The sequence below is a fragment of the Talpa europaea genome (assembly GCF_964194135.1).
Source record: "Talpa europaea genome assembly, chromosome: 2".
In the NCBI taxonomy this organism is placed as follows: domain Eukaryota; kingdom Metazoa; phylum Chordata; class Mammalia; order Eulipotyphla; family Talpidae; genus Talpa; species Talpa europaea.
The window spans coordinates 85,291,650-85,435,828 of record NC_140068.1 but is presented as its reverse complement, the minus strand read 5'-3'; the positions used below and the strand labels follow the sequence as shown (position 1 = coordinate 85,435,828).

General features: G+C 37.8%; 2 protein-coding genes across 4 annotated transcripts; one reads left to right on the top strand and one right to left on the bottom strand.

Moving 5' to 3' along the window:
- Nucleotides 1-30,343: 30,343 nt before the first annotated feature.
- Nucleotides 30,344-111,120, bottom strand: CYP39A1 (cytochrome P450 family 39 subfamily A member 1; the record flags this gene model as incomplete). Of its 2 annotated transcripts, none has more annotated exons than XM_084227730.1 (12): nt 30,344-30,415; nt 33,310-33,397; nt 51,480-51,568; nt 52,436-52,531; nt 59,772-59,905; nt 88,084-88,174; nt 92,684-92,791; nt 97,711-97,804; nt 98,710-98,859; nt 100,334-100,508; nt 101,943-102,078; nt 110,944-111,120. In XM_084227730.1, 12 exons carry the CDS (start codon nt 111,118-111,120, stop codon nt 30,344-30,346), a joined length of 1,410 nt encoding a protein of 469 aa, XP_084083856.1. The 2 variants fall into 2 exon arrangements, with proteins under 2 accessions (XP_084083856.1, XP_084083857.1); XM_084227731.1 differs by having other exon boundaries at nt 100,334-100,448.
- A 600-nt stretch (nt 111,121-111,720) lies between these two features.
- Nucleotides 111,721-133,285, top strand: SLC25A27 (solute carrier family 25 member 27; the record flags this gene model as incomplete). 2 transcript variants are annotated; one of them, XM_084228136.1, is made up of 9 exons in its annotated part: nt 111,721-111,826; nt 114,202-114,393; nt 115,992-116,076; nt 119,028-119,150; nt 121,746-121,858; nt 124,258-124,342; nt 127,425-127,517; nt 128,109-128,211; nt 133,214-133,285. In XM_084228136.1, the coding sequence occupies 9 exons, from the start codon at nt 111,721-111,723 to the stop codon at nt 133,283-133,285; spliced, it is 972 nt and encodes a 323-aa protein (XP_084084262.1). The 2 variants fall into 2 exon arrangements, with proteins under 2 accessions (XP_084084262.1, XP_084084261.1); XM_084228135.1 differs by lacking the exon at nt 133,214-133,285 and having other exon boundaries at nt 128,109-128,456.
- Nucleotides 133,286-144,179: the final 10,894 nt, after the last annotated feature.

Here is a 144,179-nt window from a genome sequence, read left to right as displayed (position 1 = left end):
AAGAAGAGAATATGAAACTTCTTGGCTGTTATAATAATCAAATGAGGTGATGTCATAGGCACCCCCAGCCTACAATAGGCAAGTTTTATTAGTAGTATTGATATCCTTGGAAATTATCCACTAGGCATGGCCCTAGTAACCATATTCAGGTACTTATTCAGTTGTCAAGTACACATTCCACTTCTTGAAGACCTTACTTTGGAGAGTTCAGGATTGTTTCGCCAAATGGAGAGGGTAGCAGACCCCAGTGGAGGAAGCTAGCATAGATTAGGCGTTAATTGCATTGGCTTTGGGGCCAATCAGACTGGATTTAAATCCTAACCCTTCTATATATCAGCTTGCTCCCTGTGTGTCATTGGGAAATCGACTTAACCACTGAATGCCTCTGTTGTATAAAGTATAGATAATAATACCACCTACCTCATAGAGATGTGTTATATTCACGCATGTGAAATCTTTGGGATAGTGCTAGGCACATAACTGGCACTCAACAAATAATAGCTACCACCAGTAGCTTTATTATTATTCAACATTTATTATTCAACATTTCTTCTTTTTGCTAGATGTTCTGGTATGGGGATAAAAGGGGTTCAATGAATGGAGACTCTTCCAGCCCTGGAAGGAACCAGGACTAGTATAAACCAAAATAATCTCTTCTCCTTTTCCAGTTCAGGTGTGGTATGTGACTGAAGTCTGGATAGTGGAACCTCAGGAGAATCTGCTGGTGGCTTCTAAGAAATTCTTTTTGCTTCCTACGCTGAATGCTATTGTGAGGGGCTATACAGGCAGCTGTCACGTGGTCCACAAATGAGCCAGGAGGTCTACAGAGGGGATTCCTGATGAACCATCTTCCTTTGGAATCTCTTTATGTGAGATAATAGATATCCTGATCATTTAAGTCACTTTTGATCAGGTTTTCATTTACTTGCTGCCAAAAGCTACCTAATTAATATAGATCATAGAGAGTAGATGGAAGGTATCACCATTTCCAGTTTTATGGGATAGGAAGCTATATTTCAGAGATTAAATTTATTTTCCACAGGGTTACACTTAGGAAAGTGAAGAAAGTGAGAATGGAAAACATGAAAGGTATTTTTGTCTCTTCTCACTGAACTTTTTCTTGAACTATTCACTTATTCCAAAAATAACGATTAGGTCTACAAGATACACTCACAGTTCCTGTGGCATTTCTGGCTTTTGGGGCAGGGTGAAGCTTCTGAGGGGCAGGGTAAGATGAGCACATGTCCAGAGAGACTGGCAGGCTGGCAGGCTGGCACCCCACCATGAATGCCAAATACTTCATAATGTGCCCAGGGAAAGGTATGCCTCTGGATAACTAAGGGACAAATTTCTAGTGAGATAAAACATTTCCAAGAAGGCTGAGTTGAAAATTTTGTTTCCCACATACTGAAAAATGAGAGCACATAAGCTGTTTAGTCATTAATTATTAAAGCCAATACAGATATTTGACTTTATGCCAACATTCTTTGGATCAGAAGTAGATGGGGTCAGATGGGAGTCACCTGGTGTGGACTCTCTCCCTTCTTTCTCAGTTTGGAGTGCTTCCCTCTATCTCTTTCAGAATAACTTTGGTCATCTAGCTTGCTTGAAGCTTTTTTTTTTTTCCTTTCACAATATATCCCCCCCCCCACAGTGCCCCCTTATGTCCCCTTGTCCCATAGTATTTTTACCTTGTCCAAGTACTTATTCTTTCATTCATTCATTTTATTCTTAATTTTATTTATTCACTGACTATCTTGAAGTGACTACTATTTCTTAGTCAAGTTGAGGAGAACAGTTAATATATATAAACTTTCACTGATAGTTAAAACCAAGTATAATCATATCACTAGAGCTAAGATATCCTGGGGGGCTTTAAGATCATTGTTATTAATCCTCTAAATTATTGTTCAGAGAATAACATCATTATTTCCAAAATTAAAGCTGAGGAAACTATGTAAGTTCCAGAGAGGTTAAAGCAATTTTCCCCGTGGTTACACAATTAGTCAAATGCAGACTGGGGTAAGACTTGGGTCACTGAGACTCCAAAAGCTGACATTGTCCACAACATCAAAACAGTGAGTAAGGCAAAGAGAGGGGGTTTCTAGGGCCAAATCTTGTTGAAAATGCTGCAACTGGAATGAGAGAGATGAAAAAGGAATGGATTTCAAGCAAGGATACAACACAGCACAGACTCCTGTGGAAATGTGGAAGACATATGAAGAATAGGAGAGAAGTAAATGTGAGGGGAGAAAAAGGGACATTGGGGAGCCATTATCTAAGGCCAAGATATCCTGAGTTAACTCAGGTGACCACAAGTTACTGTCAGTTTTGTTTTTTAAAAAATATTTATTTATTTATTTATACAAGCACTGGGTACAGTCAGAAGCAGGGGAGGGTAAGAGAATTCACCAGAGCCAGAGCGGGGAGCAGAGCAGGCAGACTGATGAAGTACACTGCTGAGGGCAGCAGCGGGTGGCAGGAGAGGTCTGCACGCCATGTGGGACCCTCCTCCGGTGGCCAGGGAGCAGCCAGGGATTGAACCGGCGCTGCAGAGGCTGCGGGCAGCTTCACAACCCAGCGCTGAACCACTGCGCCACCGGGGAGGCCCTATTGTCATTTTTTTTTTATAGAGAAAGGATGAGCCCTTTTCTTCCTGATGACAGAGGAGAAGGAGGAAAGGCTTAAAGGGCCACACCATTAGCAGTTCAGGGGCCCAAAGAAGGTGCAAAAACATGGATTATTTGGCCAATAGAAATTGGTTGTCAATACTTAAGCAGATTTCTCATAAAATTTTGCACTCGTGTTGTCCATTGAAAAAATCATGGGGCCTCCCCGGTGGTGCAGCGGGTTAAGCCCAGCACTGTGAAGCTGTCCGCAGCCTCTGCAGCGTGGGTTCAATTCCCGGCTGGCCAAGGAGCTACGCACATCACACGGCAGACCCCTCCTGTCTCACCTGCTGCTCTCTTCAGCAGTGTATTTCAGTCAGTCTGCCTGTTCTGCTCCCTACTCTGTCTCTGGTGAATTCTCTCACCCTCCAGTGCCTCTGACTCTACCCCATTTCTTGTATAAATGAATAAATCTTTTTTTTTTTTTAAAAGAAGAGTTCATGAATGTTTCATTTTTAAAAAAGAGAAAAAGAAAAAATCGGAATACCAGTTTCTGGTTTTGGGAGGGTCTTCACTTATAGAGAGAAAGAGGATTTGAGTTGAATAATAGCTACCATCTGTAGCCTAAAGTTGGTGATCTTTGTCCTACAGTTTCACTCACAGCTGCTTCACAAATATGCAGCACCTACCTGGCACTATTGGCATTTTAGTTTGCTACCCTTGATAATTGCCAAGTATTAGCTACAAAGATTATGCTTGGAAAGTAGGATTGTTGACATGTATATTTATACATGCATAAAACATTTATATGTATAAATATATATGTACATACATATATATATCAAAAAGTTATGTAACTGAATTTTCTAACTTTCCTCCAATTACTATGTATTGCTTTTATTAAAAAAAAAGGTGAATGTTATTTTTAAAACTATCAATTCCACAAATATTGAGGGAGGAGCTGTGGCTTGGCAGAAATCCCCATGAAAAGATCCAGGGGTTTATTGAAGTCAGGCTCAAAGAGAGCCAAGATCATGACACAGCAGCTAGAAAACAAAAACAAAATAAAATCCCAGCAGATCACTGGAAGCCCTGGCCTTGTGGACTCGGCCTGGGTCAAGCCTCAACAGGAGCATAAGCCACATTTTATAGGAGAAAGTGACAAACTACAAAGAATGTGCTGCTGGGAAACTAAGATAGAAGGAATCCAGAAGTCAAGTCATGTGAGGAGCAGTTAGGAGAAAATGGATATTTTTAGCTCGGACTTCTTTATAAAAACCCATGAGATGTGTGATAGTTATTGTCAGGATTTGGAGAGATGAAATGTGATCAAGGCAGTGTCCAGTCATCCAATATTGAAATAGGAGGCCGGGAAGGCACCAGTGGAAGTGATGGGAAAGGAGGTTCCACTTTGACATGAAAGGTGGATTATTTTTCATTGTTTTTTTTTTTTAAGATTTATTTATACAAGAACTGGGGTACAGTCAGAGGCACAGGAGGATGAGAGAATTCATCAGAGACAGAATGGGGAGCAGAACAGGCAGACGGACTGAAGACACTGCTGAGGGGAGCAGTGGGCAAGGCAGGAGAGGTCTGCCTCACCATATGGGTAGCTCCTGGCAGGGGATAGAAATTGTGCTGCAGTGGCTGCTGATAGCTTCATGGGTTGCGTCTTAACCCCTTGTGCCACCAGAGAGACGCTCTCTTTGTAGTTTTAAATATTGCATTACCAGTATGTATTACCAATTTATTTTTTTAAAGATTTATTTATTTTTATACAAGAGCTGGAGTACAGGCCAGAGGTGCAGGAGGGTGAGAGGACTCACCAGAGACAGAGCGGGGAGCAGAACAGGCAGACTGACTGAAATACACTGCTGAGGGGAGCAGTGGGCGCGACAGAAGAGGTCTGCTGTGCCATGTGGGAATCTCCCTGACTGGCCAGGAAATGCACCCGCGCTGTAGAGACTGCAGACTGCTTCATAGCGTGGTGCTCAACCCGCCGCACCATCAGGGAGGCCCTATTTTTCATTGTTGTGATGAGGCTTTTATTGTGCAGGAAGACAAGACAGAGAGCAATGGCTGTGCAGAGTGAGAACAGCACCAAGAGGGTCATCCAGGCTTTCTTTTCCATTTAACATGTGGTGTGTCCATTTTATCAAAATCTATGAAATTATACGTGAATAACATTACAGAAGAAAAAGAGGGATTTTAAAGGATGAATTTATGCAATAAGCTGTCTAGAAGTCTTCAGGCGGAGAACATATGGTAGCCTATTTTAGGCAGAAGTTCTGAACACGTGACCTCAATGCCCCTTCTAGATCCGAGGGGCCTCTGTTCCTCTAACTGGGCTCAGGATTGTTTGAAACTACCCAAGTGCAGACTGCTGTGATGATGACAAGAAGAGTTGAGGCCACCCAACCTTCAGGAAGACATGAAGCATGACTGCCACGGGAGAGCCTGCCTCAGTTTCCCCAAAGTAATCCTCATCGGTGAGGAGGAACACAAAGTATTTTCCAGAAATCAAAATAAGCACAGGGTAGATTAGTCACATCTGAAGCACAAAAATGACTTCAACACACCTAGTGGAAACCAGGCTTAGAGAGCTCACCCTCTGTTACATTACAGGTTATAGATCAGTTCTGCCAAGAAAACAGTAGGTTCCATGTGTAGATAGTCCTGAGCATTTGCTTCAGTGGTCACAATTCTGATTTCATGCCCTCATCTAAAATTAAATCCTAACATAGTGTATTTTTAAGATGGGAGGCCCTATTGTCTGTTCTCATGTAAACATAGAACTCAAAGTTTACCCAGAGGATAATCAATGTATTCTCTTTCAGACAGAAGAAGGTAGATCATATCTAAGAGGTCCCAATTAGCATTCCTTTTAGTCTAAGTGATGTTCTGAATCTCAGTGCCTGGAGGATGAGATGAGATAGAGAGGGTTTCCCACAGGGACAGACACCTAAAGTTACATTCAAATATCTGGGAGAAAAGTTCTCAAGTGGGGATCTTCCAAAGATACTCATAGACTTGAGAAGAGAGGAAGGAGTCCAATTAGCAGAGCTGATTCTGCAATTACACATGGGAAGAGGACAATTGAATGCCAAGAGTGAGAAGGGGATCTTTGAGCCAGAGCCCAAGAGAAAGGGAAGGAAATCATTCTTCAGGATCAAGGGCATAGGTAACAGCATTATTGAAATAGGGGAGAGGGGGCTTCTATGTTTTGGAAATGGTCTTCACATAAAGTCTGCAGTTTTATAAGATATACAAGGATAAATATTCAATTTATACAAAATACAAGTTAATTCAATTTATGGATCAGAATTTAGATATCTTCTTTCATCGATTTCTGACCTTTCTATGATGGTTCATTTGAATAAATATTTAGAATGAATATTTGGAAATTGCAGTGTTGGATATTTTGCACTTTAATGTCCCTCCACCTCTCACTCCAAAAAAAAAATCTCCTTCCTTTGTCCCCGCCAAGGCAAAATAAAATGTGGGTACAAGGCTCCAGGCTGCTAGGAAATGTCTCAGCAGAGCACTCAGTGAAGAGGTTGGAGCTGGTGTTATGAATATGAACCTGGGTTTCATATACATATAGAGAAAGTCAACCCATGGCCCTTCACCACACTCCAGCAAAATCTATGGAATCCCATGATCCCCAGGAAGTTTAGGCATTGACAACTGCTGACATTTCTGCTCTTCTTTTACCACTTATAGTGTTCCTTATTTTATTTTCCATGTGTTTTCTCTTGGGCAGAGGGGAGACGGTTGGCAAAGAAGAGGCAATACAAGTAGCTTGTCCTCAGGTATCTCTCCTGACCCATATACACAGGACTGGTCCAGGACCTCGCTACTTACTGAGTAGTTTTCTTGTCTGTCCAGGAAAACCTAGATCACAGGATAACAATATGAGCTTTGCTGGGCCTCCCCGGTGGCGCAGCAGTTGAGTGCTGGGTTGCAAAGCTGCCCACAGCCTCTGCAGCAGCGGTTCGATCCCCGGCCACCCGCGAGGGTCCCACATGGCACGCAGACCTTTCCTGCCGCCTGCTGCTCCCCTCAGCAGTGTACTTCGTCAGTCTGCCTGCTCTGCTGTCCCCTCTGGCTTTGGTGAATCTCTCACCCACACCCCCCACCCCCATGCTTCAGACTGTATCCAGTGCTTGCATAAATAAATAAATAAATCTCAAAAAAAAAAAAAAAGCTTTGCAAGATCACAAAAAGAGTAATAATGGATGATGATGATAGTGATAGTAGTGCCAGCCATTATTGAGTACCTAGTCTGTCTATTCCAGATGTATTTTTGAGCACTTTCATATCTTCACTAGAGCTCTATGTGGAAGGCACAATCAGGAACCCAAGGTAAGTGACTGAGTCGTGCTGGCTTCCCCAAGCACACACCACTGTGGAGCACTCCCAACAGCTCCCCCATCTGAAAAGACCACATCTACACTGGAGTTTGGTGAGACTCCCAAATAGCTGAGGGATGCATTTGCTTTTGTCAGATCATGGCTAAATTTGTAAAAAGCATTCAAAGCACTAGCTCAAAATCTCCTTGTTCTTGGAATAAAGTACAACTATTTCTTTTTCTATAAATATACAAGAAATAAAAAATGAGGGAAATAATTTAATACTTTATTTTATAAAATTAAGTAATCAAATACCTCCTAAAAGGAGAACATGGCAAGATTTCTAAATGTTCTTAATACTATTTTTAGCTACTTTAAAAGCTCTATACACAGTCTCTTGACATTTGCTAATTTTACTGTTTGAATATTTAGAGTAGAAAATTACATTTTTCTCATGTTTTCATTCTTTTCACTGACTCATACGAAAGACGTTTGATACTTCAGACTGCCAAATCTACCTTTTTGGTTTAGTTATTTTTCACATAATACTAGTAAAACAGTATCTAAAGAATACTAAAGGAAGTGCCAAGGTGGGGGACAAGACATTGTGGTTTCTCACCCCTGTGCTCAATTGCAAGACACCACTCAAGCTCAGGGTCCAACAATATCCGGGTTATTGAACAAATAGGAGATTGGGAAAAGGAAGGAGATTCCAAGGCCACAAGGGGCCGGCTGTCTCACATAGTGTCCTCAGTGTCCCATAGTCCCAAACAAAGCTTGCTTTTGCCTCCTCTTCTTTAATAATATAATTCCCATTTTTACCTGGAAAAGATACCATACAGCTAAAGATGGCATTTCCTGGTGTCCTACATAGTAAGGTAAGGAAGTGTGACTGAATTTTAAGAAATGAGAATGGAGTAGGAGTGTTGTGTGCTAGTTCTATGGAAGCTCCTTAAAAAGAAGCTGAAGCATCCTGTGTATTTCCTCCTTCCGTTAGCTGGAATGTGGTGAACTTGAGCTCAAATAGCCATTTGAGGCCTGAAGTTGAAGCCAAGTGCCGACAATGGTGGAGTAATGGGGAGAGGAAGTTTATAAGCCCTGGCATCATGGAGCCACTGGGACTGCATATTTTTGGGTTTCTCTTCTGTGAGAGACAAACAAATTGTATCTTCTTTAAGAAATTATTCATATATAATATTGTAAACCAATGTTACCTTAATTTAAAAAAAAAAAAGTGCTTTGGCCAAAACAAGAGGGTAGGGATAAACATGAAGGGAGTGTTGTAAATTAGTAATTGTTGATAATTTTAGTTATGAAATGAATGAGATCTAAGAATCTGACATGCAGCATGATAAAGTAACTATTAATACTACATTGTGTCCTTGAAGGTTATTAAGAGTTATTTAATGTTCTTACCATAACAATAAGAGAATGTAATTGCGTAATCGTATGTGAGCAGGGAGCTAGAAACTATACTTGTGGTGAACATCTCCCGTATATGTGTGTGTCAACTGGTCACTTTGCACACATTGAACAACTTCACAACGTTATACGTCAATTATATCTCAATAAATCTGGAAAACATCTCAGTCACTAAAAACAAATTATTTTGTAAAATGATCTATGGACAGATCTTACTGTAAATGATACATACACCTACAAATCCTAAAAAATTTCCCTTTGCTTTTAAAGTTTCTGTGTCACACTTTCATTCACTTGATGTTTAATAAAGCAAAAGGAGCAGGTTCTCTAGCCCACTCTGATGGTGGCTGTCCTTTCTTGAGGCCATTTGTACCCCATACTCTTCACATTGAATACCTTTATCTCTATGGAGGTGATGTTTTCACTCCATTCTCAGGAGTGGAAATTGAAGCTCAGAGAGATTAGGAAGTTTTCTGAGGTCTAACCTCTAAGAAGAAATAGGCAGAAATAAGGATCTGCAAGTTCCTCTAGTCATTCATCAACAAACATTCCCTGAGTACTTAATATGTAATCTGTGCATGTTGCTGTACAAGAGCTAAAGGAAAGCTAGTACACAGCTTCTATCAATAAGCAGCCAGTAGGCTTAATGGAGATACAAATGAAGGAAGAATGAAGGAGCCGGAAACTATATCAAATCAGGCTTACTCTCAGCCAGTGAGTTCTCAACAAAAGAGAGGTAGGCCTCCCTGGTGGCACAAACGGTTAAGCACAGCACTATGAAGCTGTCCACAGCCTCTGCAGCACAAGTGGATCCCCAGCCAGCCAGGGAGCTACCCATATGGCACAGCAGACCTCTCCTGCCTTGCCCTGCTGCTCCCCTCAGCAGTGTATTTCAGTAGATCCACCTGTTCTGCTCCCCACTCTGTCTCTGGTGAATACTTTCACCGCCACCCTCCTCCCCACACACACACACACCTCTGACCTGTACACCAATTCTTGTATGCACAAATAAATAAATCTTTAAAAAAGAGAGATAGAAGTATATGCAGAGGGGTCTTCATGAAGGACAGTGGTGAGGCTAGATCTGGATGGAAGGATGGGGTTGGAATATAACAGGATGGATATCCCACAAGAAGTATTATTAGCATAAAAATATGGAGGTGGAAATGAGATCATTCTGGATGTGGGACAGAAAAAAAATGCTGGAGCAGAACTAAACAAGCGAGTCTACCAATGCAGTGAATTCATGGAGGGCTGTGCAGGGAGGCCAGCTTTGCAGGTCCCTGTGAGTCTATCAGAACCACGTGGGGTTGAGACCAGGAAGATGTGGTAGCCAAAGACATGTCCTTCACATATGGTTAGGAGCCAAGGTATTTTCATTTCATACTCTCCAAATAAAATGGACATTCCATGTTGACTCAGGTTTATGATAAATAAAAAAAGAAATTGACTGGCTTAGAGGTTTTTAAATTCCAGACTTTGTTTACACATGAAAGGATTTTTCAAAGGTCAAACTTCCACTGCTCTAATCACCTTTACATATCTATGTTCAGTGTTATTCTAGTTCTATAAACAAGCTTAAAATAGGAATTGATAATGCCATCTGATTTTAAAAGGGAAAGTGCTTCACATTTCTTTGTGCCTACAGCCAAATGCATTTTTTCTCAAGCAAGGTCAGTAGTTTTGCAAAAACTTTGCAATTTATGGAATAGGCTTAAGCAATTTGCCAGTGATGGCTCCAGCCTTCTTTTTAATGTAGCATCAAGAATGTGGCAATAGAAATATATGCATTCATATGAAAACTTGCTTACAAATATTAATTGAAAGATAGCCTACCATTAAAAAGAGTTAAATCCCATTTTAGACAAAAAAAATCTGTATCTAATGCATAGGCAATATAAATGGAATATATAATATGATTTTCTCTAGGGACAGAATTACAGATGATTTTAATTCTCCTTTTTGTATTTACTTGTATTTTTAATTTTTTCCACAAGAAATATGTACTTCTTGTGCAAATTTTCCTCCATTCAGTGTCTAAACACTAATTTGGGTATATGTGAGATGTTAAAAATGATTATATTTGGGGGCCTTCCTGGTGGCACAGTGCCATCAAGCTATTGCCAGCCACTGCAGCATGAGTTCAATCCATGGCCAGGGAGTTAATTCACATGGCACAGCATATCTCTCCTGTCTTGCCCACTGCTCTCTTCAGCAGTGTATTTCAGTAGATCCACCTGTTGTGCTCCCTACTCTGTCTCTAGTGAATCTTCTCACCCCTCCATACTTCTGACCTGTACCCCAGTTCTTGTATGCATAAATAAATAAAAATAAATCTTTAAAAAATGATTATTTTGGGGACATGATCAGAAAGGAATTTTATAATTCTGGCAGAGGAATAGGAAAAATAATATAAATATTTTTCAATAAAAGGAGAACATGATAGTAAAATTATAACCAAACTGTCCTTATATAAATGGTTGTGATGATCTTGGATAAGTCATCTAAGCTTCTTGGCCTTATTCTTCTGTATAGAAAATGAAAACCTGTTAGCTCAAGTGTCTCTTTCACTTGAAAAAACTTAACTATGAACAGTACTTTTCTCAACATTCTTGGGACTTGACCTAACTCCTGCTACCTTTCCATCTTAGTGCTAAAAAAAGGTTCTGTTCCTATCTACATACTTAGAGAAAAAGTATGTTATCTAAGAGAGCTACCATTAGCAAAGGAGGGACAGCCAATACGATCTCTCTTATAACCTGGAAGTTCTTTAGGTCCTGGGATAAGCTCCACTATTGCAATTGCTAGGGAAAAGTCAGGTTAATTACTGGATTTTCTAATTTCAGACAGCATTACACATTCCTGTGTGAATTCCCTTTTCCTTTTGTTTCAGGAAAGTTCCTTATTCTTGGACAGCTGCCCGGTAGATTGTACTTTGTCCTAGGAGCCACTGTTTGGCAAGGTTTAGTTCATAAGATGAACAGATAATGGGAAGTCGGTGCCCCTACCCATCTTTTCATATTTTTTTCTTATATCTTTCCTCAAATGCTATTATATCTGACATTTCTGCCTTAATTCTTCATGGTCCTCATTGTTTAGCATTTATTTTCCCCATGAAGAATTACCTAAATTATTTTGCCCACAAAAGCATTCCCTTGTAGAAGTTTATGCGCAATTATTTCCAATATCACACATTTTAACACAAATGCTTTCTTTCTTCTTGTCTATGTTATCATCTACTTCTTTACACCAACCTTTTCTCTTTAGCTAGTATATAAAGACTTCAATAATTGCATGCTATTAGTGCTAACAAAACTGAAAAATTTTGACAGAAATAAAGCCCTTAACTTGTGTTGTTATTGTAGTAATTACTTATTCTGTGACTGTTCAGGTCACAGGATTTGGTGAGAGATGTTTTTTGATTGGTGAAAGTGTCACTAACTAATCACTTTTTTTTTTTTTTTTTTTTTGCCTACAGCCAGAATCTAATATAGCAGCTACAGCAGGTACTTAATAAAAAAAGGACAAACAGAACAAAAGATTCAACGTCATGATTTTTATGATTCAGGAAAGGGGGTCTTATCATCTACACCATCATAAAAACTACCTAATCTCTCTCCCAATAATCTAGTAGGAGTCATCTAGAGATTGGAATAATGTCTTGTTAAAGATTTCACAGAAAGAAAACGGGTGAAGAAGTAGCATAAAAGTAAGATACCTGAATGCTTTCAAAAGCAGAGAGGAAATGTTATGAATTTTGAAGTGTGAGAGAATCAGAAAACTAAAAGTTGTCTTAGAAATAATCCATAAAATCATCACTTTACGGAAGAGCAAAGTAAAGCTCAGTGAATTGCCTAAGAGATAGAATAAGAGATAGAATCAGTACTGGAACTCAAATCTGTAGCCTCTTAAATCTGAACTTCTTCCTACTTTGATTATGATTTATTTTTCCTATACTATTATGCTTGAAACAGGAAGCATTCAGTAATTTTAATCATTTTCTATCAGGAGGCAATGTCTCTGGGAGCAGGGATCTTCCCCTGAATATTCTCCCTTCTTCAGGATTCACTGCTTCCCTTTCTTCATGCCAGTAGTCTGATTCTATCTTTATATTGCACCACTCTGAAATCAGCATTACTGTGACAACCAAACAATCAAACCAAAAGAACATACCACTATTTCAACTTTTGGTGAATATTAGCAACAACTGTGAGGCAACTCCTGAGAACTGAAAACATTGTGTGATGTGGTCATGTTCAGTCTGAGTGGATATCAAATCCTTTATGAACATTCTCTAAGACCTAAAAATAATTTGTTAAGCAATTTTTTAAAAATTGTGTCTTTAAGCTAATCAGTTATTAACAAAGTTAAATTATTGTTACAACTGGTTGTGTGTGGTCCACTGGAAAAAGTGTCGTCATCTAGGCCTCTACAGATTGACTTCTCCATGATGCTGTGGTGGGAACAGCAGTTGGAGATGGTCCATGGTTATAATTACACAACTGATGTAATGAATCTGTTATTGCTTGTTGAGATTTTCTACATCTTTAGAATATTTTAGGGAGCCAAGGAGAGATTCCTTCATTCATGAAGTACTCCTGTTAGCTGGGTTAAGGTGAAAAAATAAAGTACCTAGATAATCACAGACTAAGAATGTTGTATATTACACACAGTATTTGTTGAATAGCTCATTTCACACCTATGAAATAGGACACTAATTTTACTTCTTCACTAATTAATTCAATAAATCAGCACTTGGTGAGTCATTATTTGGGGAACAAACAGCAAACATTCTGTTTTTCCCATTGAATCTCTAGTGTAGGACTGGAAAGAGTTTTAGGCAAACATTTCAGAAAGAGACTGAAATGACTTTCTTCTACAGGCCCTTTTTAACAGGTGCCAGTGCCTGGAATGATTACTCAGTCATTTCTTTTTCTTTTATACCTGCAGTAAGTCCAATGCTGGATCTGCCATCCTTTTTTGCCTGCCAGGCATTAGCTTTCTGCAAACAAGCTTTTTTCTTTCTTTCCTAGCATAAGAATCACAGAGAAATTAGCCAGCCTCTGGCCACCTAACAATCACTACTTCACACTCATACTCTCCTTTATTAGAACAGAAGCCTCTAGAAAAGAGGAAAAGGAAAAGAAAAACTGTTGGGGGAGGGGTCATGATGTAAAACCTCCCTGTTTTTCCAAATCAGAGGGAAGTAATTCTAGTGGTCCTGTTGCAGGGCAGGGAGAGGGGCACCTCAGTCCCCCTAAATCTGACCACTTAAAATAGGTTCTGCCATCCTCACATCCATACAAAACACACTCTAGTGTGTAAGACCTTTAATGGAAAGGAACTTAATATAATTAATGTGCAACAAAGAAAACACAAAGAATATAGTTTTCAAATCAAGTACCCAAAGTTACCCATCCCTTTGTGGGTAAATGTCCAGTCAAACAGGGTTGGTCCAAAGCAGGGCCACTGAGGCCCAAAAGCCTGCCACAAATCTAAGGCATCGCCTATTGGGAATCCATAGGAAAGAAGCAGAAATGTTAGGGGGAAATGATGTCCTGAGTTAAACCCATACAGTGGACCCCACCCCCACTCCAGACTAAAGCCATCAAGACATTGGGAAAGACAAATCCCATCACCACCAAGGGAGGGTGGCTGGGACCTGAGGGTGGAGTTGGGTAGCCAGGTTGTATATAGAAACCAAACACGTGGGCCTTGGGGTCTCTCTGGCTCCCGATCGCTCGCCTCCTGGCTTCACCGCTCCTGGCTGGCGGCCAACTCTCAGAGCGCCATTTTGGGATTCCTGATCGGCAGATCGGGTAGGACTCATTTAAAACTTTGTCTCCCACTTTTCTCCCAGAGCTGTACATTTCCTCATTTCCCCTTCCCTTGTAAATAAACCTTTTATTAACCTTTCACGTGTGCCTGCAGTAGAGCATTGATAAGTCCTTTTTTTTTTTTTCTGTTATTTATTTATTTATTTATTTTTTTTTTTTTATAAATTTTATTGTTATATTCCCCATACAATTGCAGCCCCCCATTCTGACCCCAATCCCTCCCCTCCCGCCCCCGCCCCCCTAAAAGTGTCTCTGGTTCATAGTTTTTTGTTGATTTTGATTTTCACTTTCTTATAGTTATTCATTTTCCTGGTCCCTTATTTAAGTTTTCTAGATTCCTGCTATGAATGAGTCCTTTTAAGCGCGCAGGTGAGGACCCACAGTCAGGCACCCCGTTTTGTATCGGGGTTGCTCTACAACAGAAATGTACTCAGCATTCTGGGACAGAAGGCACAAAATCAAAACAAAAACTGCCATTGTTAACCTCCCCACAGTTCTCTCACCCACATCTGTTTCAACCAGTCCAAGGCCAAGAAGCAAGTGCAATTTTTTCACCTTTCTCTGCTCCATGTGCTTCATGCTGCTCTCCTGGCTTCCCATCTCATCTCGTTTCCTCTCAGCTTCCTCTTCTCTCTGCTCAGCTCCACCCTTCCTTGGGTGGGTCAGGGAAACTGGAACCTCCCCCTTTCCTGGGGACCACCCTGTTACAGTTCCTCTCCCCCTCCACCCTGCCCATCCACCACCCATCCTGGTTTTGGGCTTTGAAGGTAGTGCTCATGTTATTAATTTGCACCAAAGGGATGTCTAACAACAATTGTGCTGTCTTAAACATAAAACTATTGTTATAGAGCAACCCCAATATTAAACGGGTTCCTGGCTGTGGGTCCTCACCCGCGCGCTTTAAAGGGACTTATGAATACTCTACTACAGACACACACAAAAGGTTAATAAAAGGTTTATTTACAAGAGAAAAAGAAATAAGGAAAATGTACAACTCAGGGAGAAAATAGGGAAATAAAGTCTTTAATGCGTCCTACCCGATCCAACGACCTGGAAACCCAAAGTCACTCTCAGAGCTGGCCGGACGCTGCGAGCTGGCGGAGAGCCAAAATGGGGGATCCCCAAAGCCCACCTGTCTGCCTTTTGTATCCACCTGGATGCTTAACCCCACCCTCAGGTCCCAGCCACCTTCCCTTTGGTGGTGATGGGATTTGGAGTTCCCAGTGTCTTTGGCTTTGACCTGGGGTGGGGGTGGAGTCCACAAAGCCTATATGGAATTTGCTTTGGGACATCCTTTTCCCCCTAACAATTCCCCCCTTTCACTTGTTGTCCCCCTAACAGAACCTCCCCCTTTCCTGGGGACTACCCTGTTACACTTTCAGTAACCAGAAGAAATCCAATGACCGTTTTTGTTTTTACAACAAAAGGCAAAAACCAAAACATTTCAGCATTTGTTTTGCAGTAGTTCTTATAAAGGCAATGCTGTGGGAGAAAAAGGGGGTGAAGCCAGAGGCCTCAGGGTAAAAGAATTCACCAGAGACACAGTGAAGAAGAGAAAAGGGAGATTTATTGAAATATACTGCTAAGAGAAGCAGTGTGCAAGACGGGAGAACTCTGTGTGAATAAAGATTTGGGGCTCCCTTTTATCACCTGTTTTTGCTGGCTTTTCATGACTGGGGACTTGGTTTGGGCTAGTTAGTCCTAGGATGTCTAGCCTTGGGTGCTGACAACTGACACAAAATGTGTCCTGGCCCTGCTTGCCTTTCAGGGTCAAAGAGATCAGGCCAAAGGCCTGGTTCCCATAGCAGCCTTATCAGTTTCCTTTCATTCAGGGCTCCCAAATCTTCCTGCTGGGCAAGGGGTGGGGGCTTAGTTTTAACCTTGTTAAATATTACCCAGACAGGCAATGTATTCCCCCAAGCAGTGAGAATGACACATTCAAGTTCCTTTCCCCAGGAATTGTGTGCTTTTCATATCATCCCTTCTTTTACTATATGTTAGTGCTATTTTGAATTTCATGTGTTATTTGACATGATTTGGTAGGTTATTTTGGTGTTTGAAAATGCTAAAAAAATTTCCATACAAATTAATTGTAATTATTTCTTTTTACCCCATTTAAGTCTATGAAAGGCATGATAGAGAAACTGTTATAGAGCAACCCCGATATTAAACGGGTTCCTGGCTGTGGGTCCTCACCCGCGCGCTTTAAGGGGACTTATGAATACTCTACTACAGACACGCAAAAGGGTTAATAAAAGGTTTATTTACAAGAGAAAAAGAAATAAGGAAAATATACAACTCAGGGAGAAAATAGGGAAATGAAGTCTTTAATGCGTCCTACCCGATCCGACGACCTGGAAACCCAAAGTCACTCTCAGAGCTGGCCGGATGCTGCGAGCTGGTGGAGAGCCAAAATGGGGGACCCCCCCCCAAAGCCCACGTGTCTGCCTTTTGTATCCACCTGGCTGCTTAACCCCACCCTCAGGTCCCAGCCACCTTCCCTTTGGTGGTGATGGGATTTGGAGTTCCCAGTGTCTTTGGCTTTGACCTGGGGTGGGGGTGGAGTCCACAAAGCCTATATGGAATTTGCTTTGGGACATCCTTTTCCCCCTAACAAAACCTGTATAAAGATAGTTTACCACATTCCATTTATTGCTGGATGAACTACAATAAGTCAAATTGTAACAGGGTGGTCCCCAGGAAAGGGGGAGGTTCCAGGTTTCCTGTCCCACCCAAAAGGAGGGTAGAGCTGAGCAAGGAGGAGAAGAAGCTGTAGAGACTGAGGAAGGAAGGAAGCAGAATGGAGAGCCAGAAGGATCCCTGGAGGAGGCACATGGAGCTGAGAGATATGTGAAGAAACTGCGCTTGCTTTTTGGTCGTAGACTGGGAGACACAGATGTGGGTGAGAGACCCGTGGGGAGGTGACAATGGAGGTTTTTGTCTTGATTTTGATTTTGCTCTTTTCCCTCCAGATTTGTCTGGTTGTTTCTGATCATTTTCTGTGGGTCCCCACTGGAAGATGCTTTAGACTTGTGGCAGGCTTTGGGGCCTTGCTCTGGGCCAATACCATTTGGATGGACTTTTACCCACAAGGGGACAGGTAACTTTGGGTGCTTGATTTAGAAACTAAATGCCTTTCCTGTATTGTTTCCTGTATTGTTTGACTTTCCTGTATTGTTTCCTAATTGTATTAAAGTTCCTTCCCATTAAAGTCTCCTATGTTTTGTGTTGAAGCAGCGGATGGCAGAACCCATTTAGAATAGGCAGGTTTGTGGGGTCTGGGCTGCCCCTCTCCCTGCCCTGTAACAAAATCAGATAAAATTTTAATCTGTTTTAAATGAAGTTTGTTTTGTGTCATTTTATGCTATTTGTACTCCAAACTGAGAAAAGTCAGATTTCTTCATGGCATAATAACAGAAATAATTTTCATGTGCTATTGAAACTTAAGTCTGACCCAAAGGAAAATAGCATTTAAATTGTTTTATAGCTCATATAATTATACAAGGCAGGATATCTATATGCTTATGGTATAAAGTTATGCATAGTATAAAATTGCTATGTTATTTTAGTGGCTTAATTACCATCTTTACATTTCATTGTGGTTTGGGTTGGGAGGTGGTGACCTTTATGTAGTCAGTCAAGGCCCAGATCTCCTCCATCAGTGTCTCCACCCTCCCCTAGGGTATCAGAGCCATTCACTGAAACCCTGATGGAGGAAGAGAGCAGAGCCCAACATCAATGGCTTCTTCTACCAAACTTACAAGTGGGGTATCTACTTCTGTCCACATTCCACTGCTCAGAACTCAGTCACATGGCCACACCTATCTGCAAGGCAGGCTGGGAAATGTAATGTAGCTGTATTTCCAAGAGGAAAAGGGAAACAGTTAACTGATAAAATGTCTAGAGATCTCAAGAGAGATTGGAGAAGTTTCCTTGCTCAGCAAAAGAAAGCCAGGTAAAATAAAACGGTTCTGTATGAAAGGAAAAGGAACAATGCAACAGGTCTGCAGTTTTTACTTTTGTTGTTTTGTCTTCAGCACTAAAGACAATGTGAATTGCAATATTAAGAAGAGCTGAGGGCGGCGCCTCCCTGGTGGCACAAGGGGTTAAGACGCAACCTGTGAAGCTGTCTGCAGCCTCTGCAGCACGAGTTCGATCTCCGGCCGACCAGGGAGCAACCCACATGGCACAGCAGACCTCTCCTGTCTCGCCTGCTGCTCCCCTCAGCAGTGTATTTCAGTCAATCTGCCTATTCTGTTCCCCACTCTGTCTCTGGTGAATCCTCTCATCCTCTACACCTCTAGCCTGTAACTCAGCTCTTGTATTCATGAAAAAATAAATCTTTAAAAAAAAAAAAAAGAAGAGCTGAAGGCTTGCCTCAGATGTAGAACCATCTCTGCTGGAACTTGTGGCTATGATGCCCAGCCTTGTCAGGGGTGATACAACTCTTCAGCTGCTCTTGGAGTTTCACAGCAGCACTTATTTTAGCATCCATTGTATATAATGATGCTCTGTTATTTTCTGCCTGTAAATTTTACCTATGATCTTATAATGAGGATGTGGGTAGTTCATAAAATCCAAAGTTCATAAAATCCAGAGACTCTAGGGTATATTTGTGAGTGTGTGTGTGTGGGTAGGGTGGGGGCAGGTAGGTAATGAATGATTTTTGAGAAGAGAAGCAGAGAGTGGGCTGAATATACTAGAAAGAAGAGTGTTCTTTTTTTTTAAGATTTATTTATTTATGCATACAAGAACTGGGGTACAGGGCAGAAATACAGGTGGATGGGGTGAGAGGATTCACCAGAGACAGAGTGGGGAACAGAACAGGCAGGCTAACTGAAATACACTGCTGAGGGGAGCAGCAGGCAAGACAGGAGAGGTCTGCTGTGCCATGTGGGTATCTCCCTGGCTGGCCAGGGAGCAAACTCATGCTGCAGAGGCTGCGGATAACTTTGTTGTGCTGTGCTTAACCCCTTGCGCCACCAGGGAGGCCCGAGAACAGTGTTCTATGGAAATCTGTTGCCTGGGAAAATTTGTAGATACTTATGACTTCCCTTCACCCCCAAACTCCCCAACTACACTACCAAACTTTAGAGATGGTAGTTATTGTTTATTGGTGGTTTACTATGCAAATTCTGTAGCATCTATTTGCTACTTGCCATACATCAATTCTGGAGATCGGTCCTATTGGTTAATGGGATGTTGATGGAATTCAGTTGATATTTTCAGAGTGGAATCACTAATGTGGTTTGATAACATGACTATCAAGCTAAACAAAGGGAAAGCTGTTTATTACTGTTTAAGCTTCCTTTCTCTGATGATGTTATTCCTCACAACTATGTCAGTGATAATAAGTATGAAAACATTTAGAGAAAACATATTATTAAGAACTAAAAGTACATTAAATCATCCTCCTGGTGCACAGCATTGCTCCATGGTATTTAAAAAATCATATATAAAGGTGCTTATGAATTATTAGAAGCAATGATTGCCTATATTGTTTAGAGATGAGGGAATTTGATAGGCTTCAACATAGTCTCTCTGAAATACCTGCATGACTCACTACTTTGGGGTAAATTGCTGGTAGTGACTATAGAAGAGGAAGAAAGACATTTAATAGTACAGATCCTGAAGCCAAAATGCATGGATTGAATCCTGGTTCACTACCTTCTATCTGTGTGATGTTAGGAAAGTTGCTTAACCTTTCTGGGCCTCCATTTCCTCTTTTGAAATGTGGAGATGATGCTAGTACCTATATGATAGGGTTGTAGTAAGTATATTCTGTTAGAAGGGCCCTTGAAAGGAAGATAATCTAACTTGTATATAAAGAACAAACTTTAGGGCAGGTCTCTCTCTCTCTCTCCCCCTCCATTTTTTTTAAAAAGATTTATTTATTTATGCATTCAAGAGCTGGAGTACAGGCCAGAGGTACAGGGGGGGTGGTGGTGGTGAGAGGATTCACAACAGACACAGAGGGGAACAGAACAGGCAGATCGACCAAAGTACACTGCTCAGGGGAGCAGCGGGCAAGTCAGAAGAGGTCTGCTGCACCATGTGGGTTACTCCCTGGCCAACTGGGGATCAAACTCATGCTGCAGTGGCTGTGGACAGCTTCACAGGCTGCATCTTAACCCCTTGCACCACCAAGGAGGTCCCTCTCCCTCTATCTTTATACATACACACACAAACATACAATTGGCACTCTTTTGGTTCATTTTAAAAAGTGAATGAATGAATGAATGAATGAATAAAAGTGAAGACACTTTTTGGCTTTCCATAAAGCCATCTTAAATGATACATTATGATATAGAAAAAAAAACTCAGTCAAATCTCAATAGAGTTTACAAATTGGTGGGTGGTTATTGGGCTCATCTATATTTTCATTTGTATTTCAGTTTCTGACCTATGGGAGGAAAGTGTCTCATTTTAATTTTATTTTGTGCATGTTTTTCCTTTTGGCCAGTGTAGGGGCAGTATTGGGGCACAGTGCAGGTTTTCTGATCCAGCAGACCGGGTAAAGGAGGAGTCAGAGTCCTCAGTGGCTTTTGCAGGTCTTTTATCTAGATTTACCAGGTACACAGCAGGCAGGGGTACTGGGGGGCTGGCAGGCTGGCAGGCCTCCCAGCCCACAGCAGGTCTTCACTCTATCTGGGCTCTCAATCTCTCTCTCTCTCTCTCTCTCTCTCTGCTTCTGCTGCTCCTGGCATCCCTGTGACGCAGCGCTTAAAAGCCCAGGTGAATCTAATCCACCTATGCCCACACCCTACTCCAGGTGCCCACCATCAGGCATGCATTCAGGACCACAAGGATCCATCATCTATCCTGATGGCGGGAGGGCAGAAAAGCCTGACATTTTTTCCTTACCCTACAGCCAAATAACAAATGAACACAGCATGGGAAAAGAATGTTGGAAATGCAACTTAGGGACTAGACCAAATTTTTTTGTCTTTATATTTGGTTTGGGGCCTTTAAAAAGCACATTTTCATGGAAAAGACAGTTTCTGGGTTCATTGTGGCCTCTTCCATAAGAGAAAGTAGAGAGGATAGAGACCTCTAAAAATTATTAAAGAATTGAAGTTGTTCACAGCAAGTTGTCGAAGGAGAATGTGAAATATGTGGGTCTCCGCCAATAGGCTTGTTTGTCTAGAACTGCAAATAAGAACCAGGACATCTGTGACAGAAAAAGCGGAGTGGCAATGCTCAGTTATTGAAGAAGAGCACAAATGGGTTTCAGTTTAAAAAGATGATAGCTAGAAATTCCCGAGGTCTATCAGTGCCGAGAGCTGCAGTGAACATTGCCTTCAATTTGCAGGGTAGGTCACAGATTTGGGAAGTTGAAGCAGAAATGTTTTCAATCATTATTGTGTATTACAACTGCAGGCCACCTGACAGGTAACAGCTTTCAACAAAGTGGTTCAATGTAAACCTCAGGGCAAGGGACTATCACAATTGCTCCCCTTTTTTTTTATAGACTAGGAAAATGTGGATAGTGAGCTGGAACTAGTCATGTAGGTTTGTGTCTAATCTCAGTGTTCTTTTCACTGCTGTCTTTATCCCCTTCATGACAAAAGATGCAGAAGGGCCTACAGCTGTGACTTTTTTACCCCACCAACTCAGTCTTTGATGGTACCTACTCGTGAAGTTCTTATTACACAATCATGTGTGTTTAACAATCAGAAGTGAGGCTTGTGCAGGGTTGTAGGGCTCCCCTCTTCTAGGGCAGACTTCTGGTGTTAGAGAGGAGAAAATGAGGTGCAAAAGGTATAGCTGAGGGCCTCCCCTGGTGGCCCAGTGGTTGAGCGCTGGGCTGAGAAGCTGCCCGCAGCCTCTGCACCACCAGTTCGATCCCGGGCAGCCAGCGAGTGTCCCACATGGCGCACAGACCTCTCCTGCCGCGCCCACTGCTCCCCTCAGCAGTGTATTTCTTTGTCAGTCTGCCTGTTCTGTTCCCTGCTCTGGCTCTGGTGAATTCTTTCACCCTCCTGTGCTTCTGACTGTACCCAGTGCTGTGTAAATAAATAAATAAATCTTAAAAAAAAAAAAAAAAGGTATAGCTGAGCAGGGCAAGCAGGACTCAGTTTATAGCCTTTTTCCTCTAAACACTACAATTAAGTCCAGAACCGAGGCCTCTTCTTTATCCTGGGCTGTCTTGATGGGACAGAATTTCTCTCTGTTGAGTGCTTCAGAGAAAAACCCTGCCTTGAAATTCTTGTCTTTAGTGAAACTTTTCATTTCTTCTGAGGGAGAAATGAATTGAAAAATCAAACACTGTTGCTTATTTCCACCAAGGTAAGCAACTATACAGTGAGAATCTCTGGTTTCTTACCTAACTTCATTCCAAGTATTGTGAACAGTTTCAGGATGCTTGTTTTATGAATCAGTTTGTCACACTTCTTAGAGCTGAAGACTAAAATCAATATTTCCTTATTGAGTGCGGCTCTTATTTGTTTTGAAAGAAGAAAAGGAAAGCATGTGAAGTGCTTATGTTATAGAGCAGCCCCGATATTGAACGGGTTCCTGGCTGTGGGTCCTCACCCACGTGCTTAAAAGGGACTTAAGAATACTCCACTACAGGCACACACAAAAGGTTAATAAAAGGTTTATTTACAAGGTGTAAAGGGCAGGACAGGACACAGTGCAGGTTCTCTGATCCCATGCAGACCGGGTAAAGGAGGAGTCAGAGTCCTCAGTGGTTTTGCAGGTTTTTTATTGGGGTTCACCAGGCATATGGCAGGCAGGGGTGCTAGCTGGGAGGCTGGCAGGCTTCTCTTTCGGCTTTGGCTTCTGCTGCTGCTGCTGGCGTCCCCGTGACGCCGCCCTTAAAAGCACAGTCTTAGCTCAGCTGAATCCCATCTACCTACGCCCACACCCTATTCCAGGTGCCCGCCATCAGGCATGCATTCAGGACAAGGATCCATCATCTATCCTGATGGCAGAAGGGCAGAAAAGCCTGATATTTTCTTTACCCTACACAAGGGAAAAGGAAATAAGGAAAATGTACAACTCAGGGAGAAAATAGGGAAATAAAGTCTTTAATGTGTCCTACCCGATCTGACGACCTGGAAACCCAAAGTCACTCTCAGAGATGGCCGGATGCTGCGAGCTGGCGGAGAGCCAAAATGGGGATCCCCCAAAGCCCACGTGTCTGTCTTTTATATCAACCTGGCTGCTTAACCCCCACCTTCAGGTCCCAGCTACCTTCCCTTTGGGGTGATGGGATTTGGAGTTCCCAGTGTCTTTGGCTTTGGCCTGGGGTGGGGGGTGGAGTCCACAAAGCCTGTATGGAATTAGCTTTAGGACATCCTTTTCTCCCTAACACTTACACAACTCCAATCACAAAGAATCAATGTTGATTATTATTACGAGCATTAACTTATACTTCTCTTAAGCTCATGGTGCCACTATATTAAGATCTATAAACCTTCAGAATGTTCTAAAATAACAATTTAACCATTCTGCTTTTTCTTTCCTTTGCTGCACTAGGAAAAGGAAAAATAACAATTTCTCATTACTCCCTGGAAAAATTTTGAGTTTCAGCCATCTTTATATTTAACATTTAGTTAGATCGTGAGTTTTATGAGCCACTAAGGCCCATTAAAGAACAATGGGAACTGAGTGGCAGCGACACTTTCTACTTTGTTGAATCATCTGCCGTGTAAATGTCCAATATTTATCTTCGTCATTCTGACTTGCTTTAGTACACATAATTCCCCCAAATTCCTTCTATTTTGCTATAAATGGCAATATTTCATCCTTTCCTTATGGGTAAATAGTATTCCGTTCTGTGGATATACCATGTTGTCTCAATCCAATTCTCTATCAGTGGACACTGAGCTTGTTTCCATGTCCTAGCTATTGTAAATAATGCTGCAATAAACAATGTAGAGTGAATCATTTTTTGAGTTGATGTTTTCATCAAACAAAAACTTTCATCCAAATATTTATAGCAGTATTATTTATAATAGCCAAAAAAGGGGCAATGACTCAGAAGTCCTCAAAGACAAATGCATAGGTAAAATGTGGCATATACATACAATGCAATATTTGGCAATGAAAGGAATGAAATATTGATAAGTGCTACAGTGTGGATGAACCTTGAAAATGGGCTAAAGTATGTAGACTCAAAGGACTACATATTACATGATTCCATTTATACGAACTATCTAGAAAGCAAATTTGTGAAGAGAGAAAGTAGACTGGTGATTGTCTAGGGCTCTGGGGCATGGGATGACTGAGCAAGTCATAACGAAGGGGAATAGGATTCATTTTGGAGGCAATACAATGTTTTAAATTGACTGTGGTGATGGCTGCACCACTCTGAATATACTAAGAGCCACTGAGTCCTACACTTAAGTACAGTATGTCCACTGTATCTCAATAAAGCTTTTTTAAATATCATGAAAAATAAGCAATGGAATATGCATGACTAAAAACACAAGGCAGATGTGCAAAGAAACAACTTCATAGATAGCCTGTAAGGCATCACAACAGCGATTCTGAAGTCCTGTATTTTTGGACCAGGAGTAAATTCTGTGTAAATAATGAATTCTGGGGCTCCCTAACAGTAGAATCAAGGATATTACCTGGTGCAAAAAAAAAAAAAAAGAAGCGCCCCTAGTCACCAGTATTTCAAGTCTGCTTCTTATATCACTGCCACCCACGGAAGTCCCAGACTTCTTAAAGATTCTGTGACTCACTCAGCAAGGTTGGCACCCAGAGCCTGTGTGCCTTTCTACCTGGGTTCCCTGACTTCACAGCACCCTCCCACTCTTCAGGACTCAGCTCCAGGGCTCAGCTCCCCTTGCCAATCTAGTGTAAGCTCTTTACAGTTAAGGAGAACTTCACTTTGCTCTTCTCCAAGCTTCATCCCATGCCACAGAGCCCCATTTTTAGATTAGTTTTGTACATGTTGTGAGGTAGCAGTTCACTTTCATTCTTTTGCATGTGAATATCCAGTTGTTCCGCACACAACCTTTTGAGATACAATGAACTTAGGCTCATATATTTATTTCAGTAATTAAAAATATTTATTTGAAATCATGCAATCAAATATATGTGGAGGTGCTAAGTAAAAATAAATTTAGGGCCTCCCTGGTGGTGCAAGGGGTTAAGCACAGCAGTATGAAGCAATCCGCAGCCTCTGCCACACAAATTCAATCCCCGGCCAGCCAGGGAGCTACCCACATAGCGCAGCAGACCTCTCCTGTCTTGCCCGCTGCTCCCCTCAGCAGTGTATTTCAGTCAATCTACCTGTTCTGCTCCCCACTCTGTCTCTGGTGAATCCTCTCATCCCCTACACATCTGGCCTGTACCCCAGCTCTTGTATGCATAAATAAATAAATCTTTGAAAAAATAAAAATAACTCTGAGTAATTAAAGAAAACCCATTTAGATATTATACCCATTTAACATGTAAAGAAACTGAGGCTCAGATAATTGAACTGATTGACTCACTATCATTTGAAGTCAAAAGGCCACACTATAACTTGAACTTGCTTCTTTCCACAATGCAGCCATCATTTTTCTGTTATACAGCAGCTGCCTTCCTATCTCCTATAGCCAACCATAGAGAGTTTTGGATTTACTATTTTGTATTATTTTATTTACTTTTGAAAGGAGAAAAAAATAATCTCTGTTAAACTAGTTCTGCCATATATTGCCTCATATGATAATGAAAAAATAAGGAATATTACATTAGACATGATGGTAAATATTTTATGCAATCTGTGACTCAGATTAATAAAATACACACTGGCCAGTTAACAGATTGAGAGGAAAAAAAGGAATCACTTTCAATGCTTTTGGATGCACTTACTTAACATTAAGGTGATTAAGTGAAGAGAAAGCTATTTGAAATAGTATTATTGACTGTCATTCAGGAAAAGGTCTTTAATTGTGCAGCGTATTCTACCAAGCTAAGGAGCTTCCAGTTCTTCCAAAGGAACTAGAGTTGATCAGTGACCTATCTAGCAAGATACTTTTTGATAAAACAAAAAGAAAATTTACAATCTTGATATATCTGGTTAAAGCCACCTGATCAATAACATTACCTAATACCCGTTTTACACTTGCAATGGCTAGGTTTCATGTTAAGGCAATAATTCAAGCCATGGCAACCCTAAAGAGTGTGCCTTATTAGTCTCATTGGAGTCCCTAGGCTTAGTGAGGGAAATAATCTGCAAAGGTCACATAACAAAAAGTGACAGAGCTGGATTTTAAATGTAAGCAATTGGCTATCGACCTGCTATTCTGATCTTCTATGACCTACCTATAATGACAAGGACAGTGTCTAATACACCGGATCATCAATAAATATATTTTTTTGTTCAATGACTCTTAAGTGGGTTAATAACCTTCAAGTGACTCACTTAGAAATTACTTTGTGTGAGAATCTTTTTCAATTTTATAACCAATTGACAACTCAGAAAATAAAGCACAACAGCTACAATATAATTTTAACTTCAATATTATGCCTTTAAAAGACAGTATTGCATAGAATACCTATGAAGTCATTTTAGTGTAACGTTGCCACTCTTGCACGGGTATGCAGCAAGTGGAACTGCATATTCCTCTAAAATAAATCATAGAATAGAGGGTCAAAGGCATAAAACAGAACAGAAACTCAAGAGTTTTGCTTCTGAGATTGTTCAGGAAGGCTAGTTTATGCTGGGGCAGCAAACATCAGTGTCTTCTGCTCACACCATGTGTCCAGTGCAGATTGTGGGGAAGGACTCTTTCCTTCTCACTGACACTTAGGGACTCAGACAGATGGAGGCTCTGCCTTCTCGTTGCTGCACAGTTCCCCCATCATGCCACCAGAGGAAGAGGGAAATAAAGACAATTTTTATCCTTTCCTATGTCCTTGTTTCAACTTGGAATTCACACTCATCATTTCTACTTATAGCCCCTTGGCCCAAATTGGTCACATGCAACTGTCAAGCACAGAGAAATGTGGGGATGTGCCTGACATTCAGAGGGACATTCAAATAGACACTGTATCATGTCCCCTTGACAGGGAGGATTACTTGTCCAATCTGCTTCTCAGTGGGAGCAGATTGGGGAGGGGAGCTTGTGCTTAGAGATCCACCTTTGAAGTCTACTTGGTTTCAGATGCCCAGGCAGCATAAAATATTGGGCCTAATTGCAAAAAATACACAACAGCATCACTGGAGGATTCACAAAATGCCTGCTGTTAATTGACATTGGGTCTTTTATAACTTCACTCCAGGACAAGGCATGCTGAGGCAAAAGAAGTTCAATAATGGCCATGTATATGAGATTCACTGATACTAACACATTGTCTGGAAGCCGCTAAGGTGCTCTCTTAGGGATGACATCTCTGTGGGTTTAGATTCTATTCCCAGGTTGCACTAAGTAACCAGTGCATCATATGATGCAATCCATCTAACCCAATGGCCAGCATTATGCTCAGTAGCTAGAAATGCCCCCAGTAACTAGAAGACACGGGTCTGGGAACACAGGGGTTGAAATAGGACTGACCTTTTCCACAATTACTTACAGAGCACCACTTGAGCAATGTGTGTGCCCTTTCCCTGAAAGTCTAGGCTTTGCTAGATGAGAGGCTTTTGTTTCCAGAGGGGAAGAGGATGCTTCCACCAAGTGACTGAGTAAGATTTCTAGTGAAACTGATGATACAACTGTCCCTTTGGGGCATGTTGGGACTCCTCATAATGCTAGACCCGGAGTCAGGGAAGGGAAATACCCATTTGGTAGTTATCAACACATGACTGCTGCTAGAGAAGGGAAGGAGACAGCGGTAATCTGAGACCTAGCTGATTCATGTGACACTTCTTGTTGCCTTCATACCCGGTAATAATGTGAATAGTGATCACAGTTTGACAAAAGCAAAGCTACTATGGGTACAGATCCCTCAGGGATCAGATCTGGTTCATTTCACCAGGCAAGCAGCCCAGATCAGTTTGAATGTTGTATCAAGGGGAGAGAAATCTAGAATATGTGGTGGAGTGAGATGAATAGTCACTAAGACTTCATACACATCCAGATGCAATAGTGGGAGCTGTAGCTTTTTAAATTAATCCTTGTGCCTTAGGTGTTTAGTAGAGATTGCGGCCAGCCACCACTTTGAAGACTAGGTGATGGATTTAGTTTATTGTGGTCTGAGGGGTGCAAGGAAGGAGAATATCAGATGTCGCTGCTGCCGCCCCCCGCCCCCCACATACCCTTGGGCCAACTCTGATTTCAGGTTCAGTGAAGAGTTCTGTGCAAGCTCAGACCTTTTAGTGCTCAGACCCCTAACACAACCAGTTAGGTTCTCCCCTACACGAATGCTGCTGGGAAGTGCAGGGCTAATGTCCTGGGGTGTCATCATTAATCAATGGAGAACAAAGCCAAGTTGATAATTATTCCTACCTCTTGTCTTTCAGGGGGACAATACTGGGAGGGAGGTGCATATGTTTCTCAGGTGGTCTATGAAATGAAGCTGCCAAGGCTACAACACCTACCTTGGTAACTAACCCTAATATTGGCATATTCTTCCTCATGGCTTACTTCTGCTGCATGAGAGCACCTCTCAACTAAAACTCTGTGCACACAACTCCTTGTCTGAGGCTCTCTTTTCAGATAACCCATGTTAACACATATAAATAGAGAGGTTTATGTTATAGATATATAAAAATAAATATAAATATAAAATCTCAGGCTAGGAAGAAAAATATGGGACCTCCAAGTCTATTTCTCTTACCATTCTTTATTCTACCATCTTTTTCAAGTGCATAAGCTTGTCAGCTAACATTCATCTTTACTAAAAAAGGAAAAGGAGACAAACATTAGCCTTCAGTGACTGCAAGTTTAGTTGACGAGGATATTATATGTTTCTTTGTGGGCTTCAACTGCTTGAGAGGACCTGCCCTCCTTGAGAACCCACTTGCCATACTTGCAGAACCTGCCAGGGTGTGGTATGCAATTTTCAAGTCCGCTATGGACTTGTAAGCTGCTTTCTTCAGCCCCTTCTGTCTCCAGACCCAAAAGACTGCTAATCTAAGTTATGAATTGCTAGCTAAGCTGGCAAACCACTGTATTAGTCTGGAAGAGCTAATGCACTCCAAAGTACTTAATTTTCTCCTAGAGAGTCATCTGCTCTTTGATAGGACATAGATGACTAAGCAATCATTATCAACCCCACGGGATAATTCTAGCACAAGGGAACAAATAATCCAGAGGACAGTGTGTACTACAAAACTTCCTTACTGTGATATAAATGAAACAAGTAGCATTTTATTGACGATTGGAGGACAAATCATGACATCACTGATGACTATTATTAGGGTCATGTGTTTCCTCTGAAGATGATAGGATTTCTTGTCTGGATTTCACAGCAAATATTTCAGGCGCAAGTCTTAAGTAACGGATTCAGATGTTACTTGCCTTGACATACCATTTTATTTGTGTTTCTATAATTAGCAAAAATATTTTCTCTTAAACTATAATTATAAACACCTTGATTCAAAAGGGTGTTTTCACTTTAATTAAAACATAAATCAATCGATTACATTTATTGAATATATTTTATAGAGAAGGTGCTGTCCTGAGGCAGTTGAGTATGTAAGTGAATATAAGACACGATCTTTGTCTTGACAGGTCTTAGAAAGCTATCATACTTTTGGCATTAGATGTGTTTATAAGAAATAATTATATTAAAAGAGCTTACAAACTCCAGTTGCTAGTTAAAAATCATACTAAGAAAAAACAGAAATTTTCATAAATAATTATTTAAATTTTTTTGGAGTCTAAGATTTTTAGCCTTTTCCAAAATAGAAAGTTAAAGCTTTAATACAGTGATACATAAAACCAGATTCCAATTTCTGAGGAAATCTCTCTCTTTTTTTTTTTAAAATCAGTTAACATCTTCTATAAACCCTGTGTTTGGGTCTTTATGTCACTGAGAATGATGTCAGATTCTTGGTCTACTCTTGAGATGCCAAATACATACGTACCATTTGGACATTTTCTTGAACTAAATCCTAAAATAAAGTTAAGCAGCATGTTTTAGTGGCGCTCACTCAGATTGAGATGCTGAGTAGTGGGTGCCCAGCTAGCGGATGTTGCTTCTCCAGAAGCCTGGTCCTCGTAGGCCCACGTAGACATTATTTTCTCCTTTTAAATTCAATACGGCATGGTCCTTCTGGCTGCTGTACTCCCACCAAATGGAGAGAACTCTAGATTCAGAGAAAAAAGTCGCCAGTTTCAACTTAAGGTTTATTCAATTGTAATCTCCTCTAAAAGTTACTGAGTTTGGTTTGAAAGTTTGGAAGCATTTGTTTGATGAGGTTCACAATGTTAAGCATTGCCTTAGTCTTCAAGGGGCAGAAAAGAAAGCAGATCCCTTATTCTAATTGCAATCTCTTCACAATTTCATATATCCCAAGGCCATTGCCACCCACCCTTCATTTTGTCTGGCTAAGGAGGATAGCATAAACAGGGTTCTTTCTACATTTCTGGCCCCCCAAACTGACATCTCATTTATAATCACTGGGTAAGACCTCTATGCTACATGTTAGGGATGTTTACAAAACAACATGGTGTTGGCGGTATAACCACTATTACAGAGTATCTAAGACCACAATTTTTCAAAAGAGTATTTTGTGTTCTGATATGAAGAAAGGGTGAAGGAGTGTGTGGGTGAGGGAAGGTCAGTTTATTGCAAATAACACACAGAGGTTTTTGAGGCTTAGGAATGTGAAAAGCAACCTCTTCTGTCAACCTGAGGGTTGGGAGGAGATGACTAGCAAGGAAAGTGGGGGTCAGTCCAAATTAGATCATCAGTCTATTGTCAGGTTATGATGCAAAGGACATAGAACAGGCTCCCTAGTGAGGAGATTATTAGGGGAGTGGCTAGAAAGAACTGCAGGGTTTCCATGGACTCTGAAATTGCACCTATACTTTTGTGAGTATGAAAAGAAAGAATCACCCTTCTAAAAAGGTGATCCACAGATTTTGTGAAATTTTCTAAGAATCCCTGATGCCCACAAAATGTAAAACAAAAAAATCCAACCAACTAAACAAACAAAATCTCACTGTGCTGGCAAAAGTTAGATTGCTTTTGCAAGAGCATTAAAGTGGGTCTGTTTATGAATGCTCTAAATGGAATTGCTCCTGTATAAGCATCTGGACACAGTTGTTCAGTCACAGATTCTGGAAAACTTTGTAGCATTTACTTAGCGTTAGGTTCTTTATAGGAGAAAACTGAAATTAAATTAATTCCTTAAAAATTCCTTTGAGGTAAAAGAAAACATTGGGTTGTTGCAAAATTAAAACTGGTGATTCTGGTCATTGATTTTTGCTACTTTGACAGGTGCATTCACCAGGGAGACCTGATTTCCAAATCCAGTGATGTCCCTGCACTTGAAAAGAGTGTTCAGAACACAACCAGGTAACCCATCTCCTACAACAGCTTGTTAATTTTTAGTTTATTTTCTGTATTTTTTGATAACCTCATTCTACAACTTATTAAAACAAGTCTAATAATTAATTTTAAATGATCTTTCTCTTTTAAGAATTGTGAAATGAAATGCTTTTTGTGATCATGAGAATTTATTTAGACCTGTACCTTTTGTCAACTGATATAATATTTCTTTAAGAAATGTTCTTACCTTAGTAGTATGAAAACAGAAATAGGATGTATGTAGGCAATATAATAATACAGCTAATAAGATCCTTACCTAGGAAGAAACTACTGGGAAAAATCTTGCGTAAGGAAGTGGTCAAAATTATTGATCTCTATGGTTAGATATTATATGGTTTTGACAAATGTCATCTTTGTAATCTGAAAAGGCATTCTAGTGTCCTCTTGCTGGCAGGAAAGTAATTGGATGCTGAATCTTTCCTGGACAAATAGTGATATTTAACTTGGTGGACTAGGAACCAGTATTTGGTGAGTAGAAAGCTGGACCTTCATCTGGAGAGCAAAGCTATAAACTTCCTGAGAACCTAGGTAAAGGGTGATTTGATTTCTCCTTCATGGTAGGATTTTGAGGGCTCTTATCTTCACTGTTACTTGAACTCAAAATAGAACTGCAAAATAAATTAAGGGAAAGTGCTGAAATGTGCATATTTGTCAGTAATACAAGATTGTCTGTGCCACTTATATGCTTACATAATTCCTATTGAAATGTCACCCAAGAGTTTTATTTATCCCTCCATACATTAGCCTTATTATATCGAGTAAATCAAAGCACAAAATGTTATGTGAATAGCCCTGAGATTGCGAGGTTTAATTTCTGAGCTTCACCCTTAGTTTAAATAGGACCTTCTATTTAGAGTTTTTAAAATTATGTCCAAACATTTGAAATTAACTCCAACTTTCCCTTATTTCCCAGGACAGTGGTTCTCAAAGTTTGTTATACAGACCAGCAGCACTGGCAGCTCCCTGAACTTAGGAGAAATGAAGATTCTTGATTCCTTCCCCAGACCTTCTGAATCAGAAACTCTAAGGGTGGGGATCAGTATTCTGTATGGTCACAACACCCCTCCCTGCAGGTGATTCTAATGTTTATACTACTTTCAGAGGCACTGGTCTTGGAAAACAGAAATACAGAGGGGGAAAATGATTGGGATAGTCAAAGGGTAGAGGTATGAATAGGGTCAAGGACTTTTCATTTTTGCTCAGCCTTTACTTTTTTCTTCTATGATATTGTTTCCCAGATGTGCCAAGAGCTGCGACTCGTCTCCAAAATGGATGGTTCAGACTTGGACCCATATACATGGTGGTTCAAATTTCTTCTTCACTACTCTTCTTTCTAGGGAAGCCTAACATCAAGGCCATATTCATTTAGCCAAGGGAACAAAGTCAAAATTGGTAAATTGGTTAGGAGCGTTCTTTACCGTAAGTGGTGGAAACACTGCTAGAAGGTCTGGTCTTAGGGTAAAGGGGCACAAAAATTAAAGCTGGAATTAAGGGGAATATCCTTTCAGGCTGGTTCATCATTAGGTAACTGCTAAGATCAGGCCTAAGTGAGGAGATCAGCAGTTCATCTTTAGTAATCAAAACCAAGGGACCAGGAACTTTGTCAAATTTTAAAGTCAGGCTATTCGAAATTCTGAAAACGCTTACCTGTTTTGGCAATGGGTCTAGAAGTCTACAATCATATTTATAAAATATTAAAATAATAAATATTTGAATCTCTAACAGAGCAAACCACCTGCAAAAAAATACAAAATTGTTACTGGGTTGTAAAAGATGAATTAATATCTAACAAAGTATACATATTTCAGAGCAAATATACTTTTGTCTGTAATAAAAACTTGTATCATTAAAAGGATAGAGTGAGGGAGAATTTCACTTGTCTCTTTTACAATACTCTCTATAGGGTAACTGGGATGAATAAATTACTTTAAAATGTATATAAGAGTCTTAGGTAGTAGAAGCATTCAAAAATGAGAGCCTGTTCTCCTAAATTTTAGAACTGTGCTTTCCAATATGATAGCTATTAACTACATGCGGCTATTTAAGCTTAAATAACTTGTAATTAAAATGAAAACCTTCCTTAGTTGCACTAGACATATTTCAAGTGTTCAACAGCCACATGAGACTATTGGCTACTATACTGGAAAGTACACATTTAGAACATCTCCATCACCACTTAAAGTTCTATTGGACAGTCTTGTCTGATCAAGAGCCTTACTGCCTACTAGATATTACTGCCTAATGTTCCGCAGGTTCTAAATTCTCCATAAAACCAAATTTATTCTTCCTTTGATGTTTCTAAGTTTTTCAGTCTTGCTACCCTGATTAATAAAATGTTTGAGCACATCTTACAATATATTTATATTCACTTCTTAAATAAATTACACATGCACTATTGAATTAGATTATTGTCTGTCTTTTTCGTAAGACACATACAAAGAGAAATGACAATTTGAGAAACATGTTATACTATACATGGAATTATACTTTTTTCCCCTTGCATCCTTACAGGTTGTTTTGAGTTCTCTTTGGGGTAGGGAAACCCTGATGGGGTTCACAGCTCTCAATGAACACAGTCCAACAGGTTAAAAAATTGGAAATCATTTTAGACAAAATCCTCTTCTTCACTATTCTTATCCAATCAGACCCAAGTTGTTTTGTTTTATCTTCTAAATACTTCCCTTATTGCTTGCCTTATTCCTTTAATCCAATCCTTCCACTACTCCCTCAGTGTAGTTCTTCCTCATTTATTTCTGGATTACTGAATCAGTTTAGCTTCCAAATTGGTTTCCTTGCTTCCAGTTTTACTTTCATCCATTGTATTCTTCACTATTCCACTGAAGTAACAGAATCAGCTTTCTAAAACACAGATCTATCACTCACTGTCTCCTTATTTTATTGAAGAAAATGTCAATACTTCCTATTTTCTTCCAAAGGCCATAGGAAAACACAGTCAGACTTTGAGGATCTGCCCTTTGACTATCTCCCCAGCCTCCTCGCCCCCAGAACTCATCTTTGAAATACATGTTCTTGCCACATAGCACACGTGTTATTCCCTGAATGGTAAGGTTTTCTGCAGCAAGCCCTTGTCCTGCCTGTAGATTAATTTCCTTTGGGAATTATAAATTATGATATTCACAAATAGCAGGAACCATGCTTTAGTCATCTATGCATCCACAATGTTTGTTGATTGAATGAGTGAATGAATGAATATGAATGATGTCATTTATATCAGATAATTAGAGATATTTCCCACTGGTATTCTGGAAACATTCTGGCTATATTTTTATTTCAAATTAAATCTGAAACACACAGGTGTCGTTACAACCCACTTGGATATGACATCAATTCTTCACAAATATTTATGATGCAGATTTAAATCTACTTGCCTATAAATGCTAAAAATAATTTACTCTAAGAGAGTTTCAATGTCTGTGAAATAGAACATGATGGAGGACAAGAATAGAAAAACTGGAAAGGAGGCCTCACAAGACTAAAACCTGACTCACACAAGGAATAGGGGAATAACATGAACATTAACCCAGCTGTAGAGGTCGTGACCCTCAGGCACCAGTGCCGCATCACCAGGCATGAGACCCAAGCAGGATCAGATGCTACAAGGAGTGGAGCACAGGCCTGAGGATAAAGATACGAAGATTGGGCCCACACTGGAATCTCTGATCCCTTCCTGTTTTTTTCCGAGTTATCCCAAATCAGCAACAAACAGGCCACTCCACGGAGGAGTGACCCCTCTCAAACAGAAGGGGACTCTATCAGTGCAGTCTCTGCACAGGCTCCGGCAGCTCTCCCACTGCCCACCTGTGACTATGCAGGTGCTTCTTTTCACCAACTCCCTCTCTGCAGGCAGCAGCCTCCTGCCTGCCCCTGACCTGTACTAGGCTGGGACTTCTTTTCACTGACCTCCTTCAGCGGAGGCCACTCTCCTCAAGGCCAACTGCCTGCAACCACGTAGGCCTTTCTCAGCAAACCTGTCCCTTTCCCTTTCCCTAATAAACCTGTTCTTTAAATATGACTAACATCTCTGTCTCGTGGAGAAACTTGCCTGGAAAAGTCGCTGCATGCCGCTGAAACGGAAGCTCTGGTGACACCTTTCCCAGAGTGAACCCAAGGACCCCACAACTCTACAAAACCCCATAAGAACACACCCAGTCTTTATTGATTCAGATCAAATTAAGAACCAATTCCGAGAAAAAACAGTTTTCCTAATTTATGTGCCAGTTCAGAACTTCTCAAAACTAACTTTTTGTTAAACTTCTGACAAATTGAAAAATCTCACTTCTGGTCATAATGGAGTAACAGAAGTAAAGTGGGTCAAGAACCACAGAATAGGATGGAAATCCCCAAGAGAAAAGAAAGAAATAAGGTGAGTCCTATGGCAGTTTCCAGCCTACAGAACAAGGCGGGAAAACCCACAGACCTGATAGTCTCACTAAATTAAGGAGATAGAGATGAAAGTTTAGGCAAGTTTAAAAAGATTAGTATTTGCCAGGGAGGAAGATTAGAGAGGAGGGAGTCTCACTGAGAGAATAAGGGTGCTTCAAAGCCATACACAAGGGTCTCCTTGAGTTTTTGCTTGATCACTGACTTGTGAGTGTATGAGAGGAAACTATTGAGCTGGATAAGGAAGGTGAAAAAGAAAACTAAAGAGAAAGCTAAATAATGCCCAGGGCACACCCAAGACTCCAGTCTTGGGATCCTGAGTGGGAGGTTCCAGTAACATATAGATCATTGGGTAAAGTCCTTAAAAGATTATTAGTATTGGGATTATATTATCTTAAAAATCACTCTGGGTGATTTTAACAAAGCTTAACAACAAGTTTAAAATATTTTTTTTCTAAACAAATGTTTTATAATAAGGCCAGAAACTGGGCCTTCCTGGTGGTGTAGCGGTTGAGCGCTGGGCTGGGAAGCTGCCCGCTGCTTCTGCAGTGCCAGTTTGATCTCTGGCCACTGGCAAGGGCCCCACACGGCGTGCAGATCTCTCCTGCCGTGCCCGATGTTCTCCGCAGCAGTGTACTTCATCAGTCTACCTGTTCTGCTCCCAGCTCTGGCTCTGGCGAATTCTCTCACCCTCCCACACTTCTGACTGTACCCAGTGCTTGTATAAATAAATAAATAAATAAATAAATCTTTTAAAAAAAAAAAAAACGGCCAAAAACTAAACTAAAATCTATTATCTATGATACTTAAAATACTTATCTTGCATCTATTCAAAAATTTTCCAGCCTATAAGAAACAGGAAAATATAACATATAAACAACAGCAAAGTTATTCAAAAGAAATGGGCCTAGAAAAGACATATTTTGGAAATAGCTAATCAAATATTTCCTACAGTTCAAAAAGGCAGAAGCACAGTGAAAAGATATATGTAAGATACAAAATATAGCTACACTGATCTGGGATTAACAGAAAATAAGACACTGAAAAATAAAAATCATGGAATTTAACATAACAATGGAAAATATCCAAAATGAAGTATATAAAGACTAAAAGAGAAATGAAAAGAATAGTGACCTATAAAACAATATCAAAAAATATAACATGCATTAAATTTGAAGATGCAGAAAGGTAGGCACAAAAAGTATCTGAATAATAGCTGCAACATTTTCAAATTTGTGATACCTATAATTGGCAGATCCAAGAAGTTCAATGAACCCAGAAGAATCATACAGACTATCATTCCAAGGCAAATCATAATCAAACTGCTGAAGTGACGAAGAAAACTCTTAAAAGTAGCTTGGAAACAAAGATATGATAAAGAAAAACAAAATTAAAAATTATCAGAGTTCTTACTATAAACCATAAAAATCAGAAGACAATGGAACAACTTCCTTAAAGTGTTGAAATTAAAAAAAAAACTGTCAAGGTATGAAAAAAGGGAGCATATATTTTATAATAATGCACTAACTTTACTGTGAGAGGGGCGTGTCTTAATCATTTGGGAGTAAATATTTAATTTAATTTCCTCTTTCTAGGTTTTGAATATATGTATCTTATAGAAAATGAAGATGACTGTCTTTGGGAGAGATCTGAAAGACAGAAAGAAAGATACGTTGGAATTACAAGCATTCAGAGGAGAATCTGAAGACTAAACATTTATACAGATGTTCAGGGAACTGGACACTGAGTTCCTGTGACCACCATGATCTGTTTTGAGGAAATCAAGTCCCAAGGACAATGGTTATGAGTCCTGCTTAAAACAGTCAGAATTATTCTATACTAAGACTTTGAGAAATGTACTAATGGAAGAAGGGAGATGGATCCTGCAGTGAAATCAGCTCCTTGGGATCAGATGAGACTAAAAGAAGGGTGTATACTTTGCAGTCAACTTGCAAAAAAGACAAGGATAGCCCCGTGTGTAAAATTTAATGGTTATAAATAGGGTACTTTTTGTGAAGTGCTCAATCTAAGTATGTTTTTCCTGCATGATGGAAAAAGAAATATTTCATGTACAACTTTAATATTTACCTGCCTACATGCTATTTTTTGTTATGTCAAAAATTCTGTCAAATCTGGTATACTTACACTGTCTTGTGTGACAGTGCAGAACAGAATAAAGAAATGATAAAATGGCAGGAGGTGTGAAAAGTCTCACTTTCACCACTTTGCTAGAAATAGTGTGAAAGAAACAGCATGCCCCCTTCAATGAAGAGCTGGGTAGAACAGTAAGGGTCAAAGGCTGTGAGGACAACTAGGGTGTGGATGTAAGACACCCACTTTTTCTCCATACTCCCTCTCAGAAGAGAATAACATTTATGGGACCAGTGAACTGACACAAGATTACATACTAGGAGTTCTAATAATAACATGAGATTGCTATTCACTCATTCTGTTACAGGGCAGGGAGAGGGGCACCCCAACCCTACAAACCTGCCTTCTCTAAATTGGTTCTGCCATCCGCCGCATCAACACTAAACAAATGAGACTTTAATGGGAAGGAACTTTAATACAATTAGGAAACAATACAGTAAAGGCAAAGAATATAGTTTCTAAATCAAGCACCCAAAGTTACCCATCCCCTCTTGGGTAAAAGTCCACCCAAGCAGGATTGGCCCAGAACAAGGCCTCAAAGCCTGTCACAAGTCTAAAGCATCTTCCAGTGGGAACCCACAGAAAGGGATCAGAAACCACCAGACAAGTCTGGAGGGAAAAGAGCAAAATGAAAATCAAGACAAAAACCGCCATTGTCACCTCCCCACGGGTCTCTCACCCACATCTGTATCAACCAGTCCACGACCAAAAGGCAAGCATAGTTTCTTCATGTGTCTCTTGGCTCCATGTGCCTCCTTCAGGTCTCCTTCTGGCTTTCCATCCTGCTTCCTTTCTTCCTCAGTCTCCTTTGCAGCTTTTTCTCTCCCTGCTCAGCTCTACCCTCCCTTGGGTGGGGCAGGAAACCTGGAACCTCCCCCTTTTCTGGGGACCACCCTGTTACAATTCATTCACTCAATACTTACTGAGTGTCTTTATGTGATTAATATTCTTCTAGGCACTGAAGTTACAGCAATAACTGAAAACAACATTTTATGGTTTCATAAAGCTTAAATTCTAGCAGAGAGGTAGTAAATAAATGAGAATAATAAATATAGGGAAAGGGAGTGATAGATGTGTGGGCCAACATATTTTAGATAAGGAAGGCCTCTCTGATGAGTTAACATTTTAGCAGCTATTGGGACAAAGTAATAGAGTGAGCTACATGAATATGTGAGTACAGTTTTCCATGCAGAAAATTAAGAGATACAAAAACCCAGAGGTAGGAAAATGAGGAGCAATGAGGAGGCTAATGTAGCTGGAGTTGTGCAAGAAAGAGGGGATGTCAGAGGCATGTAGTGAGATTTGTGGCTCATGTTTAAGACTTCATTTTATTCTGTGAGACAGAAAGTCACTTGATAGTTTTGAACAAATATGATTTAGTTTTAAAAGGGTCATTCTGTAACTATAAGAAAGAAAATATCAAATCAACAAACAACTATGAACCAGAGACACTCTATGGGGCATAGGGGGTAGGGAAAGGAGGGATTGGGGTCAAAATAAGGGGGTTGTAATTGTATGGGGAATATAAAAAGTAAAATTTAAATAAAATGTGAAAAAAAATAAAAGGATCATTCTGGCTGCAACATGGAGAATATAAAAGATGATGTGAATGGACGCTCGCAGACTGATTAGAAAGTCATTATGATTTTCCAGACAGTAAAAAGTGACTTGGACCAGGATGACAGAAATAGTCATGAGCCACAGCTAGAGACTGGATGTGCTCTGTAGGAAGAGTTGATGAATTGTATTATAGACATAAAATTCATAGAGTCAAGGATAACTCCAAGTTGTTGAGCTGAAAATACAAGGGCACAGGTGCTTTTACCTCAGTAATGGGGAAGACTGAAGGAAGAGTAGATTGACGAATTGTCATCTAGAGCTCAGTTAAATATCACTTACTAACAAGAGATCCAGTGGGGATGTGGAGCAGAGCTGGGTATATGCATCTGGTGTTTAGGAGGGATTTAGTCAAGACGAGAGCTATAAGAGCTATAAATACAAAGTCATCCGTGTTCAGACAAGTATTTAGAGTCAGGAGACAGGATGAGAAGATCACTAAGGGAGTAAATTCATTAGGAAAAAAAAAAACAAACAAACACAAGAAATCTAAAGGGAGAGCCCTGGGACACTCCAAAATTTGGAGGTCAGGAAGGTGAGGAAGATGAGCAAAGGAGACTGAAAGTAGCCAGAGGGGTAGGATAACAAAAAGATTACTTCAAAGCCTTATTGAGAAAGCATTTCCTGGAGGGCAAGAGCCCCCTATCAAAAGGAAGACACAACAGGAAGTTACTAGCATTTGGAATTAGACATTAAAGTTTCCACTGACAAATAATGACCAAGTCTTCTCAGTACTTAGCTCCCTTCTTAGAGGAAATGAGAGGAGTACACTCTTTCAGATAACTAGGCTGACATCTGTGTTCCATGGAAGGAGCAGCAACTCCCTAATACTCAATATTCATCTAACAGCACTAGAAAAGTACTAATTTTAACTTTGTGAGGTATAAAAGTTTAGAAGGCACAACTTTATCCAAACAAATTCTATTTTGTGTAACTGTTTTTTGACCTTCACTAACATTAGTTTGCAATAGACCAGTGTACTTCCTGGAGTTCAGGAGTTCAGCCCCTTAGGGTAAAAGACCTGCTCAGGTCCCAAGAGGAGAAAACACTACCAGCAATGATAAAGACAATAAGCAATTTGGCAGGGCGAGGTGGGGCTGTTTCAGAATAGAAGGTTTCTAGACTGCAGGATAATCCATTTCAGGGCACAGAGTTACAAGGGCCCAGAGGCCTGCAAGCTTATTATGCCCTGCAGGAGGCCAGGCTGGAATCGGGCAAAACAGGATGAGAGGTTCAGGAGGGTTTGGCTGGGTCAAGCCACAGCGGTGGAACACTGATCCTGAAAGCTCTCTAGAATTCATGAAAAATTGTACCTATGTATGAAAGTGAGATTTCTGTGAGCATTATTATTACTATAACATAGGAGGCTTTTAATAAATGTTTCCTCTATCACAATTATGAGTAAAGTAAACAAGACCAATATTCACAAGCTATTTGAGAACATAAACTTAAACATTTTAGAAACACTGTATATTTAGATTAGAAACAATTAGAAATAACGTTTATCAATTCTTAAAATAATTTTTCCACTAGAATCAATTCAGCTGCACTTAACTCATTCTAGTCCCTGTCATATTCTTAAAAATCATAAAACTGCATTTCCTGTAAGTGAAAAAGTTTCAGCTTTTGACCAATTCATATGGCATATTTGTGAGGCTTTTGTATTTTTAAAAAAATTTTGAGTGTAAGTTAGTTTATTTATTAAAGTAGCATTAATTACTAAAATAGTACAAATACTAATATTACTTAATATCAGTTCTAATATTGATATCCTACTTAAAAGAATGGTAAGATGAATTAATAATACATATAATAACATAATACATGTTAAAAATGTTTTCTCCAAATTAAAATATTTGGCCATACTAGCAAAATTTCTGAAATAGCTACTAAAAAAGTTAATATTTTTTCATTGGCAAATAATAGTGATTTCAAACCTTGACCATGTTATTGAATTCTGTTCAATGTTCAAAATAGTAGACACTAACACCTATATACCTATGACATTAGAAATTTTTATGTCAAAGAAAATGTGCTTCATAAATTCATATTTTTACAGATGCCAGCTGAGTTATGTTCATGTTAGGAATGTTTTCTTAATACTTTGAATGTCAAAACAGTGAAAATAATGAGGCACATTATTTATAACATTTAGTTTTTACGCTTACAAGAACAACATTTCACATCCACAAATAAAGCTCATTAAAATATAAACACGTTAACATTTCCTTAAATACTCTGTGCTTGCGTATTTACCCCATTTGTAGATAAACGTTCAAAGAACAGTAAGAAGAATTGAGAACACAGTCTGACTAAACACACAACGTACTCAGACTGACAGTCACATACAGGGAGAGATGGAAATGGAGGAACAAAGGTAAAGGTGGAAACAATGGGGCTTTGAATTTTGGAGTCCTGAGGGAGCACTCTGACTAGAGTCATCAATGCTGTCTAAGGGGAGGTGAACCTTGAGCTGGTCCTTGATGGAAGGATAGGCTTTAAATAAGTAATCATGTTGAGTGAGGGCCTTCCAGACCCAACAGAAGAACAGCAAGAAATGGCCACTAGTTAGGGCACAATTACTGGGGAGGGCATCCCAGACATTCGGAAAAGTACAACTGGTGTCAGATTAACGGGGAGCCTGGAGTTCTAGACTTAATGAGTTTGACCTGTAGGCAACTGTGCCAGAGTCTTAACAAGAATGATAATCAGAGATGATTATTTAAGGAAAATTAACCTGCCTGTAGGGAGCACAGTGGACTCTGATTATGGACTATAGGTGCTTAATGGAGGGTGCAATATGGTAATATCATATGAAATGGGAGATCCTCTACTCTCAAAAATATAAACATTAAACCAACATAATCTGGTGGCACAAGGGGTTGGGCACCGCACTATGAAGCTATCCGCAGCCTCTGAAGCACAAGTTCAATCCCCGGCAGGCCATGGAGCAACCCACTTGGCGCAGTAGACCTCTCCTGACTCGCCTGCTGCTCCCCTCAAGCAGTGTACGTTGGTCAGTCTACCTGTTCTGTTCCCCACTCTGTCTCTGGTGGATCCTCTCACCCCCTGCATCTCTGGCCTGTACCCCAGCTTTTGTACGCATAAATAAATAAATTTAAAAAAAATAAATAAATAGGGCCTCCCCTGGTGGCGCAGGTGGTTGAGCGCCACGCTGTGAAGCTGCCCGCAGCCTCTACAGTGCCATTCGATCCCAGCCGGCGAGGGTCCCACATGGAGCGGCAGACCTCTCCTGTCTCGCCCGCTGATCCCCTCAGCAGTGTATTTCGCCTGTCTGCCTGTTCTGTTTCCCACTCTGTCTCTGGTGAATCCTCTTACCCTCCCGTGCATCTGGCCTGTACCCTGGTTCTTGTATAAATAAATAAATAAATTTTTCGAAAATAAATAAATAATAAAGTACAATGGGGAAAATCCTTTCAAATAAAAGTGAACAGACTGATAGGGAAAAAGTCAGCATATGGGATTAAAAGAGAAAATGGAAGAAAACTATTGTATGATATCGGAAGATTGTGATAAGTTAATGATGTATATTGTAAACTCAACAGCAATCAGAATAATTAAAAATAAACGTATGAGTAACAGCAACAAAAAAAGATGAACTGAAGGAAGAGATGACAAAGCCAGGGAGAAAGGTTAGGAAACTTGCATGTCACCTGCTGCTAAGGCAGGAAGAGCTGAGTTAGGAAGTGGGAATGGTAGACCAAGAAAAGGGAGAAGTAGAGGGTGATTCTTAAGGCCAGATGTCAGTGATTACATTGATATGTTGAGAAAATATGGAGAATTGCAAAGGAATGACGGGATTAGGGGGAACTCTTAATATTAGTGTTGAATGTCTTGATTTTGAGACTGAATCTTTCTCTTGGTTTTAAAAAGAAGATCTCTCATTTCATACCAGAATCCATTGTGGGCAGTGCCAGCATGGGCTGGAAAACTGCCACTGTTGCCAGGAGCAGGGACTCTGAAGTATATTCCTAGTTGCTACCAGCTGCAGCTTATGAAAATAGAATGATCTCGCCCTGGAATTCAGAGAAGGCAGCATACAGACATACTTTCACAGACATCCTTCATCCAAGCAGGGCTTGTCAAGTTAAAGGGGAAGTGCTTTTCCACAACCTACTCCCCCTAAGATATCTGTTAGGGAAATAAAAATCAACATGGTGCAGGGAGGCAAAATAATCTAGACTACTGGTTCTCAAACTTTAGCATGCACAAGGAAAGCTTGCAAAGCACAGATCTTTAGGTCTTACTCCCAAAGGTTCTAATTCAGTAGATGAGGGGAGGGTCCAAGAATGTGCATTTTATACAAGTTTCCAGGTAATGTTACTACTGGTGATCTGGAGATGACTATGATCACTGATCTAGAAGAACTTGACAAGGAGAAAGATGTTAAAAGATATAGTTTATCAAACTTTTTAGTTTTCGCACACAAAGTCGAAATAACAAAGGCTACCTTAGCTATATTATGAGACAATGTGTCCAGGGGACCCAAACATTGATTGGGAATGGTGGTGAGGACATCTGGAAGAGTGAGCAGGTAGATGCTTATGTTAAGAGGGGGGAACCCAGAATAAAATGGGATAAGGGCAAGTAGGGAAAGAAGGAAAGGAAGCAAACATGAAAAATTGAAGAGAATGGGAAATGTTTAGCAGGGGACAGAAGAGGTGAGAAGGCAAAGAAGAAAGGGCTAGAGCACTCAGACCTTGATTTGAGATACTTTCTATCTCATGGGTAGAGTAGAACCAGGGCCTCCCCTGGTGGCGCAGCAGTTGAGCACTGGACTGCGAAGCTGCCTGCAGCCTCTGCAGCGCCGGTTCGATCCCCGGCTGCTGGCAAGGGTCCCACATGGCGCAGCAGACCTCTCCTGTGGCGCCCACTGCTCCCCTCAGCAGTGTACTTCGTTAGTCTGTCTGTTCTGTTCCCCTCTCTGGTGAATTCTCTCACCCTCCCGCACTTCTGACTGTACCCAGTGCTTGTATAAATAAATAAATAAATCTAAATTAAAAAAAAAAAAAAGAGTAGAACCGGTTCCTGGATGGTATGCACGTTCTGAGGTTATTGCTTTTCAGAGTCGCAATGAGGATTGTTCTAATGGTGATCCTATAGCTACTCCTCCTAGAAGGAAACTGCCATAGGTATAAGCTATAAACTAGAAGTCTGGATACCCGCCTTTTCAACCTTCTCTTATTCAAGGAAATGGCAAAAGAATAGTACTGACTTCAGTAAGTACTCACCAAATAGAAATGATCTTATGGTATTTTTTAAATTCCTGAGTTTCCAGGGAAAATGTAAGAAGTGACATTTTCTTTTGGTCTTGTGATATACTCAAAGTAAATGAAACTCAGGCCTTTTGCAAAGCACAAGCTATTTTGAAAGCTATTGACTGAGGAGGTTCCTGTATGATAATACAATATTTTGTGGAGTTGAATAAATCTTGAAAGAAACCTGTGGCTTTTAAGGAAATAAATTACTTAGGATGTATTTGGTTGCCCAAGACAGAAAAGCCACATCAGAGAGGTTTCTATATTGAAGGGAATTCACTGCTTTATGTACCTGAAAAACCTAATTCAGGCAGCGAGATCTGGCTGTAGGCAGAGATCACTCCATCAGCTCAGTGACATTACCAGGAAGTCATGCTGCCTCTGTTGCTTTTCTCCATGGTATCAACTTCATCCTAACACGGTCTGCTTTTATAGTCTCAAATAGCTGCCAACATTTTCTGGGGCTAAGTGCTTCCTTATTCATGTCCTACAGGGAATGATTATTTATGACCTAGAAGTCTTCATAGAAACTTTGATAGTTAATTATACTGCTTAAAACAAATGTCAATGGCCAATCACTATGGGAAAGAAGTACTGGTTGTGCTGGTTGTGATGTACTAGTTGGTTTAGGGAACAGAACCCCATTCCTATAGAGCTGAAAGTAGGATCAGCACCCCAGGATCCCATGGAACTGAAAGCTATAATAAAGTGAAGAGAAGGCATTAGGTGATTGGGAGATAATAATTTAGGGACAATCTTGTGATAGGGTAGTTTTAATTCCAGTCATCTTTTCCAAGGAATTAAACCCTTTTTCTGAACAGAAGACATCTAACTTATTAAAAAGCAGTCACTGAGTTTATTGAGAGGAGAAAGCCCATAAAAAACAGAGAAGTGGGAGATACCCAGCTGAAAACTCCTTTCTTTTTAACTGTGAAAAATTTCTGTCCAGATATTGTGTGTACTATGGAGGAATTAGAAATCTATTTTGTAAATAAAAGAAACAAGAGTCCTTCCTGATTTTTTTGCTCAGAAATGAACATGTTTTATTTTAGAAGCACTTTGGCCTAACCATCAAAAATCACTCTTGAATCGTTTCTTCTGTTTTTGACAGACTTAAATCTTAGCCTCATAATGAAGTGTCAAAATGAAATGGCTGGGAAAGTAATGACTGCAATTTTGCCAGTGGTTTCTTTGCTCCTTTGAGTGAGTCACTGCTCCTTAGCAAAGCAGTAAGAAGAGAAAGCATGGCTAAAAATTAATAAGGGATTCTGGCAGACCAGCTCAGTTTTGGAATTAATCATATCTACCCTCCCCAACCTCATTCCTAACCCCCTTTTCATGCCCTCCAGGACATGGGCACTGTAGTAAAAATGTTAGGAGACAATTATACAAGTAAATACAATTTGTTCAATCCTATTCCACTGGAGTTGACAGGATGCATTTGTTTATGTAATAAATTCCTTAGAATAAATTGAATTTGCAACTTCTCGTGAAATCCATCGGGATTTGAGTTGGCTCACTCCACAAAAGCAATCAGTTATTTCTAAGTATGAAAAGGGAGAAAAGCTATTCACGGTACTTCTCGAAAGCAAGATTGGGCAAAGATATTTTACTGAGCAAGGCACAATTATTAAAATTATATTATCTTAAAAAACATACAGGAACAACTGCTCAGTGTGAAAAAACCCAAAAATGCCTGTTGTCATTAACATATAGGTATATTATATACCAATGAGTGATTGGTAGGTGATTTTTTTTTCCCCTCAAGTTTGATACCACTGTCCCTCAGGAAGGTGCCCTTTCTTTGTTCATCAATTATTCCCACCTAGTCTTTAAAGCTTTTTCTCATACACTCCTTCTGAGCTCTTACAGTACTTAGGTGCACAAGTGATCTGGCATTTCTTTTTTTTTTTTTAAAGATTTATTTATTTATGCATACAAGAGCTGGGGTACAGGCCAGAGATGCAGAGGGTGAGAGGATTCATCAGAGACAGAGTGGGGAGCAGAACAGCAGACAGACTGAAAAACACTGCTGAGGGGAACAGCGGGCGAGGTAGGAGAGGTCTGCTTTGCCATGTGGGTTGCTCCCTGGCCAGCCAGGGATCAAACTCGTGCTCCAGAGGCTGCGGATTGCTTCATAGTGCGGTTCTTAACCCCTTGCGCCTCCAGGGAGACCCAGATCTGGCATTTCTTATGTGCCATCTTATGCTGCTATGTTGGGCTTCTTTTTCAAGCTGCTGTGTCTCATCTTCCCAAGTACATTATGAGAAACTCAGAAATGTTATATGTCTTTTCATCTTCCGGTATGTAATCAAGGGACTTGAGTTAGACTGTGATTTCCTTGAGGGACACAGAGCATAAATTTGATTGACATTTGCTGAATTAAAGAATAATCATATTAATCTAGGTGCCTGTGAGGTATTTTCAGGCTGAATACTACTACTACTACTACTACTACTGCTATTACTACTATCAGCTGGAGCTATGATTTGAATGAATTTTCTGGTAACTGTGATTTTCACTAGTAATTCAAGTCCACGATTTTGTGATCAACCACTGCCCTAGGATACATGAAGGAAACACACACATACACACACATACACACACATACACACACACCCCAGTTTCTTTTCCTTAGAAACCCATGCTTCATTTCCATTTCTCAAGAACTTCAGCCTTATCTTACTACACTCTTCTTATCCAAGTATGCCTTCACACATATGGTAATCTTGCCAAAGAACGAGGCTATTGTTTCCACTCTGGAATTTATTTTTAATTTTTCATTTGCTTGTTTTTATACTGGATATTAATCCCTAACAATTAGCACAATGATACATCCAATTGAGCACCCTCTGGTAGGGTTAGGAACCAAGGAAAATCAAGGCTGCTGACTTTGGTATACATTCCAGGGAGGTAGGGATAGCAAGCACATCCGTTAGTGCTAAGATCATCAACTCAATGACACCACTCAACAGTGGACATAGCCTTTCCTACTCCTTCATTTAAATTAAAAAATTCAGAGAAAAAGTCTCCTTATGATGAAACTCCATTTTGCAAGCCACCCCATCACTGAGGAAGCCTGGTAGTTCGTGCTGCTTTCTCCTGATTATTTTTCTGCAAAACCACTGGGCTTCTCCAGCAGTGGAATTACTGGGAAGAGTTCCCTTCCTATGTGTTCTTAGCTACAGGGATGTGTCCAGAGAGGAATTTCTCCAAATGGGAGTTTGCAGAACTCTCATTATTTGGAGGAAGAATTAAAGTTCTTCCATTCTGATTTTTGTTTGGTAACCAGTGTCAGCACTTAGTACTTATTTAGTCAATTTAGCACATTTTTCTGTGCTCACTTGTGAAAGGGGTTCTCATACTGCTTCAGTGGTCTGAACTCCAGGGTGACAGCTGTGAGACCACAAGACCGTGTTCATGACAAACTTTGATTGCCAACTACTTTGCAGGCAACTTTTCTCTGACTCACTGAGTATTTGGTACATGAGAAAATAAATTGGCTCCTGGTATGCAAACTAAGAATGGGTACAATTTTCTGGGGATTATACTAAGGGTTTGTGGGATTAAATTTCTAGTGCAAGGATCTATCTTGGTACATATTGCCCAAATGAAATCATTTGCTTTTCTGAATGACTTTCTGTTTTGTCTGTGCCTAAAACTGAAATGAAATGTTTCAAGACTATTTTGAAAATGTAACAAAAATTAAGGACTTTCAAAATGAGAAATTTAATAGAAAATTAGACTGGGGAATTTTTCATTGTCATATTTATTCAACATTTATTTTTAACCTATAGATTTTAGATATATATCTATTTTGCCAACACATCAGACTGAAAAGTTTCAAAGTAAAACATCTAGTTCCCAAACTTGCTGCTCTTTCTGAGTTCTCTATTTCCAGCATCTTTTTGAATCTTCTAGATTCAAAGTTACAGTTGCCCTCAAATCCTATTCTTAACTGACCTGCATTCCTTATCACTTTCTAAATCTGGTAGATACTATCCCTCCAGTCTCTCTCAGGAGTGGTGAGTGACTCACAACTCCAGTCCAGACTACCCCAACCTTTAATACTCCATTAGTTCCATGGAACTGTTTAATGATTCCTAAACCAGACATTAAGGGGTCTTCCGTGTTAGGCCCCATAGCTTTTCCATCTATCTTCATGCTATTACCCAGGTATTACCTATAGTCAGATCTCCAAAACAGCAGAACTATGAATCCCTAAGCTTTGTTCCCTGTATTTAATGATCCTGTGCTCACTTTGTTTCCTCAGTCTGGAAGTTCATATAATCTTTCCATAGGAAATCCTTTAAGATCACCCTAATCAGGTATGCCCTCTCTCTTGACTCTCCACAGTGTTTGGGCATTTCTCATCCTGCACTGACAGTTATTTATAAACCTGATATACTTTCGTCTTCTCTGAGACATCTCTTGAGGGCTGAGAACATGACTAAGTCTTCTCTAAGCTCCTGCAGTACTCAGGGCACTGCCTTGCATACAGGAAGAGCTCAATACATGAAAAAAGTAAATAATATATTATTGGTATGTTGAAATGGCTTGGTCTCTTGTGGTTGTCAGTTAATCCTCGATCATGGGTCTAGACTGAGAAATTTTTCAATGTCATGTTTATTCAGTACTTATCTTTAACCTATAGATTTTACTTATACTGTATTTTGCTGACATATCAGATTTAGCCCATATTACATACTTAATTACAAAGCATTTCTGTCCAGGGTTTAAAATACTTTTCAGTTCAGTTTCAAAGATGGTTATAATAATGTCTTCACTTGTTATTGGAAATGTATGTAAAGGGACCTGAAAAAGGTAGCATCTATTGTTTTTAGAACTCTTACAACATTGATATTTAGTGACAAAAACAGTCCATGTATTATTAGTATAAGAACTGCTCCTCTAAATTAAAATATGAGAGTCAGGATGAGCATGACATATCTGTGTTGCTATTGTTTTTATTTGTTAAACCATACCCTGAAGTACCTGACTCTCAATGAAATCTTCAACTTTGGACTTTTGGGTAGGTATGTCAACAAGCTTTCAGCTCTAAACAATGTCATCTTCAACTCAAACTGTCTTAAAAGGGAATATTTATATTATTATTATTTATATGTATAATTAAACAATATTTATAAATTGTATATCACTTATAAAAATAAAAGGCACTTATTATATAAAATGGCAGAAAGTAGATGAGGCCCTCAAAATTGATGATTCAGTGACACATTTGATCACATGGAACTTTTGGTTATGAATTCCTTCTATGTCTATACTCTGCTTTCACAGACTCTGCAGCATCTTAAGGCTGGTTGTGTTTGAACTTTTTGCTGTAACAGGTGAGGCTGCACACTTTCATAAATTTTTCAAAAAGCGGACTGATACTATAAAACAAAGGAGGAGTAAAATGGATGCTCTGGAGTAAGCCATAGCTGTAAATATGGCCTGGCACTACTGTTGAAACAATGAAGACAACTGACTTCTTCAATTTAGAAACTATGGTTTTTCTAATATAAGACTTGTAAAGGACTTGTATATTTAATTAGTGAGATTTTGTTAGAAACAGTGCCAACATTTTTCCAACAGAATCACCAGTGATGAAATGGCAATTTAATGTACAGCCTAAGTTTTACAAAGTTAGGATCAAGTCCATCTTCCTCAGTGCTCTATTCCTGAGGCTTAGTAGAGGATCTGGCACCCTACTAACTGTTCAAAAAAATTTCTGCTTGAATAAACAAGCATAAAATAACTTTCATTGAATGATGAACACCTGTACTAGAATAAATCATCACACTGAAAAGGAGTGCTGGGCATGCCAGATTAATTTATCTATAAAAGGGATTAAAAAAAAGTTTTTGTAGAACAATTATATAGAATGTTTTTTATATACCCCAATGAACAAAACCATTTAATAAGATGCTGTTATGCTCCAAGTTAATGATGATCTGTCACCCTGGCAAATGTCCATGATAATGTGTATTTAAGGAAACGTATATCTTTTTATGTATTCTAAAAAGATAGGACTCAAGTCCATTTTAATTGTCCATATCAACATATATATACACACATAACAGCTTATATGAAAGCTGAGCATTTGAAGCAAAAGTCCTGTTTTTATCTGTCAGCTGTAGCTGCAAATGAAATATTTTGTTCTCGTGAGGTCTCCTATCAGCAGCAACTTTAGACATTCCCATAAAAACATTGCACAATACAACTGGCTAGCCAAACAAGATGTGGTCTCTAAATTTCCCTGTAGTTTGGTAATAAAGAGAAGAGGGATTAAGCAGAAGCTTTTTACCCTCTGAGACATCATCTCTCTGCAAACTTTCTGGATAAATGTGGCCCAGCTGTTTCACTGACCTTCCAGGACACTGGTACTTCCCACTTCCAAATGCCATGAAGCAGTCCAAGAAAGCATGCTTCTCTAAATTTGCCTTTTTCCAGCGTTCCTGTGGGAAGAAAGCAATTTTTTTTCCAAATCAGCCTTATATAAATAAGCTTAACTTTATTTCTCTAGGCTAAAAATGACTTTGTACAGCTAATCCTTGCATATAAAGTTGCAGGATTGTTGGTAATATTTTCCAACCTGTTATTAACAGCAGACACAATTGTGCTTTTGGAATTTGAACTAATAAATAAAAAGGTTTAAAAAGAATTCTGTTAAGTGGTAAATGCAATTGATAATGTAAATCTACCACAGAATTGACCTCAGAAGAGGAAGAGTATTTATAATAATGTCTCAGGTTCCATTATAAAATCGCCCTCGGTAATAAATTTAGTAATAAGACACTGACAGCTCTGCCCATTGCAGAAAGCTTGAGATGCAGAATGAATACATCTGGATGCCATTTTCGATAGGTTTATAACTAAAGACAGAGAGAATGGACCCAATAACTTCTTAAGATTCTGCTTAACCCTATTAACCCCAATTATAAGAAATAGCAGAGCACAGTTTTAAATTGGCTTATTGTGGGTGTTTAGGTACTCCTTCGAAACCAGTAAAGGAAAAACTGCCCTAAAGAATCTGAAATAAACCTATCAGAACCAGGGACATTTACTTTAATGTGCTCTTCTGGTTTCATATTTTAAAATTATTTTAAAGTTGATGAAGCTAATGCTAAAAACTTTTCTATATGATTTGTAAATGTTATATCCTCAATGTTGCAGGTTGAATCTGTACTTGATACCTAGAATTTGTTCTTAGTTGCCAGAGAAATATGACTGATTAATGGTATAGTCCCAGGTAATTTATGAATTCATACTTTTGACAGAAAGACAAAATAAAAGAACAATATATATAGAAAAAGATAACTTACAGGTTTGAATGATTCCGGTTCAGGAAAATACTTTGGATTTCTATGTAGCCAAAATGGAGACAACATCAACAAATCACCAGAAGGTACAGTATAATCCTATAGTAGAAAAATCAGTTTCAAGTTATTTTTTTTGGAATCTGCTTTAAAGGAAATTTGGGTCAAAAAAGTAATGCTATAACTATATTGTAGAAAAGATGTATTTATTTTATATTCAGTGGTGAGAAAAATCTAACCCTTTCATGCACAGATCATTTCCAACTCAGGCAATGAGTGTTTTTTAATTCCCATGATTTGTTACATAGACATATATAGTTGATTATATGGGAGAAAATATTAGCTATATGTGAACATTTTAGAAATAGTATAAGCCCATTCTAAAGCAGCTGTGGATATCTGATACTGGGTTTCCAACTGTTCTTGATGGTGGGAACCAGAGTGGACCTGCAGGTTGCATAATTCAAACTCTGAGACAGGACACTGGTCTCAGAGGACAAGGGCAGTGTGTATCCTGCCCCTTGGACATGCATGACAGTGTCAGGGCATGAGCAGGGGGTTATTTTTTTTCATTCCTTTTTTTTTTTTCATTCATTCCTAAAGAAAACTGGTTAGGAAGACATAGGAAACAACAAGTTTTGGGCAGTTCCCTGATTTTGTTTGAAGTTGTAGTCACTGTGGGATTGAGGATAAGTGGTTTTTCAAGCAGCAGAGTCTGCATGATCTTTCTCCATTCTTGTTACAACAGGTTCTCATGATATATCAGCTATACCAAAAACTAAAAACCATTTCATAAAATCACCTTTATATTGCTGTGTTTAGGAATGATATGACAAAGATTTCTTTGATATGACAGCTGTTGATATGTTTACATGATAGCTTTATATTATATTAGTATTTCCCATTGTCAATCATTAGAAGCCACAGCAATTGACCTTGCATAATTCTGAAATGCCTTCAAGAGATTTATAAAACACATACTTTGAGTTTATATGCCTAGAACATCAGCACCACACAATTAAAAAATTCTATGGGGACTACACATGAGGCGGGGGGAGCAAACATTATTTATAAATGAACAATGATGTAAAATATTTATAAATAATTTTTTTAAATGTCTTTTTATGTGCCAGGAGCAGAGCATGGGGAGGGGGACATCATTTTTAAACCAGGAGAATCCTGAGTGGCTCCAATGGAGCTGATAAATGCTTGAGGTTTGGCAATTTTAATACCTTGAGAGCAGTAGAGAATCAGATCCAAAACTTGGAAGTGTTTTTCTGGTGCCCCCATACCATTTTTAAAGTAGGAACAGACATGTGACTCCCAGTCCTGTCTGTTCACTTTATCTCTGCTGGAACCGAAGATGAAAAGGTCATGGCTGACTGATGACAGCTGCAGAGGACCCTGATGTATGTTTGGGAGCAGGATTGGGGGCACCCTGGGATAAGCCTCCAGTCAGGGCAACCATTACCCTTCCCTTCTCACCCCTTGGTCCTCTTTAGTGACTGTTGACCTAGATCATGACTCAGAGACTGCTGACTGCTGCAGCCAACAAAGCAGCTAATAGAGGAAGGTTTCACATGGGATGTCAATAACAGAATTAACATTAGCAACAGGGAGGAGGCCAGAAAAGAAGTTCCTGTTGTAGGAGCAAAGGCCAGACTGATGAGTGGGATATAGGGATGTGACAGTTGGTTGTATCAAAGGAACCCTCTGGAAAAATGGACATCATCATGCCCAGTCTAAACCATCTCTGCCATTATTTAGATGACAGATGAAGAGAGACATGAAGAGAGAGACAAAACAAAGGATCAAAACACAAATCACTAGCAAAGGGAAATACAACTCCTCTGTGTTGCTGATGTCCTCTCTCAATACAGAGAGTCAAACCTGCTGGCTCATTCAAGCAGGTACTGTAGAGCCCCACGAGCTTTACCTGCTAGTCTGGAGATGTGGTTTTCTGGAAGAGGGGAGAGAAGTCAGGATGCTCTGTTATAACTCAAGAAGGATGTTGAGAGCAAAGCAAGTGCAAGGAATGTAGAATCTTGAAGAGAAAGGAGAAGTCCTATTAAAGTCAAAGTGTGTATGAGGGAAAGTCCAAAGTATTCACTTTCACGTCTAGTTCTTGGCCAGGAGCTTGATGGGTCTTACTTGCCAGAAAATAAAAATACTTTAAAAATTAAAGAATGTCCTCTCTAGCATGATAAAAAATGATCCCTATTAAAATTTTGGAAAATTCAGAAAAAAATAGAAAAAGCTAGAAAAGAAAAAGGCAGAGTACAAATAACAAAAGACAGTCCTCATTTGGCTTGACTTCTGTCCTGTACCTCTTTACCTAATAGGTGAGTTGTGTTTGTTGTGGTTAAACATAGTATTTTTCCTACAGAGTAATTTTTTATTCTTACTGTGTTTACTTAACATTAGTGTATTTTTTTTCCTTTTTTATTATATATTCATGGTGAATAATTTTGTCTCTAATGACTGTTTAATTTTTCATTGGTGTGTTAAACCATAATTAAGTTAACCATTCTCTACTATTTTTCACAAAATAAATAATCCCATCATAAGCATCTTCCATAAAGAATTTATTATATAAAAATCTTTTATATATTCAGAAGAAATAGGACTTGGATATTTTTAAGGCTATTAATATATGCTGCTCAACTGTTATCTCAAATTTTGCAACAAAATGTGTTTTCAACTATAAAATATAAGTGTCAATTTCATTGTCCTTCTATCTTTTAATCTGATATTAGAGTAGATTATTTTTTACATATTTACATTATGTTGCTAGATATATTTTATGTCTTTGTTGAATTTTTTTCATAATAAGCTACTTTCTCCTATAGATTTCTGTGGTCATGTCTTATCCTCATTTACATATACACTATTAGTATTTTACTATTGATCTATGAATTACTTAAAATTTAAAATTATTTACCCTGTTATATTATTATTTTCCTTTATTTCTGGTTTATATTTAATATAAACATAACCTAAAATAATAAGATGTTAAATTTTTATATGGCAGATTCAAGACTGGTTGTCATCTTTGCAGTTTCATTAATGAATCCTAGACTTTAGCAGCCTTCTTTTTCCTAAAAAACCGCCATTTTCAAAGGTGGTCTACAGATTCCTCAGAGTCATAGCACTATCAGGTAAAAGACTCATTCAAAATATAGGACAAACATTGGGTTTCAGTGTAATTGAGTACAAAAATGCATTGAGGTATTTTCGAATTGCTACAAACTTTGATGAAATATCCATGTTGAGTTTTAATGTATTATCAAAGAACAGCCATATATGAAAAGGTTATTAAACTATTCATTCCTTTTCTCATACAAATCTGTGTGTTGCTGAATTTTCTTTATTTACATCAAGGGAAACAATATACCTCAAGATACTGACTGCAGACAAATATATGGGAATACAGATGTATTGTGTTATTAGCAAGGTATTATTTTTGCCAGTACTTAAAATGATGCTATTCTTTTTCTTTTTTATTGTTCTCTAAAATATAGTCCTGTTTCATAAAACCATGCTATTATTTTAACATGCAACAGGTTTCTCGTTACTTTTAACTGAATTATCAAGTCAATGTTTTTAAAACTTCTCAGCTTTAGTTTCTGACACAGAACATATTAATACATATAACTCACATAGACAAAATCTCTGCAGGGTCAATAATTCTGAAGGGTATAAAAGAATTCTGAGACCAGAAAGTTTGAGTACCACTATTTTTGAAGTTAAAGAAATATATGCTGTAGCCAGTCATCCAAAACTATATATTAATCTCTTCCTTCTTCCTTGACTTTTAGAGATGTATTTAACCTTTATCACACTCTACTGTATTAGAGCTTGGTTCTTTGTTTTCTACCAGTCTGTTTTGTTGATTTGTACATTTTATCTGACACCATTATCATACTATTTTAATTGTAGTGTTATACCTTTAGAAGAGAATTGATATTACTCAATTATTCCTACTTTCTAACATGTTTTTGCTTATTCATTTATGGGTGTTTTTTAAGATCAGTTTTGCATCAAAATATGAAACTTTAAAAAGACAAAAAGGCAGTACAGGTAGATGTTAAGTTAAAAGTTTTGAAAGGTATCATAATAAAGAGAAATGATAGAATAGATAAAAGAAAGCAGATAGTGCTTGTTCATTTTAATGAGGACCTCTTCAGACTACATTAGGGGAGAGTAGTAGAAAAAAACTTACAGCATTTATAGCAAGAAATCTTGACCAGTTGTCCAGTAGAGAAAAATTATGAGCTTCCATGCTTCACAACAAAGGTGATCCACTGAAAATGTTTTTTTTTAAATAATCAAAATTCTTGGGAACATGTTTGTATATTCAGCAGACATTTAGGAAACATATGAAGCTTGAAACTAAGTTGAATGAATCTATACTGACAAAATAATTAGTAATGAACACAAAGATTTCAGCTATCGGATATTCATTTTTTCATTGTCCAAAGAGTAAAAACTGGAAGCTATATACACATTCAAGAACAGAGAACTGATTAAAAAATTTATGGTATATTCACAGTATTAGACTACTATGCTGCAACTCGGTGGTACCGATGTCTTTTATTGAAAGAGAGAACTATATGTTATCTATTTTAAATAAACTAAAAGAAGGTTATGAGAAAATTAGCGCACTATGGCAACAATTAAATTTTTACAAAAGCACACACTACAGAACAAAATCTGAAATAGTACTACCCAAATGTTCATAGTGGATATCTCTGACTTGTGAGATTTTAAGCAAGTTTTATTTTTCTTCTTTCTTTTAGCTTTTTTTTATGGTATCCTTTTAAAATTTAACATGTTTCACTTATGTAATAAGAAGAAAAAAATTACAAGTTATTATTTTTAAAGTTAAAGTCTCAAATCTTCAGGGAGAACTTAACAACATTTAGCTTGGACAGCCTAAGAGGAAAGGCTGTTTTTATATCATTTATAAAAGAAATAATAAGTACAGGAAAATTCTTACAAATATTAAAGTGATATTATGAAAGGAGTACTGGTACATTCTCAGAAGATGGCAGCCTGAGTGCAAACTCTGGGTTGCCCTGCCACTCAGAGGTTCAAATTGTTGTTTGCTACCTTTCACAAGGAAGTACATGAATTAGAAAAAAAAAAAAAGAAGGCAAGAAAGAAGAATGAAAGTAAGGCAATAAATAAGAAGAAAGGAGGTAGAAAGGGTAGAGAAAAGAAGAAAAGGGAGGTACGTGAATGTTCATGATAAGGGAACAAACATAAAACACCTTTTAAGAGACTATCATGACACAAAAACCAGACAAAAGAAAAAAGAAAGGAGGGCCTCCTTGGAGGCACAAGGGGTTAAGGACAGCACAGTGAAGCTATCCACAGCCACTGAAGCACAAGTTCAATCCCCCGGCCGACCAGGGAGTTACCCACATGGCGCGGCAGACCTTTCCTGTCTCACCTGCTGCTCCCCTCAGCAGTGTATTTCAGTCAGTCTGTCTGTTCTGTTACCTGCTCTGTCTCTAATGAATCCTCTCACTCTCCTCACCTCTGGCTTATACCCCAGTTCTTGTATGCATAAATAAATAAATCTTAAAAATGAAAAAGGTGAAAACTTCAAGTAGCTATCTCTTATGGACTTAGGAGCAAAAATCCTCAACAAAACATTAGCAAAACAAATCTAACAACATGTGAAAAGAATTATGCACCATTACCAAATGAGATTAACTATAAAAGGCAGTTTCAATATTCATTTCAATATTAATTCAAAAATTAGTAAATGTAATCCACTGTATCAACATGTTAAAAGAGTGTATGATTACATCAATTTATGCACCAAAAAAGCCAACATGAATTCATGATTAAAATCTCAGCAAATGAGAGGGAAATTTCTTCAACCTGACAATACCTATTAAAACATTTAGTTAACATCATACTTCATGGTGAAAGTAAGATGAGGAATAAGGCAAAGGTAATTGCTATCACCACTATTTTTCAACATAGTTTGAAAGTTACAACCAGAGCAACAGAGCAAGAAAAAAGACATAAAAGGCATAGTGGTAGGAGAGAAATAAATTAAAATATAGTCTACACACAAACTCATGAGAAATCTACAAAAACACACCCAAGATCAATACGTGAATTTAACAAAGTTGCATATATAATATCAGCACACTAAAATGACTATATTTCTACAAACAAGTATGGTACAATTGGGACCCAAAATAAAATTAGGATACCACTTACAAGAGCTCCAAAATAACTGAAATATTTAAGTATAAATCTAATAAAACTTATATGGGATCTGTATGCTTCATGTAAAAATCAAGATATACACTGGCAGATAAATAACTATTCTGTAATTCAGTTAATTATCCACTAAACAGAATGTAAGAAAGCCTTTTACAAAGTCCAATAAAAATTACAGTAAAATTTGGAGTAATAATTATATTATTACTCTACTTATTGAACCAAGTTGTTTGACTATTTCCTTTGTAAGCATATCCTTTAAAACTAATAGTTTAAAGTAATTGAAGAGATTACATAAAAGCAAAAATCCCACTAAAACTAAATGCTATCATTCATGTAAGATCAGCTAAACAAATTATGTCTCCTTTAGATTTATCCAGTTGCCACTTCTATGAAATTTGTGGTTTGGGGTCTCTTTTGTGTTTTACTTGGTTTGAATCCAAGTATTCTAAAGCTGTGTAAAAAAAAAAGGAGGCAAGAGTGGAAGGCTGACCAAATGTGATCTAGCTGGATAATTTAAAAAAAGGTCAAATTATTCTGAAAAAAAATTCTGTCCTGCCTGATTGAGTCACCAATTATTGAATTGAAAACCGACCATGTACACATTGAGTACTTGAGAATTTTCTCCTTCTTTGTCCATAAAAATAAACTCTCTCCCTCATTCAGCCACTAATATCAGTTTTTTGCTATTATACAGTTATTTGCTAGTATCAGCTGCTATGAGATTCCTACTATCTATTCCCACATCTGTCATCTGTGGCCTGAAATTGTCTTCCAGTTTCTAAAGAATTTTCCTCCTAGCCTAAACCAAGAATAAACATGAGTTGGTTGGTTCAGCAAAAAAGAGACTATCCAATCAATCTACCCATTTGATTTAAATAGTTATTCTAATTCTGATGGAGAACCACATAGCCAAAAGGATTATTTACCTACAATAGTCACTAGCCAATAAATATCCATATTTATCAAAGATGCGGCACAACTCTTACTGTTCCAGGATTAGTGTTTAATGAAACTCAAGGAGTTGTCTAATAATATATGGACAAAATATATGGGCAATATAGAAGAATGATTATTTTAAAACCAAACCAAAGCTCACCAAAATTTTAACCGGCGTTACCACTTTTCTAGCAATGACACCAGGGGCTCTTAAACGAATGGTTTCCAAAATACACCATTTAATCAGAAGGAGTTTCTTCAAATCATCTTCAGACACCTTAATCTCATCTTTACCTGTAAAGAATTCGGAAAAAAAATAAAAGATGGGCCTAAAGAAGCAGAAAAGTTATTTCATATAAGCTCATCAAGGTAAGACACTGCCTCTGACAGCATTAATACTACTCTTTGATACCAAATTTAATAATTGCCTCTTTTCTCTTATCCATATAACAGGTATGGCATTAAACAAACAAACAAACAAACAAACAAAAAAACCGGGCCTCCCCTGGTGTTATAGGGGGTTGAGCACTGTGAAGCTATCTGCAGCCTTTGCAGCACTGGTTTGATCCCGGCAGGCTGGCAAGGGTCCCACATGGCACAGCAGACCTCTCCTGTCTCACCCGCTGCTCCCCTCAGCAGTGTATTTCATCAGTCTGCCTGTTCTCTTCCCCGTTCTGTCTCTGGTGAATCCTCTCACCCTCCCACACATCTGGCCTGTACCCCAGCTCTTGTATAAATAAATAAATAAAGCTTTTAAAAAATTTTAATTATTAAAAAAAAAAACATTGCTGCTTACTGCAGTGTGATGGACTGATAGCCAACCTTGGTTATCATAGTCCTATGACTTTCAAATGACTAAGACAGTCCCTGTCAGAAATTCTCATTCCACATAAAGACACAGCAATAAAAGATTGACATCAACGAAATAAAATATCTGCATACAAGAGTGAAAAATCTAACAAGTCATCTGCTACTTCTACTTCTTCTCTGCTTGTTATTCATACATTCATTTTTGGTTTTGCTTTATTGTTTTTTTAACTATACATTTCAGAAGACTCAAAAAGGAACTTTAGGAAATGGCTGATGTGATACCTGTTTCATATCTAACATGATGAGGTCTCCCTTTAAATACAAGGACATCAAATGTATACCTAATATAATGTGTATCCCTAAGCTTTTATTTCAATAGAAATTACCTGAGAAAGAACTGGAATATATCTTTTTACAACCCAGTGTATGGTCATGGTCTTTTGGTTGAGGGTATTTTAAGTAAAAAGATGATAAAGTATTTTAAGAAAATTACCTTAAACAGCTGTTTTCAATTTGGTTTTGACAATATTTGCTTAGTAAAAGTCAACATCATTGTCCATTTAATTAAGCCAAATTTCACATTCACTTTCCAACTATATTGGGAATAAGTGGGTAAGAGTGGAATGTTAGGGTCTCCAGTCATGTCCTTCTTTGACTCTGGATGAGGCTTGTTGTAAAGCCAGCCCATTCTGTGGGGGAGACCTAGCTGCTTTCGATGCCTTATCTGTCAGTACATATGAAATTCCTGAGCAGTAAGATGCTAATGTCATTGCATTGTTATTGGGGAGTCTCAGCAGCAGGGTTTTGAGTTCTGGCTCTTGTAAGACTATAAGGGCATCCCCTATAGGGATTGAGGAATTGAGTTTCATTCTACCAGTGTTATAACAACTAGAAGAAGAGACAAGCATACAGTTAAGTGGCAAACCATTTAGGCAAAGAAATTGTTCTGTAAGAAGTAAAGTACTCTAAGACAGTTAAAGCCAGGGAAATTTCATATCCAACAAAATGAGAAGCAAAATATTCTGTGAATACTTTTCTCTAAAAGGATAATTTTAAATAGTTTGTCGCATAGAGCAGGCTTCTATCTATTTGTTATAAATAACATATATATATATGTAAATATAATTAAATAGTCCAGCTTCAACAAGGGAGATGAATGAGTGGATATTCCAAACAAAGGAAAATGAAGAGCAAAAAATGAAATCTGCAGAAAGCATTGTATGTTCAGAAAAATAAATAGTTTTAGTTTGCCCAAAGGAGGAATAAATGTGAAGGGCCAGGGAGAGATCCACTAATGCCATACTAGAGATAGTCCTTAATGTCATTCTGGAAAATTTGGACAATAGAGAAGCTGGAAGATTCTTGCCTTGGGCCGAAGGAGGGTAAAAACTTCAACAGTGAAATGGTGGTATATAAGAACTGTTTATTTGCTCATACTTAAGTAGCCTAATTTTACAAGGAGACAAAATGACCTGAAAGGCTATTTTTTTTTAACCTTCACAGACATTGTCTTACAAAACATTTGCTTTTGCTTTTCCTTAACAAGGATTGGAAAATGATAGGTATGTCTTTTGCATCTTCACAATCTAAATACAATCATACATTGTTTAATGACAGTTCAGTCAATAATGGAACATATAGGCGATGGTGGTCCCAAAAGACTTGGTAATTACACTCTTTGACATTCATACAAGGATGAAATCACCTAATGACACTTTCTCAGAAAATCTCCCAGTTGTTAGATGACACATAACTGCATCACAGTTTTGCCAAACTGTTCAGTGAAACATTTGCAAATGTTTAAAGGAGAAAAAAAAGGTTGTATGGTCAACCAGATATGGGAAATATTAAGATGCTATTGGTGTTCCACTGGACACATTAGCATAGTATAGGCTTTGAGAAATCCTGCAGGTAGAGACAGCTGTTTATGCCAGTATTTCCAAACCTTTGTGACCATAGAATCTGTCTTCTCCCATAACCATGCAAGCATCATCATCAGCCACTTAAACAGGACACAAAAGATAACTAGCTACATAATGACTACGGATCATTTCTATGACAACTACTTAAAAAAAAACAAACAAACTCAAACTCTAGTTTAAACCTGTTTGAGTATTACCAGAACATACCATATGTCTTGCCATGCATGTGATCCAATCTTTTGTAAGTAGCAATTTTGAATCAAAGGAAGGAATTATTACCAACAGAAAAATAGCTCAATATACCATGAAAAATCTAGTGGTAGCAAAATTTTACTTACTTCACATTAAAATTTCTTTAGTTGAAAAAATGACTGAGATTTTTGCATATACAACAGAGATGGTTGCTAAATCAACTAAAAAAGCTTTTATTTGGCCTTTTGTGGAGTGTAAAGTGCTAAGCAATACAGAGAATACCAGAAATGTAAGTGCTAAGGATCTTATACTGAAAAAGACAATAAATTCTAAAACTGAAGGAAAGGAAGGGTAAATGCCTCACCCAGAGAATGTTAAGGTAAGAAACTCTGGGATTCCAATTTATGAATTGGTTTATGAATGACACACACACTTAGAGTAGCACCTAACACATGGTAGGTGTTTAGCACCAGGTGGTGTTTGTTTATTATTATTCCTATTACTATTAATGTGAATTTACTAATGACGCTCTAGAAATCATAACTCTTTGATTTACTCTTGCTTCATAGCTAATAAAATTATCCCTTTTCCTCAAATCTTTGCTGGAAGAAAAGCTACAGATTGGCAGCATATCTAATACAAATTGGATACTAGGTCTGGGGGAATTCTTTCAGTCATTCTTTCAACAGATATTTATTGAGAATCTCTCAGCAGTGTGGAAATGTGGAGTGTGAAGATGAATGTATGACTCTGGCTCTTAGGAGTTAACATAGTCTGAGGAGATGAAGAACTCAAAGTAGATGATTTCTGATAACTGTTATCATGTTACATGTGCTGTGGGGCATAGGGTGACAGTGATTAGATGGGGGGAAAGGAGATATCAGAGAGACTTCTCAGAAGAGGTAAAATCTGAAAAACGATTAGATACACCAACGTAAAGTATTTGCTTAATAAAAGTCAACAACATTGTCCATTTAAGGAAGCCAATTTACAGTCAGAAAACAGGAACTTGGTTTGCTGGAACACAGTCTAGCACAGGATGTAAGGGAATCAGGGTGCTTCACTGAAGTCCCAGTCTGCTCACACCAGCCGAAGGCAGAGCTGATGACTGAAGGCTCTTTCATTCAAGCTTTGAATGTGCCCTAGGAGCACCCAGGTTTCAGTCATGGGTCCTCCCCTTTTCTCTGCCTAAACACACACTCTCTCTCTCTCTCTCTCTCTGGAATGTTCTAACAGATCTTGTCTATAAATCATCATCAGTACAAATTCTATTTCCTTCCTTGATCACTTTCCTGAACTCTGGCTTATTTTTTTGCTTATTTTATTGGCTTCTTGATAGTTCTGCTTGCAGATCTAAATGACATCTATCTCAAAACTCTCATTAGTCAACATAGAACATAGAACTTTTCACTTTCTCCACTAAAATAGTCTTTCCTCCCTTGTTTTTCCCATCACAGAAAATGGTAGCAACATTGTCCATTTGCTTAAGTGAAAACTTATCAAGGAATGATCCATGATTCATCCCTTCCCCCTTTACTGCCATTTAATCAACTACCAAATCTGTTGTTTCTATCACAAAATAGAACCTACCTCCATTTACATCATGCTATCTTCATAGATACTACTCTTAACCAAGTCACCACTGTTTCTTACCTTGTTCATATTACTAACCATCTATGCTCCCTAGTCCCACTTGGCTCCTCTACAGTCCCCATGTATATCATATCCCCAATGTATATCATATCCCTATGTATATATGCATATACATACTCTCTACAGTTCCCATTAGGGACTTCAATGCCCTTTAGATTAATCCAAAGTTCTCACTTTGGCAAATAAGATTCTATCTATTCCTCTCATCTCATTCCTCTCATTTCACACTGAATCCTGGGGTCTGTATGACCTTTGCAAATTAAGCAACCTCTCCGTGCCTCAGTTTTCTGGCCTATAAAATGAGAATATTCAAAGTATCTGCCCTATTCAGTCGTGGGGATTAAATGACTTAATAAATGTAAAACTCTTGCAACTGGTACATAGCAAAAACTATGTTACCCATTTTCATGATTCTTTCTTGTACCTTTTTCCAACATTTTGGAAAGTTGATACCATCTTATCCTTCAGTCCTCAGCTAAAATATATTATTCTGAGGAAGTCCTACCCTGATCACACCAGTTAATGTAGCCTTACATTAATGTAGCCCTAATCATTTTCATACCATTTCCTTTATAGTTCCTATTAATATATGAAATAACTTGGCTTATTGTTTATTGTTGTTTTTTCCCAAATAGGATGTGATTCTAAGTGTTTCAAAATCTTTCCTTCTATTTTTTGATGTATCTAACACACTGTAGGGACTTGAGACAATTTTTACTAAATGAATGAATGAGTCTCTAAAATAGTCCTAGAGGAGATCAATTAGGAAGCTTTTGGTTTGTTTAATAACAATGGCAGGGATGAGGAGGTGAAGTCAAATTTGAAAGAATTTTTGATGGATAAGGTGAAAATATTTCAATAAACAAGAACTTTCTGAAAACCTGGTATACGCCAGACCGATGGTTCTCAAATACTAAGTATGTATGAGCATCATCCTGGAGGCCTGCCTGGTACTTGTCTTTAAAGTTTTTGATTCAGTAGGTCTGTGATGGGGCCCAAGAATTTGCATTCTAGTCCCAGGTAAAGCTGATGTTGCTGATCCAGAGACCATATTCTAAGCGCCACTGTGTTAGAGTAAAATAAGTTGAATATATAGTTAGATTTTGTTAATTAAATATTAAAAAAAAGATTTAAATGAAAAATCCTGACTGGATATTCTGACACCAAGATTTACTGACTTTCATTAGCATAAAAAGAGAAAAAGAATTTTTATATCTTACTATGAACCATAAAATTAGATAATGTGATGGTTAAATGTCAACCTCTAATCAGCCAGGATTTCAAAATTGATCCAAAATTATATCATTTTTGGGCCTCTCTGGTGGTGCAAGTGGTTAAGACACAACCTGTGAAGCTATCCATAGCCACTACAGCATGAGTTCAAACCCCAGTAAGGGAGCTACCAACATGGCACAGCAGACCTCTCCTGTCTCACCTGCTGCTCCCCTCCGCAGTGTATTTCAGTCAATCTGTCTGTTCTGTTCCCCACTCTGTCTCTGGTGAATCCTTTTAACCCTCACACTTCTGGCCTGTACCCCAGTTCTTAAATGAAAAAAAAAGAAAAAATTATATCATTTTTATAGCTACAAATATGTTATTTCCATCTGAACGGGAATGCCAATATACCTCTAGAGATTATTCACTTGAGTTTACTTGTGGCCATATATATTGGGCCCTATTCTGCTTTTCCCTTAGCCATGAAGTCATAGCTGAGGACATGGTTTGGCAAACTTGGATCAGTACATTAAATCAGAATCACTATTTTTGTAAATGAAGTTTCCTTGGAATACAGCATAATTCATTTATTTACATGTTGTCTATAGCTGTTTTCTCATTACTGACAACAGACACTTTTTTCCAATGAAGTCTAAAAATTTACTTTGATGCTTAAAATTTATTATTTGACTTTATACAGATAAAGCTTGCCACTCCCTGACTAAGAGGAATGAAGGGGAACGAGATGCTGTTTTGATCCTCACTGTACCTACTGTTGTGTAAAAGTTCAGGTTTTTATCTCAGCATTTTAAATTTTACACATACTATGAATTCTGTGTGGTCTTCATCACACATGTCTTTTATATATCCAGATCAAGTGGTCAATGACTAGCACAGTATCTTTGTAACCCTGTCTAAAATTGGCTATTTTACGGGAAAAATATAAACTATCCCTCAGGAAAAGAAATATTTTTGTTTAGAACACAAGCCACTAAAATGGTCTTCAGATTACATTCACAAACCCAGAGGACACGTGGAAAGGATAATGCTAAGGAAACCAATTTCCTGATACTTAACCTCCACGTTTATTCTTTTCTCAAACTGGCCTGCTTCAAAAAAGACCACGGTCCAGTTCTCTTTCTCTACCTCCCTAACGGTCACTCCTCACTTTACAATGAGAAGCTTGCCTTTCAGCCAGTTTGACATTTACTCTGGCACATTTCCCCCTAAGGTACACAAATCTGTTGAGTGCCAAACAAAAGGGTAATTAGAGAATGGATAGAACCTAGAGAAGAAGCCCTTGAAAGGAAAGTACCCACACAAAATAAATGTGTTCTTTTCTTTAAGGAAAATAAATATTGAAAGCTGACATGTTTTATTTCCGCTGTTTGTCCACCAGCCCTCGCACACAACAGTATATATGTTTCCATGTTTGTCAACTTATTCATCTTAGAATTTAAAAATGAGGTCGGTGTCACAGCAACACATAATAACATGTATATTTGAATTGAAAAACAGCTCTTTTCTGTTAGAAAACAAGAAAGATTGCTTGATTAATTTGACAAGGACTGACTGCTATGTGGCAACAGTAGCAACCATTTCCTATAACTAAATAAACAAAATCTATATCCTTGATATTTATATATTTTAAATAGACCAAAGGCCTATGGACAATGCACCAGGAATGATCTTCCTTTTCATTTATTGAAATCCAGGGTAACAAATTTTACACATCAAATTCAAAATACATGAGGGGATCCAGAATTCCTTTTTTTTAAGTAAGTAGGGGGAAAAAGAAAGAAAAGGCCAGAAAGAGAAAAGAAAACCACTGACTAACAGCATATATCAGAAGCTGAAGTGCTGAGGTGGAAACGCTGGATTCCCACTGTGAGACAAAGGGAGGGTCAGCAGACCCAGGAGGTAGCAAAAGGAAACTGGCATCTTCCAGATAAGTAAAACAAGACTGGAGATCTGAGAGCAGAGAGGGTATCCACCTACATGACAGATGACTGAAAACCTAGTAGACAACCAAGGAAAATTCTCTGTGGGTGATAAGACTTAAGAACACGAGAATATTCTACTTCATGTCAAATACTCAAGTTTAACTTGCTTCTACAATGTCATTTTCCCTTTCCTTGTCCCGAATCTAAGTGTTTTGATGAAGTCAGCTAATTCATTAAGTTAGCACTTAGGGAAATAAAGATCTCGGTGATATCAGGTGAATCAATTCTGTATGGAAAAGAGGCAAAGCCTGGCAAAAAGGAAAAGAATGAAATTGAGAAATCAGCAGATATAAGAACCAGCAGTCAAGAGAAAGCTATAAGTTATACAAGCCCCTACTTCGTGCCACCTCCCCCAATGCTCCCTTTAAAATTTCCTAAAACTCTGGATCAGGGGTCAGACCAATTTCACCCTTCTGTTGAAAGCCAAGGTTGCTCCAGCAAGGTAGTAGTACCCTTGATAAAAATGAGCAGTACAAATAGATTAGCAGTAGCCTACAACTCAGATTTTAAATCTCATTTTCAAAAAGTCTTTTCTCATAAAAATTCTGCTTAGAGCATCTACATTGAACATGTTTTCCCAACAATCTTTTTCTTGTTTTTCTATTTTACCTTACCACAGCCAAAGGATACAGAAAATAAGTATTTCCTACTTGATCTAAAATAGATGACTACCAAGGATCCGGATTTGCTTTTGAAATCAGATCTTTGTGACTTTGAAGTGACTGACCCATAGCAAGATAGGCTTAATTCTGGCCCTAAAAAGTCTAGGACTTTTAATCTCCTTTTTGAAAAATAGATTTTTTTTTTTCAGGTTCACAATCCATTTTTTTTTACAAATTTTATTTTTTATATTCCCCATACAATTGCGACCCCCTTATTTTGACCCCAATCCCTCCCCTCCCCGCCCCCCACCCCCCATATAGTGTCTCTGGTTCATAGTTGTTTGTTGATTTTGATTTTTACTTTCTTATAGTTACTATTTTTCCTGGTCCCTTATTTAAGTTTTCTAGATTCCTGCTATGAGTGAGACCATCCGGTATTTTTCTTTTTCTTTCTGGCTTATTTTGCTGAGCATGATCCCTTCCAGCGCCATCCATGTTGCTGCAAATTGCATGTGTTTATCTTTTTTGAATGCTGAGTAATATTCCATGGTATATATGTACCACATCTTCTTGATATAGTCATCTATTTTTGGGCATTTGGGTTGTTTCCAAAGCTTAGCTATTGTAAAACAGTGCTGCTATAAACATAGGGGTGCAGGGGCTCTTTGGAATTGATGTTTCTGTGTCCTTTGGGTAAATACCTAGGAGTGGAATTGCTGGATCATATGGAAGCTCTATGTTTAGTAGGTTCAGAAATCTCCACACAGCTCTTCATAGTGGTTGGACCAGTTTGCACTCCCACCAACAGTGCAGGAGAGTTCCTTTTTCTCCACACCCTCGCCAACACTTGTTGTTGCTAGTTTTTTTAATATGTGCCATTCTCACTGGTGTAAGATGGTATCTCATGGTAGTTTTGATTTGCATTTCCCTGATGACAAGTGATGTTGAACAAAAATGGATTTTTTTAATTAAAAGACTAACTGAAAAAGTAGAAAAGTATTTTATACTATATAATATAGAAATAAAAGCTTTAGGTTGAATATAATGCTTAAAATTTATTGTGACATACAAATTGCCACAAAACCTTTTAGACCCAAGGTGGAGTTCCTACAGCCCAGGCTGCCAAGTCAGCTTTCTGAAACTTAGAAAACTTTTGTGTCCCTGCAAGTGCTCCACTTCACCTGGTACATTCAGTACATTTGGACAACCAATCCCCAAATGCTAAGCCATCTCTGGTCTCTATACTTATTTTCATGTTGCTTCTTAAACAATGCTGACTATGTGGCACCAGCCAAGCAGATATTTTCTACTTTTCTCTACCTTGTTCTTTATTCTTTATCCTATAAAAGTTTCCTGCCTTTTGCCACATTTTTCAGTTTTCCAAAAGAAGGGTGTCTACTTTGTGAAGTACTGTTTTGTATCACCTAAATAGTCTTCTTGATTTTTTTTTTTTAATAGAGGCATGCTTTATTTATTTGTTTGCTGGCTTGTTTGTTTGTTTTGTTTATACATGCACTGGGTACAGTCAGAAGTGCGGGAGGGTGAGAGAATTCACCAGAGCCAGAGCGGGGAGCAGAGCAGGCAGAAGGACCGAAGTACACTGCTGAGGGGAGCAGCGGGCGGCAGGAGAGTTCTGCACGCCATGTGGGACCCTCCTCTGGTGGCTGGGGAGCAGCCAGGGATCGAACCGGCGCCGCAGAGGCCGCGGGCAGCTTCGCAACCCAGCGCTCAACCGCTGCGCCACCGGGGAGGCCCATTCTTCTTGATTTTTTTTAAACAAAATGTGTAAGAGATGTAGATTATACTTTGGAAAATGTATTTGGTTAAAAATATTTTTAGTTTTTCAAATCCCAGTGAGATGCTGGAAAAATAAGGTAGTATTCTTGAACTAGACAAAGAAAAAGAAAAGGAAAAACACTAAGTTTTCAAACATCTTTAGATTAGAGACCTTTCTTATTGTAACTCTTAAAGATGGCTCTGTACCCATACTGTGCATATTTCAATGCACATCTGTGGTTTATTCTTCCAGAATTTTGACTCTAAAATTAGAAGAAGGCTTCACTTGGAAGAATGCCAAGGTAATCATCAAAAGGGCTAGAGCCTTGCAGAGACCATCCACTACAGAAGACAGCCAGGAAGAAGATATGGTTGATTTGGAGTGAGAGTGAGAAACCATCTGTTTAACTCGGCACAAATGCAACAAAAGTCAAACCAAATCTCAGTATATCTGAAACCAAATAAAAGGATTATTCTTGCATTCAGAAATAGAAAAAAAATGCTAACATGCAATCCATAGCTTAGGGATTCTACAGGCATGATGAAAAGCATGTTATAACACACAGAAGCTATAAGTTCTATTTGTTAAGGATCTAAAATAGATTGAAATTCTATTACTTCCGCCTTTTATTCACTCAGTATAAATTTGCTTCTGTCATGTGCTAGCACAAGCACAGGTGCTATAAGAGATAGGGTGAGAATAATACTAATTTACTGGCCATCTCGTGTCACAAACACTTTGGACAACTACATTTATTCCGCATCAGTGTCTTGCCAGCTATCAAGTCTCAGATTGGTTAGTGTCCAAGGAGACACGCTAGAAAGAGAGGCAGAGCAGCGTTCAAAGCTATGACTGTGCATACTGAAAGTCCTTCCCCTGTTTACTCTGTACCATTTCTGCCCCTAAGAGGAGGCAGAAATAAGTCACTGCCTAAAGGAGATTGACCCAGGAACACAAAATATTATCTGGATGTAAAGAACTGTAATGAAAGCTTCATAGGAGAGGATTTCAGTGTCAGTGGAGTTCATCCCCTCTCACCTGGGCTGCAGTTTTAGCTAAGCCTCAAAAGGATGAGGGGGACTCACCAGAAAAGAAAGAAAAATATCTCAAATTCCAAAATTAATCATAAAAACACGATTCCTTGGTTTTAAAAAAGGGAACGTCTCACACAGAATCACTGAAGTAAGTCTGCCCTACTGAGATATGGTTTCTCTTGTCCCTTAATAATATTTATTCCCTCATTTTAATATTTATTTTCTTACATCGTTGTTGATTTTTAGACAATATTTGATTTCCTCCCCTCTGCCCTCGCATACACACACTTAGTAAGTAGATAGATAAATAAAATATTAAAATACTGTTTCTGTAGTACGGACGCAACCAAGAATTTGGGGGAAACAAAACTATGTTTTCACAGTAAAGACGAAATAGTGGGCACTTGATGAGTCATTCAGACCTTTTAGATAAATTCTGGGGAGGCTGAATAGGAAGGTGAGGTTGAATACTGAGGAAGCCCTGGCTTCCCTGAGCCTGAAAGACAGGTGTATTTGCTCTCCTGGAAGGATGAATAGAAGTGACTAACAGATTTCCACTGAAATTTACAAAGTGCATCCCTGTACAGTCCACCACCTCTTCCCTTACTTTTGAAAGCAAAGATCCTTATGCTTGTTTGCTGTCCTAAGTCATGAGGTAAATTTCCCTTCACAGAGGTTGTCTTTTCATATTTAAAGAAGAGCTTGCTAAAAGCATTTAAAGCGAAAGTGTATGCACGAGGTCATAGTGCCACAAAGAAGAATGAATCTGGGATAAAAATGCATGAGGTAAAGGTTAAAAAATAAAGAAACTGGTATAATAACTTTTTTTTAATAATAAATTTTATTTTTATATTCCCCCATACAACTGCACATGCCCCATTCTGACCCCAATCCCTCCCCTCCCGCCCCTCACCCCCCAAAAAGTGTCTCTGGTTCATAGTTTTTTGTTGATTTTGATTTTCGCTTTCTTATAGTTATTCATTTTTCTGGTCCCTTATTTAAGTTTTCTAGATTCCTGCTATGAGTGAGACCATCCGGTATTTTTCTTTTTCTTTTTGGCTTATTTCGCTGAGCATGATCCCTTCCAGCGCCATCCATGTTGCTGCAAATTGCATGTGTTTATCTTTTTTGAATGCTGAGTAATATTCCATGGTATATATGTACCACATCTTCTTGATCCAGTCATCTATTTTTGGGCATTTGGGCTGTTTCCAAAGCTTAGCTATTGTAAATAGTGCTGCTATAAACATAGGGGTGCAGGTGTTCTTTGGAATGGATGTTTCTGTGTCCTTTGGGTAAATACCTAGGAGTGGAATTGCTGGATCATATGGAAGCTCTATGTTTAGTAGGTCCAGAAATCTCCACACAGCTCTCCATAGTGGTTGGACCAGTTTGCACTCCCACCAACAGTGCAGAAGAGTTCCTTTTTCTCCACACCCTCGCCAACACTTGTTGTTGCTAGTTTTTTTAATATGTGCCATTCTCACTGGTGTAAGATGGTATCTCATGGTAGCTTTGATTTGCATTTCCCTGATTACAAGTGATGTTGAACATTTTTTCATATGCCTGTTGGCCATTTCATATGCCTGTTGGCCAACCTCTCCTCTTCAGAGAAGTTTCTTTTTAGCTCTTCTGCCCATTTTTTGATGGGATTATTTTCTTTGTTGTTGAGTCTCATCAACTCTTTGCAGATTTTTGTGATCAGTCCTTTATCATTAGTGTTGGGTGCAAAAATGTTCTCCCAGTTGGTGGGGTTTCTCTTTGTTTTTGTTATTGTCTCTTTTGCTGTACAGAAGCTCTTTAATTTGATGTAGTCCCAGCTGTTTATCTTTGCCTTCACTATCACTGCTCTGGGTGATGTGTCTGTAAAGATGTCTTTGATGTGCAAATCACGAAGTGTTTCGCCTATATTTCCTTCTATATATTTTATGGTTTCAGGCCTTATGTCTAGTTCTTTAATCCATTTTGAGTTGATTTTTGTGTAGGGTGTGAGGTAGTGGCCAAGCTTCATTCTTTTGCATGTAGCGACCCAATTTTCCCAGCACCATCAACGATTCCTACCAAAATATGGTTTAAAAACATGTCAAGGGCCTCCCCTGGTGGCGCAGTGGTTGAGTGCTGGGCTGCGAGGCTGTCCACAACCTCTGCAGTGCCAGTTCGACCCCCGGCCACCAGCAAGGGTCCCGCATGGCGCACAGACCTCTCCTGCCGTGCGCACTGCTCCCCTCAGCAGTGTATTTCGTCAGTCTGCCTGTTCTGCTCCCTGCTCTGGCTCTGGGGAATTCTCCCACCCTCCCGTGCTTCTGACTGTACCCTGTGCTTGTATGAATAAATAGATAAATCTTTAAAAGAAAAAAAAACATATTGTCAAATTATAAGTTAATTTCTTTACAAAGTAAAGTCAACATTAAAAGTTGGTGTTTACTTTGACTGTTATTTAGGAAAATCATACAATAACTTTGAAAAAATATATAGTATTTCTAACTCAGCAATCAAAAAAGATGAACTCATGCTATTTGCAACAACATAGATAGAGCTGGAAGGGATTACACTAAGCAAAATATGTCAGAAGGAAAAAGAAAAGTATCAGATGGTCTCACTTATAGGGGAAATATAGGAAAACCTAACAAAGGATCAGAAAAAGGATAAAACTTGCAGGCAAATCATTGATCTGAGGCCTTAGCAGGGGAGAAGGACAGGGGTCAAAACAGGGGAGGGACAGCACAAGGGACCACGGTGATGGATCACGGGTGCGGTGGTGGTGGGAGAACTACGGGAACTACACATGAGGGGAGAAGTCAATTACTGTATAAAAATGACAACGATGTATGAAAATAAAAAAATAAATTTAAATAAAGGAAAATATATATAGTATTCCTAAGACTTACTGAAAAATAATAAAGCAATGATAAAAATTACTGCAAGAGAATAAAGGCATGAAACCAGTTCTATGTCATATTTTCTCAACTAGAGACAAAGCCAATGAGAAGTAGTAAATAAAGAATTTACAGCATGGGGGGGCATCTTATACCTCTCCCTTTATTTCAGGAATTTAAAAAACTTCAATATGATAAGTAATGCTAAAAAAAATCAGTCTTAAAAAAATATGCCTCTACTTTATTCCAGGAATAATTTCTTGTATATACAAAATTGCTGTTTCCTTCCCAGAAGAAGCCTACATTCACTGGAAGAGGTTAGCCCATCTCAAAATGTGGATAAAGTGTCCTGAAGTAGATAATGTCATTTACAATACATCTTATACAACAAATGACCCTATAACAACCACTTACAGGAAAAAGGATGCGTTGGTTACAGATTTCTGGAAATTTTTAGTGAGATAAAGTTTTGTTGAATTGTCTCCTCAATGAGAATAGTAATCAATTCCTTTCTATAATTTTCCTTTAAAGTGAAAAGAAATATTGTGAAACTAACCTTTGATTATTATATACTTGATCTTAGCCAAAAGGCCAAGAAGTGATAACCTTTGATTGTTATAAAGGAAAATTAATTCTAAATTTTGGATAAATGATAACTCCCTTCTCCAAACAAGGACAGGGTTCCTTCCACTGAGGCATGAAGTTACTTCCATCCTAGACCAAATGTTCTATGTGTTGCCCTCTGGGAGGGACGTGCTGGCCATGGAGGATGGATGCCCACAACTGAAGCTGATCTAAGTATCTCTTCTCTATGTAAGGAAAGTGCTGTTGTTGCACCTAGTGCTTGATTGTCTTGTTTTCCTTGGTGACTCCGATACCAAGATGCAGTGGGCAGAAGTGTTTAAAGTCCCCTCTCTGCCCACCACCCTGAATTGATAACCAATCCACCACATTCTGCTTGACACCTATTAAAAGTATTACAAGCAATAATGTTTTGGAACTATATTCTCCTCAGCAGCTTCAGTTTGATATTAATAACAATAGAGTGAATATGAAAAAGCCAGTAATAACAATGAGAAAAATACTAAGGGCTGCTATATTGTTTAAAACAGGTTATTACAACTGATGGAAGATAAGGAGGTAAGAATCAACAGATGGACCCCCCCACTCTTTCTTCCATTATATGCACATATAAAAATATCCCAAATTCCATTCTGGCAATTCAAACAAAGTTTAATGCCATTATTTCAAGTAAACATCGTAAGAGTTCTTGGGAAAAAACAATACCTCATTTTATTTTCAGAAATATTTCTTTTGCACATTAAAAACAGATTATCAGTTTCTCTATTTACTGCAATATAAAAGTCTGCTGCATAATCATATTGCTTTTGTCAAGGAATGTTGGACAGCACGAATTACAGTAAATTAAGACAAGCGATACTAACTTAAAAACAATAGTAGGTAGATAATAAAATATTAAATAAAATTTTGATCTTTATGCTTTATTTACAATGAAACTATGCATCATTCTGAATGTTTAGAATATATTCTGTGAAGAGATCTGACCTAATCTTATGATCTTTATCTCACTATTTTCAAAGAGAAAGAAAGATTATTCAAATACCTCAATAATTCTCTCATAGGACCCTGAAAAAAGAACTGTGTCAGAATGAAAAATACAGAGCACAAATAAGGCAGATTAAAAGTGCCATGAGGCGGTGAGATTGTGAAAGACTGAATGAAAGAAGCAGCAGTAGAGAAGGACCTGTATCCATGTTTGTAAATCTGACCTGGCATATCAAGAGATCTACAGCCACCAAGGTATCTCTTTCAGCATGTTGAAGCTAGGCAATAAAGGAGGAGAGAGTGACTTCACAAAAAGTCTCCTGAGATGGAATGTCAGAAGACACACTTCAGGGGTTAAAGGCAGATAACTGTGGGGAAACGTGGCCTTCTGAGAAAGTATAATGATGATTTAAATGCACAAAGCATCTGACTATGTATCCCTATTTTTTAACTAAAAATAAAAAAAAACAGTCATAATGGTAGGGGAACAGAATGATGTACAAATCAAAATGTAAATAAATAAATTAAAAAATATATAAAATGTAAATATATATTTGCACATATTTATATTCATATAGGTAATACATAAATATATAAATACATGGTTTAATGTTAGAGTGAAAATATGGACAAGATCATTTTCTTTTTCAGCTCTTTGGGTACAGCAGTGCTTCCCTATATTGAGAATAGACAAAACCTTATAGGAAGAGATTTAGAAAAAAGTAACTTCTCTTTATCAAAATATATAAAACAAAGTTTGGTTGAACTATAAGTGTGTAGATTTTTAAACAAACAGAATAAAGATGATGAACTTTTGTCTGTGGTCCAGCACATAGCTATTTCAGTTAATTATTGTGTTGTCTTTCAAAATTGTCCATAGTTCATACATGCATGAAGTTTCAAGAGAAAGTTGAAGAGATTTAAGTGCAATTATCCTGTTTCTTTGGAATCTGCAAGCAAGGGGTCCCCTGGCCAGGGAATAGGGAGGCATGAGGATACACATAGATATATATAGATACAAAAGGTACATACAATGTACTTATATTTATTTAAATGCATCAATGTATTAATATAATAAATATGATCGATCACATACATATTTAAAAATACATTATTTACAATGTATTGATGTTTTCATTTTTTTTTTTTTTTAATAGAGGCATGTTTTATTTATTTATTTATTCATTTGTTTGTTTTGTTTATACATGCACTGGGTACAGTCAGAAGCGCGGGAGGGTGAGAGAATTCACCAGAGCCAGAGCGGGGAGCAGAGCAGGCAGAAGGACTGAAGTACACTGCTGAGGGGAGCAGCGGGCGGCAGGAGAGGTCTGCGCGCCATGTGGGACCCTCCTCCGGTGGCTGGGGAGCAGCCGGGGATCGAACTGGCGCTGCCGAGGCTGCGGGCAGCTTCGCAACCCAGCGCTCAACTGCTGCGCCACCGGGGAGGCCCATGTTTTCATTTTTCTATCCAATACCTGAACCTTGTGTTCTAACAGAAGCCTGACAACTATCTCAGAGGAGAAAAATGTTCAGATTTTTGCTCTCCTTGCATCCCTTGTAAGTAGGACATTACCATGAAAATAAGACTTTGCTAATCATATCAACCAAGCCAGATTTTAAAGGAAGAGTTAGTGATGTAAAGAAAGGAGACTAAAATCATTTCCTCTGGCAGCAAGTGTAGTGTTTGCAAGACAAAGTGCCTGGGGACACAAGTCATTCAGTGTCCTGTGTCAGCAGCCACAATGTGCTTGGCGTTAGTGGTAGCATCATGCTTGCCACACCCAGTTTGCAACTTGACCTGGAGCATTGTTTCAGGCTTTGTACCTTTCACGTCTGGTTGTCCAAATCTCTAAGAAGTTCTGTGAACTGCCTGACAAGCTTTTAATAGATTTGGTTTTCTTTTATTATTAATCTGTCAGTCATTTTCAAATCTATGTAACTTTGGGATTACATTTGCTGTCTTACCTAATCAGCTCTAGTTATGTTCTGCTACTTCTAAGATAATTTGCTGATAAAACATAGGAGTAATCAGAAAGACCAAAGTGGAAAAAAAAAGTGGAAGGGACAAGTTCCAGTTATTAGGGAAGTGAATGGAATCACAGGAGGGGAAGGGTCATGATGGTCAATGATGGGTCAGAGGGGGTAGGCTGAGAAAAGCAGATACATCAACCAGAATTTATGCTGTGATCAATGTTCAGTGAACGTTTTACATCTGAAATATCTATAGAGACAGAAGGTCAGGTGGAAAGGAAAGTCTGATGACCAGGACTTAGCAGGTAGTGGAAACTAAGAAGGATTAGGCATACATTTGTGAAGGGGCAGGAAAAATTTCAGTGGGAATGGATGCCATAGCATCTTTTCTTTTTTATTTATTTTCTCTAAATATGGTAGGTCTGTTACTCACAGTTTTGTTATAAATGTGCTCACATTCCTTTTTAGGGGAAAAAAAGGTCACCAATGATGGTGATTTCAGCGGATTCTGTGAAAACAATGAGGCCACACCTAAGAGCTGACTCCATGCAGCACTTCCTTTAGATATCTACTTGTTTAACCTCTGACTACCTTCAAGTCCTTGTTCAAATCTTACCATGCCAATAAGGCCTACTCTGATACAACTATTTAGTACTACTGGCACTCCTGATTCTCGCTGTTCTGCTCTATTTTACTTTTTATGTAGCATTTATCACTCACTGATGTTTCTGGAGTTCACTTATTCATTATGTTTACTGTTAATTGTGGTCTCCCTTACCAGAATGCAAGCACCAAAAGGAAAGTAATCCTAGCTTTTCTTGTACATTCCAAACTCTTGAAGCAGTTCTTGGCACATAACAAGGGCTCAATAAATATTTATGGAATGAATGAATGAATATGGCTGGGATGACACAAACACGGGGGAGTTTGTCAAAGACGAGATTTTTGAGATAACTCGGAGTCTCCAAGACTACATGAATGTTTTAGGTTTTATGCTGGATGTTAACTTAACATGATCTGACAGATAAGAGGAGGGAGCCAGTAGAGAAAGAAAAGGTGAACCTAATAAAAATTGGTGATTAATGGAATACAGCATAAGAGGTAATTAGAAGTACTGAGATCCATATGTCTAGGTGGCCTTGGTAAGAAGGAGGCACAGATATTCAATAAGTTAAGATGATCCCACACTAAACCATAAATCTGAATCTTTTCATGATATTTATTATCATTTGCCATTATTGTGTTTGGGTAAATTTCATTCTTCTGAGAGATACATGTTTTAGAAAGCAATTTGATTATAAATATGGTTAATCATATTTTCTGAAGCAAACATGAGATGCATAGTTTAGAAAATATTTTTTTCTAATCTATAAGCTTACTGTGTGTAGACTCTTACAAAGGCATCAAAATGAAATCATACTTAGTGTTATAAATGTAACATATAGCAGGAAGAAAATGAAGAGTGATTTTAGAGGTAATTAAATGCCGATCTTAGTTAGGTTGTTATTCTGCATACAAAGATGGGTTATACCATAAGTTTTTGATATCTGTTTCATGTGTATGAACATTACTCCGGGATTATTTTCTGAGGACCCATGTCACATAACTAGAGGTGTACTGTAGGAGGATGAATACAGAAGCAACTTGGAATGTAATTAAGCTGGAAATTGGATCTAAACATCTTTTTTTTTAATAAATTTTATTTTTATATTCCCCATACAATTGCAACCCCCTTATTTTGAACCCAATCCCTCCCCTCCCGCCCTCACCACCCATAGAGTGTCTCTGGTTCATAGTTTTTTGTTGATTTTGATTTTCACTTTCTTATAGTTATTCATTTTCCTGGTCCCTTATTTAAGTTAGCTCAGCATATATTACTCAGCATTCAAAAAAGATAAACACATGCAATTTGCAGCAACATGGATGGAGCTGGAAGGGATCATGCTCCGCGAAATAAGCCAGAAAGAAAAAGAAAAAAAGAAAAATACTGGATGTTCTCACTCATAGCAGGAATCTAGAAAACTTAAATAAGGGATCTAAACATCTTAACTGAAGCTTTCTGAGGAAAATTTTGAAACAAGGAGATCTGCTGCTGTGTAGTACCAACTCTGGAGATAGATAAACTTTGGGGCAAATCACAGTTCAACCATTTACTAGCTGTGTGGTCTTGGGTAAGTTACCTAATTGATACTCTGTTTCCCTTGTGATTAAAAAGGGGTAAACATTAACATTTAGGAGGGATGATTCAAGGATTAAGTGAATAAGAAAAACAGACTAGGGCACAGTACTCAGTAAATGCAAGCTGCATGTCAGCTATTATTGTTGCTATTATTTCTATCCTCTAGGATGATGTTACACATAAATAAATAGTCTTGTAACATATTTATGTTGTATTTTAGCCCCTTTAAAAGTATAGTTATTTGATAAAAAAATTTCACTTATTGCTATAAACATTCAAGAAAACCATGTTAATTCAAAAAGCAATACTAATATTTGGAAGTAGAAAAACTCAGTCATAATAGTTACTAATTTCGGGCCTCCCTGGTGGCACAAGGGGTTAAGCATTGCACTAAAAGCAATTTGCAGCCTCTGCTGCACCAGTTTAATCCCTGGCTAGGGAGCAAACCACATGCAGCAGCAGACCTCTCCTATCTCACCCGCTGTTCCCCTCAGCAGTGTATTTCAGTCAGTCTGCCTGTTTGTTCCCCACTCTGTCTTTGATGAATCCTCTCACCCCCCACATCATCTCTGGCCTGTACCCCAGCTCTTGTATGTATAAATAGATAAAACTTTTAAAAAAATAGTTACTGGGCCTCCCCGGTGGTGCAGCAGTTGAGCGCTGGGTTGCAAAGCTGCCGGCAGTCTCTGCAGTGCCGGTTTTATCCCCGGCCACTGGGCGAGGGTCCCACATGGCCCACAGACCTCTCCTGCCACCCGCTGCTCCCCTCAGCAGTGTACTTCCTCACTCTGCCTGTTCTACTCTCCGCTCTGCCTCTGGTGAATTCTCTCACCCTCCCGTGCCTCTGACTGTACCCAGTGCTTGTATAAATAAATAAATAAATAAATAAATAAATAAATAAATAAATAGATAGATAGATAGATAGATAGATAGATAGATAGATAAATAAATAAATAAATCTATCTTTAAAAATAATAATTAAAAATAGTTACTAATTTCATGATGGGAGAGATTACAAAATTTAATACAACTGGCTATATGGCTATATCAGTTTAGTCATAGCTAAAATTTAAAAAATAGTTATGGTTTGACTGCATTGTGCTGTCTGATTCATATTTGTAATACCTTCCTAACACAAAGATGAGATGAACATTTTTATTTTGCATTTTTCCAAAGAGAAAACAGGCTTAAAGAATTTGGTAATAAGACTAAAGAGATACCACTAGAAAGTGTTACAAGCAGGTCTGAACCCAGGCAATCTGATCCCAGTATTCTGTTTTCTAGGTTATTATGGGCAATTAAAACAATGCACGGTGATTTTCAAATTAAAATTTAAAGCAAAATGACATTTCCAGGAGTTGTATCCCCAATCTCTGTAACAAAGAGAAATATTCTTTATCAAATTCTCAATGATTTGATAATGTATATTTCTCCCAAAATTAAGGAATAAAATAAAATAGGGAAGAAGATGCTTTACAGAGTTCAAAACCCTAGAGAAATGTTAGCAATCATTTTCCCTAATAAGCAACCTTGGTCCTGAGGCTTGGGCCTGAGGTTATTCCATGTCTCAAAGTTTTGGTCAGATATTGGCTGAGAACAGTGTTCTGCTGACTTAAAAAAAAAAAATTCCCTTAAATTTTATTAATGTCAGTTATTTACATAACTGTCATTTTGAGGGTACATTTTCACACCATCATATGTTCACATGCTTCACTCACTCTCCACCATAATTCCTGTGCAGAGGTCCTATCTCCTTCCTTCCCCTACTCCCTTTCCTGCTGAGATCAGAACCAGACTGCAGCTGCAGGGTCATTTGTAGTCCAGGGTTTGTGGTGAGAACTGTCAGTAGAGTATATGCCTTAACCCACTGGAGATTGCAAATCCTCCCCTTGGCTCAAGCAGACATGGCACTGAGGGAGGTGTATGCCACTGGTATTCTACTATAGTAACCGCCATACCCACAACTCTGGCCCCCATCCTATAGTCTGGATTCTTGAACCTCTACTCCACAGTGGCTCTTGGGCTGAATTCATCCTGAAGATGTGGCCTCAAGCAATACAACAATAGAAAGCACAGCATCCAAGGTCAACACACTAGACCAATACTCTGAGACTTGTGATTCTAATGCAGGACATTGCAGCTAGACTAGGAAGAAAAGTAGTCCATCTTAAGCCACAGAAATAATCAAAGAGCACCAAACAGAATGTGAAAGCAGAGGAATTCACCTCAACCAATGGATCAAGAAAAAAGTCTGGGAAAAAAACCCAATACAACAAAACTAACCAAACTACTGGAAGAAGACTTCAGAGCAACAGTCTTAATGATGCTTACTGAAATTAGTAGAACAATGAATGAACAAAAAAAATACAGTAAGAATAAAGAAAATATGAAGAAGTTCTAAACAGAAGTCACAGAGATAAGGAAAGCAATAGTTGAACTGAAAGATACAACAGAGGAACTCACAAGTAGATTCAAAGAGGCTGAGGAATGAATCAATGAAACTTGAGTTAAAGTAGTTGAAAGCATGCAAAAAGACCAGTAGAAGGGGAAAAAGAGTTAAAAAAATGGAACAAAACATAAGAAACTTATGGGACAGTATTAAGAAGAACAACATTCACATAATAGGGATGCCAGAAGAAGAGAGGGAGAAGGCAGCAGAAATCCTATTTGAAGGAATAATAGTCCAGAACTTCCCCCCAAAAGAGGGACAAAAACAGAGTTGTTCAAAGAATGTAAACAATATAAACCCAAACATATGCACACCAAGACACATAAATATAATGGCAAAGATTAAAGTTAGAGAATTCTAAAAGTAGTTAGGAAAAGCAGAGTTACATATAAGGGAATTTCATTAAAGTATCAGTGGATCTCTCAGCAGACTAAAATAGAGTGACATGAGCTATTCAAAGTTTTGGATGGAAAAGACCTTCAATCAAGATCAACGTTATCCAACACATCAACAAAAAGAAATATAAAAACCATATGATAATATCAATAGATGCTGAGAAAGCTTTTGACAAAGTGCAACACCCATTCATGATAAAAGCCCTTGAAATTCTTGGGATACAAGGAACATACCTCAACATCATAAAGGCCATCTATGACAAGCCAACAGCCAGTATCATCCTCAATGGTGAAAAGCTGAAAGCAATTCCATTAAGATCTGGAATAAGACAAGGATGTCCACTCTCACCACTGCTTTTCAATATAATACTGGAAGTCCTAGCCAGAGCAATAAGACAAGAGAAAGACATACAAGGAATCCAAATAGGAAAAGAAGAAGTCAAACTATCACTATTTGCAGATGATATGATAATATACATAGAGAACCCCAAAAACTCCACAGAAAAACTAATTCAACTTATCAATCAATTCAGTAAAGTGGCAGGATACAAAATCAACACGCAAAAGTCAGTAGCCTTCCTATACACAAACAATAAATCTGAAGAAGAAGAAATAAAAAAAACCATCCCTTTTATTATCAAAACAAAAAAAAAATCAAATATTTGGGAATAACTCTAACAAAAGAGGTAAAAGACCTATACAAAGAAAACTATAAAACACTGTTAAAAGAAATAGAAGAAGACACAAAGAAATGGAAAGACATCCCCTGCTCATGGATTGGAAGAATAAACATTAATAAAATGGCCATCCTACCAAAAGCAATATACCAATTCAATGCTATGCCAATCAAAATTTCAATGTCATTCTTCAAAGAAATAGAACAATTATTGATGAAATTCATATGGAATCACCAAAAACCCCGAATAGCCAAAGCTCTACTGAAAAAAAAAGAAGGAAATGGAGGCATCACACGCCCAGACTTCAAACTATACTACAAAGCCATAATCATCAAAACTGCATGGTATTGGAACAAGAACAGACATACAGACCAATGGAATCGAATAGAAAATCCAGAAATAGGGCCTCCCCGGTGGCGCAGCGGTTGAGCGCTGGGTTGCGAAGCTGCCCGCGGCCTCTGCGGCGCCGGTTCGATCCCCGGCTGCTCCCCGGCCACCGGCGGAGGATCCCACATGGTGCGCAGACCTCTCCTGCCACCCGCTGCTCCCCTCAGCAGTGTACTTCAGTCCTTCTGCCTGCTCTGCTCCCCGCTCTGGCTCTGGTGAATTCTCTCACCCTCCCGCGCTTCTGACTGTACCCAGTGCATGTATAAACAAAACAAACAAACAAATATAATAAATAAATAAATAAAAGCATGCCTCTATAAAAAAAAAAAAAAAAAAGAAAAGAAAATCCAGAAATAAACCCACAGATTTATGGTCAACTAATCTTTGACAAAGGAGCAAAGACTGTGCATTGGAGCAAAGAAAGTTTGTTCAATAAATGGTGCTGGGAAAACTGGGTCGCTACATGCAAAAGAATGAAGCTTGACCACTACCTCACACCATACACAAAAATCAACTCAAAATGGATTAAAGAACTAGACATAAGACCTGAAACCATAAAATACATAGAAGGAAATATAGGTGAAACACTATGTGATTTGCATATCAAAGACATCTTTACAGACACATCACCCAAAGCAGTGATAGTGAAGGCAAAGATAAACAGCTGGGACTACATCAAATTAAAGAGCTTCTGCACAGCAAAAGAGACAATAACAAAAACAAAGAGAAACCCCACCAACTGGGAGAACATTTTTGCACCCAACATTAATGATAAAGGACTGATCACAAAAATCTGCAAAGAGCTGATGAGACTCAACAACAACAAAGAAAATAACCCAGTCAAAAAATGGGCAGAAGAGCTAAAAAGAAACTTCTCTGAAGAGGAAATGCAATTGGCCAACAGACATATGAAAAAATGTTCAACATCACTTGTAATCAGGGAAAAGCAAATCAAAACTACCATGAGATACCATCTTACACCAGTGAGAATGGCACATATTAAAAAAACTAGCAACAATAAATGTTGGTGAGGTTGTGGAGAAAAAGGAACTCTCCTGCACTGTTGGTGGGAGTGCAAACTGGTCCAACCACTATGGAGAGCTGTGTGGAGATTTCTGGACCTACTAAACATAGAGCTTCCATATGATCCAGCAATTCCACTCCTAGGTATTTACCCAAAGGACACAGAAACATCCATTCCAAAGAACACCTGCACCCCTATGTTTATAGCAGCACTATTTACAATAGCTAAGCTTTGGAAACAGCCCAAATGCCCAAAAATAGATGACTGGATCAAGAAGATGTGGTACATATATACCATGGAATATTACTCAGCATTCAAAAAAGATAAACACATGCAATTTGCAGCAACATGGATGGCGCTGGAAGGGATCATGCTCAGCGAAATAAGCCAAAAAGAAAAAGAAAAATACCGGATGGTCTCACTCATAGCAGGAATCTAGAAAACTTAAATAAGGGATCAGGAAAATGAATAACTATAAGAAAGTGAAAATCAAAATCAACAAAAAACTATGAACCAGAGACACTTTTTTGGGGGTGGGGCCCGGGAGGGGAGGGATTGGGGTCAGAATGGGGCATGTGCAGTTGTATGGGGGAATATAAAAATAAAATTTATTATTTAAAAAAAAAAAGAATCTTCTGCCTACCTGTGCTAAGACTAAGAATTGAAGAAGCAAGATAGTGCTTTACAGTCAAACAACAGTTGAAGGAATCAATCTCTTTAAACCAACTTTGTAAAAAGTTTGAAAGGCCTTCTATAAAATGAAAGCAAACCTCATTTGGAAGTAACAAGACTCCAGGAATAGAAAATATGAGGGCAGGGGAGTTAAAAATAACAGCCACATCCACAATAATGTAACTAGACCACTATCTCATACCATACAGAAAAATAATTCAGTAATAATTAAAGACTTGTATGTAAAACCTGAAACAATAAAATACACAGAAGAAAACATAGGCAAAATACTCCACAACATTAGCTTTAGTGATGTCTTTGGGGACTTGACCACACAGCAAAGAAAACATGTAAAAATAAATAAATAATACCACATCAAACTAAGAAGCTTCTGCACAGGGAAAGAAACTATCATGAAAAAAAAATCAAATCTCCACTAAATAAGTGAAAATATTTGCATATCATATATCTGACAAGGGGCTACATACAATATCTATAAGTAACTCATACAACTGAACACAAGAAACAAACAACCCAATCAGAAAATGAGCAGGGACCTAAATAGACACTTCTCCAAAGAAGACATACAGATGGCCGACAGACACAGGAAAAAATGTTCACCATTACTAATAGTCAGGAAAATGCAAATCAAAACACAGTAAGTTACCACCTCACACAGAGATAATGGCCTATAATAAAAATACCAAAAGCAAGTGTTGGTGAAGATATAGAGAAAAAGAGACTCTTGTTTACTGTTGGAAATGTAGATTGCTCCAGTCCTAGGGTAAACTGAATGGTGTTTTCTCAAAATATTAGAAATGGAACCATTGTATGACACAGCAATTCCACTCCTAGGTACCTATACAAAGAATGCAAAAACACTATTTCTGAGGGAATGTGCACTCCTATGTTCACTGCAGCACTATTTAGAACAGACAAATTGTGGAAACCTAAGTGTCCAACAATGGATGAATGGATAAAGACATGATATATATCAATACACACCATGAGTATTACATGGCTATAAAGAAAAGATGCTATCTTGACATTGGTGACAACATGGGTGGAATTGAAGGATTATGCTGAGTGAAATAAGTCAGGAGAAAAAGAGATACTGGATGATTTCACTCATATGTCAAATATAAAGAAACATAGCAAAGGAAGAGACAAAACTAAATCAAAATCCAAAATATCTGACTGCAGAACTGCAGTTCCCAGTGGGGAAAGGGAAGGAGAGCAAGGCAGAAAGAGAGCCCAGTGGACTATGGGGCAGGACTATCAGTGCTTTGGTGGTGCCTATGGTGTGGTAACATATCTATGAAGCTATACACCTAAAAAATATACAGTGTTGTCACATCAATAAATAATTTAAAAAACAAAGAGGGAAGAAACTTAAAACTATGTAATTTTCTAAAATTAAAAAAGTAAAAATAAATCAGAATATAGAAAAAGTGAAAGGTTCTGTTTTTTTCTCCATTAAGTTATGTCCAATATTTCGAGATTAAAGCAAAATTTAGATTATTGTAACACTTAAATTTTGGCCTTAGATCAGAAATGCTCTGCATGTTATCCCTGCAATCCCAGTATCTACCTTTTTATTTCCTAAAGGGAAATAAAGAATTTGGTGAACATGAAGTCAGAAAAAGACTCTGCTATGGAAATGACAAAGAGGCACTGTGGGAGGCATGCCCTTTAATCACTGGTAGACATGCTGGGATGCAGATTTCCATTTGCTTTGTAATAATAAGTTCCATAAAAGCAAGTAGTTGCCTCTTAAATTCACTAATATAGCTACATGGCTAACTTGTAAGCATAGTTGGTACCAAATGATTCTTTTTATTTTTTTAAAGATTTATTTATTTTTATATAAGAGCTGGGGTACAGAGCAGATGCGCAGGAGGGTGAGAGGATTCACCAGAGAGAGAGCAGGGAGCAGGACAGGCAGACAGATCTAAGTACACTGCTGAGTGCAGCGGGCAAGACAGGAGAGGTCTGCCACGCCATGTGGCTATTTCCCTGGCTGGCTGGGAATCGAACCTGCACTGCAGAGGCTGTGGACAGCTTCACAGCGCTGCGCTCAATACACTGCACCACCGGGGAGGCCCGGTACCCAATGATTCTAATATTCACCATTTTCAATGAGATAAGACCCAGTACCTGCTGATTCACACTCAGGTCTTAGAGAGAGTAGGGCTTGGTCGTGTTGGTCAAGTCGTTTTTTGTTTTAACTCAATATGAAGCGTAGAATTTTTTTTTAATTCCAAATAAAATATTTTCAGCAATCATAAAAGGAGGGATAAGTGTTAATTGACATCACACCTCTTGTCCTATTATTATATTTTTATCTTCCAAGAAAGTCAGGTCATTTATCATTGTTTTTATATCAAAACCCATAATTTGGCATATTAAGTTTATTTTAAATAATGTACTCCCAAATTGGTCAAGGTTAGCTAAATAAACAAGTTAAACCCTTTCCATTCAGGTTTTTTTCTGCTTTTTAAAATAGATAAAATGGAAGAGTCAAATTTGAACTAAAACATACAAGGTAACAATCCCTACTTAGCAGTTCTTACCTGCCAAGCCTCTAACAACTGGAACTTTGAAAATAATTTCTCTAGCGGTCAAACCTTAGCTTACATCCACACTGCATCAGTATTGTTATATAATCTGTGGAATATGCACTGTATTACCTTTTATGAAATCTGGAAAATTCTAAATTCCAAAACGATGGACTTGTAGCTTGATTGAAGTGAGAGGTAAAGAGGTTGGAAGAAAAATATTTCTGTATATAAATAGTTATGCTTAATTAGGGACTTCTGGTAAATCACAATCTTTCTAGGATTTCTTTCATGATGTATAACATTAAGTGGTTAAACTAGATGACTTCAAAAATCCTTGGCAGTAAGCAAGCCCTAGGATTCTACCTGCTCGATTTATATCCTGGAACACATAACAAATTGTGCTCAATTTTGTATTAGGTTGAATTTCCATAGCTTTTTCCCACTGAAAGTGTCAAGCATGCATTATTAGCCATCTCTTCAATTATGTAACGTAATTCAGGTTAGTACCTGCTTTGCCAAACACAGAAGATATGCCTTCCATAATGGTCTTGTGGATGCTGGGATAAGAGAGAACAAAGGCAAGTGTCCAAAATGCAACCTTAAAAGAAGAACAAACACCACAACCTTCCTTAAAAGTGTACTTTATAGTAGCTGTAAACATTTAGAAGAAACAAAGAAAATGCTTAAACTTAAAGGCATATTAGTAAAGAGCATTTTTGAAAAACAACTAGATTTCATAAATACACTAGATATTAGAAATATTTATGGGGTCAAATCTATAGTTCTATCCCCTCACTATATTTAATTATATTGTTAATACAGCTTGAACTATCTTTACTAAAAAATGAAGCAGGATTTTTTAGTAATACACAATCAATATAAAATGGTAGATAGGCATATATTAAGTATCAGAAACAATAAATGATGACTTAGGGATTTTAATCCAAAACAAAAATATTGTTCAAGAATTAATTTCCTTGAAATGCAAATGAACTAACAAGTTATATTTTCTATTAATGACAAGGCAATTTTAAGTAAGCACGGAAACCATACCTACAGTCTCATAAACTATACTGTCAGAGTACTGTATATATATAATGATCCACCTGAATGTTATTGAATGTGACATGTTTGCATGTTCTCTCTCTCTAGACCAAACAAAAGTATTTCAAGTTTAATCATATTTTTCCTGATTATGAAATTATAAAATCTTACTGATATCTATATAGAGAGAGCAATATATAAATATATATAAACTGACTTTCCACTAATTTTCTTTAAATAATCCCAATACTCCCCTCTGTGGTGAAAAGAGGAAGAGCAATTGTTTGAAAGGAAGTGTTCCAATAAGTCAAATTCAACACTCATTGTTTTTCCTCTTGTGACATTGAAACTGATAATACAAGGATAAATTTCATGCTGTTTACATAAATAAAGTGAGTGGGAGAACCCAGGTCATTGCAATATAGAGTCTCTTTTTGTGTTATCTTCCAGATTGCGAAAGACTTATCATAGAGATCATCCAGCTCTTCCTTACAATAGAAGACATATGCTAAGAACGTTTGTCTTTCCTGACTCCCAACCCAAACTTTTTCTGCTATTATCAACATATGGAAATGCTGAATGATTGGATTTAATTAATAACTACTCCATACTCAATTCATACTATTTAAAGAGTCAGAGATCATGTAGGGAAAGAAAAAGTTTAGTGGTCATTCCTAAATTTTCAGTACGCAATAGAATTTGGCATTTTACAAATTAGTGCTTAATTGTGCTTAATCAGATCTTAAGGGATTCAATAAAATTGGGTAGTACTTATTTTTATGACAAACAAAAGGAATTCAGCTAAGTCTTAAATGGTTATTTAATATCATTATTACTTTTAATGCCTCTTTTCTAAATGAATTTCTCCTCTAAAAATCAATATTATTTTCAACTTCAAAGAACTAAATCAGTTTTTAAAAAATAAATGACAAGTAAAACATTGTAAAGAATACATAAGCAGCTCATCTATACTGAATGAAAAAATAAGTGAATGAAGGTCTTTGTGTGTCCATATTTGGAAAAGGAATTAAAAAATGTTTCCAAATGTACTAATTATTATTTTTTTCAGTTCAGCATGCGTTTATTTTTAATTTTTTCTTAATTTTAGATATTTTACATCATTTTTAATTTTTGTACAATGTATGCATTTTCATCTTGGTTATAGACCCCGTAAAATTTTGATTGTTTTGATCAAAACAATCCTATTCCCTTCTCCCCCCCTGTAGTATGTCTCTGGTTTATAGTTGCCTATTGATTTTGATTTTGTGAAATAAGCCAAAAAAAAAAAAAATACCAGATGGTCTCATAGCAGGAATGTAGAAGACCCAAATAAGGGATCAGGAAAAAAACTAATTATTATTTAACAATGGGGTCAAGTTCATGGTGAGGGCCGTGAAAAAAGCAGAAGGGCTACCTGGCTTACTAAGCTTAGGAAGCAGCAGCCAGAATGTCTTCCCATTGTTTTAGAGAGGTAAGAACAAAGGTGTGGAGGCACAAGGAGGAAAGTTGTGCCCTGCTGTTTCAGAGAGAAGATGAACTGAGTATGTTCTTCACCCATTCCAAAAAAAGCTTCAACAAATATTGATGGCATCTCCATAACATCTCCACCAGTAAGGGTAAACACAAATATGTCTAGGATATAATTCCTGCCCAAAGAACATTTCACATCTAGTTGGGGATGTGATGTACACACAGGAGAATAAAGACCTAAAATGTACAAACAATAAATGACTGTGGGAGTTGAGAGTTGAGGTGGGGTGGAGGGTAGCTATAACTTTTGAAAACATTTAGAAAGAGCCCCAAAGAAGTGACTAAAAAGGTAAAATATTAGCTTTGAGATTATTATTGGAAAAGATTCTTTAAAAGTTCATGGGACTTGGAAATGGCTGTCCCATAGAAATAAGCCTATACATTATAGTTGATATCTTGGGCCAGGCCACCAAAGTTTACTTAGACCACAGCTTCCTAGGGACCTGCACTGGGTCTACTTGAAGCCTGAGCTTTGAGTTCCATGTGGCTTGAGGCAGAGCATAGAGTCAGAAAGAAGATAAGAATATGCTCGCAGCACTAAGAAAGGGCATGCCCACCATCTGCGAGCTCCAGCAGGGCTTTTGGCAGCTCTGTAGGAAGAGAAAGGAGGTCACCAAAGCTGGGATAGCAGTGACTACCCCTATCCTTGGGCATTTGAGTGAGCAAGTTTTGGAAGCCATGGTAGTTCATTATTAATGGGCCATTGAATGATTGATAGAAAGCATAGCATTACATTTTTTGAAGAGAAAGCTAACATATATTATGCACCTAATTTGTGCCAAGGACTGAGTCACTTTTTATTTTTATAAATATAATGTTCTCAACTACTCTATGAAATAAATACTATTAGTTCCATTTTACAGATGGAACACTGAGGCTTAGAGATGTTACACAATTGGCCCACTGTCACCTAGTGCTGGGATTTGGCTTTGACCCTGATGAAAGCCTGTCCAGGGTCACTGCCCACATACCAGCTGCCTCTTGGAGGTGCCAACAAGAGTCAGCAAGATGGAACTAATCATCAGACACTTCCTTTCATAAATTAATTATTTAAATCCTTTCAGACCAGTGCTGGGAACAAATTCCAAAGAACTGACTTTCCCTATGTCGGAACAATAGGGCTTTATGTCCCTTTTTTCCTGGGACCTTTCTAATGAGATCTTGGAAATTAATCCTGTGACAGAAGTAGCTGTTTTGTTGCTGCTTTGAGAGTTGTTTTGATGTTTACTTTTTAATTTTGCTATAGCCTAATCAGTTTCCAAGAAAATTATATAAGGAAAAATCAAAGAACAATACTAGAGGTACATAAAGAAAGGGAATGGATTAGACTATTTTTTCTTGCTCTCACCAGATGAAATACATATTCTAGTGGCTGACACACATTTGAGCAGAGAGGCCAGACTTTCTATTTATGCTCTTTACCCAATGAGTTTCATACAAGTTAGAAGAAATTAGAGTATCAGGACTTAGAAAGCTTCTCACAACCTTCCAAAGAGGAAGGACACTTAAAATAATTTATTGCTCCTTGTTACAAGAAAAAAGAAAAACAAATACATTTGTCATTTGAGATTAGTTATATGTTCCTGTTTAGTAGAAAACAAATATATAAAAGCAAATACATATGTATATAATTTCCCAAATATATTCCTGTGAAATCCTTACACAGGAAACTGGTGTGTATCAAAAATGAAGTGGCAGACAAACCTCATGGCTTTAATCTAGTTCACAACAGCTTTAAAAAGAAACAGATAAAAAAAATTCTGCTTTCTTTAGAAATACTGTGCTTTCTAAGGTCACCAGCTCTATTCATGAGGAAGCTTAGAGGACCACGCTGGTAAGCAAGGCAAACAGAAATGGCAACCAGGAGAATGGGTAGAGAGGAAGACAAAGAACTAACATTCATTTGGTACCAGCTGGGTTTATCCTGTTGAATCGTCACAATCACCTTGTAGAGAAATGAGAGCTACAATCATCTAGTCCCTAAGTCCTAGCACCATACTAAGAGCTTTATTATCCCTTTCTTAAAGCTAAGGCAATGGAGATGCAAAGAATTTGCTACCTCCATGAAATTCTTCTATAAATAGAAGAAGGCTGGGGGCCATTGAAAGTAATGATTGCTAGAAAACACCCAGTTCTGTTGGAAATTATCTGTCTAGTTACTTTCTACTCAATAACTGTTGAGGTCAGATCTTATTCAGATTTCCAGCACCAACACCACACATGTTGCCTGACAAAGTGTCCCATGTGTGGGTGTTGTCACAACTGACTCCAAAGAGCAAGCTTTCCCCTTAGGCTGTTATGTGCTGCCTTTCAGAGGAAGAATTCATTGCAGATCTCCATTTTGCCTCCTTTGTGACCTCATCATATTTCTTCAAGCCTTCAGATTTGTTTTTCTGTCTGAGAACTAAACCCATCACAGTCCTTTTCTTTCCCCATAAGAAGAAGTTAAAAAAAAACTGAAAATGAAAAATGATGAGAAAATTTGAAAGTGCAGTAGACAGAAAAACAACCCTTACTTTACTAATATACTTACAGGGACAGCATTGGACAGAGAAGCCCAAAGAAGCACGAGCCCATAATTAGGACAGTTTTGTTCACCTGTTTCCATCTCTACCATATCCAGTATAGCCTGAAATAAGGTCTGTTTAAAAGAAATTAATAAATTTAAGATTGTCAAGAACCAGCTAATTGACAAGTACTGGTATTAATAAACAAAATATATGCATTTTTCTTTAACCTAAAAGCTAGTATATGAAGAAAAAGATCAGTAATTATAGGAGGTGGGAGCATGAATAGGTAGAGCAAAGAGGATATTTAGGGCTGTAAAAAACATATTATAATGATGGACATCTGTCATTATGTATTAAACCAACAGAATTTGTAACATCAAGAGTGAACTGTGGGCTCGAGGTGATTATGATGTGTTAATGGACATTTCTGATGGATTTACATATAAGCTGGTAGCACACTGGGGCCTCCCTGGTGGCACAAAGGGTTACGCACTGCACTATGAAGCAATCAGCAGCCTCTACAGTATGAGTTCGATCCCTGGCCAGCCAGGGAGCAACCCACATGGTGAAGTAGACCTCTCCTGACTCGCCTGCTGCTCCCCTCAGCAGTATATTTCCGTCAATCTGCCTGTTCTGCCCCACCCTGTCTCTTGTGTATCCTCTCACCCCCTGCATCTCTGGCCTGTACCCCAGCTCTTGTATGCATAAATAAATAAATCTTTAAAACAAACAAAAAAGTTGGTAGCATAGCAATTAGGAATAGGGGCTCTGAAGCTTAGCTCCTTTACTGAATTGGTTTAAATACTGGCTTAGTTTTAAGACTTCATTTTTTGAGAGCAGTTTTAGGTTCACAATAAAATTGAGAGGAAGATACACAGATTTCCCATATAATCCTTATTCTCACAGTACATAGTGTTTATTAATTTCACTTACCAAAATGGTAGCTATTATTTGTTTTTTATCAGAAGTGTGCACTGACACAGAATAATCATCTCAAGCCCATAGTTTGAAAGTTCACTCTTGACGTTACACATTCTACAGGTTTTGACAAATGTATAATGACACATGTCCATCATTATAACACATTTTCATGGTCCTATATATCCTCTTTGCTCTGCCTATTCATGCTCCCACCTCCTACAACTACTGATCTTTTTACTTTCTTCATGGTTTTGCCTTTTCCATAATGTCATAAAGTTGGAATCATGTAGTACATAACATTTTCATATTGGCTTCTTTCATTAAGTAATGTGTATTGAAGTTTCTTCCATGAATTTCCACCATTCACAATCCTTGACTCTTGCAGATTAGTGAATAAGAGAACTGCATTGTACCATAGTGTAGCAGCCATGCTTCAGATCCTAAGACATAGGTAATCTACTACATTACTACTAGAGAAAATCCATGATGGGGGACTGTTACTAATGCATGTAATGTTTCAGAAGTGATTAATTATTCTAACCTCCAGCTTTCTGATTTTAATAATCCTCAGTTTTCTGGATATTAATGTCATTGTAAAAAATAAATGAGTCATGAATTTGTGAAATGCATGATAGTATGCTTGGGGTAGAGCTAGCATCCCACAAATAAGTATTAGTGATACCTTATTTTTGTAATAATGGCTTAGTAGAATTGAAAATAAATATAGATTTTAGTTACTGCTGGTTTCTTTAAAGTTTACATCTCATGAAAAATCCTATAGATATACTTCATTCTTTTGCTATGCTATGTAGTACAGTCTTAAAAATACTAGTTTGGTGTATATCTAGAATAGCATGGGAGAAATCAACACATTTGATGAAAATGTGAGTATAATTTTTTAAAAAACAAAAACCTTCTTCCAGTTTTTAGCTTAATTTCATTGGAAATCTACTAATGCAGAAGACCACAGAATCTTTTTTTAAAGATTTGATTGATTTAATTTATTCTTATCCCACATTTTAAAAAGCATGGGCAGTGAAAAAAGTTCATTGTGAACACTGCTGGAATGAAACAGAAGTAATACATTTTAGGAAAAAAATGAAACTAAACTGCTCACAATATTCAAATTGAATTCTGTACCTAAGTCTTCAATGTTGGAATAGCTTCAAGCAAAGTTTAAAACGTGTTTTATTTAAAATAGGAGGTAAGAATACTTATGGTTAATAATACCTCATTTATTCGGAATAAGAAAAATAAATGATGGTCTAGTAGGGAGACTTAGCAAGGGCATTAAAAAAACCTGTTTGTAGGTTCACAGGTTCCAGATCTATCTTTAAACACATGTGGTTTTAACCCTCTAATTCCTAGAAAATAATGCATATAAAAAATGTGTTTGGGTCCGTTTGTAAAATAGAAACATTAGCTGAAACACAGTTTGAAACGGAGTCAATGAAAGACATTCCAGTACAGCTTTCTGTATTCCTTTTATTCAAGGGGGAGCTACCTTCACATATTCCTTTTTTCCTAAAGCTATCTTCCTCCCCAGTGTTAAGTAGTTGTTTGTAGTATCAATTGATATAATAACTAAAAGCAAGCAAACAAAACTATTTGACATCTTCTTGAAATATTAAAATATCTGAAGTTTTTTTATTTATTTTTTATTTTTTTAATCTTTTTTAAAAAGATATATTTATTTATTTATACAAGCACTGGGTACAGTCAGAAGCACGGGAGGGTGAGAATTCACCAGAGCCAGAGCGGGGAGCAGAACAGGCAGAAGGACCAAAGTACACTGCTGAGGGGAGCAGCGGGAGGCAGGAGAGGTCTGCGCGCCATGTGGGACCCTCCTCTGGTGGCCGGGGAGCAGCCGGGGATGGAACCTGCGCTGCAGAGGCTGCGGGCAGCTTCTCAACCCAGCGCTCAACCGCTGCGCCACCTGGGAGGCCCTGAAGTGTTTTTTTAATGATAAAAAACTGATAAACTCAAGTAGTCCTTACTATGTTCTACATGTCTTTTCTATATTGCACTAAGTCCTTTACAAATAGTAACTCATTTAATCCTCACAACTCTATGAGGTAGGTGAGGAAACTAAGGACAGAAAGTCAGGTAACCATGCCCTAAATCAAGAAACTGGTAACTGGATTTGAGCATAGGCAGTGGGAAGCACATGAGCCTCAGTTTCTGAGGGTTGGCCTGGAGAATTAAGGAGTTTTAGAAAGCTCCCAAGGAATCATTTTTTTTAAGATTTTTTTTTTTGGCGGGGGTGGGGGTCTCCCCTGGTGGCACAGACAGTTGAGCGCTGCGCTGTGAAGCTGTCTGCAGCCTCTGCAGCGACGGTTCCCTCCTGACGGGCCTGCGAGGGTCCCACATGGCGGAGCAGACCTCTCCTGTGGCACCCGCTGCTCCCCTCAGCAGTGTATTTCGTCAGCCTACCTGTTCTGTTCCCTGCTCTGTCTCTGGTGAATCCTCTCACCCTCCTACACATCTGGCCTGTACCCTGGTTCTTGTATAAATAAATAAATAATAAATAAATAAATCTTAAAAAAAAAAAAAAGAAAGAAAAGACAAAGCCTGCCTCTCCCTGACAATGTGCGCAGCTTCACTCAATGACCCCCACCTTGGGTCCATGAAGTCTGCCCGGGCGCAATAAATTTTCCCTTCCTTTGAGGAAACAAACAAAAAAAAAAGGCTTTTTTTTTTTTTGCATAGAAGATCTGGGATGCGAACTGGGATGCAGCCAGATGTGGGGAGGTTTTGGTGTGGGGAAGAGAATGAGAGGATTCACCAGAGACAGAGTGGGGAGCAGAACAGGAAGATTTGTGACAGGGTGATCACCAGGGAAAGGGGAGATTCCAGTTCCTTGACCCACCCAAGGAAGGATGGGGCTGAGCAGGGAGAAGAAGATGCTAAAGAGACTAGAGATGGAAGGAAGCAGGATGGAGAGCCAGAAGGAGACCTGGCAGAGGCGCCTGGAGCAGAGAGAAGTGTGAAGAAGTTGCACTTGTTTCCTGGTTCTGGTCTGGTTGAAACAGATGTGGCTAAGAGACCCAGGGGGAGGTTAACAATGGCAGCTTTCATCTTGATTTTGGTCTTTCTGTCCCAGACGTGCTGGACCCCTTCTGCCCCTTTCCTATGTGTCCCAAATAGAAAGTGCCTTAGACTTGTGACAGGCTTCTGGGCTTCAATGGCCCTGCTTTGGGCCAACACTGTTTGGCTGCGCATTTACCCATGAGGGAGGAGTAACTTTGAGTGCCTTTGATTTGGAAACTTTATTCTTTGTTTTTTCTATACTGCACACTAATTGTATTAAAGTTCCTTTCCATTAAAGGTCTCTCACAGTAGAGTATGTTTTGTCTTGATGCGGTAGATCAATGGTGCCCCATTCCCTGCCCTGTAACAGGTTTACTAAAATACACTGCTAAGGGGAGCAGCAGGCAAGTCACGAGAGGACTCCTGAGGGCATATGGGTTAGCTCCCTGGCTGAGGATCGAACCCAGGCCATAGCAGGGTTCGATAGCACTAAAACTTAACCCCTAGACCACCAGGGAGGCCCCTCCCAGGGATGCTATTGCCCACTCAGAGCTGAGAATCATTCATCAGCAAGCATCCATCCACATGGAAGGCTTATTGCTAGAGTTCACCCAGAGTTTCTGTTTCATGGGAAATGTTGATACCACTGACTGGGGACCACACTTGAGGAACCACAGATGGAGGGCACTTAGGACACTGATTCTGCTTTCAAAATTATCCATACTACCCCTTTTATTTGAGAAGAACAAAAATTAGTGGATGCGGCATCAAGAACAAAGTCTACTTTGTAAAGTACTATTAACTTTGCTGAATTTGCCCTAACTCCCACCTGTCACTGCTGACACAACCAACTGTATAATATATAAATCAGTAAAGTATCTCAGTATTTTTGTTTTATTTTTTTCTACATCCTTATTTTTTTATACACAGAGTACTATTAATAACTACCTCACTGTTGTGAGGATGGAATAATAAAGTAATGCACTCATCACAGTGCCTGGCACAAAATGGTATCTAATATATCTCACAAATTGTAGCAAAATATATAATTACAGTTTTCATCTCAGAAATTTTAGCAAAGAAGTTAAGGAATACTTACCATGGAATTTTCTTTTGTCGATTTAGAAACTTTTATATCTGAAATGCTTTTCTTAAGGAATGCTAGAAACCACTTTTTGGATTTTGACCAGTTTCTAGGTGAGAAAAAATATTTATATAAATTAATTTGAAAGCACTTGAAGAGCAATAGGTCACAGCAGAAAAGGAAGAATGTTTATGGAATTATGTTTTTCTAAATTTCTTCTTTATTTTCAGTTAGAGCTTCATAAGACCTATCTCAGGCTTACTAGTCTACAAGGAAAACTGAGGGAGATAAGCAGCCACATTTTAGTATCTTTTAGAAATAAATGTTTGAGGGCCTCCCCGGTGGTGCAGCAGTTGAGTGCTGGGTTACAAAGCTGCCCGCAGCCTTAGCGCCGGTTCGATCCCCGGCTGCTCCCTGGCCACCGGAGGAGGGTCCCATATGGTGCGCAGGCCTCTCCTGCCACCCGCTGCTCCCCTCAGCAGTGTACCTCGGTCCTTCTGCCTGCTCTGCTCCCCGCTCTGGCTCTGGTGAATTCTCTCACCCTCCCGCGCTTCTGACTGTACCCAGTGCTTGTATAAATAAATAAATAAATAAATAAATAAATCTTTAAAAAGAAAATAAGGACAACATTGTCTAATTCTGAGACTAGTCACACTTGATGACTGAACACATTCCAAAATGTAGCAGTGAATGTAATAATAATAATACACTTTAATATATGCAAGGTTGAAAAATAAATTCTTCCTTTCACGCTCATATTTTCTCCTTATCCCATCCTCTCCTTTTACCCTCAAAATAAGGGGAAAAAAGAAATAATGCATCTCTCTTCAATTACTCCTGTCATTCGCACACACACCCAAAACCCAAACTGGTGATAGGAAATATTTTTTTTTTCTCTTCCACTTACACTGCTGTTACATTTGGCTAGCATAGAGAAGTGATATAAATATATCAATTGCTGAGAGGACCTTGATGAAGGAATCAGTTCTAAGAAAATAGGAGACAACTCTGTACCTTAGTAGATATTCTGGAATCTGGGATCCATACTCAAAACCTTCATCATAACTTTGAAAATGTCTATGGAACTCCTTGATTTTCCTTTCATTTGTGGGAAACAAACCTTTTTTAAAGAGTATATTCACTGTGACAGGATAAAGTAGATTCCTACAAAGACAGAAACATAAAAAAAAACAAAAACAAAAACCAAAACAAAAGATCCAATGCCAAAAGAGAAGAAAGGCACAAGAAACAAAAGAGAGCAGTATTTAATATCCCTCTGTTAGGAATAGATAATATGTAACACATTCTTTTGGAAAAAGTCACACTTGGGAGGTTTTAATATTTGCTTGCTGTGATCAAAATAACTTAGGGATAATTGAAATTGTAGTTTCATCTATCAGAAGATTTTAAAATGCTTTCCAAGCAAGCACTGTCAGATTCTGACAATTGTGAGTTGATAAGCAGAAAGAAGTTGATTCCATACAATTTCAACAAGCATTTAATTAGCAAATAATAATAACAAAATACTGTCCATGTCCTTATATAGCAGCAAAAAATAACCAACCAAAGAATTAAGGGCAATATTAGTCATCAAATTTCCTAATGTCTTACAGGATCCTACAAATTTGACCAATTGTATATTGAAATGTATGACCTATCACCAATAACTTTTACTTTAACTGAAAAAAAAAATGACTACTGTGGAATACTTTAGTGAAAAAAAAAAAGATTACCAATATGTCCTAGATTAGTAGTACTAAGTATTGTTTATTTCATTTTTATTTACCTTCCTTACTTAGAAACTCTTCAGAATCTCATTGCCCCCCACCCCGGTTTGAAAGGCTTGCAACAATTGTCTTTATTTTGTTGTAGATATTGAGCATGCTAAAAGTTTATTTGATTGCTTGGTTTTGTTTTTGTTATTTCTCTCTTGCTTTTTCTGGAATGCTTGCAAAATGTTATTGTTCTGTTTTGAACCTGAACTGTTGAATCCTATCAAGATGGGAAAGTATCAAACTGGTAACATCAATTTATGACAATTTCTCTTTGCTTGCCATGCCCTGCCCAGATCTTTGCCAAAAAGCTAGAGTATGATGTGTTCCCTGGCTCCCTCCACTGCCCTTCTCTGGGGCACCCATCCTCAGATCCCTCCTCTAAGGAGGAACCTGGGCTGAGTCCTGAGGCCAACCATGATTTTATCTCAGCCACCTTGACAAATTTCACAAACATCTCCTAGACCCTTGCCATCTACTTTAAGATTCTCTACTCTGCCCTTTCCTCTCAATGGCAGCTTGCTCTAGCAATCACAGATTGCGCTAAATGTTTTGTCAAAATTCTGATGGGTGCATAACAATTATAAGAGGTAAATCCATGTAGAGCATACACATCTGGAGTGATTAAGAAGACATTACTGTAAAGGTATTAAGATGAATGCATTGGTTGATTTATCTACTTTAAAACTGAAGTGCTAACTGAAAGTTTGCCAAATGAAATTTAAAAGATTAATCTCTAAATCACCTAGTAGGTAAAGACGTCATTAATCTCCCATAATTCTGAATTCCAATCCAAAGGCTCCAAATTTTAATCCCTTCTGCCCCCCCACCAAAAAAAACTAAATCAATGTGATGCATATATTTACCTTACTAAGTTGTTCAACTCCATTGTCCCATGAGTGCCCAGATTTTCCAACTGTCTGTGTAATTCTTCTGTCAATTTTCCAGAGATTTGCTCTAGGTTGAAAGTACCCATTTTCCCTTTCATCATGACATAAAGTTTTTCATGAAGTGTGAAAAAGATGTTCTTTGGAATTGATGCTACAAAGAGAGAAAATTGTTTTCGAAAGAAAATAAAAGAATTTCTTGAAGCAAACACTCCATATACTTGATAGGGATTATAGCTAAAGTCTGCCCAGTACATAAACCAACTCTTACAAATAAAAAGGAGGTAATGATTTGACCTACATTTTGAAATAGTGAAAGTCGATAGGGAATTTCACTTTAAGGGATGATGGATACTTAAGTAATTAAGAAGGCATCTCAGACTCACAAATTTGGTGATTTTATTTCCAGGTTAAAAACCTTCCATTGGATTTCTATCCTAAAGGTTTATAAGACCGTCTACCATCTTTCTAGCTCCCCAGTAATATTTCTGGTCCCTTTTCTCTCCAAATCTATATTCCAGTATATTGAAAACACACACTCATTTTTTATATTTCAGAATTTTCATGAGCTCTACTCTTCTCAGAACATTCTCTCCTTGACCACCAACCTTCCCCCCACCCCTATACACCCATGCCTGCAAGTCATAAATTTCTCCTACTGCTTTATATTTTTCTTCAATTGTCTTCTTGACTATTATTTCTACCAGGAGGCCTTTCATAGCCCCATGAATAACCTCCCCCCACTATCTCCTTTATATTAGTCTTCATGCTCCAGCCATAACACATCCTCCTGAATGGGTTGGGTTGGGCTGAGTTTTTTAACTACTTATTCTTTTATATTTTTCTTTAATCCTTTTTAAATTTTATTGAAAGTGTCTTTTTCAAAAAATAAATTTTAATTTTATACATTATCATCCTATTATGTGATGGTTACATTTTGTGTAAGTTATAAAAACATATTTAGATTTCTTGAGCATACATCATCTCTGTGGTAGGGGAATATGTGAGAGATAATAAGCTGATTGAAGAGTAAATATTAATATATTTTACCTGTTAAATAGAAATATTTTAAACATGAAAAGCCCGGGGGAGGCAAAACTTAAAAATCTTGCTCATTTCTACACACCTCTGATAGGAGAGTAAGTTGGTATATTTTTCTGAGTATGTGAATGCACCGATCAAGAGTGTTCCAAATATTTATATTCTTCAATCTGGAATGCCATAGTCTATATATCAAAAAGTACTAAATAGTCAAAGAATGTAGTCAATCCATTGTGATTTTTGTGCAAGCAAGAAATAAAAATCACGTTATTGATTACTGACAGCTTTTAGAATACTTTTTTATCTTAATGGCAAGAAATACACGAAAGGCTCTTTTAATTCATGCTATGTATTAGGTTGAATACGTATTTGTTTTTCAGTGACCATACTTATCATATACTCTTTTCCCCACCTAATTCTACTCTTAAGAATAAATTATAGGCCCACATCAGATTTCATAGAGGAGTAAGGCCTTAAGTGTTACCCTAAAATTGCTCTGGGATTCCAATGTTGTATTTCAAATGAATTATCTAAAAATATTCTTTACCTGTACGATAGACGGGATTTTGCACTGCTAGTTCAAAATTTACTTCTTTGGATTTTAAAAACACATTCATTCCCTCTTCTTCAGTAATAAAGGTCATTCGGGTGCCCAATACAAAGATTGTAAATATTGGTCCATACTGATAAGAAAAATGATACAAATAATATAAATGTTACTGGGTCATGGGTTATGTTTAAGACAATGCTCTTAAGGACACCCAATGTAGAAGTTAGTCAAGATAAAAGCTACAGTTACTTTATAAGTGAATGAGTTATAAATTTTGCTGATTCGGTCATCTAAATTATATCAATCCTAATTTATTCTGTCCTAATACTTAATTTTCCTTGTGATCATGTTATTATTTACTTGCATCATCCTTAATGCATAATTATTTAAAATAATAGTTTGAAATAATTATTCAAAACTATATCAAATATTGTAATATTTCAACATTGTATTAAAATATCCGTAGGCTCACAAGTGACCTAAGCTCAACTTTGTTCAAGAAAATGATACAAAATAGATGATTTCACCTTAAATCTGTAGTGATTTAACAATGCTTTGCAATCCTCAAAAGTTCACTAACAGGGCCTCCCCTGGTGGCGCAGCGGTTGAGCGCTGGGCTGCGGGACTGCCTGCAGCCTCTGCAGCGCCAGTTCGTTCATTACCCAGCCTCCAGCGAGGGTCCCACAAAAAAAAAAAAAAGTTCACTAACGAGCTCACTTTCTCACTTTCCAAAATGACTATTTCATCTGTACACCTTGCCCAACCCTCTCCACTCTTATAGTAGTGCCCCTCCTTTGTAACTCAAGAAGCAATCAAGTAAGAGCTTCTCTACTTCTCCCCACCAAATCCTGCAAAGATAACAAATCTATACCCATTTTCCATGCTTCCCCTCAGGTTAACACAGATGCAATTTTCTGCTCCTGTGAAATGCCAGGACTCCTTCAGTTGTGTTATGGATTCCACATTCTTACCTTCTCTTTGTTCTACATTTATGCCTTCTCTTCCCTATATCATCAGTCCTATCAGATCACTATTTGTAGCCTACAAACATACTCTACTGCAGGGATTGATTTCAGGGAGCCCAAGATATTACTGGGAAAAAAATATCAATATTTTCAATGACCTGTAATTATAATTTAACATTTTATCAAAATACGAATGTAAGTAACAACCCCCAATGTTATCCATGACTCTATCATCAAAAGAAACCATTGTTTCATATGCATTTCCTTAAATTCTGTGTCTATTTGGCATCAATGCATCATGAGGCTAATTATATTAGCTTTTTGATGTTCTGGCTTTAGCAGCCTTGCTACTAAGGAGAAATTGCCCTAGCCTCGGGCTAGCCAATTCTCAGGAAGAACAAAGAGCTCACTTAGTCAGAGGTATGCCTTTCTTAAGCAAAACAACCTATCTGGAGTCTATACCCCAGTTCCTGACTACTTTCTTATTTCACACACTTCATGCCAAAAGTTCTTCTATTCTAAAGCAGCCCAGGGCCAGGTACCAAACAACCAGAGACCATCACTATCACTCAAAGACATTCAGAATTATTCAAACTAGTCAATACTAAATTGTTTACCCTACCCTGTCTTGGTGTTCCTCAGTGAGTCTAGATCAAGACTCTGCACAGGCTTTTCTCTAGCTCCTCTTATGCCTCCTCACTGACACTGGTGCTTTATCCCCTGGCCCTGCACAGCATACAGTGACCCTCCTCTTCCCCTCAAAATAATAAACTTCCTTCCAAGAAACATTCTCATTTCTTCCTATGGTCAGGATGACTTTACCAGACCACAGCCAACATGTATTTTCTAAGAACAAACTCCCATACTTTATATAACATTATAGTTATAAATACCTTGAAATATCATTCATGCTCATCACTACTTCAATATTACAATCATGCCTTAACCTGCCATGAATGGCACATGATCATTCCTAGGACACAATGGTGGGCAGTACCAGGTCTATAATATTTTTGAGTGTATCTTTTTTGATTAGTTTCTTCAGTTATTGCTCTTGGTATTACTTTATTCATATATAACTAATCATAGTCAATCAGTGTAGTTTATTACCAGTTCATGTGTTGCAATTTTTGTTTCAGGACAAAACATAATTTAGAAATCTGAAGAGAAGTAAAGTCTATTGTATTCGCATATATTTTGATTACTATGTCCTTCTTGATGTCCAAGATTTCTTCTTTTATTGCTCTTTTCCATTTAGAGAACTTCCTTGAGTTAAATGTTTAAGATAGGTTTGAGAGCAAAAGATTTAGTCTTCCTTTAACTGAAAATGTCTTGTTTTCCCCTTAATTTCAAGTGGATAGTTCTGCTAACGTGAAGATTCTTAGTTGACAGTTCTCTCTTCTTTGAGTACTTGAGAAAATGTTACTTTACTTTCTTCTCACTTCCATGGTTTCTGATGCGGAATCTGTCTGCTCACCATAATGAGGTTTCATTATTCTCTTGCTGCTTTTAAGAATTCTTTCTTTGACCTTAGACTGCAGAAGTTTGACTATCATGGGTGTTGGTGTAGATTTCCTTAGGTTTCTCTTCTTTGGAATTAGCTTAATTTTGGTCATTAGCCAATTTGGGAATTTTTCAGCCTTATTTCTACAAATACTTTTCATCCCTACCCTCTCTTCACTCCTTCTGGAACTCTGACAACATGAATGTTAATTCTTTTGTTATAAAGTCCCTAATGGGCTATCCTTTTTTTTTTTTTTCAGTACTTCTTCTGTCTTTTATATTGGATAATTGAGCTATCTTCAAGGTCACTGATTGTTTTCTTCCTGTTATCTATTGTGCTGTTGTACCCATCCATTGAGTTTTTATTCTTTATTAGTTATTTTATTTTCATTTCTAAAATTTCCATTTGTTTCTTATTTATATGAGCTATTTCTTTTGAGAGACTTTCTATTTCTTTATTGATACTTTTTATTTTTTTCCATTTGATTCAAAAATGTTTATAATTACTTAATTGTTGAAGCACTTTACCATGATTACCTTAAGGTCCTTGTCAGAGAGTTGTCATATCTGTGTCATCTCAATGTTGTCATCTCTTGATTGTCTTTTGTTATTCAAGTTGAAATCTGCCTGGTTCTTTGTAGGAGGAGTGATTTTCTGTTGAAATCTGGATACTTGGTATATTATGGAATGACACTCTGAATCTTATTTAAATCTTATGTTTTCCAGGCCTCCTTTGGCATTATTGTCAGGTAGGAAGTGGGGTGTCACATTATCTACCTATATGATAGATAGAAATTTAGGTTCTTCACTTGGTCTCTACTTACACCTTGCTAATGCTGGTTGTGTAACTGGTAGCTGTTCTTTGAACCTGAGTAGTCTTGCAATTGTGTGTGTGGGTGAAGAACTCAGATGGTGATCAGTAAACTATTCGGGCAGTGTCCTTGGCCAGTTTTAATGCCCCTTGCTGCCCTGTATCAGTTGGAGATGAAAGTTAAGATTCCCTACTAGATTTCTTCTTATACAACTCCATCTGAGAGGAGTGGGCTTCTCATTACTACTTCATCATGGCCTCCACAGATATGGAAATAAGAAGTTAGGAAGTAGCCTCTTTATTGTTGAGTGGTGTAAAAAAATCCTGACTCATCTTTTAAGGCTCAGCAGTCTCAACCCCAATGAGTTGTGGGTTGTGGGAGACTCCATGCTACTGCTGGGTTGTAGCAGGATCCTGGTATGGCCTTAAAACTGCAGTAGGATGGATTTATTATTGAAAGGCATAGAAAGTCAGGATTTTCTAGGGCCTCCTCGGTGGCACAGCGGTTGAGCGCAGGGTTGTGAAGCTGCCCACAGCCTCTGCACCGCCAGTTTGATCCCCGGCTGCCAGCGAGGGTCCCACATGGTGCACAGACCTCTCCTACTGTCTGCTGCTCTCTTCAGCAGTGTATTTCTTCATCAGTTTGCCTGTTTTGCTCCCCGCTCTGGCTCTGGTGAATTCTCTCACCCTCCCGCGCTTCTGACTGTACCCAGTGCTTGTATAAATAAATAAAAATAAATCTTTAAAAAAAAAAAAAAGTCAGGCCTCCTCTGATACCACTCCATCTTGGAGCAGAGGGTTATAGGCTAGCAAGACTGTATAGTTAGGTTTCCTGCTTGTCATTTGCTGACTAAGGTAACGCCAAAGATTTTTCTGCAGTGTTTGACTGTATTACAATAGTTATTATTGTCCGGAAGTTTTCATTTTGCCAGATTGCTCCTTTCCTGGTTATCTGGAGAGAATAGGCTTTTCTTGGGGCACATTTTTTGTCTGTGCCTATTGGCATTTCCAGGTTTTTGGGCTTTCTAGAATCCCAATCTAGACTCTAGATACATGAAGCAGAAAGAAAACTTAGGGAACTCACTGTCATTTTTTACCTCAGATCCTATGGTCACTGACCTATCTGCCTTCCTCTCTCTACCTTTCAGAATCTTATGCTTGTTTTACAAATAATGTTCAAGCACTGTTTATGTCTTAATTTGTGGGACAAATAGGGCAAAGTAAATTTATGTTATCATTTCAGAAGTAAACATTCCTAATTAATTTTTTAAGTCATAGGATACCTCTAACAGTTACACAAGAGAATAAAGGAAGGTTAACTAGACAGCCAGAGGACAGAGAAGAGGAATAATTTTCATCGTATAGATGCTTACTTATACCTTTAGCATATGAACCTATTGACAAAAGAAAGAATTTTTAAAGAAAATGAACTTCAAACTTTGCTAGAAATTGTGACAACTTCTTTCTGGATTGTTCCACCTCTTTTCTGGAAACCACACAAAACCACAAGGAGAACAAGCACCATACTCAGGTAAGCAAGAAAAAGAAATCAACAAACTATAAAAGTATAGGCCACAGCATCTGAAACCAACATGCATCAGAAATTTCAACAGTAGGATGTGAGAGAAACAGGAATATGCAAGGATATGGAACCACTGTGAGATGGGCTAAGATTAAACAGTATTAGGGAAGGCAGCAAAAAGTTACACAAAAATTGTTCAGAAGGTTCCAGAAAGCTCCATCTTCTAAAAGTAAAGAGAACACCTGAGAAGACAAGAGTTGTGTCTCTTAGTAGGAGCAGCTATTGAAGAAAGGCAGTAAGAGATCATGTCTAGATTAGATCCTGAAAGACAGGAGCCATGGATGCACAGAGGTGGTATTTTTTCACTGTAGTAAAAGAGAAGAAAAAACAAACATAAGCTGAGAAACCTGGAAAACAACATCCCCCAATCAAATCCTCCTGCTAACAAGTGGTTCAAGATAACTCAACTCATTAAAATATTAGTAAACAAAAAGGAAAAATTCAGAACTATAAAAAAACTTTAAAAAGCAGAAATTCCTTAAAAATGATAAAATTCACCGAAAAGTGTTTCGCCTAAGAGCATTTAAAACCTGTCATGCAGAATTACTTTTGTGAATTCAAATATTATGTAATAGTTGCAGCTGCAAATGAAATAAAGCAGAAGTATAAGAAAACATGGAAGAAATAGCTAGGCAATAGAGGAAAATTAGGGGAAAAAGAAACTCAGGGGGAAAAAAAAGACAATAAAGGCATTTCTGAAGAAAAGACAACTACAATATATACAAGAGAGACTATACACCACAAAATAACAACAACAACAACAACAGAAAGAGCCTAAGGAAAGAGAATGTAAAAATACAAAAACTAAAAAGGGTAAAATAGAAATATATATGTGAAAAAACTTGCATAATTGGAACTCTTTCCCAACTTCCAAACTCATGTATCCAACTGCTTACCTCAACGTCTCCACTTGGCTATCAACATCCCAAACTCTTATCTATCTAAATTGGAGTTCCTATCCTCCCTCCCAATGAGTTCTTACAATCTTGCCCATCTTACTTGTTAGCAACTATACTTTCTAGTTTCTGTAGCCAAACCTGTTGAACCACCTTTGATCCTTTTCATTCTTTGCAATCTACTGGCAAATCCTGTTACTTACATCTTCAAAAGATATCAAGCAAGGCCTCCCCTGGTGTCCCAGGCAGTTGAGCTCAGCGCTATGAAGCTGTCTGCAGCCTCTGCGGCACAGGTTTGATCCTGGCTGGCCAGTCGGCTGGAAAGGATCCCACATGGCATGGCAGACCTCTCCTGGCTCGTCCGCTGCTCCCCTCAGCAGTGTATTTCGTAAGTCTGCCTGTTCTGCTCCCCACTCTGTCTCTGGTGAATCCTCTCACCCTCCCGCACATCTGGCCTGTACCCCATTCTTAAATAAATTAAAAAAAATCTTAAAAAAAAAAAAGATATCAAGCCACTTCTCAAACATGCACTGCTATCACAGTGGTCAATCTAAACTATGATCTCAATCTTGAATTAATGCATTAACCTTAAAAATATCTTCTTTCTTTTACTCATATTTTTGTTCAGCAGAGCAGCCAAAGGGGTGCTTTAAAATTGAAGTCAGATCACCTCACTCCTCTACTCAAAACACTCAGTTTCCTATTACACTCACTTTGATAATTTACAGATATGCTTGCCACATAGAAAAGACATTTATTTCTACAATATTTATAATAGCAAAATATGGGAAACAAACCACATCAATCACTAGGAAACTCTTAAAATGAACTATGGCACAGGGATTACTTTGCAACTTTTCCAACAAATTCAGAAGCTTCTATTTCTGCGTTGGTAGGATGTGGTAGAAGCAGGTAAACCAAGTGTCTCATTGACAACTAGGAAGATGGATAAATTTCAAAGATCATGTTTTCAAAGACCTCGCAGAAGTTGGGGAAACGTAAAAACTAAACGGAATGAAACTCCGCAGAGGAGAGAATTGTCTAGAGGTAAACAAACAATAAATCACTATCCCCCCCCCCCACCCGTGATGTCTGTGAATTCCTGGTATAGAGTGAAGGTCAGGACTGAAATAGATAACTTCAAAAAAATCTGTAACATACATAATGAACACTTAATGAACATAAATATTAAGTACCTTCGGAAAAAAGATAAGCTTGTCTACTCTCATCACCTCTAATCCACAATATGTTAGCGGTATTACTGATTGTAATAATGCAAGATAAACATATAGAAGACATACATATAAAAAATGTGTCTGTTTGCAGGAAAGATTTTATGTGTAAAAATTCTAACGAGTCTACAAAATAACTACTGGAGCTAGTAAGTGAATCTTGCAATTGAATCATAAGATAGAAAGTTTGATATGCATATATATAGAGAGAGATAGATATAGATATATAGATATATAAATAAGGTCCCTGGGCTCTCTTTCGTCTGTAGCATGGAGAGTGGCATGTGGATCAATGTGTGTGTATGTGATTTGATTATTAGATTGCATTTTGCTTTTTAGTTTTTCTTTTTCCTTTTGAAAAATTCATCCTTCCCTTTCACATATTACTAAGTTAGTTTTTCGAGATGTTGTACCTAAAACTATTTTAAAAATTAACCCCTATTCATATGGTAGATGTTCTAAACTTGACAGCAGTTGTGAAAGTGATTTAACTTTCACCACTCTTCATGTGACAGCTTTAATATCAAAAGGTTTAGAAAAGCCCAGGGCAAAGGGAGTAAAGGAGGCAATTCTTCTGAATGAATGGACTTTTTTTGCTATTGTTTTTGCATGTTTAACATAAAAGTTCTTGTTACTAGGGAAATTATGGCTTTTGACTATACAAACAACCTGTGAATTGTGTCTATTAAAATACAGCAGGGAACTTGGCATTTGAGGAATTCTGAATTTCTGGGATTACAGTAGTAATTCCAAGCCATACTCTGGACTTTATTTTGCTAATCAGAATTGAACAACTCTAAATTACCATTATATTAGTATTTTAAAGCACTGAAATACTGTAATTCTATCTTGTAATTAATTATCTCCGCCCGTTATCTGTTTGAAATAAATTTGTGTCTGAACAGCTACAGAAACATTAAATTATACAGATATTATTCAAGACAGCCATGTACTGTGGAATGTGCTTAATAAAAAACAAAAAGTTTAAAAGAAAAATAAACAAAAAATTTTATTTTTCACATGCCATAAGGACACAATTGCAAAAAAAAAAAAGTAAAAAAATTTTATCCACAATAGGCCCATAAGTATAAAATACATAAGTAAATAATTAACACTCACAGGCAAGACCTCATTACAAAAAAACTACAGGATATTTCTGGAAGAAATTGAATGCCAAATAAATGAATTGATATACAGCATTCGCAAATGAGAGACTTAATGCTGTTGTAATGTTAGTTTTTCTCCCCCAAATTTTCTACAGCTGTCACAAACTTCCAATCATAATTCCATCACTCCCTTTTTCAGATTTATTCATTTATACAAGGGTATAAATAAACTGGGTACAGTCAGAAGCGCAGGAGGGCAAGAGAACCCACCAGAGCCAGAGCAGGGAACAGAACAGGCAAACTGACGAAGTACACTGCTGAGGGGAGCAGCGGGCGAGGCAGGAGAAGTCCTCCGCGCCATGTGGAACCCCCACCGGGGCCGAACTGGCACTGCAGAGGCTGTGGGCAGCCTCGCCGCCCAGCGCTCAACCGCTGAGCCACCAGGGGAGGCCCTGCACTGTATTCTTTTAATTACTATTGCATTGTTTTATTATTGCAGTAACATTGGTTTGCATCACTGTATATGATTCAGGGCTATAGGTTCACATCGCTTCAAGGCACTACATGTACCATACCCACCGCCAAAGCACTCATAGTCCTCCATCACAGTCCAGTGCTGCCTGACCACCTCAGCCTTTGCTTCCCATTCTTACCCTCCCCCTCTGGTAGCTTCAAGCATTGTATTTCATAACCGATAAAAATCTATATTCCTTGCATAAGAAATAGCTGTTGATTGCCAGTTTCAGAATTAATAAAAGGTCGTTTAGAATTAATAAAAAGGTCGTTTTAGAATTAATAAAAATGTCGTTTAAGAGAGGACAGAAGTTATGTTCCCTAAGATGCAATGACAGAAATAAGAAAACAATATCTCTTCCTGACACCTCACCTGCCAAGGCCACATACCTTCACTCTTGCTTTCTCTATAAATTCTAGAGGGGCTTTCCCGAACTCAAATGCAGCTCCAATCCAAGGAATCCAGCCTCCTATGCACGGGGGTCCACGCAAGTTCTTCCACTGAAGGAAAAACAAAAGGGCAATACAACCTAAGAGTACAATCGCTGTTGGGCAAATTAGTTCCATGCTCTCCTGTAGCTCTTTCCAGAGTCAGAGAAGGAGAAAGTTCGGTGGCTGAGGCACTTCTTCCCTCGGGGTAGGGAGCACCCTCCGGGCCTCCGAGTTGCAACTTGTGCAATTAGTTTGCCTGAACTGTAACCGCCTTTCCCGCCCCAATTTTTAGGTGACTTTTGCACCATCACTCCCTCCCACCTCCACTTCTCTTTCAAGCCCTGGCCACCCGGGACCGAGAGCGCGCTGGCACTGCACCCAGCAGGGGTGGACGTGGAAGGCTGGACGGGGCGAGCGGGGGCTGTTGCCATGGAGCCCGGGGTCGCACGTAGCCAATCAGATAAAGCGGCCCGAGAGGCGCGGCGCCCAGCGGACTACATTTCCCAGAAGCCTCGGGGGCCCCGCGTTGTTTTTCTGCTTTCTGTCAGCTGGACCTTTGAAGCCTGGGGCTGCTAGGAAGGTTGCGGGTGTGCCGGGCACGCCTGGCGGAGCCGAGGGAGGGCCATGGTCGCCGCCCCACCTCTAGTGGGTTGAGGAGGGGCCGGCCTAGCAGGGGGGCAGGCCAGCCGCGGACTCGGGCGGAAGGGGTGCGTTGTCGTCCTGCCCTGCTGCCGAATGTCGGTCCCCGAGGACGAGGAGAGGCTTTTGCCGCTCGCCCAGAGATGGCCCGGAGCCAGCAAGTTCCTACTGTCGGGCTGCGCGGCTACCGTGGCCGAGCTAGGTACCCAGCGCCCACGCCCGGGCCTCCCCCGCGAGTCTTCGCGGCGCCGCGCAGGGGTGGGGGACGGGCGGGCGGACTCGCGTCCCCGGTGTGCGCAGCCCGCCAAGGTGGCGCCCGCTTCTTCCGCACCTGTCCGGCAGAGGTGGCAGGGTGGGGGCGAGCCCCGCTTCGTGGGGAGGCGGGAGGGGAGGTCACCGAGGTCTTTTCTTTCCAGTATCGCCTCCCGCAGAGGTGTGAGACTGCTTGGATGTATACTTTGAGAGGCTTCCCGAGCTGTCAGGAGAGGAATCACTTGCCTTGCGTGAGGATGACCTTTGAGAAGCACACTCAACTTTTCCTCCTTATTGAGAGTCTCTTTGTGATTGATATTCGCGCAGACCGACATGAGATCACTGTCTTTTGGGTCCAAGCTGTGGACCCACCTCGTGAGGCTTCCAATTATTAGCTTATCATTTACTGAGCAGCTGTTTAACATCTGCCAGTTACTTGGCCTTTCTGAGTTTAACTCATCTCTACTGCATTTATCTTGCAGTAGTCTGGAAAGCCAATACTGTATCAATGCTAACCCCCAGGAACCAATTAACTGTGACACTGTTGTAATTATTACAGGATTAGGACGGCGGAGATACAGTTGGAAAGCCCCTAGCCCTGATCTTACAGGCTGGTAGGGAGATAGACTACTTATTATAAAGATGGTATTATTATGTATCATAGGAATACTGAAGATGGACAGTGATATCTGCCTAAGCTAGTCAGAGAAAATGTATGACATTATAAAAACCTATAAAAATCAGCTCTGATGTGCGATCATTTATAAATGTTAGTTTGCCTTCTGAGTATATTTTGCATCCCATTGGGGTCACCACGTGATCTGCTATATTGCCCTTTGTGCTCCTCAGTCGTTGTTGCCCCTTGGACTCTCTATCTCTTTTTCTCCTATAGGAAACCAAGAATTGTTATTATTCATTGTTTCTATTTAAATACAGTCCATCAACTTAAAAAAAAAAAAAAAAAACTTAAGGCAGAATCCAGAATGCTTAGAGATATATTTCCAGGCTATTGTTTTTGTTTTTTGTTTTTTTAACTGCGGTTTCTCCCTTTGACAATGAAACTTTTTACAAAAGTTCCTTTTCTGTTAAACATTCATGGAGAACTGGATGGGGACAGGGTGGGAGGCTATGAGGCAGGGAAGCTAAAATATGGTTTGATTATAAGTACAGTAAAATTCAGGATGAGAACCTGAAGCATTATTTACATAACCAGCAAGAAAACCAAAATTATTTTGGGAGGCTTAATCTCTACTAAGATAGATGCTTCTATATCTTAAAATTTTCAGGTTTCATATGTCAATAAAGTATTGCTTGAATTGTCTGTATGCAAACCATTTCTGTCTTGGGGAAACTATATCAGCAAGATATTAACCTTTCCAAAGACCCAGTGGTAAGATTTAAATCCCTGCCCCTGTTTTCTCTTTGAAAACACAACGCTATGATTTTGTATCAGATGGTAGTCATTGAAAAAACTTATGTAATGTCAACAATGTTCATGAACTTACCTGAATCTGGTTATTTCAGTTACTCAGGGCACTGTGTCTTGATCTTCCTTATGTGGGCCAGTTAGCATCATTCTGCTGCAAGGTAAAAAGGGCTATCTCTAATTCAAGAATGTAACCATAAGAAAACATTTTCCAGTGCAGTTGGTACTTATCAGGAGATCATGCATAAACACATCATTGCTGGATAAACATCTCTATAATTCAAAGAATATTGGTCATGCTGTCCTTGTATATGAAAGATGATATAGTACAACCTTCATATTGCATCTTCTATATCTGATAACATTAGGCCAGTGAACATCATTTACATGTGAATATGTTCATTTACATGTGAACATCACCTATGAAATCATATAATTCAGCTTCATCTGGCATTCACTAAGACCTTACCATAAAGGATACAGTATTCTAAAAGTCATGTTGGATCTTAAACAATCACGGCTACATTTGAGGGGAGATCACAGACTATGGATATCTGAAATTACTGCCATTAGAAAGCAAAAGTTAAGAACTAAAGTATATCTCAGATGGAAATTTTTGAATAAAAAGCACCCGGGGTTCTCTGGTACAGTGACTCTTAAATTTGGTAGTGAATAAGACTCAAGTGATTTCAAAACCCACACCAACTCTTGTGAATCCATAGGCATGGGGCTAGGAAATATAATTTTTTAACAGTTTCCCTGCCTTTTTCTGAAGTATTCTAAATTTGGGAATTACTGATATTGTAGACAAAATACTAGTCCTATGACTTTGGATTTTTAAAAAATTTCTCTGAATGTTGTGGGTTCTCCCCCCACACACTTTGTTTTTATTTTGCTAGCAACCTTTCCCCTCGATCTTACAAAAACTCGACTCCAAATGCAAGGAGAAGCTGCCCTTGCTCGGTTGGGAGACAGTACAAGAGGATCGACTCCCTATAGGGGCATGGTGCGCACAGCCTTAGGGATTGTCCAAGAGGAAGGCTTTCTAAAGCTTTGGCAAGGAGTGACACCCGCCATTTACAGACACGTAGGTATTTATCTTGATTCTAGCTGGTAAGTTTGTCTCCTCTACTTTTCTGTTTAGCTATGTCAAAAACCAGCCAGTTTTACCTACTAATATGATAAATGAATATATAGTCTCTTAGAAGAAAATTAGCTACTAATAATAAGGTATTATTGCTTACATTTTAGAAAAAAATATAAAAAGTATTTAGGGATGAACTCTCATGCCTTCTGTAACATACTTTAAAATAAGCAAAATAAATCAAGTAAATGTGTTAACAATTGTTAAACAGTTATAGAGGGAATGACATTACTTTCTCAAATTTTCTGTATGTTCGAAATTTAAAAAAGAATTTGACATTTTTCTCCACTTCAGAAATGTTAAACACAATTTTTTTTTCTGTTCTTTGAAAATAAAACTACATTTCACTCCATTGCTGAAGCTTACCGGTCTCTGTAGTATACATTACAGACCAGGTGAAAGATACCTAAGACAACTATTCCAACTCTGACTTCAGAGTGGTACATCATAGCAGGTTTCTGCCTCAGTTCTCCAGGCTACTATCTAGCAATGTGAGACTTTAGTCACCCTAAAAGAGTAAAAACTGTTAACTACATTATAGATAAATGAGTATACTTTTCCACTCTGCTTCCAACGTGGCACTCATAAAAACTAAAGTTGAGTTTATAGCTTATAGACAGGAGAACATAAACTTGGCTTCAAAAGGAGGTAGGACAGGTGTGGCACACAAATGTTTTCTTATATTTCTTCAAGTATACAGGGACCCTAGATCAGGAAACTGCTGATACGATATTTACTGATGTATTTTTAAGATTTCAGTCAATCAAGAACTATCCAGAAGTGTATATAGAGACTGTTATTTTCTTGGGAATTGAATATTCCCTGCCCAAAAACTTCCTGAAATATTAAGACCAGCTCTATATAGATATTATACTGATTTAAATGACTTATTTTCTATTCTTCTAAAATATTTTTTCCTTTGCTTCCCATTTTTATTTTGTGTTTTATTACTTTTCACTTTTATTGGCTATCCAGGATTTTACTGCTAAGATTCATATATGTTTGATACTGGACTGAAAATAACCTCAATATATTACGTTACCTTAATATAAAAAATTATCCAATGAAGTTGTGCGTATCTATTAAACAAAAATTCCTGCCAGGTACCAACCTCTGTCCTAAGGCATAGTGAATAATGAAAAGATAAAATCTACCTTGAAAACTCATGATTTGATGGACAGATGAGCAAGAAAATCAAACTAGCCTCTGATTAATATGACAAATTCCATATCAGATGAATGCCTGGGTGGTTTGGGGGAATAGAGGAGAAACATGGCCACTGCCTAGGACATTGGAGAAAAGGTCAGAGAACACTTTCTAGAAAACACGCTTTATGAGCAAGTTCTTGAAATATTAGGAGTATTTAGCAAAGCAGTGAAAGGAGAAGGTCTGAGGCTTAAAAAGGTTTGCTGCATTTGGAGAGACATCAAGAAGTCCATGACAGAAAGACACAGCTATAGAAAGCAACTAGGTCAGGTCAGAATGTCCTGTTATTTTATTAAACCTACAACTGACTTCACTATTTTCATAATTTGTTTTATACAGTGTACTCTGGAGGTAGAATGGTTACATATGAACATCTCCGTGAAGTTGTATTTGGCAAAAGTGATGATAAGCATTATCCTCTTTGGTAAGTTTTGTTTTGAAAACAATATACCATTGCTCATAAGACTTTAATGTTTATCCATTGTATGTAGTTATGTGTGTCAAAATGACCAAGGTATAGGCTTAAAATAATTACAGTGTAAGTCCAAATAAATTAGTATTAACTATACATTATATACAAATGCACAAGCACATAAACATATATAATGGTTGGTTATATATATTATTTAACATTAAAGGAATTTTACAAAGCATCTTCTTTATTTCTCTTTCTACTGAGAAACTCTTGGATTTAGAGTCAGACAGCGATGCACTTAACTTCCTGATCTTCTGTATAACCCATTAACTTCTGCACCCTTTTTATCTTCCTTTCATCAGCTACAGAATTAGTGAAAATAGGCTTTTCCTTTGTAGGTTAAATGAAATGATGAATGTAGATGTATAGAAGGAACAGAGAAAAATAGGTTATTGTAAATAATATATACATGACTCCTATAAATCAATTAAAAAATAAGAACACAAAGGAAAAATTGGAAAAAGATAACAACAGACAATGCATAAAGTAGGAAACATAAATATTGCAAACCTATAGAAATATCCAACCTCACCATTAATCAAGGAAATGATACTATCTTCTAACCATTAAACTGTTAATAAGAATATGTTACTAATACCTTTTTGGTACAATAAAGTACGTGTAAAACATTAAATGTGTAATCCTTTCATTCAGAAACTCTTTTATAACCATTCAGTCATACTTATGTTGATACATACACACACACACACACATACACACACAAACATATTTCCTTAGTAGTGTTGATAATAGCCATTTTTTAAAAAATTATATAACTATCAATTTGGAAACATATATCCTATATATATATATATATGACATATATATAGGAAAGTATAACATAGCTTTTAAAGAATGAGGAAGGTTTTATATGCCTAACATATAAATATATCAGTAACATCTTCTCTGTGTTAAAAAAAATAATCCAAGTCACAACTATAAGAAAAAGACAATAAGCAGAATTTCATGTTTCAGGTATAACCTCCTGGTCCTGTTTTTCAAAAAGTTGTAATGTACTAAGCTATTCTAATTGGTTTTTAGAAGAAGTGACAGAATAGATTATTATTCCTTTTTCTAATTCCCTCCAGATGGGAAAGGGTTAGCTAAGGGGTTGAAAAATGTATATTTCACTTTCAAATCAACTCTCAGGGCAGATTGGCTTGATGTCCTTTGACCCAGTCAGAACAATTCATTTAGTCAGTAGGTATCTAGTGAGTGATTAGTGTGTCAATTCTGTTTTAATGCTGAGGCTATCTATATAATGAAAAAGACATGGCCCCTGCCATCAATGAGCTCATAGTAATAGAGACAGTTGCCTGAACAATGACAATCATGAAACAATTACAGAGGCTCGCCATTGTGAGGAGAAACAGTTATGCTGTTTATATAAACTATATATATATATATATATATATATATATAGCTCCATAAAATGGAATCCTTTGAAATTATTCTTACAATGAATTATTTTTCACTCTAAATGAACTAACAGGGATAAACTTTAAGATATATTATCAGGAAGAAAATCAAAATGCAGAACAGTATATAATCTGACATTCTATATTTTGCAAAGATATACATATAAGTGAGTGTGTGTGTACAAACTACTAATTGTGCGTAGTGTTTAAGATTATGGGCTCTGCAGCGGGACTGCCTGGAGTTAAATCTTTTTTTTTTAAAGATTTATTTATTTGTTTGTTTGTTTGTTTGTTTGTTTGTTTGTTTATACAAGCACTGGGTACAGTCAGAGGCACAGGAGGGTGAGAGAATTCACCAGAGACAGAGCAGGGAACAGAACAGGCAGACTGACGAAGCACACTGCTGAGGGGAGCAGCGGGCGGCAGGAGAGGTCTGCGCGCCATGTGGAACCCTCCTCCGGTGGCTGGGGAGCAGCCAGGGGGTTGAACCGGTGCTGCAGAGGCTACAGGCAGCTTCGCAACCCAGCGCTCAACGGCTGCGCCACCAGGGAGGCCCTGGAGTTAAATCTTGACAATACTACTCATTAGTTACATGACTTGACTGTTTTATGCCTCAGTTTCTCATCTTTAGAGAGGAAAAACCAGGGGTACTAACTACTGTCATGGGGTTGATAGGAGAATTAAGTGATTTTTTAAAAAAGCTTAAAACAGTGCCTGACATGGTATACATGCTGTGAATGTGTTATTTTTATCTCTATAAAAAGGATAAGAAACTAGTAATCGTGATTGCTTCAGAGGAGGGGAGTTGGGGATAAGGAGACTCTTTTTAGTCAATACCTATTTGTAGCTCTTCAAAAATTGTAAAAGGAGTAAAAGGAAAGAAAAAGCCCCCCAAGATTCTACTGCAGTAATCTAGGTAAAAGATGGTTACCTGTACAAGAGAAGCAGGAATGGAGAGAAGAGGATGGATTAAGCATGTTTAGTACTCTAGACATGGTCATTATTGACTCTAGCAGGCAAAAAGAAGAAAAAAATCCAGGGATAGAGTTTCTTAGAAGAGAGGAAAGTTTTCAACCCCCCTTCTTTAGAAGACTACTGAAATATTAGTTTATAAAATTTGACTTACCAGCCTTTATCTGATAGATTGATTTTATCTATATTTGTTTTATTCCCATATGGTCAGAATTAATCATCAATTAAATTTAGCAGTTCAGATGTTTATATCTTTGAAGAAACTGTTCTTCCTTTGAATGTCAGGTCATGTAATTCCCTGAAACTTCATATTTGAATTTCAACTTCTTGTGGTCTTTTAACCTTCCCATCAATAAATAAGCAATCTACTTTTCTCTGGGATTTGTTTGGTTCTACCCTTCACCTTGTCTTAAATCTTATGGAAGGGCTGTACTGACTTGGTATTCATTTACTACAGAATTTGTGAAATTAATGGTAACATTTAAAAAGGGTATCTCCTTTTATAAATAGGAAATCAGTCATCGGCGGGATGATGGCTGGTGTTGTTGGTCAATTTTTAGCCAATCCTACTGACCTAGTGAAGGTTCAGATGCAAATGGAAGGGAAAAGGAAACTTGAAGGAAAACCTTTGCGGTAAGTTTGCCAGTGAATAGATACCTCTACTTTCCCCTTTACTATCATCATATTTTGAACATTTACTCAATGACATGTATTTCTGTAAACACCATTCAGTCATAACATTAATTCTGACTCTTTATTTGGAAGTTATATTCATTAAGAGAAGAGCTAAGCTGAACCTTTTCTGATAAGGTGTATATGTTCTCTAACAAGCTCTATCTGTGCATATGACTGTGCTCCTTTCCTCCAAATAGCTAGACTTGCTTCCTATTCTAGTATGACATAAGTCTCTGAAAATTAAAATTTTCCCAGGTGTGCATCCCAATTTTGTCATTGTGACTTGGTTGTGGAAGACACCTAACATTTCTAGTCTGTTTCTTCCCTTTTTTTAACTTCTTTAATGCATATTTAATTTTACTAAAAAATTGCATTACTTTTTGAGGCAATATTGGTTTACAACACTGTATATGATTTAGAAGAATAGGTATGGCTTCATACTTAAGAACTTTGTTACCATACCACACCACAACCAAGGCACCTGTAATCCTCTACCATAGTTCTTTGGGTCCCCTGCCCCTTTGCTTCCCTCCTTCCCCTTCCCTCTGATAGCCTCAATTAAATGTTTATTAAAATAATGATGGTTTATAACCTTATATAGTTTTCAGTTATACAGCATTATAATTCATCTTCTGTAGATGTCACATTATAATTCCCAAAAGACTGATATAAAATCTTCCTATTGCATCACCCTATATTATCAAAGTTTACCTTTCTCAAAGGGGCTCATGTTCTAGTTAGCCAGGTTCCCTTGGGAAAGGGACAAAATCTTACAAATAGACATACTTTTTCCTGAAAGGAAGAATTATGCAAGATGCTTTAAGCTGAGTACAAAGGGGTCTGCGCCTCCAAATACTTTAGGGAGAAGGGTCTGGGACCTCCTTTGAGAGTTCACCATGAACACTGCTCTTTATTCTGCTTATAGCTGACTCAGTGGAAAATGAGGTTGGGCCATGGAAGTTCAGGCCACCCGGTTGTCCTTCAGCAGGGAGAAAACATGTGACAGAGAGAGAGAGTACTATGTCTAACCTAGTAGTTTACAGAACCCCAGGGTTCATTTTGTCATCTTGTAACAACTTCTAATTGCTAAGTAGCAGGGAAAAGTGACATGGAGAGAACTACCACTAGATCCAGAAATATCTTGGTTTTAATTAACAACCTCATTTTTCCCACTCTCTTTGTTGGATAATTTTGGTTTGAGGTAGTAGTGAGAAGCATTTAATATCATTGTAAAGAACATGAAACTGAGATTAGACAACCTGGGATTCAAATTCAGCCTTTACCATATTTGAGTTTTATAATTATAGCCAAGTGACTTCTCCACTCTGAACCTCAGTTTTCTCAGATGTAAACTGGAATAATAATACATATTTATATAGTGTTTTTGAGAAAAAACATGTATTTATACATATATATATATATAAAAGTCATACACACACACACACACACACACACAGTCTAACCCCAGAAGGAGAAAGACAACTATCAGATGGTGTCACTTACATGTGGAATATAGAGAAACCAGACAAAGGGTCAGATGAAGGCAAACTGAAAACCTAGCCCTTGAAAACAGACTATAGAACCAAGACATTTAGAGTAGGGTGGGGTGGACGAGATGGGGGAACACAATGGACTATGGTGGTGGACTACGGTTACTTTGGTGGTGGGAGTGCTATGGTAACATCACCAGGAGGGGATGATCCTATACTTCCAAAATACAAACAACAATGTAAATCAGTGTTACCTCAATAGAAAATAAATAAATTAAAAGTCTGACAATAAGTGCGTGATAAATTGTAGTCCAATGACTATCTTTCTTGAGCATAATAGTGAATCATGATGCCCAATAGATGTGTCACAGGACTCAGAGCGTAAAAAAACTGCATAGTAGCTACATGGCTAGTATATTGGTAAAAGGTGACCTTTGACTGCAGGTGTTTCTGACTATAAAAAATCCAGGCTTTTATTTTATACAGAGGTTTCCAGGTTTGGTTAATGGTTCAGAACCATTTTTCATTTGGGAACAGAAAAACAAGCAAAACAATAAATTTTTACAAAGCTAAAAGTACTCCATTTTAAATTATTATGAGATTGCCCTTACTACTTTTTTGGCCTAAAATTTTCATTTCTTTTATGAGATTATGTGAGGATCAATTTTTTTATTATTATTTGGTGAAATTCCAAAATCTGCATCTACCACAGTACTAGTAAGATGAATCTAGAAGTCTGATGGCCACTGTTTCTCTTATAATTAATATGTGCACTAATGATACAAAATATCAAGAAGTGAGTTTTAATGTTTAATAATCTGAGAAGAACATTACAGAGAGATTATAAACATTTCCATAAAAATTGTTCACATTAAATGTCAGCCTTTTTTTCTAAAGGATTTTTAGGTTTCTCTAGAAATTAGGCTTATGTGGATTACTTTCTAATAATTCTGAATAAATGTCATGTTATTCCAAATCTTTAACAGTATAGGTAAGGCTCATCCAATTGCAGTCCATGTAGAGGAGTGTATACAATGTTGACATTTCATATTGTTTTCTTTAGATTTCGTGGTGTACATCATGCATTTGCAAAAATTTTAGCTGAAGGAGGAATACGTGGACTTTGGGCAGGCTGGGTACCCAATGTACAACGAGCAGCACTGGTGAATATGGGAGGTAATGGAAATTCAGAATTGAATTTGGAAAAGTCCTTAGTAATTGTTAGTACTTGCATTGGGAGAAATGAAAAAATGTTTTTTTATTTTAATAATAAATAAGTCTTTCTTTATGTTGTAATACCATACTTGAAGATTTCCCATGGAGTCTTTTCACTTTATTCTGTAGTGATATGGGAAAAGAAATTCCTCAAACAAACAAACTATAGTTTGATCTTCTCTCTAGCCTACACCTTCCTCTGAGAGTCAAACTGGCCTATGTATCATGTGATAGTCTTTAAATCTTGACTGTCCCAACTCCCCCTAAGCCCTGCCCAGTAATTCTTCTCCAATTACTGTATAATCCATTTTGTACAGCCTGGCACCCCAGGCTGAATGTTTCTGTGATTCGTCCCTGTCTCTCACTTCCAATATTCAGTCACTGATATCTTTATCTACTTAATTTTTCTTCAAAATGTCTCCCCTTCCCGCCAACACCTTCTACTTAGTATCCTTAAAATGAACATAAAATGACTTGTATTATTGACTATAAAAACCTCTCAACTAGACTATTGTTATAACCATTTAACTGGTCTCCTCCTCTGTCCTCAAATGTATACCCAGTGTCCAGGGTGATTTATCTAGAATGCAGATCTGATCATGTTATTGGTATCCTTAGAACCCTTCACTGATTGTTCATCACTCACAGAATAAAATGAAAATACCCTAACATAGAAGGTCTGTATAATACAACCTGTACCTTCACAGAATTGAGTAATTCATTGATTCTGGAGAGAAGCGGAAAGTCATGTGAACTGTCTGCACATACCAAGCTGTTATTCACCTCTGTATTTTTGACCTCTTTCCTCTTCTGTTTACTTTTCTTCTGCAGAACTTCTCCACTCCACCTTATTTTTCCTATAGTTCCCATAACTACCCATGACTAGTCACATTGTATTAGATGCACTTCTATGTGTTTCTGTAGTTCCCTTTGCTTATCTCTGTTATTGGTTATACTTCATTCCATTGCCTTCTACTGTGGTCTGTCTCCCCTAGAATGTGAGCTCCCTGAAAGCAAGGGCTCTGTTATAATCATCTTTATTTTCCCAGCCCCTTATATGTAGTCGAATAAATTGGATGAGTTAATAAATAATCCTAAATTCAAAATTATATGATTCTAAGAAACTGATAAACAGCATTTTTTGCAGGTCATAGTCATGTATCATTTAAACATCCAAGGAAGTAATTCTATTTTGCTATTTCAATCCATCCATGTCCAATACATCATCGGTGGATATTTTGGTTGTCAGGAAACCTTTCTGGTTGTAGTTTCTCAATTCATTGCTTCAAAATATACTGCAATTCAGATTTCTCTTCCAGCTATTTACTCAGCATCTTCTTTCGGTTATTTCAAATATTTTATCACTCTGAATGTGTAAAATCATTCATTAAAATTAAAATAAAAATTAAAATCATTCATTAAACCACTTCCTTCTCTCTTCCTCTCAATTCCAACTATGGTATAACCATCCTTTCAGTTGCACAATCCAGAAACCAAGGCATGATTTTTGTCTCTTTTCACTTAACTCCTTATGTACAGTGACCAAGTTCATTCAATTCTATCTCCAAGATAAATCTCAAATTCATTCACTTCTCTTCATCCCTAGAGCCACTTCTTTGTCCAAATATTACTTACCTCCTCCTACTAGACTACTCCAAATGCTTCCTGGCTGCTTTCCCCATATCTAACCCACAGCTATTTGCCTCAAAACAACTCTGAGCAAATAGTTTCAGTGCATATCATTAAAAATGTTCTCATTTCCAGCATCTCCAAATGTCAGCTCTGTCCTTCAAACTATTCAAGATCAGAACCTCACAGTCATCTTTGATTCCTTTCACTCCATGTTCAATCTGCAGGCTAATCCTGTTGATCCTGCCTTCAAAACATCCAGATTCTGACCAGTGTGCTACAACTCCCTTATCCAAGGTATCATCTTTCTCACCAGAATAACTACAATAATCTCATAGCTAATATAGCTCACCTCCCTATAGTCTGCTCTTGACAGAACCCCAGCCAAAGTGATCCTGGTAAACAGTAATCCAGGTCACTCTCCCCAAAACCCTGCCCTGGCTTCTGATAACTCTCCATCATCTGGACTCTGCCTTTCTCTGACCCTTGCTGGGGCTGAGCTGATTTAGACATAGATGCATTCAGATGTCCAAATGACATAACTGAGTATGTCTCTCTTCCTCTTTTCCTTCCCCTCCATCTGTAGCTCTGCTGTTCTCTGCTCGACAACAAGAATGCTGTCTTTCATTCCTGAACACATTCCTGCCTGAAGCCTAGCATGTTCTTGACACAAAAGATATTCATTGTTGAATTAATGAATATTTAATTGTTCTTTTTCTTTCTACTGCTAGATTTAACCACTTATGATACAGTGAAACACTACTTGGTCTTGAATACACCACTTGAGGACAATATCGTGACACATGGTTTATCAAGGTAAGTAATAGTTTTAGTTTGACTTGTTTTTTCTATAGCACCTTTTCTTCTGAATTTGGCATAAATTATAACTTCTTGTTTCTTCAGATATAACTTCCCCAAATATTTGCATCCTGATAGTGCTATTTCAGGGTTAGCTCCTGATGATTGATTCTCTAACTCAATTCTACAGATATGTTAAAAAGCATATTTTATCTTAAAGGTGCCATGCAAAACCATTCAGTGGTTACAACTCTTTCCTAAAGAGTTACCAAAACAAGACAGATATAAAAGCATGTACGGTAAATGCTAAAAGAAAGTGACTAGTTACTGTAAAATTTAAAGAAGGAAGGGAAAAAGCACTTAGAAGGAACTACAAAGGAAATAAAATTAGATACATTTTTTGAAGGGCTATATCTCTTGACAGAGACAGGAAGAAGAGTATCCCAGGAAGGAATAGTGCTTAATTTCTTTGTAATGCAATTTAAAATTATCCATCAGAATGAATTACTTTATAGATGTCTAGTGTCCTTAATATTATTGTGATTTTATTTAGCTTCTAATCCTGCTTTCAAAAGGAAAAGAAAACAAACCCTATATAATTGGTGAAACAGGCTACCACTGGGAACATGGGGTAGAGAACAAAGCTGGGTGTGGGGGGCGGTCACAGTAGATTATGGTGGAGGACTATGGGTGCCCAATGGTGGGTGAGGTGTGGTAACATACATCTGAAGAGGTGGGATCCTATATTTCTGAATCATATATAGTATTGTAAAACGATGTTACCTCAATAGAAAAAAAATTTTAAATAAAAATATCCAGTATAATTAACAAAAAAATCCTTTATGCTATTTGACAACCCCAAAAGTGTATTTATAGTATTAAATCAATTATGGAAATAGATGTATTTGTGTATATATTTAGATATAAATGATTCCTAATTTTATGTTGATATTAATATTCCTAAAGTATTTTTTTCCAATTCCTCTTCTTTTAAAATAAGTGTTACCTTTATTGCTGCTGGGGTAATTTTTTTAATGAATTTCCTCACCATCCTTTCCCATTTCTCACCCAGATATGTTTACAGGCTATAGTGTTCTTTCCCTAGTCAATAGTTCAGCCTTCTCTTCCACTAAGAAAATAAGATTTTTGGCCTCCTTCCACTTTTTACTCCCAACCCAATAGACCTCTGTACCTGCCCTGCCTTCCTTTCCTCCACTGTCTTTGCTCATGCTGTTTGCTCTGCCTGAGACTTTCTTCCCAATTCTACCCAGTCAAGTCATCTTATGAGCTATACTTATCTTTCAAGATGCTTGTCTGTCCTGCTTTTGATGTATTCAGGGAACAGGATATTCAGGTTTGTCCTAGTGACATTCTCCCTGTTTCTTTTTCATTGTCCTTCAACCCAGACCACACTTCTAACCTAAGATTTGTAGATTTCCCAGCACATGTAACTCTGCCAAGGATATACTATTGCATTGAATACATCTGCCTTTTTCAAAAGGACACTGCCGTGTTCCAGTCCAAATTTGAAATAACCTCATCTTATTTCTCTGTAATTTAGGCTTTTAAAAAATGAGATGATTTGATTCATTATTGAGCTCTACCACTGAATTTTTTTGTTTTGTTAAAATGTTAATCAAATTGGGCCTCCCTGGTGGAACTGTTACGGAGCAACCCCGATATTAAACGGGTTGCCTGGCTGTGGGTCCTCACCCACACGCTTAAAAAGGGACTTATTAATACCCCACTACAGGCACACACAAAAGGTTAATAAAAGGTTTATTTACAAGGGAAAGGGAAATGAGGAAATGTACAACTCAGGGAGAAAATAGGGAAATAAAATCTTTAATGCGTCCTACCTGATCCGCCGACCTGGAAACCCAAAGGCACTCTCAGAGCTGGCCTAGCGCTGCGAGCTGGCGGAGAGCCAAAAAGGGAACCCCCCCCAAAGCCCACGTGTCTGGTTTTATACCAAACCTGGCTGCTTAACCCCACCCTCAGGTTCCAGCAACCTTCCCTTTGGTGGTGATGGGATTGGTCTTTCCCAATGTCCTGATGGCTTTGGTCTGGAGTGGGGGTGGAGTCCACAAAGCCTGTATGGAATTAGCTTTAGGACATCCTTTTCCCCCTAACAGTACAGCCGGTTAAGCACAGCACTGTGAGGCTGTCCGCAGCCTCTGCAGCATGGGTTCGATTCCCGGCTTGCCAGGGAGATGCCCACATGGCGCAGCAGACCTCTCCTGTCTCGCCTGCTGCTCTCCTTAGCAGTGTTTTCAGTCAGTCTGCCTGTTCTGCTCCCCACTCTGACTCTGATGAATTCTCTCATCCTTCCATGGCTCTGGCCTATACTCCAGTTCTTGTATAAATAAAAAAATCTTAAAAAAAAAAAGTCAATCAAATTACCTGTCTACCCAGCTCAAAATTCCTCAGTGACTTCCCTTCACATCTTGAATAAAATCAAACTCCTTAAGTAACTTTCATTGGCTGATCTCTGCCTGTCCTTTCTTCTTTCATCTGGTTGGACTCTTACTCCTTCAGGATGCTACAGCTGTGTTGACTGTTTTCTGTCTCTTAATCTCACCAAGAATATTCCTGATTCAGGGCATTTGATGTGCTATTCCTTCTATTTGCAACACTCTTCCTCCAGGTCTTCACACAGATGTTTCCTTCTTACCAGTCAATCTGTTTTGCTGTCTCACCTGAGAGCAGGACTGCCTATCACCTAGTTACTTCCTATCTTACCTCATTTTATTTTTTTCATAGTACTTATTAGCATCTGAAATATTCAGGACCCTTCTGTCTTTCCCCAAACAAAGAGCAAGTACCAAGAGCAGGATCTTACCTGTTTTGTTCAAGGCCTAAAAGAGAGCTTGATATCAGTAGATGTTCAGTATGTATTTGTTGACTAACATTCTTTTTGGTTTTTTCCTGCCTCTTTAATGAATTAATTTAGCACTTATGTTTAAGCTGAAAGAGCATTATAAAGAATATTGCAGTAAAATATTTAGTATCCCACTCTTTCTAAATATTAAATTCCCTTTTCCTAAAATTTAGAAAGTGAAATAGAACATCTTTCAATTTCATTTATTTGTATCTATAGTTTTTGTTCTGGACTGGTAGCTTCTATTTTGGGAACACCAGCTGATGTCATCAAGAGCCGAATAATGAATCAACCACGAGATAAACAAGGAAGGTAGATAGAAAAACTTCAGTATTCTATACTTGAATGTCTGCAATAATATTGTTCTTTAAAGATGATTCCCTATATTTGTTTTGATATGAAATATATTTGTGTTCATGTATTCATTCAAATAGAAGATTGTTTTAATGCAATTACCCACTCTGTCTGATAGAAAAGTACTGTGCCTTTGGGGAAATAAGCTAATTTTATGATTATATTATTTGGACACAGGTTATTTATTGTGACTTGATTATTTTCAAAGAGTTTTTGAAAACATACTCTGCTGAGAATTTACAAAGCACTTTCTTCAGAGGCTTGTGACTCACAGGTAACATGGAGAATCTGATTAAATAAAATAGTATGTTTTCTCTGGAAGGGTCATGTGGAGTGAATGCTAAGTATAAAGCTAAGGATGGGATGAATCAGAAAAGCTTGAAAATATCTTTAAACTCAAACTGTATTATCTATATATACAGAACCAAAAATATTTGTTCTAGACAAGCAGAAAGTATTTAACTTTCACTATTAATGTTTATTTATATTTTATTCCTACATCTATTTACACATACAATATTTAACAAAACTGTATTGCTTCTTTTTTAGGGGACTTTTATATAAATCATCAACAGATTGCTTGATTCAGGCTGTTCAAGGAGAAGGATTCATGAGTCTGTATAAAGGCTTTATCCCATCTTGGCTACGAATGGTAAAGTTAGGCTTTTCCTTCTTTTTTTTTTTTTTTGTTTCCTTTGTTCTGAATCACTTTCAAGATGTAAATATTTTCACTTATCATTGCTGTTTTTCGGCATGGACCGCCCCCAGACCAGTTTTCTTTTTTATATCTCTTTTTGTTTTCTTTTAACTTTCTTGGCAGACTGAAGGTCAATAAAGGTCATTATATCCAAAAATGAATAGGTTGATATTCTGTTGTTATAAAGTCAGTGGGTACATTTTCTGCATTGTAAAGTCTTTAGTCATCTGTTTAGGTAAAATATTGTAGTTTAGAACAGGCATACAGATTTTATACTAGAGATCATGCCTATTAAAATGTTACTGTTTTAAACAGTATGTTACTCTGATGACAAATGTTTCATTACTCATTAATACTTATTACTACAAAGCTATGCTTAGTAAGAAAGCATTAAGTCATTTTTATTTGGTTTGAATGTTATTTTTTACTGAAGTAAACTAAGATGTAGAACTAGTTAGACCTATTTAATTAACATAACAAATATAAAAAGGCACTCAAGTATTTCGTAAGTTAGAAAATATTTGAAAGCATAAATAAGTTGTGGGTTTACATAGCTAAGCAATCAACACCTTACACATTAGGATAATATTAATTGAGCACCTACTTCATGCAAAGTCCTGTACTCCGAAAAGCCCCACACTCTCTTTCTGTGAGGACAAACGTTGAACAAGTACCTACAAATGATGAGACGTAGGAGAAAAGTGCACGGTGCTATGAAAATATAGCAAGTAATTTAGGCTAGTACGAGAATAAGAAACCATCTTTGGAGAAAGAACTTTTGAATTAAGACTTAAATATCAGTAGGATTTGGGTGAGAAGGGTAGACAAGAACATTTCAGGTAGAGGGAATAAATGCACTAGGCATAGAACATTATGAGTTCAAAGAATTGAAGGAAATCTGGGAAGCCAAGTATTGAGACCTGGAGGAGTGGGGCATAGAGTGAGGAGGACAGAAAGAAGCTGAGTCCAGTTCTAGAAAAACCTGATGACACATAAGAGTGAGGGACATGGTCTCAATGATAAGCATTTATAGAAAGATTTTTCTGGCTGCCATGTGGGTTGGGAGTAGAAATAGATAAGAGATAATAGCAGCTTGGAATATAGACAGAAGGAGATTAAAAAAAATAATTAGTAGAATGAAAACAAACAAAAATATGACTGGATAGGAAAATGGACCTTTATTCCAAGATTCCAGTTCTTAGAAACAGATATTATTTCCTAAAATAGAGATCATTTGCAGGGAAGAAGATCTTGAGGTAGGATCATAAGTTTAGTTTTAGACATGTTATTTGAGCACGGTTCAGATATAGGTCATTATATACATATAGGTAACTAAAGTTCTGGGAATAAATGGCATCACCAAATGATAGTAAGTATCTGTCCATTAACACAGAACGCCAATTAAAAGCCATTGGCAATAATGATACAAAAGTATATTCAAGTTGTGAAACACTATTTTGATCATCTCCATTATAGCTTGAATTATCTCATATCCCTGAATATTTCTTACTGAAAAGGAAAATTTGATTTGGTCTGTATGAACCAGATACTGCTTCGTAAGAGCTAGTAACATTAGGGAATACAATGTTTATTGTTTTTAATACTAGAGGATCTTATAATGTGATATAAAAGATAGACAAATGAGTAATTAAAATTACAGGAATAACAAAGCTAATATTACTAAATCATTGGTATATTGGTCAATGTTGTGCGAGTCATTTTTATGGTTTAACTCACTGAGCTCTCTCAATAATCTATTTAGGAGTTTACTATTATATCCCTTTTTTTAGTTCATAGAAGAGGAAACAAAAATTTAAAGAGTCAAAATAACCTGGCCAGGTTAGGCAATTATTTACTAGTGGAATCAAGACACCAGATCCAGGTAGTTGGCTCCAAAGGATATAATCTTCACCAAGAAGTCTGTGTAAATATTGTTCCAGTGGTATAAACAAAACACTGGGGGAACAAAGATAGTGGAGTGAATATGGATTTATGTAAAGAGCACTGTGAAGTGGCTGCAGAGAGGTGATATTTGCTCTCAGTTTTAAAGAATCAGTGGGCGTTTGTCAGCAAGCGCATGAGAGAGCAATATGAGCGTAAGCATCAAGACATGTGTTTGAAGAACTGCAGAAAACTCAGTGTGACTGGAGAGTAGGTCCTCAGAGGGAAAGTGGTGGGAAGAATTCTAGCAAATACTGAAGGACCAGGTTGAGATGGACTTTATGGGCCAGGTTTAGTGGTTCCACTGTAACTCGATAGCTAACAAGCAGCACTTAAACATGGAAGTTATATACTAAGATTTGTCTGGGGATATGATTACTTTGGTGACAATATAGAAGATCCAGTGAAAACCAGGGTGCAAGAAAGGAAAGCTTGGCAGTATTCCAGCCAGGAGATGATTTTATACATGGAAAGATTATGATAGATTTTGGGACCATTATGGTTAGTGCCGCAGTACTTAGTGATTGATTATATGTAGAAGGTAAGGGAAAGGAAAGCAGGAAATAGAACTTCTATATTTCTAGTTTCAGGATGGGGCAGGAATACTATCCAAGTACAAAGGGATATTGAAACCTCTTAATCTGACCCATTTTATTTATATATTAGACTCAGAAAGTATAAATGTCAAAAAAGAGCACTTAATATGTGATAAGCACTGTGTTCATCTCTTTACACATTATTTTTTTTTAAGTCTTACAAGAACCTAGTAAAATAGGTGGTGTTAGCCTAATTTTTCAGCTAAGAAAAATCAGGGCTCAAACTATAAGAAAGTTGCTCAAGTTCCAATAGCTAGTGTGTGGCAGACCTGGGAAGTGACTGCAGGTCTGTTCAATTCTAAACCCATGGTCCTAACACAGTACACAGAGTTTCTTAAGTTTCTGCAGCTAGTTATAGAAGTTTTGAAAGAAGAGTCTGGCTTTTAAAATGAAAGGCTGGCTAATCACCAAAGATGACCAGGGTGTCATTGCCCTGTTGATTTGCCCTAGTGCATGAGCCTGACTTTAGAATGCTGACCCATGCATGAGCTCTTCCAAAAAAAATCTGGCCTTGTAAATACAGATTCACTTCAGCTGAACTCCATGAAACTGATGATTGGACCACATCATCAGCTTTTTCACATTGAGAAACACACTTGGGAAGTGATCCAGAATGAAGTCCTCTGGGCAGCCTGCTTCCTCCTGAATTCAAACTATAGAGGAAGCCAAGTTAATAGTCATAAAGTTGCTTGATGACAACTGAATAATAGGAAGAGTTATTTGTAAACTTAGTAATTATGAATGTCAACCTAAGAGCCCTTAGGTGTTTTGTTCCACAGTAATAGGAGAAAGACACTGCTTTTCCCAGCAGTTATGGCAACAGGCAGACTAGAGAAGACAACATTGGTTCACATACACTTGGATTATTTCCAGAGGTACATCTGTGCTAGAGAGGAAAGAACAAGCACTATTCCCAAGTGCACAGAGACTCAATATACCACATTTATATATCACCCATGTTATATGGCTATATGATCTGCCTCTTTACGTTCTAAACCAAACTCAATAGCAATCCTTTCCACCAAGTAGGACCTTACTTCATTAAATCCCTAATTAATATTTCTTTTTTTAAAGATTTATTGATTTATACAAGAACTGGGGTACAGTCAGAGGCGCGGGTGGATGAGAAAATTCACCAGAGACACAGCGGGGAGCAGAACAGGCAGACAGACCAAAGACACTACTGAAGGGAGCAGTGGGTGAGGCAGGAGAGGTCTGCCGTGCTATGTGGGTTTTTCCCTGGCCAGCCAGTAGTCGAACCTGCACTGCAGAGGCTGCAGACAGCTTCACAGCCACAGCATGGCATTCAACCTGCTGCGCCACCGGGGAGGCCCCCTGATTAATATTGCATTTACATATACTTTGGTTGCTAGATCATTAACTTGAGGGAGAAGTGTATTTATCATAGCCATTAGTTCTTCAAACACATCATTAGAAATGATTGTTTAGTCCATTCTTAACTAAGACCTTTGCTCCTTAATCTGATTGCTGTTTTATCCTTGGCTCACTTCATTTTGTGTGTCACAAGAACATGGTATCATTAGTTTCCTATTCTTTATTTTGTCTATGTCTTCATGCATTTAACTGACCAAGACGTATTTTTTCCTAAAACCATTATTTAGTAAATTTTCAGTCTACCGAAATAACATGTTGAGTTTATTTCCAAACCATGTAACATAACATAAATATTGCATTTCAGACTCTAACCAAAAACATTTAGCAAATTAATTCTTAAGGTTATGTCTCTAAAACCGACAGGAAGTGGATTCAAGACACCTTTTCTCTGATGGTTATATTGCATTTACCCTGTTATTTCCCTTTGTGTTTCTAGAATGTATATCTACTTTTGCTACATAATCTCCCCACCCTCTCATAATTCCTTACAGTAAAGGTAACTTCATTTAAGTTAGTCAAGTCTTTCTGAGCTAGAAGTTCTTTTCTATTTAATATGGATTTTTACATTCATTTTATGATATATCAAGGTTGGTTTCATTACCGAACTCTCAATAATCATCTTCCTTTCAAATTCTTCAGTGCTAACTCTTCCTTGCTAAGTGTTCCATGTACAAGCTACATGTAGAGAATCCTAACGTAGAATTCAGGAATACTGAGTCTAATCTTTTAACCAATAATGGTTCAGCAAAAGGAATCCCGGCAACAAGTCAGACGTCTGTGATTTAGCGCCATAACATGCAAACAGGCATTTGATTGCTAAGCCTTAGTGTCTTCACCTGTAAAATACGGATATCACTACCTTTGCTTCCTATGATAAATTGTTCAGAGAAATCTGATAAAATATTTTTTGTTTTCAACTTAAGTGAACTCAAAATGATTTTGTCATTCAAGGATGTGTATACAAATATGTGGAATACTTATAATTACTTTGAAATACGCACTAACTTCTTTGGTTAATCTTTCAGACCCCTTGGTCACTGGTGTTCTGGCTTACTTATGAAAAAATCAGAGAGATGAGTGGAGTCAATCCATTTTAAATCCTTAAAGATGAAGCCCTTAAAGATACAGTGGTCATTATTGAAATATGGGCATCTGCAACACACACACCCCCTGTTATTTCTACCTCTTTAGGAAGACATCTTACTCCACAGAGACTGTGATTCATAGGGGAGCACTTTATTTTTCCCTGGAAACCTGAGTTCTCCTTGACTCCTCTTTTGCTTCAAAACAATTTGGTTGGATCACACAGTGCCACCCCATGAGACACCCAGCACAGAATTTCCTAAAGAAGAATCAAACCCTGAACAAGTACTAACCCTGGGCAAGAAGATTTGACCTTTGAGATGCTATTCTATGCTGAAGAGTCTGCTGAGAGAAGTACCAGAGAGAGACAACATCTCAGACACCAAGTAGACAATAAGGAATATGGAAGAATACATACATACCTAGTGATAAAGAAATATATTTAACCTGTTATGTCAGTATTTACATTTAAGATGTGATAATTCACTTTTATGTTGTTAAAGTGCACATACTGTAAATTAATGGGATGAGGTGAATGAAGATTTATGAATAAACACTTTGAGTTTCCCTAGTATTAAAGGAAGTTATGTACCTTTTCTTGCCGAGAGGATGAGAAAAATCAAGTTGATATGATGTTTGAATTTCAAGGAAGAACGCAACCTTCTGTCAGTGTCCCATCGTTGGACGTGTGTTCATTGGTTAGCACTTCACTTGACATGCAAAGGACTTCCTGACAGCCACAGACTCTGAATTTTCATGAAAACAAATATATTTGCTTTGATACATATTCTGTTACAACTTGGATTTGTCTCTAGTTCTCAAGAATCTCAGCATATAAAAAATGCAACTTATTTGCTTAAAGCTCAGGTAGATAGATCCTGTTTATAAGATATCTCCTGAAATTATCAGCCTTTTGGTGGTATTTAAAAAGTAAGGCTGAAATGCAGTCAACCAATTCTCACATAACACTAAGGGCGCTAGAGAGAAAGAGGGAGAGAGAGAGAGAGAGAACTCAAAATACACTGAAGCCATCGCTAGCCTGAATCTTACTCAGTTTGACAAAGCTTACTGACAAAAAGTAAAAAAAAAAAAAAAAAAAGAGTATAAATTGTCTGGCATACAGTTATGTCTCTAATCATGGAATCAAATCGCTTTTCTTATTTTAGAAAGATGAGTAATTTCTTCATATTCACCTATGTTTTACCTGCTCCCCCAACCTCAGACAGTGGGTATTTCTAGCCTGATAGCTACAGTTATAGGTTGAGGATATAACTATCAAATAGGAAGACTCGAAAAGCTCAGACCCAAGAAAGACCTTGGAAATAACCAAACAATTTGTTATAATGAACATGGATAATGTTAAGTAAAAGAAAGTTTACAAGTGCTTTGTGGTTGCATTAATGCATAATCACTGCCATTTCAAGAGTGGATGTATATCTTAAAATATATTTTAATGTGAAGTATTAATATGCAGTGGCTTATTGTCCATAGAATTTGTAGTATGTGGAGTTTAATCTCTTAAAATCATTTTCAATTGCATTTGTCAATCTGTATAAATGTAGTTGTTAAATATATTTAAAATCATATTATGTATTTAAATTCCCAAGTATTCTATATTGGAATCACTTTGGGGAACTTTTTCTTTATGTTCTATAATTTTTTAAATTAAGTGAAGAGTGGATCAAAATAATCAAAATAATCAGACCATAAAAAAATTATTTAGCTTTATTATTTGAGAGGCTTGGGTTGTAAACTAATCCTCAGTATCTGGATTCAACATGAATAACTGGAATTTTTTAATATTAAATGATGCAAGATCATCTGGTTTAATCTGCTCATTTTACATGTTAGGAACTTGAAGCCCAGAGAAGTAGAGTTGTTCATCTCATAAGTTAGTAGCAGAGCCAGGAAAAAAAAAAAAAAGATTTTCTAACTTTTATAATTGACAGTTACTGTGCACTAATTAAGTGCTGAGTAAATAACCTTATGCCATCTTAACACTGGCCATGGCTCTTGAATCCTCCAAAAATGAGATTTTTCATTATGGCATATTTTGTCTTGTACATCTTAAATGAATTTGAATTGCCATTAGCATAAATTTTAGAGTGAAGTCACCATGCTCTAGCTTGAACATTAAGACCCTCCATAATCTGACCAGATCTATAATTTGACCAAATCCTGTATAACCAAGATATATCCAATTGTATTCATTCTTTTCCATTAAAATAATATTCATGAATGTATCTTGGGATGCTGCTTTATTTGAATCCTCTTGTTCTCCAGAGTAATTAACAATTAAAAAAAAGGAATACAATTTTCAGTAATTTTGTGTCCATACTGGAAGGCTTAACCATTTTATTCTATCTTTATTATAATACTGTAATATAGAATATTTCTCTTCAGTTCAGTAATTGGTAACAATTAACTTCTAAGTTTCTTTTCCTTCTTTTCTTTTTCCCTTCCCAAATCATTTTTCTCAGTGAAAAAGTTATTTTTAATTATATAGTTATTTATATGTATAAATTAATTAGCATATATTGAAATAATCCTTTAAATTTTTTTCCCATTTTTTAACTCTCAAAGGCAATGCAGTAGAAAGATCAATTTTTTAAAGATTATGTTTATTGAGATGTTCATTTACAGCACTGTATATGTTTTAGGTATGTAGGTTCACACCTCTACAAAAGTATGTATCACGCTACATCTATCACCAAAGCCCTAACACTCCTCCACCATAATCCTTTGGGCCCCCTCCCCTATAGGTTCCTATCTCCTCTCTGACAGATTTCAAAGGTTTTCTTTGGTGTGCTTGCATTTGTTCCTTGCTTTGTTTCTTTGTATTACACATACAAATGAAATCATCTGGTATTTGATTTTCTACTTCTGACTTATTTTACTTAGTGTAATCCCCTGCATCCTATCCATATTGTCACAAATGGCAAGATTTCATACATTTTATAGTTGACTAGTATTCCACTATGTATATACTACATGTTCTTTATCCTTTCACCTGTCATTGGACACAGGTTGTTTCTATAATTTGACTGGTAAACAGTGTTGCAATGAACATAGCTGTGTACATATCACTTAGAATTGTTTTTTTTTAATTATCATTATTCAGGTGATACCCAGGAAAGGGACTACTATATCATATGTTAGATCTATTTTTAATGTTTTGAGGACCATCCATATTGTTTTCCATAGAGGCTGGACTAGTCACAAGTCTATATTCCCAATAACAGTATAAGATTGTTCCTATCTTCTACATGTTCTTGCCAACGCTTTTTTGTTGCTGGTCTTTTTGATATGGGCCACACTCACTGGAGTGTGTTGGTATCTTAGTGTGGTTTTGATTTGCATTTCCCTAAGATAAGCTGATGACGAGAATTTTTTCATATGCCTGTTGGACATGTGTGTGTCTTCTTTGTAGAAGTGTCTATTTAGCTCTTCTGCCTATTTTTGATTGGTTATTTTTTTAATGCTGAGTTGTATTAATTCTTTGTATATTTCAGATAATTAGCCCCTTGTTAGGTCTATGATGTACAAATACTTTCTCCCATTCAGTAGGGTGTCTTTTTGTTTTAATGATAATTTATTTGCTGTGTAAAAACTAAACTAAGAGATAAAATTTCTAAATTTGTTTTTAGTGAGGAATAATGTGTCTTTATCAAGTATTCAAAATCCTACTTAATTATAAGCCAAGTAATAGGGCCACTTGGTGGGAGAGACATGTCTTATTTTTATAGAAATCTTCACTCTCATTAGTAGTACTAATTTGGTACTCAATGAAAATTGATCATAGTTACATTTAACATGAATCAATTTTGTCCTTGTTAGTTTAAGGATCTGTGACTATTATAAGACTAGTCTGAAATTTCTCTCACTTTGCTAAGAGGGAAACATTCAATTACGTCTTTAATGTAAAAAAAATGAGATTACATCACCTTCAAATGTTTAGATACAACTATTTATATTTGAAAGTTGTATACATTCTCTGTTCATGAAAATAGATTACACAGGATCTCCATTTTAAAACTTTAATATTTGGTGATTGAAAAAATTGGTGAGGGACATTAAATTCTCTTCCCTTCAATTATACCAGGAGTCTGTAAAGATGAATGCCAAGTGAATATACATTACTACAAATACCAGGTAATGACAAAGAAAGACTGAGCACAAATCCTAATGACATTTATCCTATTTTGGGTCTTTTTCTGAGAGTAATACAACTATGATCAACAAGTCACTTCACTTCTCTTGATTTTTCAGTTATTTTTAGGATAAAGTGATTGAACTCTAGAATCTTAACTGCATATATTTGAAGGGGGCCATTATATCGACATGTGAAAAATAGGATTTAAAAAATTACTGGGATTCATCTTTCCTGGATTGAAATTATTTCTCATATTTCAAGATCGGGAAAGGTCCATTTAAACCTTTAAGTTTAATACAATCTTATATGGTTGGCTTGTCTCATCTGAAAATCCATCCTTCACAGATTAGCAGAGTTATCTTCCTTCAGGTAACTCCAGGCATGTCACCTCATAATATTACCTTCATACACACATAATAAAAATAAAAATGTTTAATACTATATCAAAGACCCTCTCAATCTGATTCCAACCCCACTTTTCAAACTCTGCATTTCACAGCATGTCTGCACGCTACCTTTTTGTAAATGCATTGCTCAACTTCTCTGAAGCTGTTCTTCACCTGCTGTTTCTCATACAGTGTTCAATGCTGTGCTCTCTACCTAAACGTCCATTGTCATCACACAGTCAGCTTCATTGTCATTGTTTGAATCCCTACTTTAATAGCTAGAATGATCACATACCACCTGATCTCTGAATCTTCAACATCTTTAACATCTCTGTGCTCCCATTGCTTTCCCTACTAGGGATGTCTGTCTGGATGGATGTATGTCTGCTTCCCCTAAACAGAATGAACTGCTTGAAACCTAGGACCATGTACTACATCTCTGTATCCTTTATAAACTTCAAATAGCAGCCACTTAAAAGGTACTGGTTGAATTCAAATGTTTTTTTTTTTGCAGTGGAGAGAGTAAAATATATTAAGTATCATTATGTTATACGATGTTTTCCCTTTATCTTCAGAATAACTACATTGGGTTAGGAACAGTGATTTCATGAAATTCTTTACCATATTCAGTGTTCAATTACATTTTCAACAAATATATGTGTGTTTAAATGTTTGTAGCCATTAAAATTTTAATAATTCATCGGTTTCATAGCTGTTCACAAAGATCAAGAATGTAATAGTTTTAAATAATACAAACTGGCTGGTTAATAGTTAACACCTATGTGCTGGGTTTATATTATTCTTCAGTTTAGAGTGTATGAAAACTATATCATAAATTTGGTCTTCAATGATACCATCCAAGTGCACATTTTTACCCACTCAAGTGTTTCATTATTTTTGAACTTTGAAGAATACATGATTATTTTTCTCTCCCCACACTTTACCCCCAACAGGCTGCTGTGATTGTCAACAGCAGCAGGAGCCACTTTGAAGGTTTGATAAAAGCAGATGAAGATGCTTAAAGATGTCTGTTTGCTGAAAATATCTGGTAACAAACAGGAATACTTGTGAGTAAATATAGTGTATTATTCTGATTTTTAAAATAAATGTTTTAAAATTCTCAATTGGTTGTTAAGGGCTTTGCTTTGTCCTGGTGTGGTACATTTTTCAGTTAAAATAATAAACATTTCAGAGATAATTTTTAGATCTTAATTTTTTACTTCCACAATTGAAATAGAAAATTTAGGTTTAATTCAGAATGTCAGGTTTCAAATATTTACATTAGCAAAAATGATGCTCATCCCCCATTACAATAAATTTATGAGTGCTTGCTATTAACTTAGTTCTGTTCTAAAGCTGTTTAATTGCTGCCAACCCCTTAACATCTTGTTCCTCAAGGTTCTGTTTTTAGCCATTTTATCAATTTTCATTCTCTCTCCAGAAAGGAAAACTTTTTTGTAAACTCAACCCCTCAATTTAGGCTAGAAATTCCCAAACTCATAATTGGCATTTCAATAAATGGTAAATATTACCATTATATCTTTTTGGTCCTTATTTTACTCTCAGCTTTAGCCATTTTTTCTCAAATGCTAACTATATATCTCTACCAGGATAGCCCACAGTCCTTTTGAGCTTAAAATTTCCAATACTAAATCAGTTTTTTGAACCAATCCATTGCCTTCACAATTTGCTCTTTCTTCAAGATTCTCCGGTACACTCCACACCCAGTACCATAGCCATGAAACCCCAGGACTGTATGATTTCACATTGTTTTTCTTTTCTTATTTTACAGAATGTATAAATATGTTTATTTAAAAATGTTAACTATAGTTCAATATCTCATATACATAGATTCAGAAATCAATGAGCACCACATCACATCCATTATGATGTTAATTACTAAGCAAAAAAAAAAAAAAACCCAGAAATTTACAAATGTTGGTGAGAATGTGGGAAAGCTGGAATACCTGGGTATTGCTGGGGAGAATATAAAATGGTACAACCACTACAACAAACAGTATGCCAATTTTTAAATCAATTAAATATAGAATTACCATATGATCCAACAATTATATCTCTATGCATATACCTAAAAGAATTGAAAGCAGGGATTTGAACCAATGTTCATAGCAGCATTTTTCACATGGCCAAAAGGAAAAAAAGTCAAATGTCCATTATGAATGAATGCATACATAAAATGTGGCATAAACATATAATGGGCTACTAGTCATCCTTGAAAAGGAAGGAAATTCTGGGACATGCTCCAAGGTTGACTCTTGTAAACATGCTTAGTGCTAAAGCCAGTTATAAATGGACACATCTCATATGATTCAACTTATATGAAATACCTAGAATAATCAAATCCACAATAACAGAAAAGAAAATATAGTGGTGGTTACCATGGGCTGGAACAGAAGACAATAGTCAGAATTTAATGGGTACAGCTTTCAGTTTGGATTGATGACAAAGTTCTGGAGATGGTGGTGGTTGCACATCTATGTAAATATACTTAATGAACGTGCCACTAACCTGTACATTTAGAAATGGTTAAAATGCTAATTTTTAGATTATGTATATTTTACTACAATACAAAAGTCTGAAAAACATTTTAAAAATTAAATAAGGGGCCCCTCTGGTGGCTCAAGGGGTTAACACACAGCACTATGATCCCCAGCCAGGGAGCTGACCCACATGGCGCAGCAGACCTCTCCTATCTTGCTTGCCACTCCCCTCAGCAGTGTATTTCAGTCAATCTGCCTGTTCTGCTCCCCACTCTGTCTCTGGTATATCCTCTCACCCCTGCATCTCTGGCCTGCACCCCAGCTCTTATATGCATAAATAAATAAAACTTAAAAAAAAATTTTAAATGTGAGAATATATTAGCAAACTGAATTCAGTATTGTAATAAAAGATAATATATCATACCTAATTGAGGTTTATCTCAGGAATATAACATTCAAAAACTACTCAATATACCTTATTAACAAGGAAAAAACATCTTCTCAATATTCTCTTATGATAAAAGTTCTCAACAAACTAGGAGAAGAAGGAAACCTCCTTAACCAGATAAAAGGCATCTAAGTAAAATCTATATCTAACATTGTACTTGTGAAAGACTAAAGGCTTGCTCCCTAAATCAGGAACAACATAAAAATATACACTCTCACTATTCCTATTCAAAACTGTACTAGAGGTCTTAGTCATACAATGAAGCCAGAAAGAAAAAAAAGACATGTCTTTCGGAAAGGAAGACCTAAAATTGCCTTTATTCATAGATAATTGTGCAAAAAATTACAAGGCATCTACAAGAAATCTACTAGAATTTATAAGTGAGTTTTAGCAAAGTCACAAGATATAAGGTCAATATACAAAAATTATATACTATTTTATACCGCCAATGAAAAATTAGAAACTAATTTTTTTAAATATCATTTACAATTAAAAATATGAAACACTTAGGAACTATATTTGTTCACTGAAAACTACAAAATAGTGCTGAAAGAAATTAAAGAAAACCTCAAATAATGGGCTGGTAAGCCATGACCATGGACTGAAAGACTAAATATTGCTCCAAAGACAATTCTCAAATTGCACTCTACCTACAATGCAATCCTATTAAAAAATCCCAACAGATTATCTTTTAATTGCAGAAATTGCCAAGTATATTCTAAAATGCATATGGAAAATCCACAACCTTTAAACAGTGAAAACAACTTTGAGGGTGAAAGGTTGAAGGATTCTGTTACTTAATTTCACATTTAAGCACTTTGGATAATAATTAAAACTGTGTGGTACGGGCATAAAGAACAGGATATAGAGTCCAGGAATACTCACCCTCTCAATATGTGGTCAATTAATTTTGGCAAAAGTGCCAAGCTAATTTAAATAGGAAAGTATAGTCTTTGCTATAAATGGCACTATAACAATCAGATAATCTTTTGCAAAAATAAAACAAAACCTCTAGTCCCCTCACAGCATCTATAAAAATTAATTCAAAATGAATCACAAGACTTAAAATTAGAACTAAAATACAAAAACTAAAATTAGGAAACATCTACAAGAAAACTGAAGTGTTTAACTCTTGGCTTAGAGATTTCTTGGGAAACACAAAATCTACTACCTAAGGAAGAAAAAATATGCGGATAATTAATCTCATGAAAATTATGATGAAGTTTTTCTTCAAAAGACAGTGTTACCTGAAAATGAAATGACAAAACATAGAAAACAGTTCAGAACACATTATCTGATAATGACATATCCAGAATATATAAGAACTCTTATAATTCAAAAGTAAAAAAATGGGCAAAGAACTTGATCAGAAGATAGATGATGGCAGATTAATACATGAAAAATATCCAAAATTATTAAGGAAATACAAATAAAAATATAAGATTCCATTTTAGAACAGAAGAATGTCTAAATAAAAAGACTGATAATACCAGCTGCTTATGAGGACACAGAGCACCTCATATTGTTAATAGAAATGAAAAATGATAGTCATTTTGGGGGAAAAAGTTGACAGTTTCTTATAAAGTTAACATGTATTTGTCATGACCCAGGAAAACTATTCCTAGAAATGAATGTTTATATCAGCAATATTGATAATTACCCAAACTTGGAAATAACCTGAAACTCTATCATCTAGTGAATAAATATGGCATTCCATACAATGGAAATTATTCAATAAAAATGAACTATTTTTACAGACAGCATGAATGAATTCAAAGGTATTATGCTAGGTGACGGATGTCAGACACAAGAAGTCACATACTGTATTATTCTATTTACATGACATTCTGGAAATGACAAAACTATGGGGTGAGTAGTTGGCAAGGACTGAGCCCATGGGAGGGGGTGGATATATACTGCAAAGACGCATGAGGAAATTTTCTGGATAATGTAAACATTTCATGTTTTAGCTGTGGTGACATCCATTCACAACTCTATACACTTAACACATTTGTGGTAACAGTCACTAGAGACAACTGCCACATCACGTGGAAGTGCCCACTTCCCTCCTTAAGGAAGCACAGGAGGCCCTAGAGGCACATGGTGGCGGTGAATCCCATAGATGGAGACGCTGGGACTTACACTGTTAGGCCAGGGTTAAATTAAGCACTGTCTTGATTTTATGTATATTGAATTCCTAATAGATTGAAATGTGAATGAGTGAAGTGGAAAAGTACAGGCAAACTTTGAGAAACTCCGAGGAATGGGTTTTTGCAATGGACACGATTCTAATGTAGACCTAATTGTGGAGCTTTCCCCCCTTCCATTCCCTTGCCCTTGACAAATCTCCTAAGGCTTACCTTCGTAAGATGCAGGTGAGGAAAAAGAACAAGCATCCAGCCTGGAGGCCCTCTACCACAGTAGACAAGGCAAGTTGGACGCCCTGTTTCTTCCATTCCTTTTGATCTCCTTTTGATGAGTCTAGTTCTGTGCTAGCTGCTTGAGTTCATAAATAAATGCCTGCAAAGTTGGGATGCCAGAGTCCAGCAAACAAAAGAGCAAAGAACATACCCGATAATTGTGGGCAAGAAAACATTAAACAACCTGCCAATCCCATATTGTGTTTAACCCTCATAACAAACTGATCAATGCAAATGAGCACACAGATTCAAAGTAGGGAGTGTTAACACCTTGCTGGGAGTCAGTCATGAGGTGCAGCACAAGTAAGCCCCCGCCCCTGCGGGGTGCAAGGCCTCAATCTGTTATAGGACAGGGAGAGGGGCAGCCCAAGCCCTGCAAACCTGCCTATTCTAAATGGGTTCTGCCATCCGCCGCATCAACACAAAACACAGGAGACTTTAATGAGAAGGAACTTTAATAAAACTAGGAAACAATACAGGTAAGGCAAAGAGTTTAGTTTCTAAACGAAGCATCCAGAGTTACCCGTCCCCTCGTGGGTAAAAGTCCATCCAAATGGGATTGGCCCAGAGCAAGGCCCCAAAGCCTGCCACAAGTCTAAAGCATCTTCCAGTGGGGACCCACAGAAAAGAGTCAGAAACTACCAGACAAGGCCAGAAGGAAAAGAGCAAAATCAACATCAAAATAAAAGCTGCCATGGTCACCTCCCCACGGGTCTCAACCCACACGAGACAAGCTCAGTTTCTTCCCGTGTCTCTAGGCTCCATGCGCCTCCTCCAGGTCTCCTGGCTCCATCCTGCTTCCTTCCTCAGTCTCTTCCGCAGCCTCTTCTCTCCTGCTCAGCTCCACCCTTCCTTGGGTGGGGCAGGGAACCTCCCCCTTTCCTCAGGACCACCCTGTTACACCCCTGGGAGTACCCAGGGCTCTCCGTGAGTTCAGGCCCCGAGGCCCAGGCCCCGGCCCTTGCATCTCCATGTCTGCTTCCACTTTTCCCAAGGGCCA